Source organism: Somniosus microcephalus, unplaced genomic scaffold (genome assembly GCF_052327205.1).
Source record: "Somniosus microcephalus isolate GS21.2 unplaced genomic scaffold, FLI_Smic_1.0 unresolved_chr2, whole genome shotgun sequence".
Lineage (NCBI taxonomy): Eukaryota > Metazoa > Chordata > Chondrichthyes > Squaliformes > Somniosidae > Somniosus > Somniosus microcephalus.
The window spans coordinates 13,589,596-13,732,251 of record NW_028225180.1 but is presented as its reverse complement, the minus strand read 5'-3'; the positions used below and the strand labels follow the sequence as shown (position 1 = coordinate 13,732,251).

The following is a 142,656-nucleotide window of genomic DNA, read 5'->3' as shown; positions in this document are numbered from 1 at the left end:
TGTATCACATCTTCAACTCCTCGATCTGGTCATGTGATGCAGAGAATGACCCTTTCATTTGTTCAACAGGCCTTCCATTTACAACGCCCTCCCATCCCCACATCTGCCCATCTCATTCAATGAATCATCACTCTCCACAAATCCTTCGACATGAGACATTATGTTGATTAAGTTTCCTGACACACAGCTCCTTTATGTTCAATGTTGGGCTTCCCCCCAACCTCAATGTCATCTGAGGAGACCCTCATCGATGATCTCCGATGGTGAAAGTTCAGTGTCTGAACCACTGCTCCTCAACAGAGAGAGAAAGCAGACCATCAATAAAATATTCATCTGCACACAGAAAATGAAATCTACAAGCACACCAAACACTAACCTTAACCCTAAATCTACAAACACAACAAACCTAACCCTAACCCAAGCCCAAACACACCAAACCATAACCCTAACCCTAGCCATAAATCTACAGACACACCAAACCTAACCCTAACCCTAATCCTAACCCTAACTCTAACCCTAAATCTGACCCTAACCCTAAATGCATCATTATCAAAATCCATGACAAGACCTTGGACGACGTGGGCCACTTTCCATACCTCGGGAGCCTACTGTCAACAAGGGCAGACGTCGACGACGAAGTCCAACACCGCCTTCAGTGTGCCAGTGCAGCCTTCGGTCGCCTGAGGAAGAGAGTGTTTGAAGACCAGGACCTCAAACCCGGCACCAAGCTCATGGTCTACACAGCAGCAGTGATACCCGCCCTGCTGTATGCCTCAGAGACATGGACCATGTACAGCAGGCACCTCAAAGCACTGGAGAGGTACCACCAACGCTGCCTCCGCAAGATCCTGCAAATCCATTGGCAGGATAGGCGCACCAACGTCAGTGTTCTCGCTCAGGCCAACATCCCCAGCATCGAAGCTTTGACCACGCTCGATCAGCTCCGATGGACGGGTCACATTGTCCGCATGCCCGATACGAGACTCCCAAAACAAGCGCTCTACTCTGAGCTCCGACACGACAACAGAGCCCCACGTGGGCAGAGGAAACACTTCAAGGACACCCTCAAAGCCTCCTTGAAAAAGTGTAACATCCCGACCGACACCTGGGAATCCCTGGCCCAAGACCGCACAAAGTGGAGGAGAAGCAATCCGGGAAGGCGCCGAACACCTCGAGTCTCTTCGCCGGGAGCAAGCGGAAGCCAAGTGCAGGCAGCGGAAGTAGCTGTAAGATTTGCAAAATTTCTACATTTCCCCGAAGGTTGTTATTAATAAACGGGACCCTGCGTGGACATTTTAAATCAAAAAGGGTACCCAAGATGGCGTCCGTGCCTCGTGGCAGAAAGCCTGTAAGATTTTAAAATGGACTCTGCAACGCAGACAGCTTGTGGATCGAAACCAAAGCTGCAGTGTCTGTGAAGAGAGACTTTGGTCTAGAAATTCAGTTGGTAGCGCCAGCCGCTAGCGCCTTAAGAGGGCGATAAGTGGGGCGCGAAGCGGCTAGCGCCCAGGCGCGGCGAGACCTGCGCCTCTCACGACATTGAGCGGTCATTTAGCGGCGGCGCAAAACCGCAACGCCCGCTCAGCTGCGCGCGCAAATCCTGACGTCATTTCATGGTGCAACGCCCTTGGAGCACCCCGAACCGGAACTTCAGTGGCGCCCCCTCCTTTCCGCCTGGTGCTCCCAGCGACTGGAACGGTTCCCAGTCGTTGTGGGGCTGGGGGGGGGCGCTATTTAAAGGGGGCTATTCCTGCATTCTTTGTGGTAGCCATTTTGGACCACTCCTTCTGTGTGAGAGAGAGAGACAAAGGGAGAGAGCTTTCTGCTTTGACTCAGCGCTCGCACAGGTACTTCTGGCTTCAGCCCAGAGCTTTGCAGTTGGGTTGATTTTTCAGTGCCATAGCCTTGAGTGGCCACATATAATGGGGGCTGCAATGGGTGGAAACGTTGGGTTTCTCCATTGCATTGAGAGGGCTCAGAGACGCCGAGAGAGAGTGCCAATCATGGCCAGACGGGGAAGGGCCAACAGGCCTCGGCACAGGAGGCCTTACCCTCCCAGAGTATACCGCCAGCACTTCTCCTACCTCAACATGTCTGAGGAGCAGTGCATTCGGAGGCTTCGATTCAGAAGGGAGGTGGTCACTGAGATCTGCCACCTGCTTCAGAGAGATCTGCAGCCTCAGCTGAGGAGCAGGACGTCTCTGTCGGTGGCAGTGAAGGTGACAGTGGCTCTCAACTTCTATGCAACCAGCTCCTTCCAATCCGCTACTGGGGACATTGCCAATGTCTCCCAGTTCGCGGCGCATTGCTGCATCCGCCAGGTCACGAATGCGCTCTTCAAAAGGAGACTTCAGTACATTTCCTTCCCCATGACCCTGGACAAGCAGCAAGAGCGTGCAATGGGATTTGCAAGAATAGCGGGCTTCCCCATGGTCCAGGGCGCCATTGACTGCACGCATGTGGCTTTGCGGGCGCCTCTAGAGAATGCCGAGGATTACCACAACCGGAAGGGGTTCCATTCGTTGAACGTGCAGTTGGTGTGTGACCACAGGCAGCTCATACTAGCTGTCAATGCCCACTTTCCAGGCAGCAGCCACGACGCCTTCATCCTGCGCCAGACTTCTGTGGCAGACATTTTCGAAGCCCCGGCTTACCCAGGAGGCTGGCTTCTCGGGGACAAGGGCTATCCTTTGTGCACCTGGCTGATGACCCCGCTCCGTGCGCCCAGCACCCCTGCTGAAGAGCGATACAATGAGAGCCATCAAGTGACCAGGAACATCATTGAGCACATGATCGGCGTGCTAAAGCAACGGTTCCGCTGTCTGGACCATTCCGGGGGAGCCCTTCAGTACTCGCCTGAGCGAGTCTCCCATTTCGTTGTAGTGTGCTGCATGCTGCACAACCTGGCTATCCTCAGAACTCAGCCACTGCCAGCAGACATTGGAGGACCACCAGAGGAGGAGGAGGAGGAGGAGGAAGAGCATCAAGACGGGAGGGAGGCACAAAGTGCAAGGGCCGTCCGTCAGCGGCTTATTGCAAGTTGGTTCTAGGCCCCCTCTCAGGGAATGGCTTGTGCCATTGAAAGAACATGAATGGAACGGTTCCGCAAACCCTGAGCCGGTCAAGGCAACAAAAATAGTTCAAAGTGCAAACATGGACAATCTGAATAAAGACAATTATTTATTTAACAAACTGTGTGCCCTTCCCGCATGACAAACAAATACAGAGAAACCCCCAAAAAAACAGTCAGACACATAACTGGCTCTCACAACCTGGAGACAATGAACAAAAGAGTTAAACAAAAATGACCATGATCCTCGGCCTTCACTAAAAAAAACCACAACATTTTGCCACACCTCCTACTTTTTGGCCTGCGAGGGTGATCTGCCTCGCTTGCGAGATTGGCCCCTTCCCACCCTGCAGCTCCTCCGCAATGGGACCCCAGTGGCTGCAGCAAGGCTGGGGGAAGGCTGCTGAGGGTCAGATAGTGAGTCGGCAGATGCCCTTGGGGGACGGCCTGGACCAGCTCTGGACCTGGAGGGCCCGGCTGCTGACTGCTCCAACTCTGCTTGGGCAGCAGCAGTCTGTCCTACGGGTGGTGGCAGCTGCAGTGAAGGAGTGACAGTGTTGGCAGCAGGAATGCTGCCAACCTGACAGAGCACAGGCACTCCCTGGTCGGACGACACACTGGCACTCGCACGGGCCAGCACTGAAGCATGCGGAGCAATCTGCTGAAGCACAGACTGCTGGCCTGCTGCGGCGAGGGCCCCAGCGATCCTGGCCGATCCAGCGAGGGTGGCAGAAGTCAGTGCTCGTGTGGCCTCAATATGCGTCTGCATCAGGCCAGCCACTGACTGCATTGCACCACTAAGCACTTGGCTAGAAGCCGCCTGTGCTGCCCCGAAGTCCTGCAGACTCCTTGCCTGTGCTGCCCCGAATTCCTGTACACTCCTTGCCAGTGACTCTATGGAGTCAGGCATCCTTGCCACTGCAGCCATGAGCTCAGTGTGCCTGCGCTCCGCCTGGGCGCCCATTTCACCAAGGAGCCACACCTCCTCTGCGCTCACTGTAGCAGGGCTGGAGGCCACACTCTCCCTCCGGGGAGAAGGCCGCCGCGCTTCCCTACCCACCCCCCCCCGCGTTGCTGCAGCCCGCTGGGCCCCGGAGCTTCACCCTCCTCAGACCCTTCCCCCCTGCTCCCCTCCAGGGAAGACGTGTCCCCATCATGGCCATGGGCTGCCTCGGCTGAGGGTGGCACTGATGTTCCGGCTTCCTCTTCCTCCTCCTCGCCTTCCGATTCACTCACAGTGCCAGCTTGAGGGCCCGCCTCCTCACCTGGCGAATCAGCATCTGAAAGCAGGGAGGTACAAGAGTTGCTTTAGTGTGAGGACAGGGCGGCAGCGAGGGAGGCATGAGTGCTGCAATGCACTGCATTGGGTCGATAGTGGCAAAGGATGCTGGTGTGAGGCACAAGTGGAAGGAGAGAGGTCAAAAAGGTGATGACCTTACCATTGCTGTCCAGAGCGGGGTCGGCATCTCCAGTGGCGATGGGGCCAATCAGCCGGCTTGCCATAATCCGCTCCATTCGCTGCTCCAGGTCGCTGAGGTCTTTAAGTTCAGGACGGCCTCCCCCGGTCCGTTGCTGCTGCCTCCTATTGTGGGCCAGCTTGCCTTGCAAGAGAAAGGACGGGCTCTGAGTACAGTGTGAAGCCCTGATCTTGCCTGCACTGCCTCCCATGGTCAAATAGCCCTGACAGTGTCAAGCCCTGATCTTGGCTGCACTGCCTCCCATGGTGGAATAGCCCTGACAGTGTCAAGCCCTGATCTTGGCTGCACTGCCTCCCATGGTGGAATAGCCCTGACAGTGTCAAGCCCTGATCTTGGCTGCACTGCCTCCCATGGTGGAATAGCCCTGACAGTGTCAAGCCCTGATCTTGGCTGCACTACCTCCCATGGTCAAATAGCCCTGACAGTGTGTAAAGTGCTGAATGTGCATGTGATTTTCATGAGAGTCCCATAGGTGTTGGATGAGGGCTGGGCATTGAGGCTCTCAGCACCCTTTGGCCATAAAGTGAGGTGCACATGCAGGGATGAAGAGGATACTGGAAAGGGTACTCACCCTGACAACCCAAGTGAGGTCGTTGAACTTCTTCCTGCATTGCGTTGGGGTCCTAGGGACCATGCTGCTGGAGGTCACTCTGCGTGCCACCTCCCTCCAAGCTTTTCTTGGGCAGCGGCCTCCTGCCACTGTCAGGAAAGAGGATAGGTCGCCTGCGCTCCACTGCGCCAACCAGAACCTTCAGGGCCCCCTCACTGAAGCGCTGCGCTCGCTCCCTGGCCTTCTCCATGGTCGCAGCAGGTCTGTCCAGGCCTAGAATCAGGGCTCCAATGTGCAGGGCGTGGCTGCAAGCCAAATCGACCCTGCCCCTTTAAGAGGTGACCGGCGCCAGCGTGTCTGCCTGCAATCGCTAACTGGCCGCACCTGCGCTGCGCCCGCCCTCGGTGGTAGCGCCTCGGCTCGCCGGCTTAGCGCCTTAGGATAGTTGTGCACCGCCTGCTTTAGCGCAACAACAACCTCTTGGGGCGATGCATCTCAGTTTCAGTGAAGGTGGCGCTAAGTTGTGCCGGGCGCTAAATTTAGCGCGCAATCGACTGTAGCGCCCCAAACGTGGCGATACTGAATTTCTAGGCCAAAGGTATCTTGAAACCAGACAGGGCTTTGAATTATGTATTAGACCGAATTGGAGACAAATCTAAATTCAGTTAGGCCTATAGTTAAGGCCATCAAGCAGTTTACATATATAATCGGAAACAGATTAAGAAAGCCATCAAGGCTGGACAGGCCCATCAAGGAACATTCCTGACAAAACAAGTCAATTATCAGGCCGGTAGATGCGATTACCAGCCATCTAGAAACAGTTAGTATGGATTGCTACCATTATTTAAAATAGCCCGCCAAGATTAAGACAAAGAACTAACCTGATTTGGCACACAGATAAGGGTTTCGAAAAGAGTATAATTGAAAGCCCCGGGTAGCAATCGCTCCTTTCTCTTCTCTCTCTGCTCTGCTCAGCTCTTCGGCCCCTCGCCCTCGTGGCTGTCGCTCTTTCCCCGTCCCGCGCTTACCCCCTGGCCTTTGCCCATGCCTTTTGCCACTCCATCTGGAAAACGCCCCGGCACTGCATCGGGCGGACACGGACAATTCAGGCCAGGCCAGGCGGGACGCGACGAGGGGAGGAGGGAAGATCAACTGAGGAAGACCGACTGAGGAGACGAACTGAGGGTAGGCTTCGAATCATCGGACCTACAGCCTCAGCCAACCTGCGACTATCTTCATATAAACTCGAACTGTCGGCTGAAGAAGAAGAATTATCCCTGCAAGGTAAGGTACCCAAACAGAGACTTTAACTTTGGGGTACTCGAACCAGGACAACGCCCTTGCAGCGCCCGGAGACCACGTGACGACAGCAGGCTCCAGAGAGCACCAAGAGCGAACCTCGAATCCCACCATTGTTTTGAGTCCAACAAGCCTTTTGATTGGTGAGCATAAATTCTGGCCCCTCATAGCTTAATCTAGTTCGGTATTTTAATGATATCAGCAAATAGAGATGGTATTTGCCTGTTCGATTATGATGCCTTAACAGCATGTTTGCATGTATTGATTGCTTGTGCCTGACCAGCAGAGGGCATGTGACAGAGACAAGCAAGGCAGTTCAGTTTGGTTTCAGTTTCATTCTAGATGGATCACCAGCATGATGTCTCCTGTAAATGCTGTATAAAGAGTTGAACAAACTTTAGATTAAAAGACATTCTCTTTCATAAATGTCTCGTCATTGAACCCACAAAGAAATCAATACAGGTAGAGGAGGTGGGATAAGGATAAGGGGATTGTTAAGATAGTTGTTTTCCCTCGATGTGCCGTGTGTTCCCCATTCCCTGTATAAGTATATAGTTATTTGTATTTGCCTGTAATTTTATATACTGGTAATTTCTCTTAAGACTGTATTAACTTTTCCTGTTTAATAAAATCCTGAGTTTTGCTTACATCCAAACCACCTGTCTACTCGAGTCTTTTCTGTATTGCTACCTGTACCTAAGTCTGGTGTCGAGAATCTCAGGGGCGTGGAAGCGATTCGAACCGCTCACGGGCAGTCAGAGGCATAACTGACTGGGCTCACGCGCCACCCCCTACAGAGCGCACGTCAACCCAAGCACCCCACCCACCCGCCCCTTCAACCACCGTCTGCCCCACCTGTGACAGAGACTGTAGGTCCCGCATTGGACTCATCAGTCACCTGAGAACTCATTTTTAATGTGGAAGCAAGTCATCCTCGGTTCCGAGGGACTGCCTAAGAAGAAGAAATGCATCAATAAAATATTCATCTGCACACAGAAAACGAAATCTACAAACACACCAAACCTAACCCTAATCCTAAATCTAACCCTAAACCTAACCCTAACACTAACCCTAACCCTAACCCTAACCCTAACCCTAACACTCACCCTAACCCTAACGCTAACCCTAACTCAAACTCTAACACTCACCCTAACCCTAACCCTAACCCTAAACCTAATCCTAGCCCTAACCCTAACCCTAAGAAGAAGAAATGCATCAACAAAATATTCATCTGCACACAGAAAACAAAATCTACAAACACACCAAACCTAACCCTAACCCTAACGCTAACCCTAACCCTAAATCTAACCCTAACCCTAACCCTAAATCTAACCCTAAACCTAACCCTAACCCTGACTCTAACTCGAACCCTGAACCTAAACTTAATCCTAACTTTAACCCTAAAACTAACCCACAACCCTCACACTAATTCTAAACCTAACCCTAATCCTAACAGTAACCCTAACCAAAACACTCACCCTAACCCTAACCCTAACCCAAATCCAAAACTAATGCCAACAGTAAGCCTAATGCTTACCCTAACCTAATCCTAACCCTAATCCTAAATCTAACCCTAACCCTAAAGCTAACCCAAACCCTAACGCTAACCCTAACCCAAACCCTAACTCTCACCCTAACCCCAACCCAAACCCTAACGCTAAACCTAACTCAAACCCTAACCCTAACCTTAACGCTAACCCTAACTCAAACCCTAACCCAAACCCTAACTCTCACCCTAACCCCAACCCAAACCCTAACGCTAACCCTAACTCAAACCCTAACCCTAACCCTAACCCTAACACTAACCCTAACTCAAACCCTAACCCTAACCCTAATGCTAACCCTAACTCAAACCCTAACACTCACCCTAACCCTAACGCTAACGCTAACCCTAACCCTAACCCTCACCCTAACCCTCACCCTATATAACAGTGCCCCCACCCCTGCCTCCCTCCCACTCCCAGAGAAAATCAGGGTCGACGGGTAGATCGAGGATCAGGTTAATTGCCCCCTCTAAACCCAACAACTAGATTGATTCCTGGGATGAAAGATTTGACCTAGGAGGAGAGATTAAGTAGATTGGGCCTGGAGTTTAGAAGAATGAGAGGTGATCTCATTGCAGCACGGTGGCATAGTGGTTAGCACTGTTGCCTCACAGCGCCAGGGACCCGGGTTCGAATCCGGCTCGGGTGACTGTCTGTGTGGAGTTTGCACATTCTCCCCGTGTTTGCGTGGGTTTCCTCCGGGCGCTCCGGTTTCCTCCCACAGTCCAAAGATGTGCGGGTTAGGTTGATTGGCTATGATAAATTGACCCTTAGTGTTAGGGGGATTAAAATGTGTGGGGTTATGGAGATAGGGTGGGACATGTGTTGGTGTACGGGTTACGGGGATCGGGTGGGATATGTGTCGGTGCAGGCTCGATGGGCCGAAATGGCCTCTATCTGCACTGTGGGGTGATTGTGATTGTGAAACGTATAAAATTCTTACAGGGCTTGACAGGGCAGATGCAGGGAGGATGTTTCCCCCTGGCTGGGGAGTCTAGAACCAGGGGTCACAGTCTCAGAATAAGGGGTCGGCCATTTAGGACTGAGATGAGGAGAAATTTCTTCACTCAGAGGGTGGTGAATCTTTGGAATTCTCTACCCCAGAGGGCTGTGGAGGCTCAGTCACTGAGTATATTCAAGACAGAGATCGATAGATTTTTGGATATTAAGGGAATCAAGGGATATGGGGATAGTGCAGGAAAGTGGAGATGAGGTAGAAGATCAGCCATGATCTTATTGAATGGCAGAGCAGGCTCGAGGGGCCGAATGGCCAACTCCTGCTCCTATTTCTTATGTAACAACAACCTGCATTTAAAGAGCGCCTTTAACGTAGTAAAACGTCCCCAGGTGCTTCACAGGAGCGATTATCAAACAGAATTCGACACCGAGCCACATAAGGAGATATTAGGACAGGTGACCAAAAGCTTGGTCAAAGAGGTCGGTTTTAAGGAGCGTCTTAAAGGAGGAGAGAGAGAGACGGAGAGGTTTAGGGAGGCAATGCCAGAGCTTAGGGCCCAGGCAGCACAAGGCACGGCCCAACCCTATCCCTTTTTAGGGGTGTCTGAAAGAAATTTGATCTATATAGTGCCTTTCACGACCTCAGTACGTCTCAAAGCGTTTCACAACCAATTAACATAGAACTTACAGCACAGAAACAGGCCAACTGGTTCATGCTCCACATGAGCCTCCTTCCACCCCTCTTCATCTCACCCCATCACCATATCCTTCTATTCCTTTCCCCCTCATGTGTTTATCTAGCTTCCCCCTTAAATGCATCTACGCTATTCCCCTCAACCACTCCCTGTGGTAGCGAGTTCCACATTCTCACCGCCCTCTGGGTAAAGAAGTTTCTCCTGAATTCCCTATTGGATTTTTTAATGACTATCTTATATTCATGGCCCCTAGTTCTGGTCTCCCCCATAAGTGGAAACATCTTCTCCACGTCTACCCTATTAAACCTTCTTCAAAATGTCCCACACAAGAGGTTGGTGAACAAAATTAGGGCACATGGAATTGGGGATAATATACTAGCATGGATTGAGAATTGTTTAACAGACAGAAAACAAAGAGTAGGGATAAACGAGTCTTTTTCAGGATGGCAGGCTGTGACTAGTGGGGTACCGCAAGGATCGGTGCTTGGGCCCCAGCTATTCACAATCTATATCAATGATTTGGATGAGGGGACTAAATGTAACATTTACAAATTTGCTGATGACACAAAGCTAGGTGGCAGTGTCAGTTGCGAAGAGGATGTGAAGAGGCTTCAAGGGGATCTCGACAGGCTCAGTGAGTGGGCGAGAACATGGCAGATGGATTATAATGTGGATAAATGTGAAGTTATCCACTTTGGTAGAAAAAACAGAAAGGCAGAGTATTTCCTAAATGATGAAAGATTGGGGAATGCAGATGCTCGAAGGGACCTGGGTGGCCTTGTACATGAGTCACTGAAAGTGAGTGTGCAGGTGCAGCAAGCCATTAGGAAGGCAAATGGTATGCTGGCCTTCATTACAAGAGGATTTGAGTACAGGAGTAAAGAAGTCTTACTCCAATTATATAGGGCCTTGGTGAGACCACACCTGGAGTACTGTGTACAATTTTGGTCTCCTTACCTAAGGAAGGATATACTTGCCATAGAGGGAGTGCAACGAAGGCTCACGAGATTGATTCCTGGGATGGCGGGACTGTCGTATGAGAAGAGATTGAGTAAATTAGGCCTGTATTCTCTTGAATTCAGAAGAATGAGAGGGGATCTCATTGAAGCATACAAAATTATTACAGGGCTTGATAGGGTGGATGCTGGGAGAATGTTTCCCTTGGCTGGGGAGTCTAGAACCAGGGGCCACAGCCTCAGGATAAAGGGTAGGACATTCAGGACTGAGATGAGAAGAAATTTCTTCACACAGAGGGTGGTGAATCTTTGGAATTCTCTACCCCAGAGGACTGTGGAGGCTCAGTCATTGGGTATTTTCAAAACAGAAGTCGATAGATTTCTGACTAGTCAGGGCATCAAGGGACATGGCGCTAGGACCGGTGAATGGAGTTGAGGCAGAAGATCAGCCATGATCTCATTGAATGGCGGAGCAGGCTCGAGGGGCCGAATGGCCGACTCCTGCTCCTATTTCTCTTATGTTCTTCTCACTCCCTCTGTAAGGGCACCTGTCGATCCCCCACCCCTTATACCTTAAGTTATTTCATCCCCAGTTTGTTCGATGCTCCATTTCTTGCACGGGTATAATTCAAGTTAAACCATAATAAACAATGGAGTTACACACACACCATCAGATGGAACTGGAGCTATTAAGATGCTGAGGGTTGCCCATTTTTGAGTGATTGGATGGGTTGGGGGGGTGGCGGTGGGGTGGGAAAGAGACAATACTATTCTGGACTCCACAGGAAGCTCCTGGTTGAGTTTAACATTTGATGTGACTTTTAATGTTTAATGCCTTTGTTACTACAGGGTTATAGCCTATGAAACCCAGGCAGAGAGGACCTGCAGGAAGGAGGGGGGAGGACAGTAACAATATGTAGTTGTGTGCGTGTGTGTGTGCTAGGCCATTGCTGCAGAGCCTGGTCTCCAATCGTCTTGGATCCCCTTGCCGTTGGACCAAGTCCTTGCTCTGTCAAGCCCGTGTGGTCGCTGGTGTGCAACGGCCACCCCATGTTAAAAGAATTCACGCACAGGCATCTTCCACCCTTTAAAATGAAGTTCGGGACCTGGAACGCCAGGTCCCTCATGGACAACCCCAACAGTGACAGAGACTGTAGGTCCCGCATTGGACTCATCAGTCACCTGCAAACTCATTTTTAGTGTGGAAGCAAGTCATCCTCGGTTCCGAGGTACTGCCTGAGAGAGAAGTTCTTATAAACTTAAAGCCCTCTAATATAGTCTATTAAATAAAGGCATGGCAGGGCAGCTCAGGCCCGTGGAATGCACCTCCTGTGCCATGTGGGGACTCCAGGTCGCTTCCTGTGTCCTGGACAACCACGTGTGCAGGAAGTGTCGACAGCCCTCACACTAATTCTAAACCTAACCCTAATCCTAACAGTAACCCTAACCCTAACCCTAACCCTCACCCTAACTCTAATCCTAACCCCAAACCTAACCATAACCCTAAACCTAACCTTAAAACTAACCGCTAACCACAACACAAACACTAACCCTAACTCTAACCGCAACAGTAACTAAAAGTTTAACCCTAACCCTAACCCTAACCCAAATCGAAAACTAATGCCAACAGTAAGCCTAACGCTTACCCTAACCTAATCCTAACCCTAACCCTAACCCTAACGCTAACCCTAACGCTAATCCTAATCCTAACCCTAACCCTCACCCTAACCCTAACGCTAACCCTAACCCTCACCCTAACTCAAACCCTAACACTCACCCTAACCCTCACCCTATATAACAGTGCCCCCACCTCTGCCTCCCTCCCACTCCCAGAGGAAATCAGAGTTGACGGGTAGATCGAGGATCAGGTTAATTGCCCCCTCTAAACCCAACAACTAGATTGATTCCTGGGATGAAAGATTTGACCTAGGAGGAAAGATTAAGTAGATCGGGCCTGGAGTTTAGAAGAATGAGAGGTGATCTCATTGAAACGTATAAAATTCTTCGAGGGATTGACAGGGCAGATGCAGGGAGGATGTTTTCCCCTGGCTGGGGAGTCTAGAACCAGGGGTCACAGTCTCAGAATAAGGGGTCGGCCATTTAGGACTGAGATGAGGAGAGGTTTCTTCACTCAGAGGGTGGTGAATCTTTGGAATTCTCTACCCCAGAGGACTGTGGAGGCTCAGTCGTTGAGTATATTCAAGACAGAGATCGATAGATTTTTGGATATTGAGGGAATCAAGGGATATGGGGATAGTGCAGGAAAGTGGAGATGAGGTAGAAGATCAGCCATGATCTTATTGAATGGCGGAGCAGGCTCGAGGGGCCAAATGGCCGACTCCTGCTCCTATTCCTTATGTTCTTATGTAACAACAACCTGCATTTAAAGAGCGCCTTTAACGTAGTAAAACGTCGCAAGGCGCTTCACAGGAGCGATTATCAAACAGAATTTGACACCGAGCCACATAAGGAGATATTAGGACAGGTGACCGAAAGCTTGGTCAAAGAGGTCGGTTTTAAGGAGCGTCTTAAAGGAGGAGAGAGAGAGACGGAGAGGTTTAGGGAGGGAATTCCGGAGCTTAGGGCCCAGGCAGCACAAGGCACGGCCCAACCCTATCCCTTTTTAGGGGTGTCTGAAAGACATTTGATCTATATAGTGCCTTTCATGACCTCAGTACGTCTCAAAGCGCTTCACAACCAATTAACATAGAACTTACAGCACAGAAACAGGCCAACTGGTTCATGCTCCACATGAGCCTCCTCCCACCCCTCTTCATCTCACCCCATCAACATATCCTTCTATTCCTTTCCCCCTCATGTGTTTATCCAGCTCCCCCTTAAATGCATCTACGCTATTCCCCTCAACCACTCCCTGTGGTAGCGAGTTCCACATTCTCACCACTCTCTGGGTAAAGAAGTTTCTTCTGAATTCCCTATTGGATTTTTTAATGACTATCTTATATTCATGGCCCCTAGTTCTGGTCTCCCCCATAAGTGGAAACATCTTCTCCACGTCTACCCTATTAAACCTTCTTCAAAAGGTCCCACACAAGAGGTTGGTGAACAAAATGAGGGCACCTGGAATTGGGGGTAATATACTAGCATGGATTGAGAATTGGTTAACAGACAGAAAACAAAGAGTAGAGATAAAGGGGTCTTTTTCAGGATGGCAGGCTGTGACTAGTGGGGTACCGCAAGGATCGGTGCTTGGGCCCCAGCTATTCACAATCTATATCAATGATTTGGATGAGGGGACTAAATGTAACATTTCCAAATTTGCTGATGACACAAAGCTAGGTGGCAGTGTCAGTTGTGAAGAGGATGTGAAGAGGATTCAAGGGGATCTCGACAGGCTCAGTGAGTGGGCGAGAACATGGCAGATGGATTATAATGTGGATAAATGTGAAGTTATCCACTTTGGTAGAAAAAACAGAAAGGCAGAGTATTTCCTAAATGGTGAAAGATTGGGGAATGCAGATGCTCAAAGGGACCTGGGTGTCCTTGTGCATGAGTCACTGAAAGTGAATGTGCAGGTGCAGCAAGCCATTAGGAAGGCAAATGGTATGCTGGCCTTCATTACAAGAGGATTTGAGTACAGGAGTAAAGAAGTCTTACTCCAATTATATAGGGCCTTGGTGAGACCACACCTGGAGTACTGTGTACAATTTTGGTCTCCTTACTTAAGGAAGGATATACTTGCCATAGAGGGAGTGCAACGAAGGTTCACGAGATTGATTCCTGGGATGGTGGGACTGTCGTATGCGAAGTGATTGAGTAAACTAGGTCTGTATTCTCTTGAATTCAGAAGAATGAGAGGGGATCTCATTGAAGCATACAAAATTATTACAGGGCTTGATAGGGTGGATGCTGGGAGAATGTTTCCCTTGGCTGGGGAGTCTAGAACCAGGGGTCACAGCCTCAGGATAAAGGGTAGGACATTCAGGACTGAGTTGAGAAGAAATTTCTTCACACAGAGGGTGGTGAATCTTTGGAATTCTCTACCCCAGAGGGCTGTGGAGGCTCAGTCATTGGGTATATTCAAAACAGAAGTTGATAGATTTCTGACTAGTAAGGGCTTCAAGGGATATGGCGATAGGGCCGGTGAATGGAGTTGAGGCAGAAGATCAGCCGTGATCTCATTGAATGGCGGAGCAGGCTCGAAGGGCCGAATGGCTGACTCCTGCTCTGATTTCTCTTATGTTCTTCTCACTCCCTCTGAAAGGGCACCTGTCGATCCCCCACCCCTTATACCTTAAGGGGGAAAAATTGGGTATCGCCCATTTCGGGGTGCAATTATCGGCTGGGCGCAAAGTTTAGCGCCTGCCGCTAATTATCACCTCCGACAGCAAACTTGGCTTTTATCGCCCTGGAGGTGATTGGAGCGCTAAATCAGGCGCTTCACACCTCTCTTAAGGCGCAAAGGCCGAGGAGCGAGGCGCTACCTCAGAGCGCTAGCAAAACTCATGTGATGTCAGTCAGCAATGGAACGCAGACACACTGGCGCCGGCCAGTTCTTAAAGGGGAGTTCTGACGAAAGGTCATTGACCTGAAACGTTAACTCTGTTTCTCTCTTCACAGATGCTGTTTGACCTGCTGAGTTTCTCCAGCATTTTCTGTTTTTATCTTAAAGGCGAGGGTCGATCTTGCTCTCCATCCACACCCTGCTCATTGCAGCCTTGAATCTCGGCCTGGAGAGACCTGTACATCAAATCTGCTGGAAAGAACAATGGAGAGGCCCAGGGAAAGAGCTCAGAGTGCAGCCCCCACAGTCTCTTCTAAATCGATGCAAGGGCAAATCAAAATGAACCTGCAAAGTGCTGCTCAGTACCCAAAACTCCTTCACACAGCGTTGAATCTCTCCAGAAGCCTCTCTCTCTCTCTCTCTCTCTCAGAATGCGTGGTGCAAAAATGTCACCAACAATAAAAGGCAGGATGCGGTCGCCTTTAAATAGCGCTCCCCCAGTCCCTTCCTGACAGCAAAACGCTCCCCTCAACCTGTCGTTGCTAGCGGCAGGCGGTAAGGCAGGGGGCGCCACTCAATAGCCGCTCCGGGGCGCTACCGGGGCGTTGCGCACTCGACTGACATCACGATCTGCCGGCGCAGGGGATCGTGGCGATAGTGTTTAGCACCGCCGCAAAATGTCTAGTCAATTTCGCGAGAGGCGCAAACATCGCCGCGCACGGGCGCTAGTTGCTTTGCGCCCCATTAGCGCCCTCTTAAGACGCTAACGAGAGGCGCAAACCAACTGAATTTTTCCTCCTTAAGTTTCTTCATCCCCAGTTTGTTCGATGCTCCATTTCTTGCACGGGTATAATTCAAGTTAAACCATAATAAACAATGGAGTTACACACACACCATCAGATGAAACTGGAGCTATTAGGATGCTGAGGGTTGCCCATTTTTGGGTGATCGGGTGGGTGGGGGGGGCAGTGGGGTGGGAAAGAGACGATACTATTTTGGACTCCACAGGGGTGGGAGGTCGACGGGTGCCCTTACAGAGGGAGTGACAAGAACATCAGAGAAATAGGAGCAGGATTGGCCATTCGGCCCCTCGAGCCTGCTCCGCCATTCAATGAGATCATGGCTGATCTTCTGCATCAACCCCATTCACCGGCCCTATCGCCATATCCCTTGATGCCCTTACTAGTCAGAAATCTATCGACTTCTGTTTTGAATATACCCAACGACTGAGCCTCCACAGCCCTCTGGGGTAGAGAATTCCAAAGATTCACCACCCTCTGGGTGAAGAAATTTCCCTGCCCGCTCTCCATAACTGTTCACTCCCTTATTGTTCAAAGTCTGTCTATCTCCACCTGGTTGAGTTTAACATTTGCTGCGTCTTTTAATGTTTAACGCCTTTGTTACTACAGGGTGATAGCCTATGAAACCCAGGCAGCGAGGACCTGCGGGAAGGAGGGAGGAGGGCAGTAGCAGTATGTGTGTGTGTGTGTGTGTGTGTGCTAGGCCTGGTCTCCAATCGTCTTGGATCCCCTTGCCATTGGACCAAGACCTTGCTCCGTCAAGCCCGTGTGGTAGCTGGGGTGCAACGGCCACCCCACGTTAAAATAATTCACACACAGGCATCTCCCACCCTTTAAAATGAAGTTCGGGACCTGGAACGTCAGGACCCTCATGGACAACCCCAACAGCGACAGAGACTGTAGGTCCCGCATTGGGCTCATCAGTCACCTGAGAACTCGTTTTTAGTGTGGAAGCAAGTCATCCTCCGTTCCGAGGGACTGCCTGAGAGAGAAGAAGTTCTTTTAATCTTAAAGACCTCTAATATCGGCCCAGAAATTCGGGTCGGGGGCTTCCCGCGGGCGCAAGCCCCCGACCTGCACTTACCTAGCGCGCCGGCCGTTGAGCTGTGGGCCCCCCGTGGGATTCCGATCCTGGGCCTCCTCCAGCTGCCGGCGCGCCGTGCTTGCGTATCCCAGGGGCGCAGTTAGTTCGATGCGTTCCCCTGGGATCATGTGGGCCACGGGGAGCCAATCGGAGCAGGGAATGCTCCATTCATAAGTTTGACAAGAAGAGCTGTCAAAACTTATAAATACTACGGGCCCCAAAACATCACTAAATCTTCAAATAAATTTTTAAGAAACATCATATTTTTTAAATAAACTATAAATTACATGAAATAACTATTTTAAACAATAATTTAAATTTTTGAAAAAAATAATTTTATTTTCTAACTGGGCTAAAAATAAACTTACCTTTCTTTAACGTGTTTAAAAATAATAAACCTGTGGAAAAAATGTTTTAATTTTAATTAATTCACCACTTACCTTGTTAAAAGCAGGCCTTGCGACTGCTTTTTACATGTGTAACTTTTGGAGACTTACCCTCCCGGGAAAACCTGCAAAAAAGCCGTAAGTTCGATGCGCACGCGCTGCCTCTCTGGCGCACGCGTTCCACCTCTCAACCCCTTCTTTCAGGGGAACGGAAGTGCCGGTTTCCCGCGCATGCGCAGTGCATGCAGGAAACCGGCACTTCCATTGGGCTTACGGGTGAGTACCCCGTGCGTACTCACCCGTGGAGACCCGAAGTTCTGGGCCATTGTCTATTAAATAAAGGCATGACGGGGCAGCTCAGGCCCGTGGAATGCACCTCCTGTGCCATGTGGGGACTCCAGGTCGCTTCCCGTGTCCTGGACAACCATGTGTGCAGGAGGTGTCGTCAGCAGGAGGAGCTCGAGCTCCGGGGTTTCGGAGGTTGAGCAGCAGCTGGTGTCACTGCGGTGCCTCCGAGAGGCTGAGAGCTACATGGACAGCACGTTTCAGGAGGTGGTCACTGACGTAAGAAAACTACTAGGCACTTGGTCTAAGCGTTAAACAAAGCTTTAATCAACTGTTTTACAACATGGAGGTCTAGTTGTGTCCTTCACTAGTTCCTGTTAAGAATGTCCTGCGCAAGCTGGGCCCGTGCCTGAGTATTTATACTCTCCCTGGACAGCACCACCCGTAGGCTGCTCAGTATTATTTCATAAGACTTTCTTTCATGAATGACTGATTCATGTCAGTCACCCTGTAGCGTGAGAGTGTGCAGGCAGAGAGGGAATGGGTGACCGCCAGACAGAAGAGAAGGACCAGGCAGGTAGTGCAGGAGTCCCCCAAGTGCAACTCGCTCTCCAACCGGTATTCGGTTCTGAGTACTGGTTGGGGGGGGGGGGCGATGGTTCCTCTGGGGAGTACAGCAGAGTCAAGTCCACGGCACCACGGGTGGCTCAGCTGTACAGGAGGGAGAGGAAGAAGAGTGGGAAAGACCATAAGACCATAAGAACATAAGAAATAGGAGCAGGAGTCGGCCATTCGGCCCCTCGAGCCTGCTCCGCCATTTAAAGAGATCATGGCTGATCTGATCTTGGGCTCAACTCCATTTCCCTGCCCACTCCCCATAATCCTTCACTCCCTTATTGTTCAAAAATCTGTCTCTCTCCACCTTAAATATATTCAATGACCCAGCCTCCACAGCTCTCTGGGGCAGGGAATTCCACAGATTCATGACCCTCTGAGAGAAGAAATTCCTCCTCATCTCAGTTTTAAATGGGTGCCCCTTATTCTGAAACTGTGCCCCTGAGTTCTAGATTCCCCCACGAGGGGAAACATCCTCTCTGCATCTACCTTGTCGAGCCCCCTCAGTATCTTGTATGTTTCAATAAGATCCCCTCTCATTCTTCTAACCTCCAATGAGTATAGGCCCAACCTGCTCAACCTTTCTTCATAAGACAACCCCCTCATCTCTGGAATCAACCTCGTGAACCTTCTCTGAACTGCCTCCAATCCAAGTATATCCTTCCTTAAATAAGGAGACCAAAACTGTACGCAGTACTCCAGGTGTGTTCTCACCAATACCCTGTACAGTTGTAGCAGGACTTCCCTACTTTTATACTCCAACCCCCTTGCAATAATGGCCAACATTCCATTTGCCTTCCTGATTACTTGCTGTACCTGCAGGCTAAAGCAATAGTGGTAGGGGATTCGATAGTTAGGGGAACAGACAGGCGTTTCTGCGGCCGCAGACGTGACTCCAGGATGGCAATCAAGGATGTCACCGAGCGGCTGCAGAACATTCTGAGGCGGGAGGGTGAACAGCCAGGGGTCGTGGTCCATATTGGTACCAACGACATAGGCAGAAAGAGGGATGAGGTCCCGCAGGCAGATTTCAGGGAGCTAGGAAAGAGATTAAAAAGCAGGAACTCAAAGGTAGTAATCTCCGGATTACTCCCGGTGCCACGTGCGAGTGAGTATAGAAATAGGAGGATAGAGCAGATAAACGTGTGGCTGGAGAGATGGTACAGGCGGGAGGGCTTCAGATTCCTGGGGCATTGGGGCCGATTCTGGGGGAGGTGGGACCTGTACAGACTGGACGGGTTACACCTCAACAGGGCCGGGACCAATATTTCCGCGGGGAGGTTTGCTAGTGCTGTTGGGGAGGGTTTAAACTAATTTGGCAGGGGGTTGGGGTGGGCACCAGGATGTAACATTAGAAACGGGTCAAAATCCAGGAACTCCCTACCTAACAGCACTGTGGGAGTACCTTCACCGCATGGACTGCAGCGGCTCAAGAAGGCGGCTCACCACCACCTTCTCAAGGGCAACTAGGGATGGGCAATAAATGCTGGCATTGCCAGTGATGCCCTGATCCGATAAACACATTTTAAAAAAGAAAGGGGAAATAAAGTGCTCAAAGGATTGGGTGAGGCAGAGAGCACTAAAGTAAGAAATAGTAAGGTATTAGGAGGGGTCAGACTAAGAGAGAATACAGGATGGTCTAAGATGGGTTTACAGTGTATGTATGTGAACGCACAAAGCGTAGTAAACAAGGTAAGTGAGCTGCAGGCACAAGTAGCCACATGGGACTATGATGCTGTGGCAATAACTGAGACCTGGCTCAAAAAAGGGCAGGATTGGGTAATAAATATTCCTGGTTATAAGGTGTTCAGGAAAGATAGGGGAGGAAAGATAGGAGGTGGTGTGGCAGTATTGGTGAAGGAGAATGTTACAGTGCTGGAGAAAGAGGATGTCCTGGAGGGGTCAAGGACAGAATCTATATGGCTAGAGTTAAGAAATAATAGAGGTGCCATTACACGACTAGGTGTATTCTATAGACCACCAAATAGTGGGAAAGATATGGAGGAGAAAATTTGCAGAGAAATTAGAGAGAGGTGCAGGAACTATAGAGTAGTAGAAACATAGAAACATAGAAGATAGGAGCAGGAGTAGGCCATTCGGCCCCTCGAGCCTGCTCCGCCATTTAATGAGATCATGGTTGATCATCCAAATTCAGTACCCTGTCCCTGCCTTCTCCCCATATCCCTTGATCCCTTTAGCCTTAAGAAATATATCTAACTCCTTCTTGAATATATTTAATGAATTGGCCTCAACTGCCTTCTGTGGTAGAGAATTCCATAGGTTCACCACTCTCTGGGTGAAGAAATTCCTCCTCATCTCAGTCCTAAATGGCTTACCCCTTATCCTTAGACTGTGACCCCTGGTTCTGGACTCCCCCGCTGTCGGGAACATCCTTCCTGCATCTAGTCTGTCTAGTCCTGTTAGAATTTTATAAGTTTCAATGAGATCCCCTCTCATTCTTCTAAACTCTAGCGAATATAAGCCCAATCGACCCAATCTCTCCTCATACGTCATTCCTGCCATCCCAGGTATCAGTCTGGTGAATCTTCGCTGCACTCTCTCCATGGCAAGAACATCCTTCCTCAGATAAGGTGACCAAAACTGCACACAATACTCAAGGTGTGGTCTCTCCAAGGCCCTGTACAACTGCAGCAAGACATCCTTGTTCCTGTACTCGAATTCTCTCGCTATGAAGGCCAACATACCATTTGCCTTCTTAACCGCCTGCTGCACCTGCATGCTTACCTTCAGCGACTGGTGCACAAGGACACCCAGGTCTCGTTGCACTTCCCCTTCTCCCAATCTATTGCTGTTCAGATAATAATTTGTCTTCCTGTTTTTGCCACCGAAGTGGATAACCTCGCATTTATCCACATTATACTGCATCTGCCATGCATCTGCCCAATCACCCAACCTGTCCAACTAGTGATAATGGGGGACTTCAACTATCCTAATATAGACTGGGATCGCAATAGTGTTAAGGGCAGAGAGGGGGAAGAATGTCTGAAGTGTGTTCAGGAGAACTTTCTTGATTAGTATGTTTCCGGTCTGACTAGGGAGGAGGCATTGCTGATCCGGTCCTGGGGAATGAGGTGGGGCAAGTGGAACAAGTGCCAGTGGTTGAACATTTAGGGAACAGTGATCATAGTATCGTAAGGTTTAGATTAGCTATGGGAAAGGACAGGGAGCAATCTCGAGTAAAAATGTTTAACTGGGGGAAAGCCAATTTCAGTGGGATGAGAACGGATCTGGCCCGGGTAAACTGGAATCAAAGATTGGCAGGCAAAACTGTAATGGAACAATGGGCTGCCTTTAAAGAGGAAATAGTTCAGGTACAATTGAGGTACATTCCCACTAGCGGGAAAGGCAGGGCAACTACAGCCAGAGCTCCCTGGATGACGAAAGAGATAGAGAATATGATGAAGCAGAAACAGAGCACGTACGACAGATGTCAGGTTGCAAATACATCTGAGAATCAGGCTATATATAGAAAGGTCAGGGGAGAAGTGAAAAAGAAAATAAGAGGGACAAAGAGAAGGTATGAAAATAGAATGGCAGCCAACATAAAAGGGTATCCAAAAGTCTTCTATCGGCATGTAAATAGTAAAAGGGTAGTAAGAGGAGGGGTGGGGCCGATTAGGGACCAAAAAGGAGACCTATGCATGGAGGCAGAGGGTATGGCTGAGGTATTAAACGAGTACTTTGCATCTGTCTTCACCAAGGAAGAGGATGCTGCCAAAGTCATAGTGAAGGAGGAGGTAGTGGAGATGTTTGATAGGTTAAAAATTGATAAAGAGGAGGTATTAGAAAGGCTGGCTGTACCTAAAGTAGATAAGTCACCAGGAGTGGATGGGATGCATCCTAGGATGCTGAGGGAATCGAGGAAGGATATCGCAGAGGTACTGGCCATAATTTTCCAATCCTCCTTAGATACGGGGGTGGTGCCAGAGGACAGGGGAATTGCAAATGTTACACCATTGTTCAAAAAAGGTTGTAAAGATAAACCCAGCAACTACAGGCCAGTCAGTTTAACCTCGGTAGTGGGGAAGCTTTTGGAAACGATAATCCGGGACAAAATTAACAGTCACTTGGACAAGTGTGGATTAATTAAGGAAAGCCAGCATGGATTTGTTAACTTAATCGTGTTTAACCAACTTGATTTGAGTTTTTTGATGAGGTAACAGACAGGGTGATGAGGGTAATGCGGTTGACGTGGTGTACATGGATTTCCAAAAGGTGTTTGATAAAGTGCCACATAATAAGCTTGCCAGCAAAGTTGAAGCCCATGGAATAAAAGGGACAGTGGCAGCATGGATACGGAATTGGCTAAGTGACAGGAATTAGAGAGTAGTGGTGAACGGTTGTTTATCAGACTGGAGGAAGGTACACAGTGGTGTTCCCCAGGGGTCGGTTCTAGGACCACTGCTTTTCTTGATATATATTAATGACCTGGACGTGGGTGTACAGGGCACAATTTCAAAATTTGCAGATGACACAAAACTTGGCAGTATAGTGAACAGTGAGGAGGAGAGTGATAGACTTCAGCAAGACATAGACAGGCTGGTGGAATGGGCGGACACGTGGCAGATGAAATTTAATGCAGAAAAGTGTGAAGTGATACATTTTGGTAGAAAGAATGAGAGGAAATATAAACTAAAGGGTACAATCCTAAAGGGAGTGTATGAACAGAGAGACCCGGGGGTATATGTGCACAAATCATTGAAGGTGGCAGGGCAGGTTGAGAAATCAGTTAAAAAAGCATACGGGATCCTGGGCTTCATAAATAGAGGTACAGAGTACAAAACTGTGGAAGTGATGATGAGCCTTTATAAAACACTGGTTCAGCCCCAACTGGAGTATGTGTCCAATTCTGGGCACCACACTTTAGGAAGGATGTGAAGGCCTCAGAGAGGGTGCAGAAAAGATTCACAAGAATGGTTCCAGGGATGAGGGACTTCAGTTACGTGGATAGACTGGAGAAGCTGGGGTTGTTCTCCTTGGAGCAGAGAAGATTGAGAGGAGATTTGATAGAGGTGTTCAAAATCAGGAGGGGTCTGGACAGAGTAGATAGAGAGAAACTGTTCCCATTGGCAGAAGGGGTCGAGGACCAGAGGACACAGATTTAAGGTGATTGGCAGATGAACCAAAGGCGACATGAGGAAAAACTTTTTTATGCGGCAAGTGGTTATGATCTGGAATGCACTGCCTGAGAGAGGGTGGTGGAGGCAGACTCAATCGTGGCTTTTGAAAGGGAGTTGGATAAGTAGCTGAAGGAATGAAATTTGCAGGGCTCCGGGGAAAGGGCGGGGAGTGGGACTAGCTGACGTGCTCAGGCAGAGAGCCGGCACGGGCTCGACGGGCCGAATGGCCTCCTTCTGTGCTGTAACCATTCTATGATACTATTGGCTGGATTTTGCCAATGGGGAGCTTTTGGAGGCGGGGCTCCCACTTGTCGGGTTTTAGTCCCGCCTCCATCGACTTCTGGCCAACCCACGCTATTTTCCCTTGATTGACCTGGTTAAGTCTGCCCAGTGGGCTCAGCAGGCCAGTTAAGGGGAAGCCGGTTACAGAGAACGTCAGCGTATGACGTTTCATCTGTCAAACATTTTTGACAGATGAATTGTCATCGTTTTGACAGCTCTGTGAAGCTGTCAAACACTGACATTCTCTGTAGTTTGATGAGTTCTTGAATTCAAGACCTCATCAAACCTCTTTCATTTGCAGAAATTAGATGGTTGCTGCATTGGAGAATGCAACGGCCATCTGTCATCTCTGCCGGTGAGGTGCGAGACTCTCCGCATCCCCAACTCTTGAAGCCTGCAGGAAGAAACAAAGGTAAGTAAACATTTTCTATCATTTTACACTCACCTCACATACCCACCTCTCCACACTTGCACCCATCACTTACCTCCACAGCGCACTTTTGCACCCCTCCGACCCCCACAGTCCCACTACTCGCCTCGTTGACCCTGGCGGGGTTCGCAGCCTTCGGGAAGCCCACACTTGTGTGGGTTAAATGGAGATAATCCTCTTATCAGCCTGTTAACTACCTGTTAACAGGCAGTTAAGTGTCTGTAATCCCCTTCCCACCTCCAGGAGGCGGGACCCGGCGCGGGTTGGCTACCCGCCCACCCGGGAAGATGGCACGGAGGCGGCTTGGGGGCGGGATGTGCACCCCGCCTCCAAACTCGCCTCCCCGGGACTGGCAAGATCGCGCCCTAGGATTCTATTAGGTCATCCCTCTGCTTCTCTTTTCTAGAGGGACGAGCCCCAGCCTGTTCACCCTTTCCTGATAGGTATAACCTCTCAGTTCTGATATCATCCTTGTAAATCTTTCATAGAAACATAGAAACAAAGAAGATAGGAGCAGGAGTAGGCCATTCGGCCCCTCGAGCCTGCTCCGCCATTCAATGCGATCATGGCTGATCATCCAAACTCAGTACCCTGTCCCTGCCTTCTCCCCATATCCCTTGATCCCTTTAGCCTTAAGAAATATATCCAACTCCTTCTTGAATATATTGAATGAATTAGCCTCAACTGCCTTCTGTGGTAGAGAATTCCACAGGTTCACCACTCTCTGGGTGAAGAAATTCCTCCTCATTTCAGTCCTAAATGGCTTACCCCTTATCCTTAGACTGTGACCCCTGGTTCTGGACTCCCCGACTATCGGGAACATCCTTCCTGCATCTAATCTGTCCAGTCCTGTCAGAATTTTATAAGTTTCAATGAGATCCCCTCTCATTCTTCTAAACTCCAGCGAGTACAAGCCCAATCGACCCAATCTCTCCTCATACGTCATTCCTGCCATCCCAGGTATCAGCCTGGTGAATCTTCGCTGAACTCCTTCCATGGCAAGAACATCCTTCCTCAGATAAGGCGACCAAAACTGCACACAATACTCAAGATGTGGTCTCACCAAGGCCCTGTATAACTGCAGCAAGACATCCTTGTTCCTGTACTCAAACCCTCTCGCTGTGAAGGCCAACATCCCATTTGCCTTCTTAACCGCCTGCTGCACCTGCATGCTTACCTTCAGTGACTGGTGCACAAGGACACCCAGGTCTCGTTGCACTTCCCCTTCTACCAATCTATTGCCATTCAGATAATAATCTGCCTTCCTGTTTTTGCCACCAAAGTGGATAACCTCGCATTTATCCACGTTATATTGCATCTGCCATGCTTTTGCCCAATCACCCAACCTGTCCAAATCATCCTGGAGTTTCTCGGCATCCTCCTCACAGCACACACGCCCACCCAGCTTTGTGTCATTGGCAAATTTGGAGATATTACATCTAGTTCCCTTGTCTAGATCATTAATATATATTGTGAATAGCTGGGGCCCAAGGACCGATCCCTGCGGTACACCACTAGTCACTGCCTGCCACTTGGAAAAAGACCCGTTTATTCCAACTCTTTGCTTCCTGTCCGCCAACCAGTTCTCTATCCAAGTCAATACCTTGCCCCCAATCCCATGTGCTTTAAGTTTACATGCTAATCTCTTTTGTGGGACCTTATCGAAAGCCTTCTGAAAGTCCAAATACACCACATCCACTGGTTCTCCCTTATCTATTTTACCAGTTACATCCTCAAAAAATTCCAGTAGATTAGTCAAGCACGATTTACCTTTTGTAAATCCATGTTGACTTTGTCCGATCCTGTCACTGTTTTCCAAGTGCTCTGCTATTACATCTTTTATAATGGACTCTAGCATTTTCCCCACTACTGATGTCAGGCTTACCGGTCAATAATTCCCCGTTTTCTCTCTACTACCTTTTTTGAATAGTGGGGTAACATTAGCTACCCTCCAATCCATGGGTACTGTTCCAGATTCCATCGAATGCTGGAAGATGATCAGCAAAGCATCAACTATTTCTAGGGCCACTTCCTTAAGTACCCTAGGATGTAGATTATCAGGCCCTGGGGGTTTATCGGCCTTCAATCCCATCAATTTCCCTAACACCATTTCCCTACAAATACTGATTTCTTTCAGTTCCTCCCTTTCATCAGACCCTATGTTCCCCGACACCTCTAGGAGGTTATTTGTGTCCTCCTTTGTAAAGACAGAACCAAAATATGTATTTAACTGGTCGGCCATTTCTTTGTTCCCCATTATAAATTCCCCAGATTCTGACTGCAAGAGACCTACGCTTGACTTCACCAATCTTTTTCTCTTCACATATCTATAAAAGCTTTTACAGTCAGTTTTTATGTTCCTTGCAAGCTTACTCTCATATTCTATTTTCCCTTTCTTAATTAATCCCTTTGTCCTCCTTTGTTGAATCCTAAACTGCTCCTAATCCTCAGGTTTACTGCTTTTAAGGCCAATTTATATGTCCGCTCCTTGGATCTTACGTTATCCCTAATTTCCCTTGTTAGCCACGGTTGAGTCACCTTTTTTGTTTTATTTTTATGCCAAACTGGGATGAACAAATTCTGTAGTTCATTTATGCGGTCTTTGAATGTTTGCCATTGCCTATCCACCGTCAACCCTTTGAGTGACATTCCCCAATCAATCCTACCGAACTCGCGCCTCAGACCATCGTAGTTTCCTTTATTTTAATTTAGGACCCTAGTCTCTGAGTCGACTACTTCATTCTCCATCTTAATGAAGAATTCGATCATATTATGATCGCTCTGACCCAAGGGGCCTCGTACAACAAGATTGCTAATTAATCCTTTCTCGTTACATAATACCCAGTCTAAGATGGCCTGATCTCTGGTTGGTTCCTTGACATATTGGTCCAGGAAACCATCCCTTAAACACGCCAGGAATTCCTCCTCCACAGTATTGTTACTAATTAAGTTAGCCCAATCTATATGTAGATTAAAGTCACCCATGATGACTGCTGTGCCCTTATTGCACGCTTCTCTAATTTCCCTTTTAATGACATCCCCAACCTTTGCATTACTGTTTGGAGGTCTATATACCACTCCCACTAATGTTTTCTGCCCCTTGGTATTTCTCAGTTCTACCCATACAGATTCCACATCATCAGAGCTGATATCCTTCCTTACAATTGTGTTAATCCCTTCTTTAACCAGAAATGCTACCCCACCTCCCTTTCCTTTTTGCCTATCTTTCCTGAATATTTAATACCCCTGGATGTTGAGTTCCCAGCCTTGGCCACCCTGGAGCCATGTTTCCGTAATCCCAATCAAATCATATTCGTTTACCTCTATTTGCGCAGCTAATTCATCCACCTTATTGCGAATGCTCCTCGCATTAAGACACAAAGCCTTCAGGCTTGTTTTTTTAATGCTCTTACACCTATTAGAACTATTATTTACAGTGGCCATGTTTGATTTAAACCGTTGATTTCTCTGACTGCCACTTTTGTTTTTCTCCTTACTATCTTTTGCTTTTATCCTTGTTTCCCTTTCCTCTGTCCCCTTGCTCAGGTTCCCAACCCCCTGCCATTTTAGTTTAAACCCTCCCCCAGAGCACTAGCAAACACTCCCCCTTGCACCTTCTCCAGTGTCTCTACATACCTTTTTATAATATGGAGACCAGAACTGTGCACAGTAACTCCAAGTGTGGTATGGAGATCAGAACTGTGCACAGTAACTCCAAGTGTGATATGGAGACCAGAACTGTGCATAGTGCTCCAAGTGTGATATGGAGACCAGAACTGTGCACAGTACTACAAGTGTGGTATGGAGATCAGAACTGTGCACAGTAACTCCAAGTGTGATATGGAGACCAGAACTGTGCACAGTGCTCCAAGTGTGATATGGAGACCAGAACTGTGCACAGTACTACAAGTGTGGTATTGAGATCAGAACTGTGCACAGTAACGCCAAGTGTGATATGGAGACCAGAACTGTGCACAGTAACTCCAAGTGTAATATGGAGACCAGAACTGTGCACAGTGCTCCAAGTGTGATGTGGAGACCAGAACTGTGCACAGTACTCCAAGTGTGATAAGGAGACCAGAACTGTGCACAGTGTTCCAAGTGTGATATGGAGACCAGAACTGTGCACAGTGCTCCAGGTGTGATATGGAGACCAGAACTGTGCACAGTACTCCAAGTGTGATATAGAGACCAGAACTGTGCACAGTGCTCCAAGTGTGATATGGAGACCAGAACTGTGCACAGTGCTCCAAGTGTCATATGGAGACCAGAACTGTGCACAGTAACTCCAAGTGTGATATGGAGACCAGAACTGTGCACAGTGCTCCAAGTGTGATATGGAGACCAGAACTGTGCACAGTAACTCCAAGTGTGATATGGAGACCAGAACTGTGCACAGTGCTCCAAGTGTGATATGGAGACCAGAACTGTGCACAGTAACTCCAAGTGTGATATGGAGACCAGAACTGTGCACAGTACTCCAAGTGTGATATGGAGACCAGAACTGTGCACAGTGCTCCAAGTGTGATATGGAGACCAGAACTGTGCACAGTAACTCCAAGTGTGATATGGAGACCAGAACTGTGCACAGTGCTCCAAGTGTGATATGGAGACCAGAACTGTGCACAGTAACTCCAAGTGTGATATGGAGACCAGAACTGTGCACAGTGCTCCAAGTGTGATATGGAGACCAGAACTGTGCACAGTACTCCAAGTGTGATATGGAGACCAGAACTGTGCACAGTACTCCAAGTGTGATATGGAGACCAGAACTGTGCACAGTGCTCCAAGTGTGATATGGAGACCAGAACTGTGCACAGTAACTCCAAGTGTGATATGGAGATCAGAACTGTGCACAGTGCTCCAAGTGTGATATGGAGACCAGAACTGTGCACAGTGCTCCAAGTGTGATATGGAGACCAGAACTGTGCACAGTACTCCAAGTGTGATATGGAGACCAGAACTGTGCACAGTAACTCCAAGTGTGATATGGAGACCAGAACTGTGCACAGTGCTCCAAGTGTGATATGGAGACCAGAACTGTGCACAGTGCTCCATGTGTGATAATGAGACCAGAACTGTGCACAGTACGCTAAGCTTTAAAGCCAACAAAGTATATATTTTTTTGAAGTATGGTCACTGTTGTAATGTAGGAAACGCAGCAGCCAATTTTGGCACAGCAAGATCCCGCAAACAGCAATAAGACAACGACCTGGTCATTTTCTTTCCGTGATATAGTGGTTGTGGTACCTTTTACGTCCACCCGAAAAGGCGGACAGGGTGCCTCGGTTTAACGTCTCATCCCGAAAGATGCCTGGGCCTAGCAATCAACAATAACTTGCATTGGTATAGCGCCTTTAACGTGGTAAAACGTCCCAAGGCGCTTCACAGGAGCGATTATCAAACAAAATTTACACTGAGCCACACTGCATAAGAAATAGGAGCAGGAGTCGGCCATTCGGCCCCTCGAGCCTGCTCCGCCATTCAGTAAGATCATGGCTGATCCAATCTTGGCCTCAGCTCCACTTGCCCGCTCTCTCCACATATCCCTGGACTCCCCTATAGTTCCAATATCTGTCAATCTCCGCCTTGAATATATTCAGTGACTCCGCCTCCAGCGCTCTCTGGGGTAGAGAATTCCAAAGATTCACGACCCTCTGAGAGAAGAAATTCCTCCTCATCTCAGTGTTAAAAGGGCGACCCTTTATCCTGAAACTATGACCCGAGTTCTAAATTTCCCCACGAGGGGAAACATCCTCTCTGCACCTACCTTGTCGAGCCCCCTCAGAATCTTATGTTTCAATAAGATCACCTCTCATTCTTCTAAACTCCAATGAGCACGGTGGCATAGTGGTTAGCACTGTTGCCTCACAGCGCCAGAGACCCGGGTTCGAATCCGGCCTCGGGCAACTGTCTGTGTGGAGTTTGCACATTCTCCCCGTGTTTGCGTGGGTTTTCTCCGGGTGCTCCGGTTTCCTCCCACAGTCCAAAGATGTGCGGGTTAGGTTGATTGGCTATGATAAATTGACCCTTAGTGTTAGGGGGATTAAATACGTGGGGTTACAGGGATAGGGTGGGATATGTGTTGGTGTAGGGGTTACGGGGATCGGGTGGGATATGTGTCGGTGCAGGCTCGATGGGCCGCAATGGCCTCTATCTGCACTGTGGGGTTTCTGTGATTTCTGTGAGTATAGGCTCAACCTTTCCTCAAAAGTCAACCCCCTCATCTCTGGAATTAACCTCGTGAATCATCTCTGAACTGCCTCCAATGCAAGTATATCCTTCCTTAATTATGGAGACCAAAACTGTACGCAGTACTCCAGGTGCCACAAGGAGATATTGTACAGTCAAAGAGGGAGGTTTTAAGGAGCGTCTTAAAGTAGGAGAGCGAGGCGGAGAGGTTTAGGGAGGGAATTCCAGAGCTTGGGGCCCAGGCAGCTGAAGGCACGGCCGCCAATGGTGGAGCGATGGAAATCGGGGGATGCGCAAGAGGCCAGAATTGGAGGATGCAGAGATCTCGGAGGGTTGTAGGGGATTCCAGAGATAGGGAGGGGCACAAAGACATGGAGGGATTTGAACATGCAGTGGGGAAAGAGTTCAACTGACATCGCTGGCAGTTTCACTGAATGGTGTACGAGAGACAGGGGCGAACATGAAAGACCACATCCATAAAGAAGCTGTCAAGATAGCTGACCTTTGAAGGCTAAAAGGCAATTAAATGGAGACAGAGGGGGAAAAATTCGGTATCGCCCCATTCGGGGCACAATTATCGGCCGGGCGCAAAGATTAGCGCCTGGCGCTAATTATCGCCTCCGACTGCAAACTTGGCCTCTATCGCCCCTGGAGTTGATTGGAGCGCTAAATCAGGCGCTTCACAGCTCTCTTAAGGCGCTAACGCCGAGCAGCGAGGCGCTACCTCAGAGCGCTGGCGAAGCTCATGTGATGTCAGTCAGCAATGGAACACAGACAAACTGGCGCCGGACAGTTCTTAAAGGGGAGGGTCGATCTTGCTCCCCATCCACACCCTGCTCATTGCAGCCTTGAATCTCAGCCTGGAGAGACCTGTACATCAAATCTGCTGGAAAGAACAATGGAGAGGCCCAGGGAAAGAGCTCAGAGTGCAACCCCCACAGTCTCTTCTAAATTGATACAAGGAAGGGCAAATCAAAATGAACCTGCAAAGTGCTGCTCAGTCCCCAAAACTCCTTTGCACAGCGTTGAATCTCTCCAGAAGTCTCTCTCTCTCTCTCAGAATGCGTGGAGCAAACATGTCACCAACAAAAAAAGGCAGGAAGCGGTCGCCTTTAAATAGCGCTCCCCCAGTCCCTTTCTGACTGCAAAACGCTCCCCTCAACCTGTCGTTGGTAGCGGCAGGCGGTAAGGCAGGGGGCGCCACTCAATATCCGGTCCGGGGCGCTACCGGGGTGTTGCGCGCTCGACTGACGTCACGATCTGCTGGCGCAGGAGATCGTGGCGGTAGTGTTTAGCGCTGCCACTAAATGTCTGGTCAATTTCGCGAGCGGCGCAAACATCGCCGCGCCCGGGCGCTAGTTACTTTGCGCCCCATTAGTGCACTCTTAAGGCGCTAACGAGAGGCGCAAACCAAACGAATTTTTCCCCCCAGGGTGTCTAGAATTTCAACTGCCCGTAGGAACTTTGTTATCCGGGTCGCATTCCAAGGTGTCTCTTAATCGGCATTCAGCAGTTTCCATGTATGGCCCACTTTCCATAACTCGGGAGCCTACTGTCAACAAGGGCAGACGTCGACGACGAAGTCCAACACCACCTTCAGTGTGCCAGTGCAGCCTTCGGTCACCTGAGGGAGAGAGTGTTTGAAGACCAGGACCTCAAACCCAGCATTAAGCTCATGGTCTGCAGAGCAGCAGTGATACCCGCCCTGCTGTATGCCTCAGAGACATGGACCATGTACAGCAGGCACCTCAAAGCACTGGAGAGGTACCACCAACGCTGCCTCCGCAAGATCCTGTAAATCCATTGGCAGGATAGGCGCACCAACGTCAGTGTTCTCGCTCAGGCCAACATCCCCAGCATCGAAGCTTTGACCACGCTCGATCAGCTCCGATGGACGGGTCACATTGTCCGCATGCCCGATACGAGACTCCCGAAACAAGCGCTCTACTCGGAGCTCCGGCACGGCAAGAGAGCCCCAGGTGGGCAGAGGAAATGCTTCAAGGACACCCTCAAAGCCTCCTTGGAAAAGTGTAACATCCCCACCGACACCTGGGAATCCCTGGCCCAAGACCGCACAAAGTGGAGGAGAAGCAATCCGGGAAGGCGCTGAACACCTCGAGTCTCTTCGCCGGGAGCAAGCGGAAGCCAAGCGCAGGCAGCGCAAGGAGCGCACGTCAACCGAAGCACCCCACCCACCCGCCCCTTCAACCACCGTCTACCCCACCTGTGACAGAGACTGTAGGTCCCGCATTGGACTCATCAGTCACCTGAGAACTCATTCTTAATGTGGAAGCAAGTCATCCTCGGTTCAGAGGGACTGCCTGAGAGAGGAGACGATTCATCAGTTTGAGGGATTGATTCAGGAGGCAGCTTATATATGTTTACCTTAGGATGTATAACCAATCAGTGAAGGAGCGTGCGGGCCAAGATCCAATCAGGTTGCAGGAATGAAATGTGCATGAGGCTGCCGTGCTTACTTTAATGGCCCAGAAATTCGGGTCGGGGGCTTCCCGCGGGTGCAAGCCCCCGACCTGCACTTACCTAGCGCGCCGGCCGTTGAGCTGTGGGCCCCCGTGGGATTCCGATCCTGGGCCTGCTCCAACTGCCGGCGCACAGTGCTTGCGTATCCCAGGGGCGCAGTTAGTTCGAAGCGTCCCCTGGGATCACGTGTGCCATGGAGAGCCAATGGTAGCAGGGAATGCTTCATTCAAAAGTTTGACAGGAAGAGCTGTCAAACCTATAAATACTACGGGCCCCAAAACATCACTAAAACTTCAAATAATTTTTTTTAAAACCACATTTTTAAAATAAACTATAAATTACATGAAATAACTATTTTAAACAATAATTTAAATTTTTGAAAAAATTAATTACATTTTCTAACGAGGCTAAAAATGAACATTCCTTTCTTTAAAGTATGTAAAAATAATAAACCTGTGGAAATTTTTTTTTAATTTTAATTATTTCACCACTTACCTTGTTAAAAGCAGGCCTTGCGACTGCTTTTTAAAAGTGCAACTCCTGGAGACTTACCCTCCCGGGGAAACCTGCAAAAAAAACGTAAGTTCGATGCGCACGCGCTGCCTCTCCGGCGCACGCGTTCCACCTCTGAACCCCTTCCTCTAAGGGAACGAAAGTTCCAGTTTCCCGCGCATGCACGAAACCGGCACTTCCATTGGGCCTACGGGTGAGCACCCCGTGCGTACTCACCCACGGATACCCGAATTTCTGGGCCAATGTATAAAACTGTAGTGTGCGCTGTAACAATTTGGGGAAGTCTGGCTAAAGACAGAGCAGACTCTCTCCCCACCAGCACAATAAAGACAACATGACTATTGATCCCGAAAACCTTGTGTCGAGTGTCGGTTTAAAATACTCCACAACAAACGCGAGGATCAGAATTCGAAAACCGAGGGGCTGTCGGACAGGGAGCTAATGTAGGTCAGCGAGCACAGGGCAGTGATGGGTGAAACGGGACCCGGTGCGATTAGGATCTGAGGCGAGCAGGGATTTGGATCACCTCGAGTTTACAGAGGGTGCAAGATGGTATGCTGGGCAGGAGAGCATTGGAATAGTCGCCTCGGGAGGTCAGAGAGGGTTTCAGCAGCAGAGGAGATGAGACGAGGGACGGGGACAGCGATCGAACATACGTGCAAGTACGGGACGGAGATCAAAGCACTTCTCCCCAGACGGCCCCCTCACTTACCTCTCTACGGGCGTGCAGATGATCGGCAAAGCTCAAGCTCCCACAGTCTGGATTACAGGACCGTGCCTGAAGGAGAGACGGAGATGGGGAGTAGAGTTCGTTGGGAGATGTTGCTGATAAGGAGGAGGAGGAGGAGGGAGCGCGAGGAGGGCATCTAGCCAGACATGGACGATTGGTACGGGGATCTCCTCTGGGCTGCTGAACAATCAGGCACTATCTCTCTGCTGCAAGAGGGAACAATCCCATTATTCACCGACCTGCTCTCAATCAGTGGCACTGTGAGATCGACACCGCACATTAACCCACTCATAAACCTCAGTTCACCCTCACAGAGCCAGAATAAATACTGCAGGATATTCACCCTCTCACTCACCAGACACTGTGAGACCCTGAATAAATACTGCAGGATATTCACCCTCACTCACCAGACTCTGTGAGACCCTGAATAAATACTGCAAGATATTCACCCTCACTCACCAGACTCTGTGAGACCCTGAATAAATACTGCAGGATATTCACCCTCACTCACCAGACTCTGTGAGACCCTGAATAAATACTGCAGGATATTCACCCTCACTCACCAGGCCCCTTTACAGTGCAGTGCTCCCTCAGTACTGCCCCTCTGACAGTGCAGCACTCCCTCAGTACTGCCCCTCCGGCAGTGTAGCGCTCCCTCAGTACTACCCCTCTGACAGTGCAGCACTCCCTCAGTACTGCCCCTCCGGCAGTGCAATGCTCCCTTAGTACTGCCCCTCCTGTTAGATCCGTGTATCTTAATGTTGTGTCCTTCAATAATCAGACAAAAGACTGCAGGGAACGATCAACAGGTGTTTACTGAATGAGGGTTACTCTAGAACTAATTGTACAGATCACTACTCAGGGTTTATATACAGGTGTGGTCACTGCTGGTACTACAGTATACAGGAGCTGTAAAAAGTAGTTCTCCCCTTAAAGGTACATACATTACAATTCCTCCCCTTTTAGATTAACAGTACCATAACACTCATTTAACAATTAAATATCAAACTAATTACAATTAACACTTTTAACATGCAACATTAGCTGAAAATAGTCTATTTATAAATTCAGTCTTTGGGGAGGCTTCCTGATCCTTTCTGGATAGTGCCTTTCCCGAGTGTCTTGCTCTTGGTGCGGAGGCGATTCTGGCCCCCTGTCATCAGTTGGTTCATCAGCTTCCGATGCTACTATTTCTGAGGTAGATGCGACCTGTACGTCGGGTTCCTCACCAGGTACGTATGACCAAGACATGGGGTTGACTCGTTCCTGTGACTCTAGGATCTGGTCAGCATGGCGTCTCACAATGTTCTCCCCAACATCCACTGTGTACATTAGTGGCCCCTGCCGTGTGCATATCGTTCCTGGTTGCCATTTCTCTGTTCGGTAGTCGCGGGCCAAGACTGGTTGCCCTACATTGAAGCTCCTTGTCGGCTTCTCATTGATGTGCTGGAATTGCTTACTCTCAACATCTCTTCGTACATTTGGTCTGAGCAAATCCAGACGAGATCTCAACCTTCGGTTAAAGAACATCATGGCCGGGGCCTGGTTGGTGACTGCATGTGTCGCATTTCTGTAGGCTAACAGGAAATTGCCCACCTTATGCTGCAGTGGAATGTTGTCATCGCACATGGCCTTTACTGCTTTTTTAAAGGTTTGTATGAACCTCTCAGCCAATCCATTTGTGGCTGGATGATACGGGGCGGATGTGTAATGCCTTACCCCATTCCTTTTCATAAATCTTCGAAACTTTTCGGACACAAACTGTGGTCCGTTATCAGAGCAAATCTGCTCTGGCAAGCCGTTCCTGGCAAAAATGGTCCGTAGGACTGCAATAGCTTTCTTCGTGGTGGTGGAGGACATTTTGATCACCTCAGGCCATTTCGAGTGTGCATCCACGGCTATTAAAAACATTGAGTCCATGAATGTGTTAGATCCGTGGTTCTGAGAGTATGATGTTTTTCAATAACCACATGGATGCTGTAACTTAACATCAACAGGTATTTGCTGGAGCAGGGTAGTCTCAAGACTGGGGTACAGAGGCATGCTCAAGGCTTATATACAGGTGTGGCCACTGCCGGTACTACAGTATACAGGAGCTGTAAAAGTAGTTCTCTCTTAAAGGTACATACACTACACTTCCTCCCCTTTTAGATTAGTAGTACCATAATATTCAAATAACAATTAACACTTTAACATGTACATTAAACAACAATAGTCCATTTATAGATTCAGTCTTTGGGGCGGCTTCCTGATCCTTTCTGGATAGCGCCTTTCCTGAGGTTCTTGTTCTTGGTGCGGAGGCGATTCTGGCCCCTTTTCGTCGGTTATTTCATCCGTTTCCACTGCTACTGTTTCTGAGGTAGATGCTACCGGTATGTCGGGTTCATCCCCAGGGACGCGAGACATGGGGTTGACTCGTTCCTGTGACGCTAAGATCTGATCGACGTGGCGGCTCACAATGTTCTCCCCGACATCCACTGTGTACATTAATGGCCCCTGCCTTGTGCATATCATTCCGGGTTGCCATTTCTCTGTTCGGTAGTCACAGGCCAAGACTGGTTGTCCTACGTTGAAGCTCCTTGTCGGCTTCTCATTGATGTGCTGGAATTGTTTATCTTCAACATTTCTTCGCACATTTAGTCTGAGCAAGTCCAGACGAGATCTCAACCTTCGGTTAAAGAACATCATGGTCGGGGTTTGGTTGGTAACTGCATGTGTCGCATTTCTGTAGGCTAATAAGAAATTGTCCATCTTATGCTGTAGTGGAATTTCATTGTCGCACATAGCCTTTATCGCCTTCTTAAAGGTTTGTACGAACCTCTCAGCCAATCCATTGGTGGCTGGATGATACGGGGCGGATGTGTAATGCCTTACCCCATTCCTTCTCATAAATTTTCAAAACTCTTCTGACACAAACTGTGGTCCATTATCAGAGCAAATCTGCTCTGGCAAGCCGTTCCTGGCAAATATGGTCCGTAGGACTGCAACCGTCTTCTCTGTAGTGGTTGAGGACATTATTATCACCTCAGGCCATTTTGAATGAGCATCCACTGCTATTAAGAACATTGAGTCCATGAATGGACCAGCGAAATCAATGTGCACCCATTGCCATGGAGAGGAGGGCCACTCCCATGGGTGTAGAGGGGCAAGTGGTGGTGCATTTTGGACCTTCTTGCATCCTAAGCAGCTCTTAGTTAGGTCTTCGATTTGTCGATCGATTCCCGGCCACCACACATAAGCCCTAGCAAGGCTTTTCATTTTCACTCCCCCCAGATGACCTTCATGTAGCTCATTTAGCACTCTCTCCCTTAACTTGGGTGGAATCACCACTCTGGATCCACACATCACTGTCCCCTGGCATACTGACAGCTGTTCTCTTCTGGATGAGAATGCTGGCAACAGTGAGTCGCCATGTGTTGGCCATCCCCTCACCGTCAAATCATATACCCGAGACAGCGTCGGATCATTGCGGGTCTCCTTCTCTATATCCGCGTTCGTTACTGGCAATCGTTCAATTATTGACGAATAAAATATCTCGATAGGATCCACTGCTGGTGCTTCCTCCACAGTAGGCAGTGGCAGGCGTGATAGCCCATCAGCGTTTCCATGCTGTTTCGTGCCTTTATATTCTATTTCATATTGATTCGCCCCTAGAAACAGGGACCATCTTTGTAACCGTTGTGCAGTCATCACTGGAACACCCTTCTTAGGATTAAAGATGGAGACAAGTGGTTGGTGGTCAGTCAACAAGGTGAACTTCTGCCAATGCAGACAGTGGTTGAATTTTTTTACTCCCCATACTAGGCTGAGGGCCTCCCTGTCAATCTGGGCGTAGTTGCGCTCGGCTGAGGTTAGTGACCGAGATGCAAAGGCTACTGGCCTCTCCAACCCGTCTGGGAATTTGTGCGACAGCACCGCTCCAATACCATAAGGTGATGCATCACATGCCAAACGAATTGGTAGTGCTGGGTTGAAATGGGCCAACACCTTTTTTGATGTGATCAATTCTTTACACTTCTGGAAAGCTCGTCTACGTTCGTCATTCCACTTCCATGGTACCCCCGTTTGCAGTAGGGTGTTCAGTGGGTGTAATACCGTGGACAAATTTGGTAAGAACTTATGGTAGTAGTTTACCAGCCCGAGGAACGACCTCAGTTGTGACACATTTTCCGGTGCTGGAGCCTTGACTACAGCCTCAATCTTTTCAGGGGACTTATGTAACCCCTCTTCATCGATGACGTGGCCACAATACGAGATCTGCTTCTGGAAAAACTCGCACTTGTGGCGATTAGCTCGTAGCCCATATTCCTTTAATCTGGTGAGCACCTTCTCCAAGTTGGCGAGGTGATCACTGTCATTTTCGCCCGTGACCAGGATGTCGTCCAAATAATACTGGGTCCCTGGAATCCCTTGCAGGACTTGATCCATCGCCCTTTGCCAAATAGCCGGAGCCGATGCTACCCCGAACACCAGCCGGTTGTATTGATAGAGACCTTTATGAGTGTTAATCGTAAGGTATTGTTTCGAGGCTTCTTCTACCTCCATTTGCAAGTACGCCTGGGCTAGATCAATTTTGGTGAAGCGTTTACCTCCAGATAGCGAGGCGGAAATATCCTCAATTCGTGGAAGCAGATATTGTACCGTGTGAAGAACTGGGTTCACTGTCACCTTAAAATCCCCACAGATACGGACCTTCTTTGGTTCCCCAGGCGTATTACTCAACGACCTCTTCATTACAGGAATGATGGGTGTAGCCCACTCGCTCCAGTCTACTTTGGACAGTACTCCTGAACGTTCTAACCCTTCCAGCTCTGCTTCGACGGCTGGTCTGATCGCATAAGGCACTGGTCTGGCCTTAAGAAACTTTGGGCTTGCATTTTCCTCTATTTTAATCATTGCTGTTATGCCTTTTAGTGTTCCGAGTCCCTCCTGGAACACTTCTTTTGCGTCAGTTAGCATTTTTGACAGACGTCCAGGTGTGACGTCGTCATCCTTTTTGGCCTCAACCTTCAGAGCCTGTATGGAATGCCAATCTAATTGTATCTTCCGGATCCATTCACGTCCTAGTAGTGGTGGTCCTCCATCTGGCAATACATATATGTCCATTTTAGGTATTTCCTGGCCTTTATATATCACTTTCACCCTTATTTTTCCTTTGGGGTAGACTTTTTGCCTCGTGTACGTCTTCAAGACAATCTCTGTAGCTTTCAAGGGTATGTGTGAAAATAGCCGCTTGTAGTCCCTTTGGTTTATGACTGTTAGGGCTGATCCTGTGTCCAATTCCATTTTCACTTGGGCTCCGTCTATCTTGAGTGTAACCCAGATAGTCTGGTGATCCTCCATTTTGGTTACCTTATGTAGTTTCAGACAACCCAGCTCCTTGCTTCCGGAGTCTGTGTCACTTTTCTGTTCGTCTGAACTACTCTCCGTCACCTTATGTACCTTCTTGTACTTCTCCTGTGGAGATTTCTTACTGTTGGTTTTCTTCCCAGACCTGCAGACTCTTGCTATGTGTCCTGCTTTTCCACACTGTCTGCACACTTGGTCCTTGAACGAACAATCCTTCTGGTCGTGTGCTGTTCTGCCGCAGCGATAGCACTTCCCTGTCCCATAGGACATTTCATTGGTGCCATATTCTTGCGGTCTCCGTTGTATCTCTGCAGCGCCCCTTGCGGCTGCTTCGTGTGATACTGCCATACTGAAAGCCTTGTCCAGCGTAAGATCCTTTTCTGGTAGAAGCTGTTTCTGGGTTCCTTCACTTTGCAGCCCACACACAAACTTGTCCCTTAACATATCTGCTAGTCCCGCTCCAAACTGGCAGTGTTTCGATAGCTTGCGCAGTTCCGTTAGGTACTCAGCATTGCTTTCGTCTTAGTGTTGGTTCCTTTTCTGGAAATTAAATCGTTCTGCTATCAGCAGCAGTGTGAGGTTTAAGTGGTCCTGTAGGATTTCTACTATGCTTTCGAAATTCTTGTTCACAGGCTTCTCTAGGGTTATTAGGTTTCGCAGTAACCCATAAGTTTTTGCACCCATGGAATTTAACAAAACCAGTGCTTTCCTAGCATCTGGCACTTCATTCGCCCTGCAGTACACCTCAATACGTTCCACATATGTCGCCCAATCTTTGACTTCATAGTCGAACGTAGAGATACTGCCACTCTTCGGCATCCCTGGGTGTGATTTAACTGTCAAACATGGCGTCTCCCGCGCTTCCCCTTCTTCTCCGCTGGCACAAAATGGCGTCTCCCGTGCATTCCTTCTTTCCCGCACTCTCCCTTCTTCTCCCCGCGGACACTGTTCAGCCCTTGAGCCCTGGCTGTGCTCTGCGCGTTTTTTTTTTTGTCCACCTTTCCCGTTTCCGCCGCTCGGTCCTGAACCCGGCTGTTGCTTTACCCTCTCTCTCTCTCCGTTTTGTTTTTCCTCGACGCCGCTCGGTTTTCAACCCCCAGCTGCGCCCTGTGCGCTTCACCCTCTGTCTTACCCCGTCGACGCTGCTCGGTTTTCTCTCCGCCGTCGGTCGGCTCCAGCCGCCGCTGTCCGGGAAGGGTCTGCGCTGTACCTTTTGTCAGTCTGTTGCTGATCGTCGTGGCTGGGGAACCAAGCCCGGCTCTCCACAGCCTCCCCTGCGATGTTCACTCTCTGCCGGACGACTGGGCGGTTGCTCGTGGTCGACGCCCGTGTTTCTGGCCTCGACTTTCTTCCACCGTCCTCCCGGAGCGAATCCTCGAAGGGAAATGCAGAGTTGCAGGTAGATTCGAATCGACACTCGTCGCCACTGTTCGATCCATGATTCTGAGAGTGTGATGTTTTTCAATAACCACACGGATGCTGTAACTTAACAATCAACAGGTATTTACTGGAGGAGGGTAGTCTCAAGACTGGGGTACAGAGGCATGCTCAAGGCTTATATACAGGTGTGGTCACTGCCGGTACTACAGTATACAGGAGCTGTAAAAGTAGTTCTCTCTTAAAGGTACATACACTACAGAATGGACCAGCAAAATCAGTATGCACCCGTTGCCATGGAGATGAGGGCCACTCCCATGGGTGTAGAGGGGCATGTGGTGGTGCATTTTGGACCTTCTGACATCCTGAGCAGCTCTTTGTCAGGTCCTCGATTTGCTGATCGATCCCCGGCCACCACACATAAGCCCTAGCAAGGCTTTTCATTTTCACCCCTCCAAGATGACCTTCATGAAGCTCATTGAGCACTCTCTCCCTTAACTTGGGTGGAATTACCACTCGGGATCCACACATCAAGGTCCCCTGGCATACTGACAGCTGTTCTCTTCTGGATGAGAATGCTGGCAACAGTGAGTCGCCATGTGCTGGCCATCCCTTCACCGTCAAATCATATACCCGAGACAGCGTCGGGTCATTTCGGGTCTCCTTCTCTATACCAGCGTTAGTTACTGGCAAGCATTCAATTATAGTCGAATGAAATATTTCGACAGGATCCACTGCTGGTGTTTCCTCCGCAGTAGGCAGTGGCAGGCGTGATAGTCCATCAGCGTTTCCATGCTGTTTCGTGCCCTTATACTCGATTTCATATTGGTGCGCCCCTAGAAAAAGGGACCATCTTTGTAGCCGTTGCGCAGTCATCAGCGGAACACCCTTCTTTGAATTAAAGATGGAGACAAGTGGTTGGTGGTCAGTCAGCAAGGTGAACTTCTGCCCGTGCAGATAGTGATTGAACTTTTTCACTCCCCACACTAGGCTGAGGGCCTCCCTGTCAATCTGGGCATAGTTACGCTCGGCTGAGGTTAATAACCGAGACGCAAAGGCTACTGGCCTCTCCGAGCCATCCGGGAATTTGTGCGACAGCAACGCTCCAATGCCATAGGGTGATGCATCACACGCCAACCGAATTGGTAGTGCTGGTTTGAAATCAGCCAACACCTCTTTTGATGTGATCAATGCTTTGCTCTTCTGGAAAGCTCGTTTACATTCGTCACTCCACTTCCATGGTACCCCCGTTTGCAGTAGGGTGTTCAGTGGGTGTAGTACGGTAGACAAATTCGGCAAGAACTTATGGTAGTAGTTCACCAGCCCGAGGAACGACCTCAGTTGTGACACATTTTCCGGTGCTGGAGCCTTGACTACTGCCTCAATCTTTTCAGGGGACTTATGTAACCCCTCTTTATCAATAACGTGGCCACAATAGGAGATCTGCTTCTGGAAAAACTCGCATTTGTGGCGATTAGCTCGGAGCACATATTCCTTCAATCTAGTGAGCACCTGCTCCAGGTTGGCGAGGTGATCACTGTCATTTTCGCCCGTGACCAGGATGTCGTCCAAATAACACTGGGTGCCTGGAATCCCTTGCAGGACTTGATCCATTGCCCTTTGCCAAATAGCCGGAGCTGATACTACCCCGAACACCAGCCGGTTGTATTGGTAGAGATCTTTATGAGTGTTGAACGTGAGGTACTGTTTCGAGGCTTCTTCTACCTCCATTTGCAGGTACGCCTGGGCCAGATCAATCTTAGTGAAGCGTTTCCCTCCAGATAGCGAGGCAAAAATATCTTCAATCCGCGGAAGCGGATATTGTACAGTGTGAAGGACTGGGTTCACTGTCACCTTAAAGTCCCCACAGATGCGAACCTTCTTTGGTTCCCCAGGCGTATTACTCAACGACCTCTTCATTGCAGGAACGATGGGTGTAGCCCACTCGCTCCAGTCCACTTTGGACAGTACTCCTGAACGTTCCAAACCTTCCAGCTCTGCTTCGACGGCTGGGCGGATCGCATAAGGTACCGATCTGGCCTTAAAAAACTTTGGGCTTGCATTTTCCTCTATTTTGATCATCGCTGTTATGCCTTTTAGTGTTCCGAGTCCCTGCTGGAATACTTCTTGTGCGTCAGTTAGCATTTTTGACAGTCGTCCAGGTGTGAGGTCGTCATCCTTTTTGGCATCTACAGTCAGTGCTTGTATGGAATGCCAATCTAGCTGTATCTTCCAGATCCATTCACGTCCTAGTAGTGGTGGTCCTCCATCTGGCAATACATATAGGTCCATTTTTGGTGTTTCCTTGCCGTTATATATAACGTTCACCCTTATTTTTCCTTTGGGGTAGACTTTTTGCCCCATGTACATCTTCAAGACAATCTTTGTATCTCTCAAGGGTATATGTGAGAATAGCCGCTTGTAGTCCCTTCGGTTTATGACTGTTAGGGCTGATCCTGTGTCCAATTCCATTTTCACTTGGACTCCTGCTATCTTGAGCGTGACCCAGATAGTTTGGTGATCCTCCGTTTTGATCACATTATGTAGTTTCAGACAACCCAGCTCCTTGCTTCCGGAGTCTGTATCACTTTTCTGTTCGTCTGAACTACTCTCCGTCACCTTACGTACCTTCTTGTACTTCTCCTGTGGAGATTTCTTGCTGCTGGTTTTCTTTCCCGACCTGCAGACTCTTCCTATGTGTCCTACTTTTCCACACTGTCTGCACACTTTGTCCTTGAACCAGCAATCATTATGGTCGTGTGTTGTTCTGCCGCAGCGATAGCACTTCACTGTTCCGTATGACATTTCATTGGTGCCATATTGTTGCGGTCTCCGTTGTATCTCTGCAGCGCCCCGTGCGGCTGCTTCGTGTGATACTGCAATGCTGAAAGCCTTGTCCAGCGTAAGATCCTTTTCTGATAGAAGCCGTTTCTGGGTTCCTTCACTTTGAAGCCCACACACAAACTTGTCCCTTAAAGTATCTGCTAGTCCCGTTCCAAACTGGCAGTGTTTCGATAGCTTGCGCAGTTCCGTTAAATACTCAGCATTACTTTCATCTTTATGCTGGTTCCTTTTGTGAAACTTAAATCTTTCTGCTATCAGCAGCAGTGTGGGGTTTAAGTGGTCCTGTAGGACTGACACTATGTTTTCAAAATCCTTTTCTACTGGCTTCTCTGGGGTTACTAGGTTTCGTAGTAAGCCATACGTTTTTGCACCCATTGAATTCAACAATACCAGCGCTTTCCTGTCATCTGGCAAAGATGTGCAGGTTAGGTTGATTTGGCTATGATAAATTGACCCTTAGTGTTAGGGGATTAAATACGTGGGGTTACGGGGATAGGGTGGGATATGTGTCGGTGCAGGCTCGATGGGCCGAAATGGCCTCTATCTGCACCGTAGATTCTGTGATTCTGTGTGATTCATTCGCCTTGCAGTATACTTCTATGCGTTCGACATATGTCGTCCAATCTTCGACTTCATTGTCGAACGCTGTGATACTGCCACTTTTCGGCATTTTTGGGTGTGGTTAGGCTGGCTTAAAATGGCGTCTCCCGCGCTTTCCTTTCTTCCCCGCTGCGGCTTGAAATGGCGTCTCCCGCGCTTTCCTTTCTTCCCCGCTGCGGCTTAAAATGGCGTCTCCCGCGCTGCTGCCAACGCCGCTCTCGGCGGTCCTCGTGGCAAATGGCGACACCCTGTGGGTTTCGTGCGCTGCTCCTGCACTGCTGCCAATGTCGCTCTCTGCGGTCCTCGTGGCAATGGCAGCGCCTCGCGTTTTCCTGCGCGCCTCTCTCCCCCGTTGACGCTGCTCGGCCCTTGAACACCGGCTGCGCTCTGCTCTCTCTCCTCTCTCTCCCCATTGACGCCGCTCGGTCCTGAACACCGGCTGCGCCCTGTGCTTCTGGACTCGACCTCCTTCCACTGTTCTCCAGGAGCGAATCCCTGGGAGGTGATGCAGAGTTGCAGGTAGGTTCGAATCTGCGTCGTCGCCAATGTTAGATCCGTGTATCTTAATGTTGTGTCCTTCAATAATCAGACAAAAGACTGCAGGGAACGATCAACAGGTGTTTACTGAATGAGGATTACTCTAGAACTAACTGTACAGATCACTACTCAGGGTTTATATACAGGTGTGGTCACTGCCGGTACTACAGTATACAGGAGCTGTAAAAAGTAGTTCTCCCCTTAAAGGTACATACATTACACCTCCAACAGTGCAGCACTCCCTCAGTACTGTCCCTCCGACAGTGCAGCGCTCTCTCAGTACTGCCCCTCTGACAGTGCAGCGCTCCCTCAGTACTGTCCCTCCGACAGTGCAGCGCTCCCTCAGTACTGCCCCTCCGACAGTGCAGCTCACCCTCAGTACTGCCCCCCCAACAGTGCAGCGCTCTCTCAGTACTGCCCCTCCGGCAGTGCAGCGCTCCCACAGTACTGCCCCTCCGACAGTGCAGCGCTCCCTCAGTACTGCCCCTCCGACAGTGCAGCGCTCACTCAGTACTGCCCCTGCGGCAGTGCAGCACTCCCTCAGTACTGCCCCTCCGACAGTGCAGCGCTCTCTCAGTACTGCCCCTCCGACAGTGCAGCGCTCCCTCAGTACTGCCCCTGCAGCAGTGCGGCACTCTCTCAGTACTGCCCCTCCAACAGTGCAGCACTCCCTCAGTGCTGCCCCTCCGACAGTGCAGCGCTCCCTCAGTACTGCCCCCCCAACAGTGCAGCGCTCTCTCAGTACTGCCCCTCCGGCAGTGCAGTGCTCCCACAGTAATGCCCCTCCGACAGTGCAGCACTCCCTCAGTACTGCCCCTCTGACAGTGCAGCGCTCCCTTAGTACTGCCCCTCCGACAGTGCAGCACTCCCGCAGTACTGCCCCTCTGACAGTGCAATGCTCCCTCAGTACTGCCCTTGCGGCTGTGCGGCACTCCCTCAGCGCTGCACTGGGAGCGTCAGCCTAGACTTTACGTGCTTAAGTCTCATGGAGCGGGACTCTGGAGCCCACAACCTTCTCCCTGTTCCTTCTGCCAAAAGGCATCATCTCACACTTTTCTGTGTTGCTATAATTCTATTGGACTTTCATCTACATATAGATTGGGCCAACCAAATTAGTAACAATACTCTGGAGGAGGAATTCCTGGAGTGTTTACGGGATGGTTTCCTGGACCAATATGTCGAGGAACCAACCAGAGATCAGGCCATCTTAGACTGGGTATTATGTAACGAGAAAGGATTAATTAGCAATCTTGTTGTACGAGGCCCCTTGGGTCGGAGCGATCATAATATAATCGAATTCTTCATTAAGATGGAGAATGAAGTAGTTGACTCAGAGACTAGGGTCCTCAATTTATATAAAGGAAACTACGATGGTCTGAGGAGCGAGTTGGGTAGGATTGATTGGGGAATGGCACTCAAAGGGTTGATGGTGGATAGGCAATCGCAAACATTCAAAGACCGAATGGATGAGCTACAGAATTTGTTCATCCCAGTTTGGCATAAAAGTAAAACAAAAAAAGGTGACTCAACCGTGGCTAACAAGGGAAATTAGGGATAGCATAAGATCCAAGGAGACGACATATAAATTGGCCAGAAAAAGCAATAATCCTGAGGATTGGAAGCAGTTTAGGATTCAACAAAGGAGGACAAAGGGATTAATTAAGAAAGGGAAAATAGAATGAGAGTAAGCTTGCAGGGAACACAAAAACTGACTGTAAAAGCTTTTATAGATATGTGACGAGAAAAAGATTGGTGAAGTCAAGCGTAGGTCCCTTGCAGTCAGAATCAGGGGAATTTATAATGGGAAACAAAGAAATGGCAGACCAACTGTGGTGATTATTCTCTATGTTTAGTAAGAAGTATTGTGATTGGTTGTTTGTTTCCTGCCTTGGGATATATGCTGTAATCTCATTGGTAGTTGATGTCATGTGATTTGTGGTGGCCATCTTAAATTCAGTTCTTTCCAGCCTTTAGTTGGGACTGGGTGTTGAAGATGTGCTACAGGATTTTTAAGTTAATAAAGCCTAGATTAGAAAGGCAAATCTATTCTTTATTTCAATTTATTAACTTTATGCCAGAATGGAGCGATATCTTCAACCAGAACGATTCAATGCTGACCCTAATTCTGCAGGAGTGGATGATAAATGGAAACATTGGTATTGTACATTTAAAAACTTTTTGGGCATGTTGGATCAAGAGTCTCTAAATAAGCTGAATATGCTGATCAACTACATTGCTCCGGATGTGTATAAGTATATTTTGGACTGTAAAACTTACGAAGTGGCTATTTCTACATTGGAAAAGATTTTTGTTAAACCAAAGAATGAGGTATTTGCACGTCACCTTCTATCTGCCTGTAGGCAGCAGGTGGGAGAATCATTGGATACTTATTTACAAGCACTTTGGTGCCTTAGTGTTAACTGTAATTATAAGGCCGTGACGGCTGAAGAATATAAGGAAGATTCGGTACGGGATGCTTTTATTAATGGATTACTGTCTAGATCAATTCGTCAGCGGTTGTTAGAAAATAAGACTTTGGATCTTAAGAGTGCTTTTGAGCAAGCTTCTACATTGGATGTGGCTCAGAGAAGTTCGGATTCTTATGCTCTTTTTAATCGGCCTGTGACTGTGGTTTCGGCAGTTCCGGATGAAAAGGAATTATGTGGACTTAATAGGAGTGGTTTACTAGATTCTGAAACAGTTTCTACTTCAGCGGCTGTTGCCTCTAGGATTCAGAAGTGTTATTTTTGTGGGAACGTCCGGCACCCTCGTCTGAAGTGTCCTGCTCGGGAGGCTGTGTGTAGTAAATGCGGCAAGAGAGGTCATTACGCACGTGTGTGTAAATCATCAGGTTCAATTACCTTCTCTGTGACTATTCAGCCTTTAGATAGGGCGTTTATTGCATCAATTTCTGCTGCATTTGCTCATGGCCTAAACAAAGCTATAGTTACGGCCCAAGTTAATGGGTTGGAAGTGAAGGCCCTTATAGATACGGGCAGTACCGAGAGTTTTATAAGTCTTCAGTTTGCAAAGGAGAAGCATTTGAAAATTTCGCCTGTTTCCTATCAGGTGTGTATGGCTCAGACGACTCTCACTTCACAAGTAGCTGGTTGTTGCCTTGTGAAATTGATTCTTCTAGGTAATACGTATACTGATATACGCCTATCTGTTTTGCCTAATCTCTGTGCGGATATTTTGATTGGTCATGATGTGCTTCAGTTACACGAGTCTCTTAGTCTTTCATTTGGAGGGACTAAGCCACCTTTATCTATTTGTGGATTAACCTCTTTATCCATTTCTCCATTATCACTTTTTTCCAATTTGATGCCGGATTGTAAGCCAATTGCTACCAAGTCAAGAAGGTATAGTAGTCAGGATAGAGAATTTATTAATTCTGAAGTTCAACGTCTCTTATTGGAAGGAATCATTGAACCTAGTTGTTCACCTTGGCGAGCACAGGTAGTTGTCACGACTAACGAGAGACATAAGAAACGAATGGTGATAGACTATTCCCAAACTATTAATAGGTATACTCAATTAGACGCGTACCCTTTGCCTAAGATTGATGAGCTTATCAATAAAGTATCTCAGTATAAGGTTTTTAGCACTATTGATTTAAAGAGTGCTTATCATCAGATTCCTATTGTTAAGAAGGATCAACCATATACGGCCTTTGAGGCTGGTGGAAAGCTGTATCAGTTTTGCCGAATACCATTTGGTGTTACTAATGGTGTTGCTTGTTTTCAACGGGCAATGGATGCTTTTATAAGTGATAACTCCCTCTCTGACACCTTTTCATACTTAGATGACATCACAGTGTGTGGCAAATCAAGGGTGGAGCATGATTCTAATTTAAAAAGAATTTTAAAAAGGATATTTTAGGAGCAGTTGTGCATTCCATTGATGAGCAGGTTCCCTTTGTGATTGAGACGGATGCTTCTGATTTTGCAATTGGGGCTACTCTGAACCAAAATGGAAGACCTGTGGCCTTTTTCTCACGTACCTTGAACAATCGTGAAAAAAGGCATTCTTCAATAGAGAAAGAAGCGTATGCAATAGTAGAAGCACTGCGTAAATGGAGACATTATTTATCGGGGCGACATTTTACGTTGGTAACTGATCAAAAGTCTGTGTCCTTTATGTTTGATGTCAAACATTTTGGAAAGATTAAGAATGATAAAATAATGAGGTGGAGGATTGAGTTGGCATGTTACCATTTTGATATAGTTTATCGTCCGGGGAAGGATAACGTTGCTGCTGATGCGCTGTCGAGGGCTGTGATTCACGGAGATACGCTTATTAATCTTCACAATGCCTTATGCCATCCTGGGGTTACGAGGATGATACACTTCGTACGCAGTAAGAATTTGCCCTTTTCAGTTGAAGACGTCAAGCGGATGACTTCATCATGTTCTATCTGTGCTCGGTGTAAACCGAATTTCTTTAAGCCTCAACGAGCTCATCTTATAAAGGCTACTTCTCCTTTTGAACGTTTGAGCATCGATTTCAAGGGGCCTCTTCCTTCAACTACTCAAAACCGATATATATTTACTGTTGTGGATGAGTTTTCAAGGTTCCCTTTTGCTTTTCCTTGCGCAGATGTATCAGCTGCTACAGTTATCAAATGTCTGACTCAACTTTTTGTCATCTTTGGGATGCCTGCGTATATCCATTCGGATCAGGGAAGTTCTTTTATGTCTTCCCAGTTGAAGGAATACCTTCAGAGTCGGGGAATTTCTACTAGCAGAACTACCCCGTATAATCCCCAGGGTAATGGACAGTGCGAACGATACAATGGGGTGATCTGGAAGGCAGTTATGTTGGCTTTGACATCCCGGAACCTTAAGAATACACAGTGGGAAATGGTGCTGCCTGATGCCCTGCATTCCATTAGATCATTGCTTTCAACGGCTACTAATGTGACCCCCCATGAAAGGCTCTTTAACTATCCGCGGAGATCTACTACGGGATATTCGGTACCTTCATGGCTTACTATGCAGGGACCTGTGCTGCTTCGACGCCATGTTAGATTGTCAAAATATGATCCTTTAGTGGAGGAGGTGGAGCTGTTGGAGGCAAATTCCCAATATGCTCATATTCGATTCCAAGATGGGAAAGAAAGTACTGTTTCAATTAAAGACTTGGCTCCTTGTGGTGGCCAGCCCTCTTCTGAGGATATTAACAATAGTCATGATTCAGATAATGTGGATGCTGTTACAGATACTACAAATATTTCCAATCCGACTGCAGATAATTATACTTCTATTAGTCAGCCCTCGATGGATGTTCATGACCGTCCCAGTTTACCTCCTGATGGGATTTCTAATCCGGAAACCGTTGAAAATCGGGGTATGGATAGCCTTCCTGCAGAAGATACTTCTGTGTCTCCTGGTGTGGGAGGGCAAGGAATTTCACCAAGGTTAAGAAGGTCGACACGAACAAGATATCCGGTCGACCGATTGAAAATGGACTTTTAAATTGATAGTAATGTTTTAAAATTGTTGAAATATATTATATTGTTTTAGTTGAGAGATACTTAATACTTATGTGCAATGTTACTATTTGTTGTTGCTCACTTAGTATTGTGTCATGTTGAATAGTTTTATTTTGTCAGTGCATAGTTTTAGTTGTATATAATTAATTATAAATTGTAAAGGTTATTTAGGTTGGAGTATATTTTAAAAGGAGGGGTGAATGTGGTGATTATTCTCTATGTTTAGTAAGAAGTATTGTGATTGGTTGTTTGTTTCCTGCCTTGGGATATATGCTGTAATCTCATTGGTAGTTGATGTCATGTGATTTGTGGTGGCCATCTTAAATTCAGTTCTTTCCAGCCTTTAGTTGGGACTGGGTGTTGAAGATGTGCTACAGGATTTTTAAGTTAATAAAGCCTAGATTAGAAAGGCAAATCTATTCTTTATTTCACCAACTAAATTCATACTTTGGTTCTGTCTTCACAAAGGAGGACACAAATAACCTCCCAGAGATGCCAGGGAACATAGTGTCTGATGAAAGGGTGGAACTGAAAGAAATCAGTATTTGTAGGGAAATGGTGTTAGGAAAATTGATGGGACTGAAGGCCGATAAATCCCCAGGGCCTGATAATCTACATCCCAGGGTATTTAAGGAAGTGGCCCTAGAAATAGTAGATGCATTGCTGGTCATCTTCCAGAACTCGATAAACTCTGGAACGGTACCCATGGATTGGAGGGTAGCTAATGTTACCCCACTATTCAAAAAAGGTGGTAGAGAAAAAGCGGGGAATCATAGCCTGACATCGGTAGTGGGGAAAATGCTAGAGTCTATTATAAAAGATGTAATAGCAGAGCACTTGGAAAGCAGTGACAGGATCGGACAAAGTCAACGTGGATTTACAAAAGGTAAATCATGCTTGACTAATGTACTGGAAATTTTTGAGGATGTAACTGGTAAAATAGATAAGGGAGAACCAGTGGATGTGGTGTATTTGGACTTTCAGAAGGCTTTCGATAAGGTCCCACATAAGAGATTAGCGTGCAAAATTAAGGCACATGGGATTGGGGGCAAGGTATTGAATTGGATAGAGAACTGGTTGGTGGACAGAAAGCAAAGAGTTGGAATAAACGGGTCATTTTCCGAGTGGCAGGCAGTGACTAGTGGGGTACCGCAAGGATCGGTCCTAGGACCCCAGCTGTTCACAATATATATTAATGATCTGGACGAGGGAATTGGATGTAATATCTCCAAATTTGCAGACGACACAAAGCTGGGTGGGAGGGTAAGCTGTGAGGAGGATGTCGTGAAACTACAGTACGATTTGGACAGGTTGGGTGATTGGGCAGAAACATGGCAAATGCACTATAATGTGGATAAATGTGAGGTTATCCACTTTGGTGGCAAAAACAGGAAGGCAGATTATTATTTGAATGGCAATAGATTGGGAGAAGGGGAAGTGCAAAGAGACCTGGGTGTTCTTGTGCACCAGTTGCTGAAGGTAAGCATGCAGGTGCAGCAGGCGGTTAAGAAGGCAAATGGTATGTTGGCCTTCGTAGCAAGAGGGTTCAAGTACAGGAACAAGGATGTCTTGCTACAGTTGTACAGGGCCTTGGTGAGACCGCACCTTGAGTATTGTGTGCAGTTTTGGTCGCCTTACCTGAGGAAGGACGTTCTTGCCATGGAAGGAGTGCAGCGAAGATTCACCAGGCTGATACCTGGGATGGCAGGAATGATGTATGAGGAGAGATTGTGTCGATTGGGCTTATACTCACTGGACTTTAGAAGATTGAGAGGGGATCTCATCGAAACCTATAAAATCCTGTCAGGCCTGGACAGACTAGATGCAGGAAGGATGTTTCTGATGGTCGGGGAGTCCAGAACCAGGGGTCATAGTCTAAGGATAAGGGGTAAGCCATTTAGAGTCATAGAGTCATAGAGTTATACAGCACAGAGAGGCCCTTCGGCCCATCGTGTCTGCGCCGTCCATCAAGCCTTGTCCAATCTAATCCCATTTTCCAGCATTTGGTCTATAGCCTTGTATGCAATGGCATTTCAAGTGCTCATCCAAATGCTTCTTGAATGTTGTGAGGGTTCCTGCCTCTACCACCCTTTCAGGCAGTGAGTTCCAGACTCCAACCACCCTCTGGGTGAAAAAGTTCCTCCTCAAATCCCCTCTAAACCTCCTGCCCCTTACCTTGAATCTATGCCCCCTTGTTATTGACCCCCCTACTAAGGGGAAAAGTTACTCTTTATCTACCCTATCTATGCCTCTCATCATTTTGTACACCTCAATCAGGTCCCCCCTCAGCCTGCTTTGCTCCAAGGAAAACAACCCATCCTGTTTAGTCTTTCTGCATAGCTGAGGCGCTCCATCCCAGGTAACATCCTGGTGAATCTTCTCTGCACCCTCTCCAAAGCAATCACATCCTTCCTATAGTGAGGCGACCAGAACTGCACACAGTATTCCAGCTGTGGCCTTACCAACGTTTTGTACAGCTCCATCATAACCTCCCTGCTCTTATATTCTATGCCTCGGCTAATGAAGGCAAGTATCCCATATGCCTTTTTAACCACCTTATCTACCTGATCCGCTGCCTTCAGGGATCTATGTACATGTACACCAAGGTCCCTCTGACCCTCTGTGCTTCCTAGGGTCCTACCACTCATTGTGTATTCCCTTGCCTTATTTGTCCGTCCAAAATGCATCACCTCGCACTTTTCAGGGTTAAATTCCATTTGCCACTTTTCCGCCCATCTGACCAACCCGCTTATATCGTCCTGTAGCCTGAGGCTTTCCTCCTCGCAATTTACCACCCCACCAATTTTCGTGTCATCTGCGAACTTACTGGTCATACCTTTTACATTCTCATCCAAATCATTTATGTAGATCACAAACAGCAAGGGACCCAGCACCGATCCCTGAGGTACCCCACTGGACACAGGCTTCCAGTCACAAAAGCAACCTTCGACCATCACCCTCTGCCTCCTGCCACTCAGCCAGTTTAGGATCCAACGCGCCAAGGCACCCTGGATCCCATGGGCTCTTACCTTCTTGACCAGTCTCCTATGCGGGACTTTGTCAAAAGCCTTACTGAAGTCCATGTATACCACATCCACAGCATTTCCCTCATCCACACACCTAGTCACCATTTAGGACTGAAATGAAGAGGAATTTCTTCACCCAGAGAGTGGTGAACCTGTGGAATTCTCTGCCACAGAGGGCGGTGGAGGCCAGTTCATTAAATATATTCAAGAAAGAGTTGGATATATTTCTTAAGGCTAAAGGGATCAAGGGATATGGGGAGAAGGCAGGGACAGGGTACTGAATTTGGATGATCAGCCATGATCTCATTAAATGGCGGAGCAGGCTCGAAGGGCCGAATGGCCTACTCCTGCTCCTATCTTCTATGTTTCCTCAATAGAGGTGTAAAAAAATGGGAACCAGAGGGTGTGATACAGCTGGATGGCCACAAACTCCGAGCGGCGCTGCGGAAGGAGCCGGGCGGGCTGAGCGTGGTGAACCCCTCTTGCCTGCTCCCGCACCCTCCTCGCCAACACTGGCCGGCCGCTCGCTTTCAGCGGCCGCCATCTTTGTGCGGGGCAGAGAGCGAAAAAATAAATAACAAAACAAACGACTAAAACGGGAATATTGTCAACCGGAGCGTTGATAATGAGGAAGGTAATCGAATCGGTCGGGCCGAAACCATTAATAATGTGTTCTTTCTTACGCCACGCCCTCACTTTGTGCCACTCACAAAGATGGCGTCGGCACGTGATCCGAATTATGCGGTTTATTTTAAATCTTTTTTTTGACGACGAGCTTTTCGTCGGCCAGGCGCCGCGGATTGTGTCACTGGAGGGGAAAAGACCTGGCAGGCCGCGGCGGAAATTAAAAAGTAATGGAAGGGGATTGACCATTTTTTTTTGCTGTGGGGGCGGGGCGGTTGTTGAAAGCTCTTTATTGGCCCAGGGGCGGGCGGACAGTCGCAGTGTGGGAACAGGAGGTGGAGGAGGGCAGGCTGAGCAGCTCCCAGTCACACTGCAGCACAAGCAAAGCCCCCATTGCATTGCCCTTGCTGCATTTAAAGGCCTTACTTACTTACCCTCTTGTTCACCAGTCTCTCTCTCTGTCAGGGTCGCAGACAGGAATTCCAAGGCGCCGCGACCCCTGACAGCGCCATCGCCACCCCCCCCCCCCAAAGCGGGACATGGACCCCCATAAGGCACAGCAGCTGGCGGCGGAGCTGGAGGTGGAGATGATGGCTGACATGTACAACAGGTAGGTGCGCCCTTTGACCCGCCCTGGGTGGGCGCGGGCTAAGGTCGGAGCGCCCTTTGACCCCCCCTGGGTGGGTCGGGAAGTCTGGCGCGCCCTTTGACTGGGTCGTGAAGGTTGGCGCACCCTTTGACCCCTTGGGTGGGTTGGGAAGGTTGGTGCGCCCTTTGGGTCATAAAGGTTGGCGCGCCTTTTGACTGGGTCGTAAAGGTTGGTGCTTTCTTTGACCCGCCTGGGTGGGTCATGAAGGTGGCGCGCCCTTTGACTGGGTTGTGAAGGTTGGCGCGCCCTTTGACCCCCCTGGGTGGGTCGGGAAGGATGGTGCGCCCTTTGACCCCCCCCCCCCCGGGTGGGTCGGGAAGGTTGATGCGCCTTCTGACCCCTGGGTGGCACAGCGAGGCTCGTGCACCATTTGACCCCCAGGGTTATAAGAACATAAGCAATAAGAGCAGGAGTAGGTCGCTTGGCCCCTCGAGCCTGCTCCGCCATTTAATGCGATCATGGCTGATCTGATCTTGGGCTCAGCTCCACTTCCCTGCCCGCTCCCCATAACCCTCGACTCCCTTATCGTTCAAAAATCTGTCTCTCTCCACCTTAAATGTATTTAATGACCCAGCCTCCACCGCTCTCTGGGGCAGAGAATTCCACAGATTTACGACCCTCTGCGAGAAGAAGTTCCTCTTCATCTCAGTTCTAAAAGGGCGACCCCTTTATTCTGAGACTGTGCCCCCGAGTTCTAGATTTCCCCATGAGGGGAAACATCCTCTCTGCATCTACCCTGTCGAGCCCCCTCAGTATCTTATATGTTTCGATAAGATCACCTCTCGCTCTTCTAAATTACAATGAGTATAGGCCCAACCTGCTCAACCTTTCCTCATAAGTCAACCCCCTCATCTCTGGAATTAACCGAGTGAATCGTCTCTGAACTGCCTCCAATGCAAGTATATCCTTCCTTAAATAAGGAGACCAAAACTGTACGCAGTACTCCAGGTGTGGTCTCACCAATACCCTGTACAGTTGTAGCAGGACTTCCCTGCTTTTATACTCCAACCCCCTTGAAATAAAGGCCAACATTCCATTTGCCTTCCTGATTACTTGCTGTACCTGCATGCTAACTTTTTGTGTTTCATGTACAAGGACCCCCAGGTCTCTCTGTATCTCAGCATTTTGTAATCTCTCCCCATTTAAATAATTGTTTTTTTATTTTTCCTGCCAAAGTGCATTTTCCCACATTAAACTCCCATCTGCCAGATTTTTGCCCATTCACTTAGCCTGTCTATATCCCTTTGCAGGTTCTTTGAGTCCGCCACACAATTTGCTTTCCCACCTATCTTTGTATCAGCAAATTTAGCTACATTACACTCAGCCCCTTCATCCAAGTCATTAATATAGATTGTAAATAGTTGAGGCCCCAGCACTGATCCCTGCGGAACCCCACTAGTTACAGTTTGCCAACCGGAAAATGACCCATTTATCCCGACTCTCTGTTTTCCGTTAGTTAGCCACTCCTCTATCCATGCTAATATATTACCCCCAACTCCGTGAGCTCTTATCTTGTGCAGTAACCTTTTATGTGGCCCCTTATCGAATGCCTTCTGGAAATCCAAATACACGACACAAAGCTGGGTAGGCGTGTGTGCTGTGAGGAGGATGCAGAGAAACTCCAGTATGATTTGGACAGGTTGGGTGATTGGGCAGAAGCATGGCAGATGCAATATAATGTGGATAAATGCGAGGTTATCCACTTTGGTGGTAAAAACAGGAAGACAGATTATTATCTGAACGGCAATAGATTGGGAGAAGGGGAAGTGCAACGAGACCTGAGTGTCCTTGTGCACCAATCGCTGAAGGTAAGCATGCAGGTGCAGCAGGCGGTTAAGAAGGCAAATGGTATGTTGGCCTTCGTAGCCAGAGGGTTTGAGAATAGGAGCAAGGATGTCTTGCTGCAGTTGTACAGGGCCTTGGTGAGACTACACCTTGAGTATTGTGTGCAGTTTTGGTCGCCTTATCTGAGGATGTTCTTGCCATGGAGGGAGTGCAGCGAAGATTCACCAGACTGATACCTGGGATGGCAGGAATGACGTATGAAGAGAGATTGGGTCGATTGGGCTTATATTTGCTGGAGTTTCGAAGAATGAGAGGGGATCTCATTGAAACTTATAAAATTCTAACAAGACTAGACAGACTAGATGCAGGAAGGATGTTCCCAATGGCGGGGGAGTCCAGAACCAGGGGTCACAGTCTAAGGATAAGGGATAAGCCATTTAGGACAGAAATGAGGAGGAATTTCTTCACCCGAAATGAGGAGGAATTTCTTCACCCAGAGAGTGGTGAACCTGTGGAATTCTCTACCACAGAAGGCAGTAGAGGCCAATTCATTAAATATAGTCAAGAAGGAGTTGGATATATTTCTTAAGGCTAAAGGGATCAAGGGATATGGGGAGAAAGCAGGGACCGGGTACTGAATTTGGATAATCAGCCATGATCTCATTGAATGGCGGAGCAGGTTCGAGGGGCTGAATGGCCGACTCCTGCTCCTACTGTCTATGTTTCTGTGACATCTACTGGTTCCCCTTTATCCACCCTGCTCGTTACATCCTCAAAGAACTCCAGCATATCTGCTCCCTGGCTGGGAGCTGTTGGTGGGCCCTTTGACAGCCAGGCGGGCTGGCGGTTGTTGTAGCCTTTGAACCCCAGGAGGCCGCCAGATGGCGGGGGGAGGGGAACGGGCGGGAAGCACAACATTCCCTTCACACGCCAATAGAAAGGGGTCCCAAACATAGAAACATAGAAGATAGGAGCAGGAGTAGGCCATTCGGCCCCTCGAGCCTCCTCCGCCATTCAATGAGATCATGGCTGATCATCCAAATTCAGTACCCTGTCCCTGCTTTCTCCCCATATCCCTTGATCCCTTTAGCCTTAAGAAATATATCCAACTCCTTCTTGACTATATTTAATGAATTGGCCTCCACTGTCTTCTGTGGTAGAGAATTCCACAGGTTCACCACTCTCTGGGTGAAGAAATTCCTCCTCATCTCTGTCCTAAATGGCTTACCCCTTATCCTTAGACTGTGACCTCTGGTTCTGGACTCCCCGCCATCGGGAACATCCTTCCTGCATCTGGTCTGTCTAGTCCTGTTAGAATTTTATAAGTTTCAATGAGATCCCCACATCCGCTCCATCACCAAGACCGCCTACTTCCACCTCGGGTAACCTCGCCCGTCTCTGCCCCTGCCTCAGCCCATCCATTGTCACTGCCAGACTTCGACTATTCCAACGCTCTCCGGCCCAGTGTCCCATCTTCAGCAATGTGATCACCACCAGGTAATGTTCTTTTTTTTAGTGATGTTGTTTGAGGGATAAAGATTGGCCCCAGGACTCCGCTGCCCACCCCCCTCCGCCCACACCCCCCCTGCCCACACCCCCCTGCCCACCCCGCTCCGCCCACACCCCCCTGCCCACACCCCCCTGCCCACCCCCCTCCGCCCACACCCCCCTGCCCACCCTGCTCCGCCCACAGCCCCCTGCCCACACCCCCCTGCCCACCCCCCTCCGCCCACACCCCCCTGCCCACCCCGCTCCGCCCACAGCCCCCTGCCCACACCCCCCTGCCCACCCCCCTCCGCCCACACCCCCCTGCCCACCCCGCTCCGCCCACAGCCCCCTGCCCACACCCCCCTGCCCACCCCCCTCCGCCCACACCCCCCTGCCCACCCCCCTCCGCCCACACCCCCCTGCCCACCCCCCTCCGCCCACAGCCCCCTGCCCACACCCCCCTGCCCACCCCCCTCCGTCCACAGCCCCCTGCCCACACCCCCCTCCGCCCACACCCCCCCTCCGCCACACCCCCCTCCGCCCACACCCCCCTCCGCCCACACCCCCCTCCGCCCACACCCCCCTCCGCCCACACCCCCCTGCCCACACCCCCCTGCCCACCCCCCTCTGCCCACACCCCCCTGCCCACCCCCCTCCGCCCACACCCCCCTGCCCACCCCCCTCCGCCCACACCCCCCTGCCCACCCCCCTCCGCCCACACCCCCTGCCCACCCCCCTCCGCCCACACCCCCCCTGCCCACACCCCCCTGCCCACCCCCCTCCGCCCACACCCCCCTGCCCACCCCCCTCCGCCCACACCCCCCTGCCCACACCCCCCTGCCCACCCCCCTCCGCCCACACCCCTCCGCCCACACCCCCCTGCCCACCCCCCTCCGCCCACCCCCCTCCGCCCACACCCCCCTGCCCACCCCCCTCCGCCCACACCCCCCTGCCCACACCCCCCTGCCCACCCCGCTCCGCCCACACCCCCCTGCTCACACCCCCCTGCCCACCCCGCTCCGCCCACACCCCCCTGCCCACACCCCCCTGCCCACCCCCCTCCGCCCACACCCCCCTGCCCACACCCCCCTGCCCACCCCCCTCCGCCCACACCCCCCTGCCCACCCCGCTCCGCCCACACCCCCCTGCCCACACCCCCCTGCTCACCCCGCTCCGCCCACCCCCCCTGCCCACCCCGCTCCGCCCACACCCCCCTGCCCACACCCCCCTGCCCACCCCCCTCCGCCCACACCCCCCTGCCCACCCCCCTCCGCCCACACCCCCTGCCCACCCCGCTCCGCCCACACCCCCCTGCTCACACCCCCCTGCCCCCACACCCCCCCCTGCCCACACCCCCCTGCCCACACCCCCCTGCCCACCCCCCTCCGCCCACACCCCCTCCGCCCACCCCCCCTGCTCACACCCCCCTGCCCCCACACACCCCCCTGCCCACACCCCCCTGCCCACACCCCCCTCCGCCCACCCCCCCTGCCCACACCCCTCCGCCCACACCCCCCTCCGCCCACACCCCCCTGCCCACCCCGCTCCGCCCACCCCCCCTGCCCACACCCCTCCGCCCACACCCCCCTGCCCACCCCGCTCCGCCCACACCCCCCTGCCCACACCCCCCTGCCCACACCCCCCTCCGCCCACCCCCCCCGCCCACACCCCTCCGCCCACACCCCCCCTGCCCACCCCGCTCCGCCCACACCCCCCTCCGCCCACACCCCCCTCCGCCCACACCCCCCTGCCCACACCCCCCTCCGCCCACACCCCCCTGCCCACACCCCCCTGCGCCCACACCCCCCTGCTCTTCTTCCAGTATTGGCTGTGGGATCTTTTACGTCCACCTGAGAGGGGAGACGGGGGCTTCAGTTCAATTTTTCATCCGACAAACGGCACTTTTGTCAGTGCAGCACTCCCTCAGTACGGCCCCTCCGACAGTGCAGCGCTGCATCAGTACGGCCCCTCCGACAGTGCAGCGCTCCCTCAGTACGGCCCCTCCGACAGTGCAGCGCTCCCTCAGTACTGCCCCCTCCGACAGTGCAGCACTCCCTCAGTACGGCCCCTCCGACAGTGCAGCACTCCCTCAGTACTGCCCCTCCGACAGTGCAGCGCTCCCTCAGTACTGCCCCCTCCGACAGTGCAGCACTCCCTCAGTACTGCCCCTCCGACAGTGCGGCGCTCCCTCAGTACTGCCCCTCCGACAGTGCAGTGCTCCCTCAGTACGGCCCCTCCGACAGTACAGAGCTCCCTCAGTACTGCCCCTCCGACAGTGCATCGCTCCCTCAGTACTGCCTCTCCGACAGTGCGGCGCTCCCTCAGTACTGCCCCTCCGACAGTGCAGCATTCCCTCAGTACTGCCCCTCCGACAGTACAGAGCTCCCTCAGTACTGCCCCTCCGACAGTGCAGCGCTACCTCAGTACTGCCCCTCCAACAGTGCAGAGCTCCCTCAGTACTGCCCCTCCGACAGTGCAGAGCTCCCTCAGTACTGCCCCTCCGACAGTGCGGCGCTTGCTTAGTACTGCCCCTCCGGCAGTGCAGCACCTCCTCAGTACTGCTCCTCCGACAGTGCGGCGCTCCCTCAGTACTGCCCCTCCGACTGCAGCGCTCCCTCAGCACTGCCCCTCCGACAGTGCAGCGCTCCCTCGGTACTGCCGCTCCGACATTACGGCACTCCCTCAGTACTGCCCCCTCCGACGGTGCGTCGCTCCCTCAGTACTGCCCCTCTGACGGCGCAGCGCTCTCAGTACTGCTCCTCCAACAGTGTGGCGCTCCCTCAGTACTGCCCCTCCGACAGTGCAGCACTCCCTCAGTACTGCCCCTCCGACAGTGCGGCGCTCCCTCAGTACTGCCCCTCTGACAGTGCAGCGCTCCCTCAGTACTGCCCCTCCGACAGTGCGGCACTGCCTCAGTACTGCCCCTCCGGCAGTGCAGCGCTCCCTCAGTACTGCCACTCCGACAGTGCAGCGCTCCCTCAGTACTGACCCACCGACAGTGCAGCGCACCCTCAGTACTGCACCTCCGACAGTCCAGCGCTCCCTCAGTACTGACCCACCGACAGTGCAGCGCTCCCTCAGTACTGCACCTCCGACAGTCCAGCACTCCCTCAGTACTGCCCTCCAACAGTGCAGCGCTCCCGCAGTACTCCCGCTCCGACAGTGCAGCGATCCCTCTTTACTGTTCCTCCAACAGTGCAGCACTCCCTCAGTACTGCCCTCCGACAGTGCAGCGATCCCTCTTTACTGTTCCTCCGACAGTGCAGCGCTCCCTCAGTACTGCCCATCCGACAGTGCTGCGCACCCTCAGTACTGCCCATCCGACAGTGCGGTGCTGCCTCAGTACTGCTCCTCAGACAGTGCAGCGCTCCCTCAGTACTGCCCCTCCGACAGTGCAGCGCTCCCTCAGTACTGCCCCTCCGACAGTGCAGCGCTCCCTCAGTACTGACCCTCCCACAGTGCAGCGCTCCCTCAGTACTGCCCCTCCGGCATTACGGCGCTCCCTCAGTACTGCCCCTCCGACTGCAGCGCTCCCTCAGTACTGCCCCTCCGACAGTGCAGGGATCCCACTTTACTGCTCCTCCGACAGTGCAGTGCTCCCTCAGTACTGCTCCTCCAACAGTGTGGCGCTCCCTCAGTACTGCCCCTCCGACAGTGCAGCACTCCCTCAGTACTGCCTCTCCAACGGTGCAGCGCTCCCTCAGTACTGCCCCTCCGATTGTGCAGCGCTCCCTCAGTACTGCCCCTCCGGCAGTGCAGCACTGCCTCAGTACTGCCCCTCCGACAGTGCGGCACTGCCTCAGTACTGCCCCTCCGACAGTGCGGCACTGCCTTAGTACTGCCCCTCCGACAGTGCAGCGCTCCCTCAGTACTGCCACTCCGACAGTACGTTGCTCCCTCAGTACTGCCACTCCGACAGTGCAGCACTCCCTCAGTGCTGCCACTCCGACAGTGCAGCGCTCCCTCAGTACTGACCCAGCGACAGTGCAGCGCTCCCTCAGTACTGCCTCTCCGGCAGTGCAGCACCTCCCCAGTACTGCTCCTCTGACAGTGCGGCGCTCCTTCAGTACTGCCCCTCCGACAGTGCGACGCTCCTTCAGTACTGCCCCTCCAACAGTGTAGCGCTCCCTCAGTACTGCCCCTCCGACGGTGCGGCGCTCCCTCAGTACTGCCGCTCCGAGATTACGGGGCTCCCTCAGTACTGCCCCTCTGACGGTGCAGCACTCCCTCAGTACTGCTCCTCCAACAGTGCAGCGCTCCCGCAGTACTCCCGCTCCGACAGTGCAGCGATCCCTCTTTACTGTTCCTCCGACAGTGCAGCGATCCCTCTTTACTGTTCCTCCGACAGTGCAGCGCTCCCTCAGTACTGCCCCTCCGACAGTGCTGCGCTCCCTCAGTACTGCCCCTCCGACAGTGCTGCGCACCCTCAGTACTGCCCATCCGACAGTGCGGTGCTGCCTCAGTACTGACCCTCCCACAGTGCAGCGCTCCCTCAGTACTGCCCCTCCGGCATTACGGCGCTCCCTCAGTACTGCCCCTCCGACTGCAGCGCTCCCTCAGTACTGCCCTTCCGACAGTGCAGCGATCCCTCTTTACTGCTCCTCCGACAGTGCAGTGCTCCCTCAGTACTGCTCCTCCAACAGTGTGGCGCTCCCTCAGTACTGCCCCTCCGACAGTGCAGCACTCCCTCAGTACTGCCCTCCGACGGTGCAGCGCTCCCTCAGTACTGCCCCTCCGAATGTGCAGCGCTCCCTCAGTACTTCCCCTCCGACAGTGCGGCGCTCCCTCAGTGCTGCCCCTCCGGCAGTGCAGCACCTTCTCAGTACTACCCCTCCGGCAGTGCAGCGCTCCCTCAATACTGACCCACCGACAGTCCAGCACTCCCTCAGTACTGCACCTCCAACAGTGCAGCGCTCCCTCAGTACTACCCCTCCGACAGTGCTGCGCTCCCTCAGTACTGCCCCTCCGACAGTGCAGCGCTCCCTCAGTACTGACCCACCGACAGTGCAGCGCTCCCTCAGTATTGCCTTCCCACAGTGCGGCGATCCCTCAGTACTGCCCCTCCGACAGTGCAGCGATCCCTCTTTACTGCTCCTCCGACAGTGCTGCGCTCCCTCAGTACTGCTTCTCCGACAGTGCAGCACCTCCTCAGTACTGCTTCTCCGACAGTGCGGCGCTCCTTCAGTACTGGCCCTCCAACAGTGTAGCGCTCCCTCAGTACTGCCCCTCCGGCATTACGGCGCTCCCTCAGTACTGCCCCTCCGACTGCAGCGCTCCCTCAGCACTGCCACTCCGACAGTGCAGCGCTCCCTCAGTACTGCCCCTCCGACAGTGCGGCGCTCCCTCAGTACTGCCCCTCCGATAGTGCAGCGCTCCCTCAGTACTGCCCCTTCGGCAGTGCGGCACTTCCTCAGTACTGCCACTCCGACTGTGCGGCGCTCCCTCAGTACTGTCGCTCCGACAGTGCAGCGGAGGGTACTGCCCCTCCGACAGTGCAGCGCTCCCTCAGTACTGACCCAGCGACAGTGCAGCGCTCCCTCAGTACTGCCCCTCCGACAGTGCTGCGCTCCCTCAGATCTGCCCCTACGACAGTGCAGCGCTCCCTCAGTACTCTCCCTCCGACAGTGCAGTGCTCCCTCAGTACTCTCCCTCCGACAGTGCAGTGCTCCCTCAGTACTGACCCTCCGGCAGTGCAGCACCTCCTCAGTACTGCTCCTCCGACCGTGCGGCGCTCCTTCAGTACTGCCCCTCCAACAGTGTAGCGCTCCCTCAGTACTGCCCCTCCGACAGTGCGGCACTGCCTCAGTACTGCCCCTCCGGCAGTGCAGCACCTCCTCAGTACTGCCCCTCCAACAGTGCAGTGCTCCCTCAGTACTGCTCCTCCAACAGTGTGGCGCTCCCTCAGTACTGCCCGTCCGACAGTGCAGCACTCCCTCAGTACTGCCCCTCCGACAGTGCAGCGCTCCCTCTGTACTGCCCCTCCGACAGTGCAGCACTCCCTCAGTACTGCCCCTCCGGCAGTGCAGCACCTGCTCAGTACTGCCCCTCGTGCAGTGCAGCGCTCCCTCACTACTGCCCCTCCGGCAGTGCAGTGCTCCCTCGGTGCTGCCCCTCCGGCAGTGCAGCCCTCCCTCGGTACTACCGCTCCGACATGACGGGGCTCCCTCAGTACTGCTCCTCCGACAGTGCTGCGCTCCCTCAGTGCTGCCCCTCCGACAGTGCGGCGCTGCCTCAGTACTGCCCCTCCGTCGGTGCAGCGCTCCCTCAGTACTGCCCCTCAGTGTGGCGCTCCCTCAGTACTGACCCACCGACAGTGCAGCGCTCCCTCAGTATTGCCTTCCGACAGTGCGGCGCTCCCTCAGTACTGCCCCTCCGACAGTGCAGCGCGCCATCCGTACTGCCCTTTCGACAGTGCAGCGCTCCCTCAGTATTGCCTTCCGACAGTGCGGCGCTCCCTCAGTACTGCCACTCCGACAGTGCAGCACTCCCTCAGTACTGCCACTCCGACAGTGCAGCGCTCCCTCAGTACTGCTCCTCCGACAGTGCAGCGCTCCCTCAGTACTGCCACTCCGACAGTGCAGCACTCCCTCAGTACTGCCACTCCGACAGTGCAGCGTTCCCTCAGTACTGCTCCTCCGACAGTGCAGCACTCCCTCAGTACTGCCACTCCGACAGTGCAGCGCTCCCTCAGTACTGACCCAGCGACAGTGCAGCGCTCCCTCAGTACTGCCTCTCCGGCAGTGCAGCACCTCCCCAGTACTGCTCCTCTGACAGTGCGGCGCTCCTTCAGTACTGCCCCTCCGACAGTGTAGCGCTCCCTCAGTACTGCCCCTCCGACGGTGCGGCGCTCCCTCAGTACTGCCGCTCCGAGATTACGGGGCTCCCTCAGTACTGCCCCTCTGACGGTGCAGCACTCCCTCAGTACTGCTCCTCCAACAGTGCAGCGCTCCCGCAGTACTCCCGCTCCGACAGTGCAGCGATCCCTCTTTACTGTTCCTCCGACAGTGCAGCGATCCCTCTTTACTGTTCCTCCGACAGTGCAGCGCTCCCTCAGTACTGCCCCTCCGACAGTGCTGTGCACCCTCAGTACTGCCCCTCCGACAGTGCGGCACTTCCTCAGTACTGCCACTCCGACAGTGCGGCGCTCCCTCAGTACTGCCCCTCCGATAGTGCAGCGCTCCCTCAGTACTGCCCCTCCGGCAGTGCGGCACTTCCTCAGTACTGCCACTCCGACAGTGCGGCGCTCCCTCAGTACTGTCGCTCCGACAGTGCAGCGGAGGGTACTGCCCCTCCGACAGTGCAGCGCTCCCTCAGTACTCTCCCTCCGACAGTGCAGCGCTCCCTCAGTACTGGCCCTCCGACAGTGCAGTGCTCCCTCAGTACTGACCCTCCGGCAGTGCAGCACCTCCTCAGTACTGCTCCTCCGACTGTGGGCGCTCCTTCAGTACTGCCCCTCCAACAGTGTAGCGCTCCCTCAGTACTGCCCCTCCGACAGTGCGGCACTGCCTCAGTACTGCCCCTCCGGCAGTGCAGCACCTCCTCAGTACTGCCCCTCCGACAGTGCAGCGCTCCCTCTGTACTGCCCCTCCGACAGTGCAGCACTCCCTCAGTACTGCCCCTCCGACAGTGCAGCACTCCCTCAGTACTGCCCCTCCGACAGTGCAGCGCTCCCTCTGTACTGCCCCTCCGACAGTGCAGCACTCCCTCAGTACTGCCCCTCCGGCAGTGCAGCACCTGCTCAGTACTGCCCCTCGTGCAGTGCAGCGCTCCCTCACTACTGCCCCTCCGGCAGTGCAGTGCTCCCTCGGTGCTGCCCCTCCGGCAGTGCAGCCCTCCCTCGGTACTACCGCTCCGACATTACGGGGCTCCCTCAGTACTGCTCCTCCGACAGTGCTGCGCTCCCTCAGTGCTGCCCCTCCGACAGTGCGGCGCTGCCTCAGTACTGCCCCTCCGTCGGTGCAGCGCTCCCTCAGTACTGCCCCTCAGACAGTGTGGCGCTCCCTCAGTACTGACCCACCGACAGTGCAGCGCTCCCTCAGTATTGCCTTCCGACAGTGCGGCGCTCCCTCAGTACTGCCCCTCCGACAGTGCAGCGCGCCATCCGTACTGCCCTTTCGACAGTGCAGCGCTCCCTCAGTACTGCCCCTCCGACAGTGCGGCACTGCCTTAGTACTGCCCCTCCGACAGTGCGGCACTGCCTCAGTACTGCCCCTCCGGCAGTGCAGCACCTCCTCAGTGCTACCCCTCCGGCAGTGCAGCGCTCCCTCAGTACTGCCGCTCCGACAGTACATTGCTCCCTCAGTACTGCCCCTCCGACATGCAGCACTCCCTCAGTACTGCCCCTCCGACAGTGCGGCACTGCCTTAGTACTGCCCCTCCGACAGTGCGGCACTGCCTCAGTACTGCCCTCCGATAGTGCAGCACTCCCTCAGTACTGTCGCTCCGACAGTGCAGCGGAGAGCACTGCCCCTCCGACAGTGCAGCGCTCCCTCAGTACTGCCACTCCGACAGTGCAGCGCTCCCTCAGTATTGCCCCTCCGACAGTGCAGCGCTCCCTCAGTACTGCCCCTCCGACAGTGCGTCACTGCCTTCGTACTGCCCCTCCGATAGTGCAGCGCTCCCTCAGTACTGCCCCTCCGGCAGTGCAGCACTGCCTCAGTACTGCCCCTCCGACAGTGCGGCACTGCCTCAGTACTGCCCCTCCGACAGTGCGGCACTGCCTCAGGACTGCCCCTCCGATAGTGCGGCGCTCCCTCAGTACTGCCCCTCCGGCAGTGCAGCACCTCCTCAGTGCTACCCCTCCGGCAGTGCAGCGCAGCGCTCCCTCAGTACTGCCACTCCGACAGTACGTTGCTCCCTCAGTACTGCCACTCCGACAGTGCAGCACTCCCTCTACTGCTACTCCGACAGTGCGGCGCTCCCTCAGCACTCTCCCTCCGACAGTGCAGTGCTCCCTCAGTGCAGCGGTCCCTCAGTACTGCCCCTCCAGCAGTGCAGCACCTCCTCAGTACTGCTCCTCCGACAGTGCAGCGCTCCCTCAGTACTGCCCCTCCGACAGTGCGGCACTGCCTTAGTACTGCCCCTCCGACAGTGCGGCACTGCCTCAGTACTGCCCCTCCGATCGTGCAGCGCTCCCTCAGTACTGCCCCTCCGGCAGTGCAGCACTGCCTCAGTACTGCCTCTCTGACAGTACGGTGCTCCCTCAGTACTGTCGCTCCGACAGTGCAGCGGAGAGTACTGCCCCTCCGACAGTGCAGCGCTCCCTCAGTACTGACCCAGCGACAGTGCAGCGCTCCCTCAGTACTGCACCTCCGACAGTGCAGCGCTCCCTCAGTACTGCCCTCCGACAGTGCAGCGCTCCCTCAGTACTGCCCTCCGACAGTGCAGCGCTCCCTCAGTACTACCCCTCCCACAGTGCGGCGCTCCTTCAGTATTCCCCCATCGATGGTGCGGCGCTCCCTCAGTACTGCCCCTCCGACATTACGGGGCCCCCTCAGTACTGCCCCTCTGACGGTGCAGCGCTCTCAGTGCTGCCCCTCCGACAGTGCGGCGCTGCCTCAGTACTCTCCCTCCGACAGTGCAGCGGTCCCTCTTTACTGCTCCTCCGACAGTGCAGTGCTCCCTTAGTACTGACGCTACCACAGTGCGGCGCTCCCTCAGTACTGCCCCTCCGGCAGTGCAGCACTCCCTCAGTACTGCCACTCCGACAGTGAGGCGCTCCCTCAGTACTGTCGCTCCGACAGTGCAGCGGAGAGTACTGCCCCTCTGACAGTGCAGCGCTTCCTCAGTACTGACCCAGTGACAGTGCAGCGCTCCCTCAGTACTACCCCTCCGACAGTGCAGCACTCCCTCAGTACTGCCCCTCCGACAGTGCAGCGCTCCCTCAGTACTGCCCCTCCGACAGTGCAGCGCTCCCTCAGTACTGCCCCTCCGATAGTGCAGCGCTCCCTCAGTACTGCCCCTCCGACAGTGCAGCACCTCCTTAGTACTGCCCCTCCGACAGTGCAGCGCTCCCTCAGTACTGACCCAGCGACAGTGCAGCGCTCCCTCAGTACTGCCCCTCCGACAGTGCAGCGCTCCCTCAGTACTGACCCAGCGACAGTGCAGCGCTCCCTCAGTACTACCCCTCCCACAGTGCGGTGCTCCTTCAGTATTCCCCCTTCGATGGTGCGGCGCTCTCTCAGTACTGCCCCTCCGACATTACGGGGCCCCCTCAGTACTGCCCCTCTGACGGTGCAGCGCTCTCAGTACTGCTCCTCCAACAGTGTGGCGCTCCCTCAGTACTGCCCCTCCGACTGTGCTGCGCTCCCTCAGTGCTGCCCCTCCGACAGTGCGGCGCTACCTCAGTACTGCCCCTCCGACAGTGCAGCGCTCCCTCAGTACTGCCCCGACGACAGTGCAGCGATCCCTCTTTACTGCTCCTCTGACAGTGCAGTGCTCCCTTAGTACTGACCCTACCACAGTGCGGCGCTCCCTCAGTACTGCCCCTCCGACAGTGCAGTGCTCCCTCAGTACTGACCCTCCGGCAGTGCAGCACCTCCTCAGTACTGCTCCTCCGACCGTGCGGCGCTCCTTCAGTACTGCCCCTCCAACAGTGTAGCGCTCCCTCAGTACTGCCCCTCCGACAGTGCGGCACTGCCTCAGTACTGCCCCTCCGGCAGTGCAGCACCTCCTCAGTACTGCTCCTCCGACAGTGCAGCACTCCCTCAGTACTGCCCCTCCGACAGTGCAGCGCTCCCTCAGTACTGCCCCTCCGACAGTGCAGCGCTCCCTCTGTACTGCCCCTCCGACAGTGCAGCGCTCCCTCTGTACTGCCCCTCCGACAGTGCAGCACTCCCTCAGTACTGCCCCTCCGGCAGTGCAGCACCTGCTCAGTACTGCCCCTCGTGCAGTGCAGCGCTCCCTCACTACTGCCCCTCCGGCAGTGCAGTGCTCCCTCGGTGCTGCCCCTCCGGCAGTGCAGCCCTCCCTCGGTACTACCGCTCCGACATTACGGGGCTCCCTCAGTACTGCTCCTCCGACAGTGCTGCGCTCCCTCAGTGCTGCCCCTCCGACAGTGCGGCGCTGCCTCAGTACTGCCCCTCCGTCGGTGCAGCGCTCCCTCAGTACTGCCCCTCAGACAGTGTGGCGCTCCCTCAGTACTGACCCACCGACAGTGCAGCGCTCCCTCAGTATTGCCTTCCGACAGTGCAGCGCGCCATCCGTACTGCCCTTTCGACAGTGCAGCGCTCCCTCAGTACTGCCCCTCCGACAGTGCGGCACTGCCTTAGTACTGCCCCTCCGACAGTGCGGCACTGCCTCAGTACTGCCCCTCCGATCGTGCAGCGCTCCCTCAGTACTGCCCCTCCGACAGTGCGGCACTGCCTTAGTACTGCCCCTCCGACAGTGCGGCACTGCCTCAGTACTGCCCCTCCGATCGTGCAGCGCTCCCTCAGTACTGCCCCTCCGGCAGTGCAGCACCTCCTCAGTGCTACCCCTCCGGCAGTGCAGCGCTCCCTCAGTACTGCCGCTCCGACAGTACATTGCTCCCTCAGTACTGCCCCTCCGACATGCAGCACTCCCTCAGTACTGCCCCTCCGACAGTGCGGCACTGCCTTAGTACTGCCCCTCCGACAGTGCGGCACTGCCTCAGTACTGCCCTCCGATAGTGCAGCACTCCCTCAGTACTGTCGCTCCGACAGTGCAGCGGAGAGTACTGCCCCTCCGACAGTGCAGCGCTCCCTCAGTACTGCCACTCCGACAGTGCAGCGCTCCCTCAGTATTGCCCCTCCGACAGTGCAGCGCTCCCTCAGTACTGCCCCTCCGACAGTGCGTCACTGCCTTAGTACTGCCCCTCCGATAGTGCAGCGCTCCGTCAGTACTGCCCCTCCGGCAGTGCAGCACTGCCTCAGTACTGCCCCTCCGACAGTGCGGCACTGCCTCAGTACTGCCCCTCCGACAGTGCGGCACTGCCTCAGTACTGCCCCTCCGATAGTGCGGCGCTCCCTCAGTACTGCCCCTCCGGCAGTGCAGCACCTCCTCAGTGCTACCCCTCCGGCAGTGCAGCGCAGCGCTCCCTCAGTACTGCCACTCCGACAGTACGTTGCTCCCTCAGTACTGCCACTCCGACAGTGCAGCACTCCCTCTACTGCTACTCCGACAGTGCGGCGCTCCCTCAGCACTCTCCCTCCGACAGTGCAGTGCTCCCTCAGTGCAGCGGTCCCTCAGTACTGCTCCTCTGACAGTGCAGCGCTCCCTCAGTACTGCCCCTCCGACAGTGCGGCACTGCCTTAGTACTGCCCCTCCGACAGTGCGGCACTGCCTCAGTACTGCCCCTCCGATCGTGCAGCGCTCCCTCCGTACTGCCCCTCCGGCAGTGCAGCACTGCCTCAGTACTGCCTCTCTGACAGTACGGTGCTCCCTCAGTACTGTCGCTCCGACAGTGCAGCGGAGAGTACTGCCCCTCCGACAGTGCAGCGCTCCCTCAGTACTGACCCAGCGACAGTGCAGCGCTCCCTCAGTACTGCACCTCCGACAGTGCAGCGCTCCCTCAGTACTGCCCTCCGACAGTGCAGCGCTCCCTCAGTACTACCCCTCCCACAGTGCGGCGCTCCTTCAGTATTCCCCCATCGATGGTGCGGCGCTCCCTCAGTACTGCCCCTCCGACATTACGGGGCCCCCTCAGTACTGCCCCTCTGACGGTGCAGCGCTCTCAGTGCTGCCCCTCCGACAGTGCGGCGCTGCCTCAGTACTCTCCCTCCGACAGTGCAGCGGTCCCTCTTTACTGCTCCTCCGACAGTGCAGTGCTCCCTTAGTACTGACGCTACCACAGTGCGGCGCTCCCTCAGTACTGCCCCTCCGGCAGTGCAGCACTCCCTCAGTACTGCCACTCCGACAGTGAGGCGCTCCCTCAGTACTGTCGCTCCGACAGTGCAGCGGAGAGTACTGCCCCTCTGACAGTGCAGCGCTCCCTCAGTACTGACCCAGCGACAGTGCAGCGCTCCCTCAGTACTACCCCTCTGACAGTGCAGCGCTCCCTCAGTACTGACCCTCCCACAGTGCAGCGCTCCCTCTACTGCCCCTCCGGCAGTGCAGCACCTCCTCAGTACTGCTCCTCCGACAGTGCAGCGCTACCTCAGTACTGACCCAGCGACAGTGCAGCGCTCCCTCAGTACTGCCCCTCCGACAGTGCAGTGCTCCCTCAGTACTGACCCTCCCACAGTGCAGCGCTCCCTCTACTGCCCCTCCGGCAGTGCAGCACCTCCTCAGTACTGCTCCTCCGACAGTGCGGCGCTCCTTCAGTACTGCCCTTCCGACGGTGCGGCGCTCCCTCAGTACTGCCCCTCCGACAGTGCAGCACTCCCTCAGTACTGCCCCTCCGACAGTGCAGCGCTCCCTCAGTACTGCCCCTCCGATAGTGCAGCGCTCCCTCAGTACTGCCCCTCCGACAGTGCAGCGCTCCCTCAGTACTGACCCAGCGACAGTGCAGCGCTCCCTCAGTACTGCACCTCCGACAGTGCAGCGCTCCCTCAGTACTACCCCTCCCACAGTGCGGTGCTCCTTCAGTATTCCCCCTTCGATGGTGCGGCGCTCTCTCAGTACTGCCCCTCCGACATTACGGGGCCCCCTCAGTACTGCCCCTCTGACGGTGCAGCGCTCTCAGTACTGCTCCTCCAACAGTGTGGCGCTCCCTCAGTACTGCCCCTCCGACTGTGCTGCGCTCCCTCAGTGCTGCCCCTCCGACAGTGCGGCGCTACCTCAGTACTGCCCCTCCGACAGTGCAGCGCTCCCTCAGTACTGCCCCGACGACAGTGCAGCGATCCCTCTTTACTGCTCCTCTGACAGTGCAGTGCTCCCTTAGTACTGACCCTACCACAGTGCGGCGCTCCCTCAGTACTGCCCCTCCGACAGTGCAGTGCTCCCTCAGTACTGACCCTCCGGCAGTTCAGCACCTCCTCAGTACTGCTCCTCCGACCGTGCGGCGCTCCTTCAGTACTGCCCCTCCAACAGTGTAGCGCTCCCTCAGTACTGCCCCTCCGACAGTGCGGCACTGCCTCAGTACTGCCCCTCCGGCAGTGCAGCACCTCCTCAGTACTGCTCCTCCGACAGTGCAGCACTCCCTCAGTACTGCCCCTCCGACAGTGCAGCGCTCCCTCAGTACTGCCCCTCCGACAGTGCAGCGCTCCCTCTGTACTGCCCCTCCGACAGTGCAGCGCTCCCTCTGTACTGCCCCTCCGACAGTGCAGCACTCCCTCAGTACTGCCCCTCCGGCAGTGCAGCACCTGCTCAGTACTGCCCCTCGTGCAGTGCAGCGCTCCCTCACTACTGCCCCTCCGGCAGTGCAGTGCTCCCTCGGTGCTGCCCCTCCGGCAGTGCAGCCCTCCCTCGGTACTACCGCTCCGACATTACGGGGCTCCCTCAGTACTGCTCCTCCGACAGTGCTGCGCTCCCTCAGTGCTGCCCCTCCGACAGTGCGGCGCTGCCTCAGTACTGCCCCTCCGTCGGTGCAGCGCTCCCTCAGTACTGCCCCTCAGACAGTGTGGCGCTCCCTCAGTACTGACCCACCGACAGTGCAGCGCTCCCTCAGTATTGCCTTCCGACAGTGCAGCGCGCCATCCGTACTGCCCTTTCGACAGTGCAGCGCTCCCTCAGTACTGCCCCTCCGGCAGTGCAGCACCTCCTCAGTGCTACCCCTCCGGCAGTGTAGCGCTCCCTCAGTACTGCCGCTCCGACAGTACATTGCTCCCTCAGTACTGCCCCTCCGACATGCAGCACTCCCTCAGTACTGCCCCTCCGACAGTGCGGCACTGCCTTAGTACTGCCCCTCCGACAGTGCGGCACTGCCTCAGTACTGCCCTCCGATAGTGCAGCACTCCCTCAGTACTGTCGCTCCGACAGTGCAGCGGAGAGTACTGCCCCTCCGACAGTGCAGCGCTCCCTCAGTACTGCCACTCCGACAGTGCAGCGCTCCCTCAGTATTGCCCCTCCGACAGTGCAGCGCTCCCTCAGTACTGCCCCTCCGACAGTGCGTCACTGCCTTAGTACTGCCCCTCCGATAGTGCAGCGCTCCCTCAGTACTGCCCCTCCGGCAGTGCAGCACTGCCTCAGTACTGCCCCTCCGACAGTGCGGCACTGCCTCAGTACTGCCCCTCAGACAGTGCGGCACTGCCTCAGTACTGCCCCTCCGATAGTGCGGCGCTCCCTCAGTACTGCCCCTCCGGCAGTGCAGCACCTCCTCAGTGCTACCCCTCCGGCAGTGCAGCGCAGCGCTCCCTCAGTACTGCCACTCCGACAGTACGTTGCTCCCTCAGTACTGCCACTCCGACAGTGCAGCACTCCCTCTACTGCTACTCCGACAGTGCGGCGCTCCCTCAGCACTCTCCCTCCGACAGTGCAGTGCTCCCTCAGTGCAGCGGTCCCTCAGTACTGCCCCTCCGGCAGTGCAGCACCTCCTCAGTACTGCTCCTCCGACAGTGCAGCGCTCCCTCAGTACTGCCCCTCCGACAGTGCGGCACTGCCTTAGTACTGCCCCTCCGACAGTGCGGCACTGCCTCAGTACTGCCCCTCCGATCGTGCAGCGCTCCCTCAGTACTGCCCCTCCGTCAGTGCAGCACTGCCTCAGTACTGCCTCTCTGACAGTACGGTGCTCCCTCAGTACTGTCGCTCCGACAGTGCAGCGGAGAGTACTGCCCCTCCGACAGTGCAGCGCTCCCTCAGTACTGACCCAGCGACAGTGCAGCGCTCCCTCAGTACTGCACCTCCGACAGTGCAGCGCTCCCTCAGTACTGCCCTCCGACAGTGCAGCGCTCCCTCAGTACTACCCCTTCCACAGTGCGGCGCTCCTTCAGTATTCCCCCATCGATGGTGCGGCGCTCCCTCAGTACTGCCGCTCCGACATTACGGGGCCCCCTCAGTACTGCCCCTCTGACGGTGCAGCGCTCTCAGTGCTGCCCCTCCGACAGTGCGGCGCTGCCTCAGTACTCTCCCTCCGACAGTGCAGCGGTCCCTCTTTACTGCTCCTCCGACAGTGCAGTGCTCCCTTAGTACTGACGCTACCACAGTGCGGCGCTCCCTCAGTACTGCCCCTCCGGCAGTGCAGCACTCCCTCAGTACTGCCACTCCGACAGTGAGGCGCTCCCTCAGTACTGTCGCTCCGACAGTGCAGCGGAGAGTACTGCCCCTCTGACAGTGCAGCGCTCCCTCAGTACTGACCCAGTGACAGTGCAGCGCTCCCTCAGTACTACCCCTCCGACAGTGCAGCGCTCCCTCAGTACTACCCCTCCGACAGTGCAGTGCTCCCTCAGTACTGACCCTCCCACAGTGCAGCGCTCCCTCTACTGCCCCTCCGACAGTGCAGCGCTCCCTCAGTACTGCCCCTCCGACAGTGCAGTGCTCCCTCAGTACTGACCCTCCCACAGTGCAGTGCTCCCTCAGTACTGCTCCTCCGACAGTGCGGCGCTCCTTCAGTACTGCCCCTCCGACGGTGCGGCGCTCCCTCAGTACTGCCCCCTCCGACAGTGCAGCACTCCCTCAGTACTGCCCCTCCGACAGTGCAGCGCTCCCTCAGTACTGCCCCTCCGACAGTGCAGCACCTCCTCAGTACTGCCCCTCCGACAGTGCAGCGCTCCCTCAGTACTGACCCAGCGACAGTGCAGCGCTCCCTCAGTACTGCACCTCCGACAGTGCAGCGCTCCCTCAGTACTACCCCTCCCACAGTGCGGTGCTCCTTCAGTATTCCCCCTTCGATGGTGCGGCGCTCTCTCAGTACTGCCCCTCCGACATTACGGGGCCCCCTCAGTACTGCCCCTCTGACGGTGCAGCGCTCTCAGTACTGCTCCTCCAACTGTGTGGCGCTCCCTCAGTACTGCCCCTCCGACTGTGCTGCGCTCCCTCAGTGCTGCCCCTCCGACAGTGCGGCGCTACCTCAGTACTGCCCCTCCGACAGTGCAGCGCTCCCTCAGTACTGCCCCGACGACAGTGCAGCGATCCCTCTTTACTGCTCCTCTGACAGTGCAGTGCTCCCTTAGTACTGACCCTACCACAGTGCGGCGCTCCCTCAGTACTGCCCCTCCGACAGTGCAGTGCTCCCTCAGTACTGACCCTCCGGCAGTGCAGCACCTCCTCAGTACTGCCCCTCCAACAGTGTAGCGCTCCCTCAGTACTGCCCCTCCGACAGTGCGGCACTGCCTCAGTACTGCCCCTCCGGCAGTGCAGCACCTCCTCAGTACTGCTCCTCCGACAGTGCAGCACTCCCTCAGTACTGCCCCTCCGACAGTGCAGCGCTCCCTCAGTACTGCCCCTCCGACAGTGCAGCGCTCCCTCTGTACTGCCCCTCCGACAGTGCAGCGCTCCCTCTGTACTGCCCCTCCGACAGTGCAGCACTCCCTCAGTACTGCCCCTCCGGCAGTGCAGCACCTGCTCAGTACTGCCCCTCGTGCAGTGCAGCGCTCCCTCACTACTGCCCCTCCGGCAGTGCAGTGCTCCCTCGGTGCTGCCCCTCCGGCAGTGCAGCCCTCCCTCGGTACTACCGCTCCGACATTACGGGGCTCCCTCAGTACTGCTCCTCCGACAGTGCAGCGCTCCCTCAGTACTGCCCCTCAGACAGTGTGGCGCTCCCTCAGTACTGACCCACCGACAGTGCAGCGCTCCCTCAGTATTGCCTTCCGACAGTGCGGCGCTCCCTCAGTACTGCCCCTCCGACAGTGCAGCGCGCCATCCGTACTGCCCTTTCGACAGTGCAGCGCTCCCTCAGTACTGCCCCTCCGACAGTGCGGCACTGCCTTAGTACTGCCCCTCCGACAGTGCGGCACTGCCTCAGTACTGCCCCTCCGATCGTGCAGCGCTCCCTCAGTACTGCCCCTCCGACAGTGCGGCACTGCCTTAGTACTGCCCCTCCGACAGTGCGGCACTGCCTCAGTACTGCCCCTCCGATCGTGCAGCGCTCCCTCAGTACTGCCCCTCCGGCAGTGCAGCACCTCCTCAGTGCTACCCCTCCGGCAGTGCAGCGCTCCCTCAGTACTGCCGCTCCGACAGTACATTGCTCCCTCAGTACTGCCCCTCCGACATGCAGCACTCCCTCAGTACTGCCCCTCCGACAGTGCGGCACTGCCTTAGTACTGCCCCTCCGACAGTGCGGCACTGCCTCAGTACTGCCCTCCGATAGTGCAGCACTCCCTCAGTACTGTCGCTCCGACAGTGCAGCGGAGAGTACTGCCCCTCCGACAGTGCAGCGCTCCCTCAGTACTGCCACTCCGACAGTGCAGCGCTCCCTCAGTATTGCCCCTCCGACAGTGCAGCGCTCCCTCAGTACTGCCCCTCCGACAGTGCGTCACTGCCTTAGTACTGCCCCTCCGATAGTGCAGCGCTCCGTCAGTACTGCCCCTCCGGCAGTGCAGCACTGCCTCAGTACTGCCCCTCCGACAGTGCGGCACTGCCTCAGTACTGCCCCTCCGACAGTGCGGCACTGCCTCAGTACTGCCCCTCCGATAGTGCGGCGCTCCCTCAGTACTGCCCCTCCGGCAGTGCAGCACCTCCTCAGTGCTACCCCTCCGGCAGTGCAGCGCAGCGCTCCCTCAGTACTGCCACTCCGACAGTACGTTGCTCCCTCAGTACTGCCACTCCGACAGTGCAGCACTCCCTCTACTGCTACTCCGACAGTGCGGCGCTCCCTCAGCACTCTCCCTCCGACAGTGCAGTGCTCCCTCAGTGCAGCGGTCCCTCAGTACTGCTCCTCCGACAGTGCAGCGCTCCCTCAGTACTGCCCCTCCGACAGTGCGGCACTGCCTTAGTACTGCCCCTCCGACAGTGCGGCACTGCCTCAGTACTGCCCCTCCGATCGTGCAGCGCTCCCTCCGTACTGCCCCTCCGGCAGTGCAGCACTGCCTCAGTACTGCCTCTCTGACAGTACGGTGCTCCCTCAGTACTGTCGCTCCGACAGTGCAGCGGAGAGTACTGCCCCTCCGACAGTGCAGCGCTCCCTCAGTACTGACCCAGCGACAGTGCAGCGCTCCCTCAGTACTGCACCTCCGACAGTGCAGCGCTCCCTCAGTACTGCCCTCCGACAGTGCAGCGCTCCCTCAGTACTACCCCTCCCACAGTGCGGCGCTCCTTCAGTATTCCCCCATCGATGGTGCGGCGCTCCCTCAGTACTGCCCCTCCGACATTACGGGGCCCCTTCAGTACTGCCCCTCTGACGGTGCAGCGCTCTCAGTGCTGCCCCTCCGACAGTGCGGCGCTGCCTCAGTACTCTCCCTCCGACAGTGCAGCGGTCCCTCTTTACTGCTCCTCCGACAGTGCAGTGCTCCCTTAGTACTGACGCTACCACAGTGCGGCGCTCCCTCAGTACTGCCCCTCCGGCAGTGCAGCACTCCCTCAGTACTGCCACTCCGACAGTGAGGCGCTCCCTCAGTACTGTCGCTCCGACAGTGCAGCGGAGAGTACTGCTCCTCCGACAGTGCAGCGCTACCTCAGTACTGACCCAGCGACAGTGCAGCGCTCCCTCAGTACTGCCCCTCCGACAGTGCAGTGCTCCCTCAGTACTGACCCTCCCACAGTGCAGCGCTCCCTCTACTGCCCCTCCGGCAGTGCAGCACCTCCTCAGTACTGCTCCTCCGACAGTGCGGCGCTCCTTCAGTACTGCCCCTCCGACGGTGCGGCGCTCCCTCAGTACTGCCCCTCCGACAGTGCAGCACTCACTCAGTACTGACCCAGCGACAGTGCAGCGCTCCCTCAGTACTGCACCTCCGACAGTGCAGCGCTCCCTCAGTACTACCCCTCCCACAGTGCGGTGCTCCTTCAGTATTCCCCCTTCGATGGTGCGGCGCTCTCTCAGTACTGCCCCTCCGACATTACGGGGCCCCCTCAGTACTGCCCCTCTGACGGTGCAGCGCTCTCAGTACTGCTCCTCCAACAGTGTGGCGCTCCCTCAGTACTGCCCCTCCGACTGTGCTGCGCTCCCTCAGTGCTGCCCCTCCGACAGTGCGGCGCTACCTCAGTACTGCCCCTCCGACAGTGCAGCGCTCCCTCAGTACTGCCCCGACGACAGTGCAGCGATCCCTCTTTACTGCTCCTCTGACAGTGCAGTGCTCCCTTAGTACTGACCCTACCACAGTGCGGCGCTCCCTCAGTACTGCCCCTCCGACAGTGCAGTGCTCCCTCAGTACTGACCCTCCGGCAGTGCAGCACCTCCTCAGTACTGCTCCTCCGACCGTGCGGCGCTCCTTCAGTACTGCCCCTCCAACAGTGTAGCGCTCCCTCAGTACTGCCCCTCCGACAGTGCGGCACTGCCTCAGTACTGCCCCTCCGGCAGTGCAGCACCTCCTCAGTACTGCCCCTCCGACAGTGCAGCGCTCCCTCAGTACTGCCCCTCCGACAGTGCAGCGCTCCCTCTGTACTGCCCCTCCGACAGTGCAGCGCTCCCTCTGTACTGCCCCTCCGACAGTGCAGCGCTCCCTCTGTACTGCCCCTCCGACAGTGCAGCACTCCCTCAGTACTGCCCCTCCGGCAGTGCAGCACCTGCTCAGTACTGCCCCTCGTGCAGTGCAGCGCTCCCTCACTACTGCCCCTCCGGCAGTGCAGTGCTCCCTCGGTGCTGCCCCTCCGGCAGTGCAGCCCTCCCTCGGTACTACCGCTCCGACATTACGGGGCTCCCTCAGTACTGCCCCTCCGTCGGTGCAGCGCTCCCTCAGTACTGCCCCTCAGACAGTGTGGCGCTCCCTCAGTACTGACCCACCGACAGTGCAGCGCTCCCTCAGTATTGCCTTCCGACAGTGCAGCGCGCCATCCGTACTGCCCTTTCGACAGTGCAGCGCTCCCTCAGTACTGCCCCTCCGACAGTGCGGCACTGCCTTAGTACTGCCCCTCCGACAGTGCGGCACTGCCTCAGTACTGCCCCTCCGATCGTGCAGCGCTCCCTCAGTACTGCCCCTCCGACAGTGCGGCACTGCCTTAGTACTGCCCCTCCGACAGTGCGGCACTGCCTCAGTACTGCCCCTCCGATCGTGCAGCGCTCCCTCAGTACTGCCCCTCCGGCAGTGCAGCACCTCCTCAGTGCTACCCCTCCGGCAGTGCAGCGCTCCCTCAGTACTGCCGCTCCGACAGTACATTGCTCCCTCAGTACTGCCCCTCCGACATGCAGCACTCCCTCAGTACTGCCCCTCCGACAGTGCAGCACTGCCTTAGTACTGCCCCTCCGACAGTGCGGCACTGCCTCAGTACTACCCCTCCCACAGTGCGGTGCTCCTTCAGTATTCCCCCTTCGATGGTGCGGCGCTCTCTCAGTACTGCCCCTCCGACATTACGGGGCCCCCTCAGTACTGCCCCTCTGACGGTGCAGCGCTCTCAGTACTGCTCCTCCAACAGTGTGGCGCTCCCTCAGTACTGCCCCTCCGACTGTGCTGCGCTCCCTCAGTGCTGCCCCTCCGACAGTGCGGCGCTACCTCAGTACTGCCCCTCCGACAGTGCAGCGCTCCCTCAGTACTGCCCCGACGACAGTGCAGCGATCCCTCTTTACTGCTCCTCTGACAGTGCAGTGCTCCCTTAGTACTGACCCTACCACAGTGCGGCGCTCCCTCAGTACTGCCCCTCCGACAGTGCAGTGCTCCCTCAGTACTGACCCTCCGGCAGTGCAGCACCTCCTCAGTACTGCTCCTCCGACCGTGCGGCGCTCCTTCAGTACTGCCCCTCCAACAGTGTAGCGCTCCCTCAGTACTGCCCCTGCGACAGTGCGGCACTGCCTCAGTACTGCCCCTCCGGCAGTGCAGCACCTCCTCAGTACTGCTCCTCCGACAGTGCAGCACTCCCTCAGTACTGCCCCTCCGACAGTGCAGCGCTCCCTCAGTACTGCCCCTCCGACAGTGCAGCGCTCCCTCTGTACTGCCCCTCCGACAGTGCAGCGCTCCCTCTGTACTGCCCCTCCGACAGTGCAGCACTCCCTCAGTACTGCCCCTCCGGCAGTGCAGCACCTGCTCAGTACTGCCCCTCGTGCAGTGCAGCGCTCCCTCACTACTGCTCCTCCGGCAGTGCAGTGCTCCCTCGGTGCTGCCCCTCCGGCAGTGCAGCCCTCCCTCGGTACTACCGCTCCAACATTACGGGGCTCCCTCAGTACTGCCCCTCCGTCGGTGCAGCGCTCCCTCAGTACTGCCCCTCAGACAGTGTGGCGCTCCCTCAGTACTGACCCACCGACAGTGCAGCGCTCCCTCAGTATTGCCTTCCGACAGTGCAGCGCGCCATCCGTACTGCCCTTTCGACAGTGCAGCGCTCCCTCAGTACTGCCCCTCCGACAGTGCGGCACTGCCTTAGTACTGCCCCTCCGACAGTGCGGCACTGCCTCAGTACTGCCCCTCCGATCGTGCAGCGCTCCCTCAGTACTGCCCCTCCGACAGTGCGGCACTGCCTTAGTACTGCCCCTCCGACAGTGCGGCACTGCCTCAGTACTGCCCCTCCGATCGTGCAGCGCTCCCTCAGTACTGCCCCTCCGGCAGTGCAGCACCTCCTCAGTGCTACCCCTCCGGCAGTGCAGCGCTCCCTCAGTACTGCCGCTCCGACAGTACATTGCTCCCTCAGTACTGCCCCTCCGACATGCAGCACTCCCTCAGTACTGCCCCTCCGACAGTGCGGCACTGCCTTAGTACTGCCCCTCCGACAGTGCGGCACTGCCTCAGTACTGCCCTCCGATAGTGCAGCACTCCCTCAGTACTGTCGCTCCGACAGTGCAACGGAGAGTACTGCCCCTCCGACAGTGCAGCGCTCCCTCAGTCCTGCCACTCCGACAGTGCAGCGCTCCCTCAGTATTGCCCCTCCGACAGTGCAGTGCTCCCTCAGTACTGCCCCTCCGACAGTGCGTCACTGCCTCAGTACTGCCCCTCCGACAGTGCGGCACTGCCTCAGTACTGCCCCTCCGATAGTGCGGCGCTCCCTCAGTACTGCCCCTCCGGCAGTGCAGCACCTCCTCAGTGCTACCCCTCCGGCAGTGCAGCGCAGCGCTCCCTCAGTACTGCCACTCCGACAGTACGTTGCTCCCTCAGTACTGCCACTCCGACAGTGCAGCACTCCCTCTACTGCTACTCCGACAGTGCGGCGCTCCCTCAGCACTCTCCCTCCGACAGTGCAGTGCTCCCTCAGTGCAGCGGTCCCTCAGTACTGCCCCTCCGGCAGTGCAGCACCTCCTCAGTACTGCTCCTCCGACAGTGCAGCGCTCCCTCAGTACTGCCCCTCCGACAGTGCGGCACTGCCTTAGTACTGCCCCTCCGACAGTGCGGCACTGCCTCAGTACTGCCCCTCCGATCGTGCAGCGCTCCCTCAGTACTGCCCCTCCGGCAGTGCAGCACTGCCTCAGTACTGCCTCTCTGACAGTAAGGTGCTCCCTCAGTACTGTCGCTCCGACAGTGCAGCGGAGAGTACTGCCCCTCCGACAGTGCAGCGCTCCCTCAGTACTGACCCAGCGACAGTGCAGCGCTCCCTCAGTACTGCACCTCCGACAGTGCAGCGCTCCCTCAGTACTGCCCTCCGACAGTGCAGCGCTCCCTCAGTACTACCCCTCCCACAGTGCGGCGCTCCTTCAGTATTCCCCCATCGATGGTGCGACGCTCCCTCAGTACTGCCCCTCCGACATTACGGGGCCCCCTCAGTACTGCCCCTCTGACGGTGCAGCGCTCTCAGTGCTGCCCCTCCGACAGTGCGGCGCTGCCTCAGTACTCTCCCTCCGACAGTGCAGCGGTCCCTCTTTACTGCTCCTCCGACAGTGCAGTGCTCCCTTAGTACTGACGCTACCACAGTGCGGCGCTCCCTCAGTACTGCCCCTCCGGCAGTGCAGCACTCCCTCAGTACTGCCACTCCGACAGTGAGGCGCTCCCTCAGTACTGTCGCTCCGACAGTGCAGCGGAGAGTACTGCCCCTCTGACAGTGCAGCGCTCCCTCAGTACTGACCCAGCGACAGTGCAGCGCTCCCTCAGTACTGCCCCTCTGACAGTGCAGCGCTACCTCAGTACTGACCCAGCGACAGTGCAGCGCTCCCTCAGTACTGCCCCTCCGACAGTGCAGTGCTCCCTCAGTACTGACCCTCCCACAGTGCAGCGCTCCCTCTACTGCCCCTCCGGCAGTGCAGCACCTCCTCAGTACTGCTCCTCCGACAGTGCGGCGCTCCTTCAGTACTGCCCCTCCGACGGTGCGGCGCTCCCTCAGTACTGCCCCTCCGACAGTGCAGCACTCCCTCAGTACTGCCCCTCCGACAGTGCAGCGCTCCCTCAGTACTGCCCCTCCGATAGTGCAGCGCTCCCTCAGTACTGCCCCTCCGACAGTGCAGCACCTCCTCAGTACTGCCCCTCCGACAGTGCGGCACTGCCTCAGTACTGCCTCAGTACTGCCCCTCCGATAGTGCGGCGCTCCCTCAGTACTGCCCCTCCGGCAGTGCAGCACCTCCTCAGTGCTACCCCTCCGGCAGTGCAGCGCAGCGCTCCCTCAGTACTGCCACTCCGACAGTACGTTGCTCCCTCAGTACTGCCACTCCGACAGTGCAGCACTCCCTCTACTGCTACTCCGACAGTGCGGCGCTCCCTCAGCACTCTCCCTCCGACAGTGCAGTGCTCCCTCAGTGCAGCGGTCCCTCAGTACTGCTCCTCCGACAGTGCAGCGGTCCCTCAGTACTGCTCCTCCGACAGTGCAGCGCTCCCTCAGTACTGCCCCTCCGACAGTGCGGCACTGCCTCAGTACTGCCCCTCCGACAGTGCGGCACTGCCTCAGTACTGCCCCTCCGATCGTGCAGCGCTCCCTCCGTACTGCCCCTCCGGCAGTGCAGCACTGCCTCAGTACTGCCTCTCTGACAGTACGGTGCTCCCTCAGTACTGTCGCTCCGACAGTGCAGCGGAGAGTACTGCCCCTCCGACAGTGCAGCGCTCCCTCAGTACTGACCCAGCGACAGTGCAGCGCTCCCTCAGTACTGCACCTCCGACAGTGCAGCGCTCCCTCAGTACTGCCCTCCGACAGTGCAGCGCTCCCTCAGTACTACCCCTCCCACAGTGCGGCGCTCCTTCAGTATTCCCCCATCGATGGTGCGGCGCTCCCTCAGTACTGCCCCTCCGACATTACGGGGCCCCTTCAGTACTGCCCCTCTGACGGTGCAGCGCTCTCAGTGCTGCCCCTCCGACAGTGCGGCGCTGCCTCAGTACTCTCCCTCCGACAGTGCAGCGGTCCCTCTTTACTGCTCCTCCGACAGTGCAGTGCTCCCTTAGTACTGACGCTACCACAGTGCGGCGCTCCCTCAGTACTGCCCCTCCGGCAGTGCAGCACTCCCTCAGTACTGCCACTCCGACAGTGAGGCGCTCCCTCAGTACTGTCGCTCCGACAGTGCAGCGGAGAGTACTGCTCCTCCGACAGTGCAGCGCTACCTCAGTACTGACCCAGCGACAGTGCAGCGCTCCCTCAGTACTGCCCCTCCGACAGTGCAGTGCTCCCTCAGTACTGACCCTCCCACAGTGCAGCGCTCCCTCTACTGCCCCTCCGGCAGTGCAGCACCTCCTCAGTACTGCTCCTCCGACAGTGCGGCGCTCCTTCAGTACTGCCCCTCCGACGGTGCGGCGCTCCCTCAGTACTGCCCCTCCGACAGTGCAGCACTCACTCAGTACTGACCCAGCGACAGTGCAGCGCTCCCTCAGTACTGCACCTCCGACAGTGCAGCGCTCCCTCAGTACTACCCCTCCCACAGTGCGGTGCTCCTTCAGTATTCCCCCTTCGATGGTGCGGCGCTCTCTCAGTACTGCCCCTCCGACATTACGGGGCCCCCTCAGTACTGCCCCTCTGACGGTGCAGCGCTCTCAGTACTGCTCCTCCAACAGTGTGGCGCTCCCTCAGTACTGCCCCTCCGACTGTGCTGCGCTCCCTCAGTGCTGCCCCTCCGACAGTGCGGCGCTACCTCAGTACTGCCCCTCCGACAGTGCAGCGCTCCCTCAGTACTGCCCCGACGACAGTGCAGCGATCCCTCTTTACTGCTCCTCTGACAGTGCAGTGCTCCCTTAGTACTGACCCTACCACAGTGCGGCGCTCCCTCAGTACTGCCCCTCCGACAGTGCAGTGCTCCCTCAGTACTGACCCTCCGGCAGTGCAGCACCTCCTCAGTACTGCTCCTCCGACCGTGCGGCGCTCCTTCAGTACTGCCCCTCCAACAGTGTAGCGCTCCCTCAGTACTGCCCCTCCGACAGTGCGGCACTGCCTCAGTACTGCCCCTCCGGCAGTGCAGCACCTCCTCAGTACTGCTCCTCCGACAGTGCAGCACTCCCTCAGTACTGCCCCTCCGACAGTGCAGCGCTCCCTCAGTACTGCCCCTCCGACAGTGCAGCGCTCCCTCTGTACTGCCCCTCCGACAGTGCAGCGCTCCCTCTGTACTGCCCCTCCGACAGTGCAGCGCTCCCTCTGTACTGCCCCTCCGACAGTGCAGCACTCCCTCAGTACTGCCCCTCCGGCAGTGCAGCACCTGCTCAGTACTGCCCCTCGTGCAGTGCAGCGCTCCCTCACTACTGCCCCTCCGGCAGTGCAGTGCTCCCTCGGTGCTGCCCCTCCGGCAGTGCAGCCCTCCCTCGGTACTACCGCTCCGACATTACGGGGCTCCCTCAGTACTGCCCCTCCGTCGGTGCAGCGCTCCCTCAGTACTGCCCCTCAGACAGTGTGGCGCTCCCTCAGTACTGACCCACCGACAGTGCAGCGCTCCCTCAGTATTGCCTTCCGACAGTGCAGCGCGCCATCCGTACTGCCCTTTCGACAGTGCAGCGCTCCCTCAGTACTGCCCCTCCGACAGTGCGGCACTGCCTTAGTACTGCCCCTCCGACAGTGCGGCACTGCCTCAGTGCTGCCCCTCCGATCGTGCAGCGCTCCCTCAGTACTGCCCCTCCGACAGTGCGGCACTGCCTTAGTACTGCCCCTCCGACAGTGCGGCACTGCCTCAGTACTGCCCCTCCGATCGTGCAGCGCTCCCTCAGTACTGCCCCTCCGGCAGTGCAGCACCTCCTCAGTGCTACCCCTCCGGCAGTGCAGCGCTCCCTCAGTACTGCCGCTCCGACAGTACATTGCTCCCTCAGTACTGCCCCTCCGACATGCAGCACTCCCTCAGTACTGCCCCTCCGACAGTGCAGCACTGCCTTAGTACTGCCCCTCCGACAGTGCGGCACTGCCTCAGTACTACCCCTCCCACAGTGCGGTGCTCCTTCAGTATTCCCCCTTCGATGGTGCGGCGCTCTCTCAGTACTGCCCCTCCGACATTACGGGGCCCCCTCAGTACTGCCCCTCTGACGGTGCAGCGCTCTCAGTACTGCTCCTCCAACAGTGTGGCGCTCCCTCAGTACTGCCCCTCCGACTGTGCTGCGCTCCCTCAGTGCTGCCCCTCCGACAGTGCGGCGCTACCTCAGTACTGCCCCTCCGACAGTGCAGCGCTCCCTCAGTACTGCCCCGACGACAGTGCAGCGATCCCTCTTTACTGCTCCTCTGACAGTGCAGTGCTCCCTTAGTACTGACCCTACCACAGTGCGGCGCTCCCTCAGTACTGCCCCTCCGACAGTGCAGTGCTCCCTCAGTACTGACCCTCCGGCAGTGCAGCACCTCCTCAGTACTGCTCCTCCGACCGTGCGGCGCTCCTTCAGTACTGCCCCTCCAACAGTGTAGCGCTCCCTCAGTACTGCCCCTGCGACAGTGCGGCACTGCCTCAGTACTGCCCCTCCGGCAGTGCAGCACCTCCTCAGTACTGCTCCTCCGACAGTGCAGCACTCCCTCAGTACTGCCCCTCCGACAGTGCAGCGCTCCCTCAGTACTGCCCCTCCGACAGTGCAGCGCTCCCTCTGTACTGCCCCTCCGACAGTGCAGCGCTCCCTCTGTACTGCCCCTCCGACAGTGCAGCACTCCCTCAGTACTGCCCCTCCGGCAGTGCAGCACCTGCTCAGTACTGCCCCTCGTGCAGTGCAGCGCTCCCTCACTACTGCTCCTCCGGCAGTGCAGTGCTCCCTCGGTGCTGCCCCTCCGGCAGTGCAGCCCTCCCTCGGTACTACCGCTCCAACATTACGGGGCTCCCTCAGTACTGCCCCTCCGTCGGTGCAGCGCTCCCTCAGTACTGCCCCTCAGACAGTGTGGCGCTCCCTCAGTACTGACCCACCGACAGTGCAGCGCTCCCTCAGTATTGCCTTCCGACAGTGCAGCGCGCCATCCGTACTGCCCTTTCGACAGTGCAGCGCTCCCTCAGTACTGCCCCTCCGACAGTGCGGCACTGCCTTAGTACTGCCCCTCCGACAGTGCGGCACTGCCTCAGTACTGCCCCTCCGATCGTGCAGCGCTCCCTCAGTACTGCCCCTCCGACAGTGTGGCACTGCCTTAGTACTGCCCCTCCGACAGTGCGGCACTGCCTCAGTACTGCCCCTCCGATCGTGCAGCGCTCCCTCAGTACTGCCCCTCCGGCAGTGCAGCACCTCCTCAGTGCTACCCCTCCGGCAGTGCAGCGCTCCCTCAGTACTGCCGCTCCGACAGTACATTGCTCCCTCAGTACTGCCCCTCCGACATGCAGCACTCCCTCAGTACTGCCCCTCCGACAGTGCGGCACTGCCTTAGTACTGCCCCTCCGACAGTGCGGCACTGCCTCAGTACTGCCCTCCGATAGTGCAGCACTCCCTCAGTACTGTCGCTCCGACAGTGCAACGGAGAGTACTGCCCCTCCGACAGTGCAGCGCTCCCTCAGTCCTGCCACTCCGACAGTGCAGCGCTCCCTCAGTATTGCCCCTCCGACAGTGCAGCGCTCCCTCAGTACTGCCCCTCCGACAGTGCGTCACTGCCTCAGTACTGCCCCTCCGACAGTGCGGCACTGCCTCAGTACTGCCCCTCCGATAGTGCGGCGCTCCCTCAGTACTGCCCCTCCGGCAGTGCAGCACCTCCTCAGTGCTACCCCTCCGGCAGTGCAGCGCAGCGCTCCCTCAGTACTGCCACTCCGACAGTACGTTGCTCCCTCAGTACTGCCACTCCGACAGTGCAGCACTCCCTCTACTGCTACTCCGACAGTGCGGCGCTCCCTCAGCACTCTCCCTCCGACAGTGCAGTGCTCCCTCAGTGCAGCGGTCCCTCAGTACTGCCCCTCCGGCAGTGCAGCACCTCCTCAGTACTGCTCCTCCGACAGTGCAGCGCTCCCTCAGTACTGCCCCTCCGACAGTGCGGCACTGCCTTAGTACTGCCCCTCCGACAGTGCGGCACTGCCTCAGTACTGCCCCTCCGATCGTGCAGCGCTCCCTCAGTACTGCCCCTCCGGCAGTGCAGCACTGCCTCAGTACTGCCTCTCTGACAGTAAGGTGCTCCCTCAGTACTGTCGCTCCGACAGTGCAGCGGAGAGTACTGCCCCTCCGACAGTGCAGCGCTCCCTCAGTACTGACCCAGCGACAGTGCAGCGCTCCCTCAGTACTGCACCTCCGACAGTGCAGCGCTCCCTCAGTACTGCCCTCCGACAGTGCAGCGCTCCCTCAGTACTACCCCTCCCACAGTGCGGCGCTCCTTCAGTATTCCCCCATCGATGGTGCGACGCTCCCTCAGTACTGCCCCTCCGACATTACGGGGCCCCCTCAGTACTGCCCCTCTGACGGTGCAGCGCTCTCAGTGCTGCCCCTCCGACAGTGCGGCGCTGCCTCAGTACTCTCCCTCCGACAGTGCAGCGGTCCCTCTTTACTGCTCCTCCGACAGTGCAGTGCTCCCTTAGTACTGACGCTACCACAGTGCGGCGCTCCCTCAGTACTGCCCCTCCGGCAGTGCAGCACTCCCTCAGTACTGCCACTCCGACAGTGAGGCGCTCCCTCAGTACTGTCGCTCCGACAGTGCAGCGGAGAGTACTGCCCCTCTGACAGTGCAGCGCTCCCTCAGTACTGACCCAGCGACAGTGCAGCGCTCCCTCAGTACTGCCCCTCTGACAGTGCAGCGCTACCTCAGTACTGACCCAGCGACAGTGCAGCGCTCCCTCAGTACTGCCCCTCCGACAGTGCAGTGCTCCCTCAGTACTGACCCTCCCACAGTGCAGCGCTCCCTCTACTGCCCCTCCGGCAGTGCAGCACCTCCTCAGTACTGCTCCTCCGACAGTGCGGCGCTCCTTCAGTACTGCCCCTCCGACGGTGCGGCGCTCCCTCAGTACTGCCCCTCCGACAGTGCAGCACTCCCTCAGTACTGCCCCTCCGACAGTGCAGCGCTCCCTCGTACTGCCCCTCCGACAGTGCAGCGCTCCCTCAGTACTGCCCCTCCGATAGTGCAGCGCTCCCTCAGTACTGCCCCTCCGACAGTGCAGCACCTCCTCAGTACTGCCCCTCCGACAGTGCAGCGCTCCCTCTGTACTGCCCCTCCGACAGTGCAGCGCTCCCTCTGTACTGCCCCTCTGACAGTGCAGCACTCCCTCAGTACTGCCCCTCCGGCAGTGCAGCACCTGCTCAGTACTGCCCCTCGTGCAGTGCAGCGCTCCCTCACTACTGCCCCTCCGGCAGTGCAGTGCTCCCTCGGTGCTGCCCCTCCGGCAGTGCAGCCCTCCCTCGGTACTACCGCTCCGACATTACGGGGCTCCCTCAGTACTGCCCCTCCGTCGGTGCAGCGCTCCCTCAGTACTGCCCCTCAGACAGTGTGGCGCTCCCTCAGTACTGACCCACCGACAGTGCAGCGCTCCCTCAGTATTGCCTTCCGACAGTGCAGCGCGCCATCCGTACTGCCCTTTCGACAGTGCAGCGCTCCCTCAGTACTGCCCCTCCGACAGTGCGGCACTGCCTTAGTACTGCCCCTCCGACAGTGCGGCACTGCCTCAGTACTGCCCCTCCGATCGTGCAGCGCTCCCTCAGTACTGCCCCTCCGACAGTGCGGCACTGCCTTAGTACTGCCCCTCCGACAGTGCGGCACTGCCTCAGTACTGCCCCTCCGATCGTGCAGCGCTCCCTCAGTACTGCCCCTCCGGCAGTGCAGCACCTCCTCAGTGCTACCCCTCCGGCAGTGCAGCGCTCCCTCAGTACTGCCGCTCCGACAGTACATTGCTCCCTCAGTACTGCCCCTCCGACATGCAGCACTCCCTCAGTACTGCCCCTCCGACAGTGCAGCACTGCCTTAGTACTGCCCCTCCGACAGTGCGGCACTGCCTCAGTACTACCCCTCCCACAGTGCGGTGCTCCTTCAGTATTCCCCCTTCGATGGTGCGGCGCTCTCTCAGTACTGCCCCTCCGACATTACGGGGCCCCCTCAGTACTGCCCCTCTGACGGTGCAGCGCTCTCAGTACTGCTCCTCCAACAGTGTGGCGCTCCCTCAGTACTGCCCCTCCGACTGTGCTGCGCTCCCTCAGTGCTGCCCCTCCGACAGTGCGGCGCTACCTCAGTACTGCCCCTCCGACAGTGCAGCGCTCCCTCAGTACTGCCCCGACGACAGTGCAGCGATCCCTCTTTACTGCTCCTCTGACAGTGCAGTGCTCCCTTAGTACTGACCCTACCACAGTGCGGCGCTCCCTCAGTACTGCCCCTCCGACAGTGCAGTGCTCCCTCAGTACTGACCCTCCGGCAGTGCAGCACCTCCTCAGTACTGCTCCTCCGACCGTGCGGCGCTCCTTCAGTACTGCCCCTCCAACAGTGTAGCGCTCCCTCAGTACTGCCCCTGCGACAGTGCGGCACTGCCTCAGTACTGCCCCTCCGGCAGTGCAGCACCTCCTCAGTACTGCTCCTCCGACAGTGCAGCACTCCCTCAGTACTGCCCCTCCGACAGTGCAGCGCTCCCTCAGTACTGCCCCTCCGACAGTGCAGCGCTCCCTCTGTACTGCCCCTCCGACAGTGCAGCGCTCCCTCTGTACTGCCCCTCCGACAGTGCAGCACTCCCTCAGTACTGCCCCTCCGGCAGTGCAGCACCTGCTCAGTACTGCCCCTCGTGCAGTGCAGCGCTCCCTCACTACTGCTCCTCCGGCAGTGCAGTGCTCCCTCGGTGCTGCCCCTCCGGCAGTGCAGCCCTCCCTCGGTACTACCGCTCCAACATTACGGGGCTCCCTCAGTACTGCCCCTCCGTCGGTGCAGCGCTCCCTCAGTACTGCCCCTCAGACAGTGTGGCGCTCCCTCAGTACTGACCCACCGACAGTGCAGCGCTCCCTCAGTATTGCCTTCCGACAGTGCAGCGCGCCATCCGTACTGCCCTTTCGACAGTGCAGCGCTCCCTCAGTACTGCCCCTCCGACAGTGCGGCACTGCCTTAGTACTGCCCCTCCGACAGTGCGGCACTGCCTCAGTACTGCCCCTCCGATCGTGCAGCGCTCCCTCAGTACTGCCCCTCCGACAGTGCGGCACTGCCTTAGTACTGCCCCTCCGACAGTGCGGCACTGCCTCAGTACTGCCCCTCCGATCGTGCAGCGCTCCCTCAGTACTGCCCCTCCGGCAGTGCAGCACCTCCTCAGTGCTACCCCTCCGGCAGTGCAGCGCTCCCTCAGTACTGCCGCTCCGACAGTACATTGCTCCCTCAGTACTGCCCCTCCGACATGCAGCACTCCCTCAGTACTGCCCCTCCGACAGTGCGGCACTGCCTTAGTACTGCCCCTCCGACAGTGCGGCACTGCCTCAGTACTGCCCTCCGATAGTGCAGCACTCCCTCAGTACTGTCGCTCCGACAGTGCAACGGAGAGTACTGCCCCTCCGACAGTGCAGCGCTCCCTCAGTCCTGCCACTCCGACAGTGCAGCGCTCCCTCAGTATTGCCCCTCCGACAGTGCAGCGCTCCCTCAGTACTGCCCCTCCGACAGTGCGTCACTGCCTCAGTACTGCCCCTCCGACAGTGCGGCACTGCCTCAGTACTGCCCCTCCGATAGTGCGGCGCTCCCTCAGTACTGCCCCTCCGGCAGTGCAGCACCTCCTCAGTGCTACCCCTCCGGCAGTGCAGCGCAGCGCTCCCTCAGTACTGCCACTCCGACAGTACGTTGCTCCCTCAGTACTGCCACTCCGACAGTGCAGCACTCCCTCTACTGCTACTCCGACAGTGCGGCGCTCCCTCAGCACTCTCCCTCCGACAGTGCAGTGCTCCCTCAGTGCAGCGGTCCCTCAGTACTGCCCCTCCGGCAGTGCAGCACCTCCTCAGTACTGCTCCTCCGACAGTGCAGCGCTCCCTCAGTACTGCCCCTCCGACAGTGCGGCACTGCCTTAGTACTGCCCCTCCGACAGTGCGGCACTGCCTCAGTACTGCCCCTCCGATCGTGCAGCGCTCCCTCAGTACTGCCCCTCCGGCAGTGCAGCACTGCCTCAGTACTGCCTCTCTGACAGTAAGGTGCTCCCTCAGTACTGTCGCTCCGACAGTGCAGCGGAGAGTACTGCCCCTCCGACAGTGCAGCGCTCCCTCAGTACTGACCCAGCGACAGTGCAGCGCTCCCTCAGTACTGCACCTCCGACAGTGCAGCGCTCCCTCAGTACTGCCCTCCGACAGTGCAGCGCTCCCTCAGTACTACCCCTCCCACAGTGCGGCGCTCCTTCAGTATTCCCCCATCGATGGTGCGACGCTCCCTCAGTACTGCCCCTCCGACATTACGGGGCCCCCTCAGTACTGCCCCTCTGACGGTGCAGCGCTCTCAGTGCTGCCCCTCCGACAGTGCGGCGCTGCCTCAGTACTCTCCCTCCGACAGTGCAGCGGTCCCTCTTTACTGCTCCTCCGACAGTGCAGTGCTCCCTTAGTACTGACGCTACCACAGTGCGGCGCTCCCTCAGTACTGCCCCTCCGGCAGTGCAGCACTCCCTCAGTACTGCCACTCCGACAGTGAGGCGCTCCCTCAGTACTGTCGCTCCGACAGTGCAGCGGAGAGTACTGCCCCTCTGACAGTGCAGCGCTCCCTCAGTACTGACCCAGCGACAGTGCAGCGCTCCCTCAGTACTGCCCCTCTGACAGTGCAGCGCTACCTCAGTACTGACCCAGCGACAGTGCAGCGCTCCCTCAGTACTGCCCCTCCGACAGTGCAGTGCTCCCTCAGTACTGACCCTCCCACAGTGCAGCGCTCCCTCTACTGCCCCTCCGGCAGTGCAGCACCTCCTCAGTACTGCTCCTCCGACAGTGCGGCGCTCCTTCAGTACTGCCCCTCCGACGGTGCGGCGCTCCCTCAGTACTGCCCCTCCGACAGTGCAGCACTCCCTCAGTACTGCCCCTCCGACAGTGCAGCGCTCCCTCAGTACTGCCCCTCCGATAGTGCAGCGCTCCCTCAGTACTGCCCCTCCGACAGTGCAGCACCTCCTCAGTACTGCCCCTCCGACAGTGCAGCGCTCCCTCAGTACTGACCCAGCGACAGTGCAGCGCTCCCTCAGTACTGCCCCTCCGACAGTGCAGCGCTCCCTCAGTACTGACCCAGCGACAGTGCAGCGCTCCCTCAGTACTGCACCTCCGACAGTGCAGCGCTCCCTCAGTACTGCCCTCCAACAGTGCAGCGCTCCCTCAGTACTACCCCTCCCACAGTGCGGTGCTCCTTCAGTATTCCCCCTTCGATGGTGCGGCGCTCTCTCAGTACTGCCCCTCCGACATTACGGGGCCCCCTCAGTACTGCCCCTCTGACGGTGCAGCGCTCTCAGTACTGGTCCTCCAACAGTGTGGCGCTCCCTCAGTACTGCCCCTCCGACAGTGCTGCGCTCCCTCAGTGCTGCCCCTCCGACAGTGCGGCGCTGCCTCAGTACTGCCCCTCCGACAGTGCAGCGCTCCCTCAGTACTGCCCTGACGACAGTGCAGCGATCCCTCTTTACTGCTCCTCTGACAGTGCAGTGCTCCCTTAGTACTGACCCTACCACAGTGCGGCGCTCCCTCAGTACTGCCCCTCCGGCAGTGCAGCACTCCCTCAGTACTGCCACTCCGACAGTGCGGCGCTCCCTCAGTACTGCCCCTCCGGCAGTGCAGCGCAGCCTCAGTACTGCCACTCCGACAGTACGTTGCTCCCTCAGTACTGCCACTCCGACAGTGCAGCACTCCCTCTACTGCTACTCCGACAGTGTGGCGCTCCCTCAGCACTCTCCCTCCGACAGTGCAGTGCTCCCTCAGTGCAGCGGTCCCTCAGTACTGCCCCTCCGGCAGTGCAGCACCTCCTCAGTACTGCTCCTCCGACAGTGCAGCGCTCCCTCAGTACTGCCCCTCCGACAGTGCGGCACTGCCTTAGTACTGCCCCTCCGACAGTGCGGCACTGCCTCAGTACTGCCCCTCCGATCGTGCAGCGCTCCCTCAGTACTGCCCCTCCGACAGTGCAGCGCTCCCTCAGTACTGCCCCGACGACAGTGCAGCGATCCCTCTTTACTGCTCCTCTGACAGTGCAGTGCTCCCTTAGTACTGACCCTACCACAGTGCGGCGCTCCCTCAGTACTGCCCCTCTGGCAGTGCAGCACTCCCTCAGTACTGCCACTCCGACAGTGCGGCGCTCCCTCAGTACTGTCGCTCCGACAGTGCAGCGGAGAGTACTGCCCCTCTGACAGTGCAGCGCTCCCTCAGTACTGACCCAGCGACAGTGCAGCGCTCCCTCAGTACTACCCCTCCGACAGTGCAGTGCTCCCTCAGTACTGCCCCTCCGATAGTGCAGCGCTCCCTCAGTACTGCCCCTCCGACAGTGCAGCACCTCCTCAGTACTGCCCCTCCGACAGTGCAGCGCTCCCTCAGTACTGACCCAGCGACAGTGTAGCGCTCCCTCAGTACTGCCCTCCAACAGTGCAGCGCTCCCTCAGTGCTGCCCCTCCGACAGTGCGGCGCTGCCTCGGTACTGCCCCTCCGTCGGTGCAGCGCTCCCTCAGTACTGACCCAGCGACAGTGTAGCGCTCCCTCAGTACTGCCCTCCAACAGTGCAGCGCTCCCTCAGTGCTGCCCCTCCGACAGTGCGGCGCTGCCTCAGTACTGCCCCTCCGTCGGTGCAGCGCTCCCTCAGTACTGCCCCTCAGACAGTGTGGCGCTCCCTCAGTACTGACCCACCGACAGTGCAGCGCTCCCTCAGTATTGCCTTCCGACAGTGCAGCGCGCCATCCGTACTGCCCTTTCGACAGTGCAGCGCTCCCTCAGTACTGCCCCTCCGACAGTGCGGCACTGCCTTAGTACTGCATCTCCGACAGTGCGGCACTGCCTCAGTACTGCCCCTCCGATCGTGCAGCGCTCCCTCAGTACTGCCCCTCCGACAGTGCGGCACTGCCTTAGTACTGCCCCTCCGACAGTGCGGCACTGCCTCAGTACTGCCCCTCCGATCGTGCAGCGCTCCCTCAGTACTGCCCCTCCGGCAGTGCAGCACCTCCTCAGTGCTACCCCTCCGACAATGCAGCGCTCCCTCAGTACTGCCCCGACGACAGTGCAGCGATCCCTCTTTACTGCTCCTCTGACAGTGCAGTGCTCCCTTAGTACTGACCCTACCACAGTGCGGCGCTCCCTCAGTACTGCCCCTCCGACAGTGCAGTGCTCCCTCAGTACTGACCCTCCGGCAGTGCAGCACCTCCTCAGTACTGCTCCTCCGACCGTGCGGCGCTCCTTCAGTACTGCCCCTCCAACAGTGTAGCGCTCCCTCAGTACTGCCCCTCCGACAGTGCGGCATTGCCTCAGTACTGCCCCTCCGGCAGTGCAGCACCTCCTCAGTACTGCTCCTCCGACAGTGCAGCACTCCCTCAGTACTGCCCCTCCGACAGTGCAGCGCTCCCTCAGTACTGCCCCTCCGACAGTGCAGCGCTCCCTCTGTACTGCCCCTCCGACAGTGCAGCGCTCCCTCTGTACTGCCCCTCCGACAGTGCAGCACTCCCTCAGTACTGCCCCTCCGGCAGTGCAGCACCTGCTCAGTACTGCCCCTCGTGCAGTGCAGCGCTCCCTCACTACTGCCCCTCCGGCAGTGCAGTGCTCCCTCGGTGCTGCCCCTCCGGCAGTGCAGCCCTCCCTCGGTACTACCGCTCCGACATTACGGGGCTCCCTCAGTACTGCTCCTCCGACAGTGCTGCGCTCCCTCAGTGCTGCCCCTCCGACAGTGCGGCGCTGCCTCAGTACTGCCCCTCCGTCGGTGCAGCGCTCCCTCAGTACTGCCCCTCAGACAGTGTGGCGCTCCCTCAGTACTGACCCACCGACAGTGCAGCGCTCCCTCAGTATTGCCTTCCGACAGTGCAGCGCGCCATCCGTACTGCCCTTTCGACAGTGCAGCGCTCCCTCAGTACTGCCCCTCCGACAGTGCAGCGCTCCCTCAGTACTGCCCCTCCGACAGTGCGTCACTGCCTTAGTACTGCCCCTCCGATAGTGCAGCGCTCCCTCAGTACTGCCCCTCCGGCAGTGCAGCACTGCCTCAGTACTGCCCCTCCGACAGTGCGGCACTGCCTCAGTACTGCCCCTCCGATAGTGCGGCGCTCCCTCAGTACTGCCCCTCCGGCAGTGCAGCACCTCCTCAGTGCTACCCCTCCGGCAGTGCAGCGCAGCGCTCCCTCAGTACTGCCACTCCGACAGTACGTTGCTCCCTCAGTACTGCCACTCCGACAGTGCAGCACTCCCTCTACTGCTACTCCGACAGTGCGGCGCTCCCTCAGCACTCTCCCTCCGACAGTGCAGTGCTCCCTCAGTGCAGCGGTCCCTCAGTACTGCCCCTCCGGCAGTGCAGCACCTCCTCAGTACTGCTCCTCCGACAGTGCAGCGCTCCCTCAGTACTGCCCCTCCGACAGTGCGGCACTGCCTCAGTACTGCCCCTCCGATCGTGCAGCGCTCCCTCAGTACTGCCCCTCCGACAGTGCAGCGCTCCCTCAGTACTGCCCCTCCGACAGTGCGGCACTGCCTCAGTACTGCCCCTCCGATCGTGCAGCGCTCCCTCAGTACTGCCCCTCCGGCAGTGCAGCACTGCCTCAGTACTGACCCAGCGACAGTGCAGCGCTCCCTCAGTACTGCACCTCCGACAGTGCAGCGCTCCCTCAGTACTGCCCTCCGACAGTGCAGCGCTCCCTCAGTACTACCCCTCCCACAGTGCGGCGCTCCTTCAGTATTCCCCCATCGATGGTGCGGCGCTCCCTCAGTACTGCCCCTCCGACATTACGGGGCCCCCTCAGTACTGCCCCTCTGACGGTGCAGCGCTCTCAGTGCTGCGCCTCCGACAGTGCGGCGCTGCCTCAGTACTCTCCCTCCGACAGTGCAGCGGTCCCTCTTTACTGCTCCTCCGACAGTGCAGTGCTCCCTTAGTACTGACGCTACCACAGTGCGGCGCTCCCTCAGTACTGCCCCTCCGGCAGTGCAGCACTCCCTCAGTACTGCCCCTCCGACAGTGCGGCGCTCCCTCAGTACTGTCGCTCTGACAGTGCAGCGGAGAGTACTGCCCCTCTGACAGTGCAGCGCTCCCTCAGTACTGACCCAGCGACAGTGCAGCGCTCCCTCAGTACTGCCCCTCCGACAGTGCGGCGCTCCCTCAGTACTGACCCAGCGACAGTGCAGCGCTCCCTCAGTACTACCCCTCCGACAGTGCAGCGCTCCCTCAGTACTGACCCAGCGACAGTGCAGCGCTCCCTCAGTACTGCCCCTCCGACAGTGCAGTGCTCCCTCAGTACTGCCCCTCCGACAGTGCAGTGCTCCCTCAGTACTGACCCTCCCACAGTGCAGCGCTCCCTCTACTGCCCCTCCGGCAGTGCAGCACCTCCTCAGTACTGCTCCTCCGACAGTGCGGCGCTCCTTCAGTACTGCCCCTCCGACGGTGCGGCGCTCCCTCAGTACTGCCCCTCCGACAGTGCAGCGCTCCCTCAGTACTGCCCCTCCGATAGTGCAGCGCTCCCTCAGTACTGCCCCTCCGACAGTGCAGCACCTCCTCAGTACTGCCCCTCCGACAGTGCAGCGCTCCCTCAGTACTGACCCAGCGACAGTGCAGCGCTCCCTCAGTACTGCCCCTCCGACAGTGCAGCGCTCCCTCAGTACTGACCCAGCGACAGTGCAGCGCTCCCTCAGTACTGCACCTCCGACAGTGTAGCGCTCCCTCAGTACTGCCCTCCAACAGTGCAGCGCTCCCTCAGTACTACCCCTCCCACAGTGCGGTGCTCCTTCAGTATTCCCCCTTCGATGGTGCGGCGCTCTCTCAGTACTGCCCCTCCGACATTACGGGGCCCCCTCAGTACTGCCCCTCTGACGGTGCAGCGCTCTCAGTACTGCTCCTCCAACAGTGTGGCGCTCCCTCAGTACTGCCCCTCCGACAGTGCTGCGCTCCCTCAGTGCTGCCCCTCCGACAGTGCGGCGCTGCCTCAGTACTGCCCCTCCGACAGTGCAGCGCTCCCTCAGTACTGCCCCGACGACAGTGCAGCGATCCCTCTTCACTGCTCCTCTGACAGTGCAGTGCTCCCTTAGTACTGACCCTACCACAGTGCGGCGCTCCCTCAGTACTGCCCCTCCGGCAGTGCAGCACTCCCTCAGTACTGCCACTCCGACAGTGCGGCGCTCCCTCAGTACTGTCGCTCCGACAGTGCAGCGGAGAGTACTGCCCCTCTGACAGTGCAGCGCTCCCTCAGTACTGACCCAGCGACAGTGCAGCGCTCCCTCAGTACTACCCCTCCGACAGTGCAGTGCTCCCTCAGTACTGCCCCTCCGATAGTGCAGCGCTCCCTCAGTACTGCCCCTCCGACAGTGCAGCACCTCCTCAGTACTGCCCCTCCGACAGTGCAGCGCTCCCTCAGTACTGACCCAGCGACAGTGCAGCGCTCCCTCAGTACTGCCCCTCCGACAGTGCAGCGCTCCCTCAGTACTGACCCAGCGACAGTGCAGCGCTCCCTCAGTACTGCACCTCCGACAGTGTAGCGCTCCCTCAGTACTGCCCTCCAACAGTGCAGCGCTCCCTCAGTACTACCCCTCCCACAGTGCGGTGCTCCTTCAGTATTCCCCCTTCGATGGTGCGGCGCTCTCTCAGTACTGCCCCTCCGACATTACGGGGCCCCCTCAGTACTGCCCCTCTGACGGTGCAGCGCTCTCAGTACTGCTCCTCCAACAGTGTGGCGCTCCCTCAGTACTGCCCCTCCGACAGTGCTGCGCTCCCTCAGTGCTGCCCCTCCGACAGTGCGGCGCTGCCTCAGTACTGCCCCTCCGACAGTGCAGCGCTCCCTCAGTACTGCCCCGACGACAGTGCAGCGATCCCTCTTTACTGCTCCTCTGACAGTGCAGTGCTCCCTTAGTACTGACCCTACCACAGTGCGGCGCTCCCTCAGTACTGCCCCTCCGGCAGTGCAGCACTCCCTCAGTACTGCCACTCCGACAGTGCGGCGCTCCCTCAGTACTGTCGCTCCGACAGTGCAGCGGAGAGTACTGCCCCTCTGACAGTGCAGCGCTCCCTCAGTACTGACCCAGCGACAGTGCAGCGCTCCCTCAGTACTACCCCTCCGACAGTGCAGTGCTCCCTCAGTACTGCCCCTCCGATAGTGCAGCGCTCCCTCAGTACTGCCCCTCCGACAGTGCAGCACCTCCTCAGTACTGCCCCTCCGACAGTGCAGCGCTCCCTCAGTACTGACCCAGCGACAGTGTAGCGCTCCCTCAGTACTGCCCTCCAACAGTGCAGCGCTCCCTCAGTGCTGCCCCTCCGACAGTGCGGCGCTGCCTCGGTACTGCCCCTCCGTCGGTGCAGCGCTCCCTCAGTACTGACCCAGCGACAGTGTAGCGCTCCCTCAGTACTGCCCTCCAACAGTGCAGCGCTCCCTCAGTGCTGCCCCTCCGACAGTGCGGCGCTGCCTCAGTACTGCCCCTCCGTCGGTGCAGCGCTCCCTCAGTACTGCCCCTCAGACAGTGTGGCGCTCCCTCAGTACTGACCCACCGACAGTGCAGCGCTCCCTCAGTATTGCCTTCCGACAGTGCAGCGCGCCATCCGTACTGCCCTTTCGACAGTGCAGCGCTCCCTCAGTGCTGCCCCTCCGACAGTGCGGCACTGCCTTAGTACTGCATCTCCGACAGTGCGGCACTGCCTCAGTACTGCCCCTCCGATCGTGCAGCGCTCCCTCAGTACTGCCCCTCCGACAGTGCGGCACTGCCTTAGTACTGCCCCTCCGACAGTGCGGCACTGCCTCAGTACTGCCCCTCCGATCGTGCAGCGCTCCCTCAGTACTGCCCCTCCGGCAGTGCAGCACCTCCTCAGTGCTACCCCTCCGACAATGCAGCGCTCCCTCAGTACTGCCCCGACGACAGTGCAGCGATCCCTCTTTACTGCTCCTCTGACAGTGCAGTGCTCCCTTAGTACTGACCCTACCACAGTGCGGCGCTCCCTCAGTACTGCCCCTCCGACAGTGCAGTGCTCCCTCAGTACTGACCCTCCGGCAGTGCAGCACCTCCTCAGTACTGCTCCTCCGACCGTGCGGCGCTCCTTCAGTACTGCCCCTCCAACAGTGTAGCGCTCCCTCAGTACTGCCCCTCCGACAGTGCGGCATTGCCTCAGTACTGCCCTCCGATAGTGCAGCACTCCCTCAGTACTGTCGCTCCGACAGTGCAACGGAGAGTACTGCCCCTCCGACAGTGCAGCGCTCCCTCAGTCCTGCCACTCCGACAGTGCAGCGCTCCCTCAGTATTGCCCCTCCGACAGTGCAGCGCTCCCTCAGTACTGCCCCTCCGACAGTGCGTCACTGCCTCAGTACTGCCCCTCCGACAGTGCGGCACTGCCTCAGTACTGCCCCTCCGATAGTGCGGCGCTCCCTCAGTACTGCCCCTCCGGCAGTGCAGCACCTCCTCAGTGCTACCCCTCCGGCAGTGCAGCGCAGCGCTCCCTCAGTACTGCCACTCCGACAGTACGTTGCTCCCTCAGTACTGCCACTCCGACAGTGCAGCACTCCCTCTACTGCTACTCCGACAGTGCGGCGCTCCCTCAGCACTCTCCCTCCGACAGTGCAGTGCTCCCTCAGTGCAGCGGTCCCTCAGTACTGCCCCTCCGGCAGTGCAGCACCTCCTCAGTACTGCTCCTCCGACAGTGCAGCGCTCCCTCAGTACTGCCCCTCCGACAGTGCGGCACTGCCTTAGTACTGCCCCTCCGACAGTGCGGCACTGCCTCAGTACTGCCCCTCCGATCGTGCAGCGCTCCCTCAGTACTGCCCCTCCGGCAGTGCAGCACTGCCTCAGTACTGCCTCTCTGACAGTAAGGTGCTCCCTCAGTACTGTCGCTCCGACAGTGCAGCGGAGAGTACTGCCCCTCCGACAGTGCAGCGCTCCCTCAGTACTGACCCAGCGACAGTGCAGCGCTCCCTCAGTACTGCACCTCCGACAGTGCAGCGCTCCCTCAGTACTGCCCTCCGACAGTGCAGCGCTCCCTCAGTACTACCCCTCCCACAGTGCGGCGCTCCTTCAGTATTCCCCCATCGATGGTGCGACGCTCCCTCAGTACTGCCCCTCCGACATTACGGGGCCCCCTCAGTACTGCCCCTCTGACGGTGCAGCGCTCTCAGTGCTGCCCCTCCGACAGTGCGGCGCTGCCTCAGTACTCTCCCTCCGACAGTGCAGCGGTCCCTCTTTACTGCTCCTCCGACAGTGCAGTGCTCCCTTAGTACTGACGCTACCACAGTGCGGCGCTCCCTCAGTACTGCCCCTCCGGCAGTGCAGCACTCCCTCAGTACTGCCACTCCGACAGTGAGGCGCTCCCTCAGTACTGTCGCTCCGACAGTGCAGCGGAGAGTACTGCCCCTCTGACAGTGCAGCGCTCCCTCAGTACTGACCCAGCGACAGTGCAGCGCTCCCTCAGTACTGCCCCTCTGACAGTGCAGCGCTACCTCAGTACTGACCCAGCGACAGTGCAGCGCTCCCTCAGTACTGCCCCTCCGACAGTGCAGTGCTCCCTCAGTACTGACCCTCCCACAGTGCAGCGCTCCCTCTACTGCCCCTCCGGCAGTGCAGCACCTCCTCAGTACTGCTCCTCCGACAGTGCGGCGCTCCTTCAGTACTGCCCCTCCGACGGTGCGGCGCTCCCTCAGTACTGCCCCTCCGACAGTGCAGCACTCCCTCAGTACTGCCCCTCCGACAGTGCAGCGCTCCCTCAGTACTGCCCCTCCGATAGTGCAGCGCTCCCTCAGTACTGCCCCTCCGACAGTGCAGCACCTCCTCAGTACTGCCCCTCCGACAGTGCAGCGCTCCCTCAGTACTGACCCAGCGACAGTGCAGCGCTCCCTCAGTACTGCCCCTCCGACAGTGCAGCGCTCCCTCAGTACTGACCCAGCGACAGTGCAGCGCTCCCTCAGTACTGCACCTCCGACAGTGCAGCGCTCCCTCAGTACTGCCCTCCAACAGTGCAGCGCTCCCTCAGTACTACCCCTCCCACAGTGCGGTGCTCCTTCAGTATTCCCCCTTCGATGGTGCGGCGCTCTCTCAGTACTGCCCCTCCGACATTACGGGGCCCCCTCAGTACTGCCCCTCTGACGGTGCAGCGCTCTCAGTACTGGTCCTCCAACAGTGTGGCGCTCCCTCAGTACTGCCCCTCCGACAGTGCTGCGCTCCCTCAGTGCTGCCCCTCCGACAGTGCGGCGCTGCCTCAGTACTGCCCCTCCGACAGTGCAGCGCTCCCTCAGTACTGCCCTGACGACAGTGCAGCGATCCCTCTTTACTGCTCCTCTGACAGTGCAGTGCTCCCTTAGTACTGACCCTACCACAGTGCGGCGCTCCCTCAGTACTGCCCCTCCGGCAGTGCAGCACTCCCTCAGTACTGCCACTCCGACAGTGCGGCGCTCCCTCAGTACTGCCCCTCCGGCAGTGCAGCGCAGCCTCAGTACTGCCACTCCGACAGTACGTTGCTCCCTCAGTACTGCCACTCCGACAGTGCAGCACTCCCTCTACTGCTACTCCGACAGTGTGGCGCTCCCTCAGCACTCTCCCTCCGACAGTGCAGTGCTCCCTCAGTGCAGCGGTCCCTCAGTACTGCCCCTCCGGCAGTGCAGCACCTCCTCAGTACTGCTCCTCCGACAGTGCAGCGCTCCCTCAGTACTGCCCCTCCGACAGTGCGGCACTGCCTTAGTACTGCCCCTCCGACAGTGCGGCACTGCCTCAGTACTGCCCCTCCGATCGTGCAGCGCTCCCTCAGTACTGCCCCTCCGACAGTGCAGCGCTCCCTCAGTACTGCCCCGACGACAGTGCAGCGATCCCTCTTTACTGCTCCTCTGACAGTGCAGTGCTCCCTTAGTACTGACCCTACCACAGTGCGGCGCTCCCTCAGTACTGCCCCTCTGGCAGTGCAGCACTCCCTCAGTACTGCCACTCCGACAGTGCGGCGCTCCCTCAGTACTGTCGCTCCGACAGTGCAGCGGAGAGTACTGCCCCTCTGACAGTGCAGCGCTCCCTCAGTACTGACCCAGCGACAGTGCAGCGCTCCCTCAGTACTACCCCTCCGACAGTGCAGTGCTCCCTCAGTACTGCCCCTCCGATAGTGCAGCGCTCCCTCAGTACTGCCCCTCCGACAGTGCAGCACCTCCTCAGTACTGCCCCTCCGACAGTGCAGCGCTCCCTCAGTACTGACCCAGCGACAGTGTAGCGCTCCCTCAGTACTGCCCTCCAACAGTGCAGCGCTCCCTCAGTGCTGCCCCTCCGACAGTGCGGCGCTGCCTCGGTACTGCCCCTCCGTCGGTGCAGCGCTCCCTCAGTACTGACCCAGCGACAGTGTAGCGCTCCCTCAGTACTGCCCTCCAACAGTGCAGCGCTCCCTCAGTGCTGCCCCTCCGACAGTGCGGCGCTGCCTCAGTACTGCCCCTCCGTCGGTGCAGCGCTCCCTCAGTACTGCCCCTCAGACAGTGTGGCGCTCCCTCAGTACTGACCCACCGACAGTGCAGCGCTCCCTCAGTATTGCCTTCCGACAGTGCAGCGCGCCATCCGTACTGCCCTTTCGACAGTGCAGCGCTCCCTCAGTACTGCCCCTCCGACAGTGCGGCACTGCCTTAGTACTGCATCTCCGACAGTGCGGCACTGCCTCAGTACTGCCCCTCCGATCGTGCAGCGCTCCCTCAGTACTGCCCCTCCGACAGTGCGGCACTGCCTTAGTACTGCCCCTCCGACAGTGCGGCACTGCCTCAGTACTGCCCCTCCGATCGTGCAGCGCTCCCTCAGTACTGCCCCTCCGGCAGTGCAGCACCTCCTCAGTGCTACCCCTCCGACAATGCAGCGCTCCCTCAGTACTGCCCCGACGACAGTGCAGCGATCCCTCTTTACTGCTCCTCTGACAGTGCAGTGCTCCCTTAGTACTGACCCTACCACAGTGCGGCGCTCCCTCAGTACTGCCCCTCCGACAGTGCAGTGCTCCCTCAGTACTGACCCTCCGGCAGTGCAGCACCTCCTCAGTACTGCTCCTCCGACCGTGCGGCGCTCCTTCAGTACTGCCCCTCCAACAGTGTAGCGCTCCCTCAGTACTGCCCCTCCGACAGTGCGGCATTGCCTCAGTACTGCCCCTCCGGCAGTGCAGCACCTCCTCAGTACTGCTCCTCCGACAGTGCAGCACTCCCTCAGTACTGCCCCTCCGACAGTGCAGCGCTCCCTCAGTACTGCCCCTCCGACAGTGCAGCGCTCCCTCTGTACTGCCCCTCCGACAGTGCAGCGCTCCCTCTGTACTGCCCCTCCGACAGTGCAGCACTCCCTCAGTACTGCCCCTCCGGCAGTGCAGCACCTGCTCAGTACTGCCCCTCGTGCAGTGCAGCGCTCCCTCACTACTGCCCCTCCGGCAGTGCAGTGCTCCCTCGGTGCTGCCCCTCCGGCAGTGCAGCCCTCCCTCGGTACTACCGCTCCGACATTACGGGGCTCCCTCAGTACTGCTCCTCCGACAGTGCTGCGCTCCCTCAGTGCTGCCCCTCCGACAGTGCGGCGCTGCCTCAGTACTGCCCCTCCGTCGGTGCAGCGCTCCCTCAGTACTGCCCCTCAGACAGTGTGGCGCTCCCTCAGTACTGACCCACCGACAGTGCAGCGCTCCCTCAGTATTGCCTTCCGACAGTGCAGCGCGCCATCCGTACTGCCCTTTCGACAGTGCAGCGCTCCCTCAGTACTGCTCCTCCGACAGTGCTGCGCTCCCTCAGTGCTGCCCCTCCGACAGTGCGGCGCTGCCTCAGTACTGCCCCTCCGTCGGTGCAGCGCTCCCTCAGTACTGCCCCTCCGGCAGTGCAGCACCTCCTCAGTGCTACCCCTCCGGCAGTGCAGCGCTCCCTCAGTACTGCCGCTCCGACAGTACATTGCTCCCTCAGTACTGCCCCTCCGACATGCAGCACTCCCTCAGTACTGCCCCTCCGACAGTGCGGCACTGCCTTAGTACTGCCCCTCCGACAGTGCGGCACTGCCTCAGTACTGCCCTCCGATAGTGCAGCACTCCCTCAGTACTGTCGCTCCGACAGTGCAGCGGAGAGTACTGCCCCTCCGACAGTGCAGCGCTCCCTCAGTATTGCCCCTCCGACAGTGCAGCGCTCCCTCAGTACTGCCCCTCCGACAGTGCGTCACTGCCTTAGTACTGCCCCTCCGATAGTGCAGCGCTCCCTCAGTACTGCCCCTCCGGCAGTGCAGCACTGCCTCAGTACTGCCCCTCCGACAGTGCGGCACTGCCTCAGTACTGCCCCTCCGATAGTGCGGCGCTCCCTCAGTACTGCCCCTCCGGCAGTGCAGCACCTCCTCAGTGCTACCCCTCCGGCAGTGCAGCGCAGCGCTCCCTCAGTACTGCCACTCCGACAGTACGTTGCTCCCTCAGTACTGCCACTCCGACAGTGCAGCACTCCCTCTACTGCTACTCCGACAGTGCGGCGCTCCCTCAGCACTCTCCCTCCGACAGTGCAGTGCTCCCTCAGTGCAGCGGTCCCTCAGTACTGCCCCTCCGGCAGTGCAGCACCTCCTCAGTACTGCTCCTCCGACAGTGCAGCGCTCCCTCAGTACTGCCCCTCCGACAGTGCGGCACTGCCTCAGTACTGCCCCTCCGATCGTGCAGCGCTCCCTCAGTACTGCCCCTCCGACAGTGCAGCGCTCCCTCAGTACTGCCCCTCCGACAGTGCGGCACTGCCTCAGTACTGCCCCTCCGATCGTGCAGCGCTCCCTCAGTACTGCCCCTCCGGCAGTGCAGCACTGCCTCAGTACTGACCCAGCGACAGTGCAGCGCTCCCTCAGTACTGCACCTCCGACAGTGCAGCGCTCCCTCAGTACTGCCCTCCGACAGTGCAGCGCTCCCTCAGTACTACCCCTCCCACAGTGCGGCGCTCCTTCAGTATTCCCCCATCGATGGTGCGGCGCTCCCTCAGTACTGCCCCTCCGACATTACGGGGCCCCCTCAGTACTGCCCCTCTGACGGTGCAGCGCTCTCAGTGCTGCGCCTCCGACAGTGCGGCGCTGCCTCAGTACTCTCCCTCCGACAGTGCAGCGGTCCCTCTTTACTGCTCCTCCGACAGTGCAGTGCTCCCTTAGTACTGACGCTACCACAGTGCGGCGCTCCCTCAGTACTGCCCCTCCGGCAGTGCAGCACTCCCTCAGTACTGCCCCTCCGACAGTGCGGCGCTCCCTCAGTACTGTCGCTCTGACAGTGCAGCGGAGAGTACTGCCCCTCTGACAGTGCAGCGCTCCCTCAGTACTGACCCAGCGACAGTGCAGCGCTCCCTCAGTACTGCCCCTCCGACAGTGCGGCGCTCCCTCAGTACTGACCCAGCGACAGTGCAGCGCTCCCTCAGTACTACCCCTCCGACAGTGCAGCGCTCCCTCAGTACTGACCCAGCGACAGTGCAGCGCTCCCTCAGTACTGCCCCTCCGACAGTGCAGTGCTCCCTCAGTACTGCCCCTCCGACAGTGCAGTGCTCCCTCAGTACTGACCCTCCCACAGTGCAGCGCTCCCTCTACTGCCCCTCCGGCAGTGCAGCACCTCCTCAGTACTGCTCCTCCGACAGTGCGGCGCTCCTTCAGTACTGCCCCTCCGACGGTGCGGCGCTCCCTCAGTACTGCCCCTCCGACAGTGCAGCGCTCCCTCAGTACTGCCCCTCCGATAGTGCAGCGCTCCCTCAGTACTGCCCCTCCGACAGTGCAGCACCTCCTCAGTACTGCCCCTCCGACAGTGCAGCGCTCCCTCAGTACTGACCCAGCGACAGTGCAGCGCTCCCTCAGTACTGCCCCTCCGACAGTGCAGCGCTCCCTCAGTACTGACCCAGCGACAGTGCAGCGCTCCCTCAGTACTGCACCTCCGACAGTGTAGCGCTCCCTCAGTACTGCCCTCCAACAGTGCAGCGCTCCCTCAGTACTACCCCTCCCACAGTGCGGTGCTCCTTCAGTATTCCCCCTTCGATGGTGCGGCGCTCTCTCAGTACTGCCCCTCCGACATTACGGGGCCCCCTCAGTACTGCCCCTCTGACGGTGCAGCGCTCTCAGTACTGCTCCTCCAACAGTGTGGCGCTCCCTCAGTACTGCCCCTCCGACAGTGCTGCGCTCCCTCAGTGCTGCCCCTCCGACAGTGCGGCGCTGCCTCAGTACTGCCCCTCCGACAGTGCAGCGCTCCCTCAGTACTGCCCCGACGACAGTGCAGCGATCCCTCTTCACTGCTCCTCTGACAGTGCAGTGCTCCCTTAGTACTGACCCTACCACAGTGCGGCGCTCCCTCAGTACTGCCCCTCCGGCAGTGCAGCACTCCCTCAGTACTGCCACTCCGACAGTGCGGCGCTCCCTCAGTACTGTCGCTCCGACAGTGCAGCGGAGAGTACTGCCCCTCTGACAGTGCAGCGCTCCCTCAGTACTGACCCAGCGACAGTGCAGCGCTCCCTCAGTACTACCCCTCCGACAGTGCAGTGCTCCCTCAGTACTGCCCCTCCGATAGTGCAGCGCTCCCTCAGTACTGCCCCTCCGACAGTGCAGCACCTCCTCAGTACTGCCCCTCCGACAGTGCAGCGCTCCCTCAGTACTGACCCAGCGACAGTGCAGCGCTCCCTCAGTACTGCCCCTCCGACAGTGCAGCGCTCCCTCAGTACTGACCCAGCGACAGTGCAGCGCTCCCTCAGTACTGCACCTCCGACAGTGTAGCGCTCCCTCAGTACTGCCCTCCAACAGTGCAGCGCTCCCTCAGTACTACCCCTCCCACAGTGCGGTGCTCCTTCAGTATTCCCCCTTCGATGGTGCGGCGCTCTCTCAGTACTGCCCCTCCGACATTACGGGGCCCCCTCAGTACTGCCCCTCTGACGGTGCAGCGCTCTCAGTACTGCTCCTCCAACAGTGTGGCGCTCCCTCAGTACTGCCCCTCCGACAGTGCTGCGCTCCCTCAGTGCTGCCCCTCCGACAGTGCGGCGCTGCCTCAGTTCTGCCCCTCCGACAGTGCAGCGCTCCCTCAGTACTGCCCCGACGACAGTGCAGCGATCCCTCTTTACTGCTCCTCTGACAGTGCAGTGCTCCCTTAGTACTGACCCTACCACAGTGCGGCGCTCCCTCAGTACTGCCCCTCCGGCAGTGCAGCACTCCCTCAGTACTGCCACTCCGACAGTGCGGCGCTCCCTCAGTACTGTCGCTCCGACAGTGCAGCGGAGAGTACTGCCCCTCTGACAGTGCAGCGCTCCCTCAGTACTGACCCAGCGACAGTGCAGCGCTCCCTCAGTACTACCCCTCCGACAGTGCAGTGCTCCCTCAGTACTGCCCCTCCGATAGTGCAGCGCTCCCTCAGTACTGCCCCTCCGACAGTGCAGCACCTCCTCAGTACTGCCCCTCCGACAGTGCAGCGCTCCCTCAGTACTGACCCAGCGACAGTGTAGCGCTCCCTCAGTACTGCCCTCCAACAGTGCAGCGCTCCCTCAGTGCTGCCCCTCCGACAGTGCGGCGCTGCCTCGGTACTGCCCCTCCGTCGGTGCAGCGCTCCCTCAGTACTGACCCAGCGACAGTGTAGCGCTCCCTCAGTACTGCCCTCCAACAGTGCAGCGCTCCCTCAGTGCTGCCCCTCCGACAGTGCGGCGCTGCCTCAGTACTGCCCCTCCGTCGGTGCAGCGCTCCCTCAGTACTGCCCCTCAGACAGTGTGGCGCTCCCTCAGTACTGACCCACCGACAGTGCAGCGCTCCCTCAGTATTGCCTTCCGACAGTGCAGCGCGCCATCCGTACTGCCCTTTCGACAGTGCAGCGCTCCCTCAGTACTGCCCCTCCGACAGTGCGGCACTGCCTTAGTACTGCATCTCCGACAGTGCGGCACTGCCTCAGTACTGCCCCTCCGATCGTGCAGCGCTCCCTCAGTACTGCCCCTCCGACAGTGCGGCACTGCCTTAGTACTGCCCCTCCGACAGTGCGGCACTGCCTCAGTACTGCCCCTCCGATCGTGCAGCGCTCCCTCAGTACTGCCCCTCCGGCAGTGCAGCACCTCCTCAGTGCTACCCCTCCGACAATGCAGCGCTCCCTCAGTACTGCCCCGACGACAGTGCAGCGATCCCTCTTTACTGCTCCTCTGACAGTGCAGTGCTCCCTTAGTACTGACCCTACCACAGTGCGGCGCTCCCTCAGTACTGCCCCTCCGACAGTGCAGTGCTCCCTCAGTACTGACCCTCCGGCAGTGCAGCACCTCCTCAGTACTGCTCCTCCGACCGTGCGGCGCTCCTTCAGTACTGCCCCTCCAACAGTGTAGCGCTCCCTCAGTACTGCCCCTCCGACAGTGCGGCATTGCCTCAGTACTGCCCCTCCGGCAGTGCAGCACCTCCTCAGTACTGCTCCTCCGACAGTGCAGCACTCCCTCAGTACTGCCCCTCCGACAGTGCAGCGCTCCCTCAGTACTGCCCCTCCGACAGTGCAGCGCTCCCTCTGTACTGCCCCTCCGACAGTGCAGCGCTCCCTCTGTACTGCCCCTCCGACAGTGCAGCACTCCCTCAGTACTGCCCCTCCGGCAGTGCAGCACCTGCTCAGTACTGCCCCTCGTGCAGTGCAGCGCTCCCTCACTACTGCCCCTCCGGCAGTGCAGTGCTCCCTCGGTGCTGCCCCTCCGGCAGTGCAGCCCTCCCTCGGTACTACCGCTCCGACATTACGGGGCTCCCTCAGTACTGCTCCTCCGACAGTGCGGCGCTGCCTCAGTACTGCCCCTCCGTCGGTGCAGCGCTCCCTCAGTACTGCCCCTCAGACAGTGTGGCGCTCCCTCAGTACTGACCCACCGACAGTGCAGCGCTCCCTCAGTATTGCCTTCCGACAGTGCAGCGCGCCATCCGTACTGCCCTTTCGACAGTGCAGCGCTCCCTCAGTACTGCCCCTCCGACAGTGCGGCACTGCCTTAGTACTGCCCCTCCGACAGTGCGGCACTGCCTCAGTACTGCCCCTCCGATCGTGCAGCGCTCCCTCAGTACTGCCCCTCCGACAGTGCGGCACTGCCTTAGTACTGCCCCTCCGACAGTGCGGCACTGCCTCAGTACTGCCCCTCCGATCGTGCAGCGCTCCCTCAGTACTGCCCCTCCGGCAGTGCAGCACCTCCTCAGTGCTACCCCTCCGGCAGTGCAGCGCTCCCTCAGTACTGCCGCTCCGACAGTACATTGCTCCCTCAGTACTGCCCCTCCGACATGCAGCACTCCCTCAGTACTGCCCCTCCGACAGTGCGGCACTGCCTTAGTACTGCCCCTCCGACAGTGCGGCACTGCCTCAGTACTGCCCTCCGATAGTGCAGCACTCCCTCAGTACTGTCGCTCCGACAGTGCAGCGGAGAGTACTGCCCCTCCGACAGTGCAGCGCTCCCTCAGTATTGCCCCTCCGACAGTGCAGCGCTCCCTCAGTACTGCCCCTCCGACAGTGCGTCACTGCCTTAGTACTGCCCCTCCGATAGTGCAGCGCTCCCTCAGTACTGCCCCTCCGGCAGTGCAGCACTGCCTCAGTACTGCCCCTCCGACAGTGCGGCACTGCCTCAGTACTGCCCCTCCGATAGTGCGGCGCTCCCTCAGTACTGCCCCTCCGGCAGTGCAGCACCTCCTCAGTGCTACCCCTCCGGCAGTGCAGCGCAGCGCTCCCTCAGTACTGCCACTCCGACAGTACGTTGCTCCCTCAGTACTGCCACTCCGACAGTGCAGCACTCCCTCTACTGCTACTCCGACAGTGCGGCGCTCCCTCAGCACTCTCCCTCCGACAGTGCAGTGCTCCCTCAGTGCAGCGGTCCCTCAGTACTGCCCCTCCGGCAGTGCAGCACCTCCTCAGTACTGCTCCTCCGACAGTGCAGCGCTCCCTCAGTACTGCCCCTCCGACAGTGCGGCACTGCCTCAGTACTGCCCCTCCGATCGTGCAGCGCTCCCTCAGTACTGCCCCTCCGACAGTGCAGCGCTCCCTCAGTACTGCCCCTCCGACAGTGCGGCACTGCCTCAGTACTGCCCCTCCGATCGTGCAGCGCTCCCTCAGTACTGCCCCTCCGGCAGTGCAGCACTGCCTCAGTACTGCCTCTCTGACAGTAAGGTGCTCCCTCAGTACTGTCGCTCCGACAGTGCAGCGGAGAGTACTGCCCCTCCGACAGTGCAGCGCACCCTCAGTACTGACCCAGCGACAGTGCAGCGCTCCCTCAGTACTGCACCTCCGACAGTGCAGCGCTCCCTCAGTACTGCCCTCCGACAGTGCAGCGCTCCCTCAGTACTACCCCTCCCACAGTGCGGCGCTCCTTCAGTATTCCCCCATCGATGGTGCGGCGCTCCCTCAGTACTGCCCCTCCGACATTACGGGGCCCCCTCAGTACTGCCCCTCTGACGGTGCAGCGCTCTCAGTGCTGCGCCTCCGACAGTGCGGCGCTGCCTCAGTACTCTCCCTCCGACAGTGCAGCGGTCCCTCTTTACTGCTCCTCCGACAGTGCAGTGCTCCCTTAGTACTGACGCTACCACAGTGCGGCGCTCCCTCAGTACTGCCCCTCCGGCAGTGCAGCACTCCCTCAGTACTGCCCCTCCGACAGTGCGGCGCTCCCTCAGTACTGTCGCTCTGACAGTGCAGCGGAGAGTACTGCCCCTCTGACAGTGCAGCGCTCCCTCAGTACTGACCCAGCGACAGTGCAGCGCTCCCTCAGTACTGCCCCTCCGACAGTGCGGCGCTCCCTCAGTACTGACCCAGCGACAGTGCAGCGCTCCCTCAGTACTACCCCTCCGACAGTGCAGCGCTCCCTCAGTACTGACCCAGCGACAGTGCAGCGCTCCCTCAGTACTGCCCCTCCGACAGTGCAGTGCTCCCTCAGTACTGCCCCTCCGACAGTGCAGTGCTCCCTCAGTACTGACCCTCCCACAGTGCAGCGCTCCCTCTACTGCCCCTCCGGCAGTGCAGCACCTCCTCAGTACTGCTCCTCCGACAGTGCGGCGCTCCTTCAGTACTGCCCCTCCGACGGTGCGGCGCTCCCTCAGTACTGCCCCTCCGACAGTGCAGCGCTCCCTCAGTACTGCCCCTCCGATAGTGCAGCGCTCCCTCAGTACTGCCCCTCCGACAGTGCAGCGCTCCCTCAGTACTGACCCAGCGACAGTGCAGCGCTCCCTCAGTACTGCACCTCCGACAGTGTAGCGCTCCCTCAGTACTGCCCTCCAACAGTGCAGCGCTCCCTCAGTACTACCCCTCCCACAGTGCGGTGCTCCTTCAGTATTCCCCCTTCGATGGTGCGGCGCTCTCTCAGTACTGCCCCTCCGACATTACGGGGCCCCCTCAGTACTGCCCCTCTGACGGTGCAGCGCTCTCAGTACTGCTCCTCCAACAGTGTGGCGCTCCCTCAGTACTGCCCCTCCGACAGTGCTGCGCTCCCTCAGTGCTGCCCCTCCGACAGTGCGGCGCTGCCTCAGTACTGCCCCTCCGACAGTGCAGCGCTCCCTCAGTACTGCCCCGACGACAGTGCAGCGATCCCTCTTCACTGCTCCTCTGACAGTGCAGTGCTCCCTTAGTACTGACCCTACCACAGTGCGGCGCTCCCTCAGTACTGCCCCTCCGGCAGTGCAGCACTCCCTCAGTACTGCCACTCCGACAGTGCGGCGCTCCCTCAGTACTGTCGCTCCGACAGTGCAGCGGAGAGTACTGCCCCTCTGACAGTGCAGCGCTCCCTCAGTACTGACCCAGCGACAGTGCAGCGCTCCCTCAGTACTACCCCTCCGACAGTGCAGTGCTCCCTCAGTACTGCCCCTCCGATAGTGCAGCGCTCCCTCAGTACTGCCCCTCCGACAGTGCAGCACCTCCTCAGTACTGCCCCTCCGACAGTGCAGCGCTCCCTCAGTACTGACCCAGCGACAGTGCAGCGCTCCCTCAGTACTGCCCCTCCGACAGTGCAGCGCTCCCTCAGTACTGACCCAGCGACAGTGCAGCGCTCCCTCAGTACTGCACCTCCGACAGTGTAGCGCTCCCTCAGTACTGCCCTCCAACAGTGCAGCGCTCCCTCAGTACTACCCCTCCCACAGTGCGGTGCTCCTTCAGTATTCCCCCTTCGATGGTGCGGCGCTCTCTCAGTACTGCCCCTCCGACATTACGGGGCCCCCTCAGTACTGCCCCTCTGACGGTGCAGCGCTCTCAGTACTGCTCCAACAGTGTGGCGCTCCCTCAGTACTGCCCCTCCGACAGTGCAGCACCTCCTCAGTACTGCCCCTCCGACAGTGCAGTGCTCCCTCACTACTGCCCCTCCGATAGTGCAGCGCTCCCTCAGTACTGCCCCTCCGACAGTGCAGCACCTCCTCAGTACTGCCCCTCCGACAGTGCAGCGCTCCCTCAGTACTGACCCAGCGACAGTGCAGCGCTCCCTCAGTACTGCCCCTCCGACAGTGCAGCGCTCCCTCAGTACTGACCCAGCGACAGTGCAGCGCTCCCTCAGTACTGCCCCTCCGACAGTGCAGCGCTCCCTCAGTACTGACCCAGCGACAGTGCAGCGCTCCCTCAGTACTGCACCTCCGACAGTGTAGCGCTCCCTCAGTACTGCCCTCCAACAGTGCAGCGCTCCCTCAGTACTACCCCTCCCACAGTGCGGTGCTCCTTCAGTATTCCCCCTTCGATGGTGCGGCGCTCTCTCAGTACTGCCCCTCCGACATTACGGGGCCCCCTCAGTACTGCCCCTCTGACGGTGCAGCGCTCTCAGTACTGCTCCTCCAACAGTGTGGCGCTCCCTCAGTACTGCCCCTCCGACAGTGCTGCGCTCCCTCAGTGCTGCCCCTCCGACAGTGCGGCGCTGCCTCAGTACTGCCCCTCCGACAGTGCAGCGCTCCCTCAGTACTGCCCCGACGACAGTGCAGCGATCCCTCTTTACTGCTCCTCTGACAGTGCAGTGCTCCCTTAGTACTGACCCTACCACAGTGCGGCGCTCCCTCAGTACTGCCCCTCCGGCAGTGCAGCACTCCCTCAGTACTGCCACTCCGACAGTGCGGCGCTCCCTCAGTACTGTCGCTCCGACAGTGCAGCGGAGAGTACTGCCCCTCTGACAGTGCAGCGCTCCCTCAGTACTGACCCTCCCACAGTGCAGCGCTCCCTCAGTACTGCCCCTCCGGCAGTGCAGCACCTCCTCAGTACTGCTCCTCCGACAGTGCAGCGCTCCTTCAGTACTGCCCCTCCGACGGTGCGGCGCTCCCTCAGTACTGCCCCTCCGACGGTGCGGCGCTCCCTCAGTACTGCCCCTCCGACAGTGCAGCACTCCCTCAGTACTGCCCCTCCGACAGTGCAGCGCTCCCTCAGTACTGCCCCTCCGACAGTGCGGCACTGCCTTAGTACTGCCCCTCCGACAGTGCGGCACTGCCTCAGTACTGCCCCTCCGATAGTGCAGCGCTCCCTCAGTACTGCCCCTCCGGCAGTGCAGCACTGCCTCTCCGACAGTACGGTGCTCCCTCAGTACTGCCACTCCGACAGTGCAGCACTCCCTCAGTACTGCCACTCCGACTGTGCGGCGCTCCCTCAGTACTGTCGCTCCGACAGTGCAGCGGAGAGTACTGCCCCTCCGACAGTGCAGCGCTCCCTCAGTACTGCACCTCCGACAGTGCAGCGCTCCCTCAGTCCTCCCCCTTCGATGGTGCGGTGCCCCCTCAGTACTGCCCCTCTGACGGTGCAGCGCTCTCAGTACTGCTCCTCCAACAGTGTGGCGCTCCCTCAGTACTGCCCCTCCGACAGTGCTGCGCTCCCTCGGTCCTGCCCCTCCGACAGTGCAGCGCTCCCTCAGTACTGCCCCTCCGACAGTGCAGCGCTCCCTCAGTACTCTCCCTCCGACAGTGCAGCGCTCCCTCAGTACTGCCCCTACGACAGTGCAGCGATCCCTCTTTACTGCTCCTCCGACAGTGCAGCGCTCCCTCAGTACTGCCCCTCCGACAGTGAGGCGCTGCCTCAGTACTGCCCCTCCGGCAGTGCAGCGATCCCTCTTTACTGCTCCTCCGACAGTGCGGCGCTCCCTCAGTACTGCCCCTCCGGCATTACGGCGCTCCCTCAGTACTGCCCCTCCAACATTTTAGGGCTCCCTCAGTACTGCCCCTCCGACAGTGCAGCGCTACCTCAGTACTGACCCAGCGACAGTGCAGCGCTCCCTCAGTAGTGCCCCTCCGATGGTGCAGCGCTCCCTCAGTACTGCCCCTCCGACATTACGGGGCCCCCTCAGTACTGCCCCTCTGACGGTGCAGCGCTCTCAGTACTGCCCCTCCGACAGTGCGGCACTGCCTCAGTACTGCCCCTCCGATAGCGCAGCGCTCCCTCAGTACTGCCACTCCGACAGTACGGCGCTCCCTCAGTACTGCCACTCCGACAGTGCAGCGCTCCCTCAGTACTGCCACTCCGACAGTGCAGCGCTCCCTCAGTACTGCCCCTCCGACAGTGCGGCACTGCCTTAGTACTGCCCCTCCGACAGTGCGGCACTGCCTCAGTACTGCCCCTCCGATAGTGCAGCGCTCCCTCAGTACTGCCCCTCCGATAGTGCAGCGCTCCCTCCGTACTGCCCCTCCAACAGTGCAGCGCTCCCTCCGTACTGCCCCTCCAACAGTGCAGCACTCCCTCAGTACTGACCCACCGACAGTGCAGCGCTCCGACAGTGCGGCGCTCCCTCAGTATTGCCTTCCCACAGTGCGGCGCTCCCTCAGTACTGCCTTCCCACAGTGCGGCGCTCCCTCAGTACTGCCCCTCCGACAGTGCAGCGCTCCCTCAGTACTGCCCCTCCGATAGTGCAGCGCTCCCTCAGTACTGACCCACCGACAGTGCAGCGCTCCCTCAGTATTGCCTTCCCACAGTGCGGCGCTCCCTCAGTACTGCCTTCCCACAGTGCGGCGCTCCCTCAGTACTGCCCCTCCGACAGTGCAGCGCTCCCTCAGTACTGCCACTCCGACAGTGCAGCGCTCCCTCAGTACTGCCACTCCGACAGTGCAGCGCTCCCTCAGTACTGCCCCTCCGACAGTGCGGCACTGCCTTAGTACTGCCTCTCCGACAGTGCGGCACTGCCTCAGTACTGCCCCTCCGATAGTGCAGCGCTCCCTCAGTACTGCCCCTCCGATAGTGCAGCGCTCCCTCCGTACTGCCACTCCGACAGTGCAGCGCTCCCTCAGTACTGCCACTCCGACAGTGCAGCGCTCCCTCAGTACTGCCCCTCCGACAGTGCGGCACTGCCTTAGTACTGCCTCTCCGACAGTGCGGCACTGCCTCAGTACTGCCCCTCCGATAGTGCAGCGCTCCCTCAGTACTGCCCCTCCGATAGTGCAGCGCTCCCTCCGTACTGCCCCTCCAACAGTGCAGCGCTCCCTCAGTACTGACCCACCGACAGTGCAGCGCTCCAACAGTGCGGCGCTCCCTCAGTATTGCCTTCCCACAGTGCGGCGCTCCATCAGTACTGCCCCTCCGACAGTGCAGCGCTCCCTCAGTACTGCCCCTCCGATAGTGCAGCGCTCCCTCAGTACTGACCCACCGACAGTGCAGCGCTCCGACAGTGCAGCGCTCCCTCAGTATTGCCTTCCCACAGTGCGGCGCTCCCTCAGTACTGCCTTCCCACAGTGCGGCGCTCCCTCAGTACTGCCCCTCCGACAGTGCAGCGCTCCCTCAGTACTGCACCTCCGACAGTGAAATTAGCAAACACTTGACGGAAAGGCTGGTAGAATTTTTTGAAATCTCTTCCACAAACAGCAGTTGATGCTGGGTCAATTGTTAGTTTTAAATCCAAGCTTTGGCACAAGAGAGTGCAGCGAAGATTCACCAGACTGATACCTGGGATGGCAGGAATGACGTATGAGAGGAGAGATTGGGTCGATTAGGCTTATATTCGCTGGAGTTTAGAAGAATGAGGGGATCTCATTGAAACTTATAAAATTCTAACAGGAATAGACAGACTAGATGCAGGAAGGATGTCCCTGATGGTCGGGGAGTCTAGAACCAGGGGTCACAGTCTAAGGATAAGGGGTAAGCCATTTAGGACTGAGATGAGGAGGAATTTCTTCACCCAGAGAGTGGTGAACCTGTGGAATTCTCTACCACAGAAGGCAGTTGAGGCCAATTCATTAAATATATTCAAGAAGGAGTTATATATATTTCTTAAGGCTAAAGGGACCAAGGGATATGGGGAGAAGGCAGTGACAGGGTACTGAGTTTGGATGATCAGCCATGATCTCATTAAATGGCGGAGCGGTTTCGAGGGACCGAATGGCCTACTCCTGCTCCTATCTTCTATGTTTCTGTTTACCAGAGGTACTAAGGGATATGGGCAAAGCCGGGTGGATGGAGTTCGGTCGCAGATCAGCCATGATCTCGTTGAATGGTGGGACAGGCTCGAGGGGCTCAATGGCCTCCTCCTGTTACTAACAGAGGAGGGCTTGGGTGGGTGCAGCGGGGTCAGTGAATGACCTTTCACCCTCTTGGGGGGGGTCAAATCTAGAGGAGTGGGGGAGGACGATGAAGGGAGGGGGTCAAGGGTGTGGGGTGATCCTGTGTCTCAGTTGCCAATCTTCGTTTCTGTCTCCCCACCCCCAGGATGACCTACGCCTGCCACCGCAAGTGTGTGCCCCCCCAGTACAAGGAGGCGGAGCTGTCGAAGGGCGAGTCGGTCTGCCTTGACCGCTGTGTAGCCAAGTACCTGGACATCCACGAGCGCATGGGCAAGAAGCTGACTGACCTCTCCCTGCAGGACGAGGAGCTGATGAAGAGAATGCAGCAAGGTGCAGTGACGCAGTGAGGTCACCGCGGGCACGGGAACCTCCAATCAATAAACTGCGGCTTTTGATATCATCTGGCTCTTGTCTTTTCTTTGGTTTGACTTTGGGGTCGAGAACAGGAGGTTCAGTCCACTGAAAGCAAAGTCTCTCTAGTACCCTAACTCTCCCATCGAAGATCATCCCTCCAGTACCCTAACTCTCCCATCGAAGATCATCCCTCCAGTACCCTAACTCTCCCATCGAAGATCATCCCTCCAGTACCCTAACTCTCCCATCGAAGATCATCCCTCTAGTACCCTAACTCTCCCATCGAAGATCAGCCATCTAGAACCCTAACTTTCCCATCGAAGATCATCCCTCTAGTACCCTAACTTTCCCATCGAAGACCATCCCTCTAGTACCCTAACTCTCCCATCGAAGACCATCCCTCTGGTACCATAACTCTCCCATCGAAGATCATCCCTCCAGTACCCTAACTCTCCCATCGAAGATCATCCCTCTAGTACCCTAACTCTCCCATCGAAGATCATCCCTCTAGTACCCTAACTCTCCCATCGAAGATCATTCCTCCAGTACCCTAACTCTCCCATCGCAGATCATTCCTCTAGTACCCTAACTCTCGCATCGAAGATCATCCCTCCAGTACCCTAACTCTCCCATCGAAGATCATCCCTCTAGTACCCTAACTCTCCCATCGAAGACCATCCCTCTGGTACCATAACTCTCCCATCGAAGATCATCCCTCCAGTACCCTAACTCTCCCATCGAAGACCATCCCTCCAGTACCCTAAATCTCCCATCGAAGACCATCCCACTAGGACCCTAACTCTCCCATCGAAGATCATCCCTCTAGTACCCGAACTCTCCCATCGAAACCCCATCTTTCTGGTATCCTAACCCTTCCAACAGCTTCGCCTACCTCTTTCGAACCCTCTCCCTGAACCTCTTCTTCATACTATTTGTCTCTCCAGCTATGAAATCCTCCTGAATGAAACCCAATCTCTTCCACCATGATTTTTGTCTCTTCCAGTCCTGCTCGAGAGGGTGTGGTGGCAGAGGGGGGGGAATTGTGTACAATGGGAGTGAATGGGAAGGGGTTTGGCTCCACTGGGAGTCGGCACGCCGGGAGTGAATGGGAAGGGGTTTGGCTCCACTGGGAGTCGCCACGCCGGGAGTGAATGGGAAGGGGTTTGGCTCCACTGGGAGTCGGCACGCCGGGAGTGAATGGGAAGGGGTTTGGCTCCACTGGGATGCGGGACAACGGGACTGAATGGAACTGGGCCGAACTTACAGTCAATTTCTGAGGAACTTTATACCCAGTGTCAGCATCGAGCGCTCCCAGGGTAGGTGCAGCATAGGTTAGATACAGTGTAGAGCTCCCTTTACATTACCCTGACAGTGTGTTCCCACTTTATACCCAGTGTCAGCATCGAGTGCTCCCAGGGCAGGTACAGCACGGGTTAGATACAGTGTAGAGCTCCCTCTACATTACCCTGACAGTGTGTCCCCACTTTATACCCAATGCCAGCACCGAGCGCTCCCAGGACAGGTACAGCACGGGTTAGATACAGCGTAGAGCTCCCTCTACATTACCCTGACAGTGTGTCCCCCACTTTATACCCAGTGTCAGCATCGAGCGCTCCCGGGGCAGGTACAGCACGGGTTAGATACAGCGTAGAGCTCCCTCTACATTACCCTGACAGTGTGTCCCCCACTTTATACCCAGTGTCAGCATCGAGCGCTCCCAGGGCAGGTACAGCACGGGTTAGATACAGTGTAGAGCTCCCTTTACATTACCCTGACAGTGTGTCCCCCACTATATACCCAGTGTCAGCATCGAGCGCTCCCAGGGCAGGTACAGCACGGGTTAGATACAGTGTAGAGCTCCCCCTACATTACCCTGACAGTGTGTTCAACCATAAATGTATTTTGATGCTTTGGCAACATAAGATGTACCTTATCATGCCAATAAAGCGATTTGTATTGTATTGTATTGTGTCCCCACTTTATACCCAATGCCAGCATCGAGCGCTCCCAGGGCAGGTACAGCACGGGTTAGATACAGTGTAGAGCTCCCTCTACATTACCCTGACAGTGTGCCCCACTTTATACCCAGTGTCAGCATCGAGCGCTCCCAGGGCAGGTACAGCACGGGTTAGATACAGTGTAGAGCTCCCTCTACATTACCCTGACAGTGTGTCCCCACTTTATACCCAGTGTCAGCATCGAGCGCTCCCAGGGCAGGTACAGCACGAGTTAGATACAGTGTAGAGCTCCCCCTACATTACCCTGACAGTGTGTCCCCCACTTTATACCCAGTGTCAGCATCGAGCGCTCCCAGGGCAGGTACAGCACGGGTTAGATACAGTGTAGAGCTCCCTCTACATTACCCTGACAGTGTGTCCCCACTTTATACCCAGTGTCAGCATCGAGCACTCCCAGGGCAGGTACAGCACGGGTTAGATACAGTTTAGAGCTCCCTCTACATTACCCTGACAGTGTGTCCCCCACTTTATACCCAGTGTCAGCATCGAGCGCTCCCGGGGCAGGTACAGCACGGGTTAGATACAGCGTAGAGCTCCCTCTACATTACCCTGACAGTGTGTCCCCCACTTTATACCCAGTGTCAGCATCGAGCGCTCCCAGGGCAGGTACAGCACGGGTTAGATACAGTGTAGAGCTCCCTCTACATTACCCTGACAGTGTGTCCCCCACTTTATACCCAGTGTCAGCATCGAGCGCTCCCAGGGCAGGTACAGCACGGGTTAGATACAGTGTAGAGCTCCCTCTGCATTACCCTGACAGTGTGTCCCCACTTTATACCCAGTGTCAGTATTGAGCGCTCCCAGGGCAGGTACAGCATAGGTTAGATAGAGTGTAGAGCTCCCTCTACATTACCCTGACAGTGTATCCCCACTTTATACCCAGTGTCAGCATCGAGTACTCCCAGGGCAGGTACAGCATGGGTTAGATACAGTGTAGCGCTCCCTCTACATTACCCTGACAGTGTGTCCCCACTTTATACCCAGTGTCAGCATCGAGCACTCCCGGGGCACTTACAGCACGGGTTAGATACAGTGTAGAGCTCCCTCTACATTACCCTGACAGTGTGTCCCCCACTTTATACCCAGTGTCAGCATCGAGCACTCCCAGGGCAGGTACAGCACGGGTTAGATACAGTGTAGAGCTCCCTCTACATTACCCTGACAGTGTGTCCCCACTTTATACCCAGTGTCACCATCGAGCGCTCCCAGGGCAGGTACAGCACGGGTTAGATACAGTGTAGAGCTCCCTCTACATTACCCTGACAGTGTGTCCCCACTTTATACCCAGTGTCAGCATCGAGCACTCCCAGGGCAGGTACAGCACGGGTTAGATACAGTGTAGAGCTCCCTCTACATTACCCTGACAGTGTGTCCCCCACTTTATACCCAGTGTCAGCATCGAGTGCTCCCAGGACAGGTACAGCACGGGTTAGATACAGTGTAGAGCTCCCTCTACATTACCCTGACAGCGCGTCCCCACTTTATATCCAGTGCCAGCATCGAGCACTCCCAGGGCAGGTGCAGCACGGGTTAGATACAGTGTAGAGCTCCCTCTACATTACCCTGACAGTGTGTCCCCACTTTATACCCAGTGTCAGCATCGAGCGCTCCCAGGGCTGGTGCAGCACGGGTTAGATACAGTGTAGAGCTCCCTCTACATTACCCTGACAGTGTGTCCCCACTTTATACCCAGTGTCAGCATCGAGCGCTCCCAGGGCAGGTACAGCATGGGTTAGATACAGTGTAGAGCTCCCTCTACATTACCCTGACAGCGCGTCCCCACTTTATATCCAGTGCCAGCATCGAGCGCTCCCAGGGCAGGTGCAGCACGGGTTAGATACAGTGTAGAGCTCCCTCTACATTACCCTGACAGTGTGTCCCCACTTTATACCCAGTGTCAGCATCGAGCGCTCCCAGGGCTGGTGCAGCACGGGTTAGATACAGTGTAGAGCTCCCTCTACATTACCCTGACAGTGTGTCCCCACTTTATACCCAGTGTCAGCATCGAGCACTCCCAGGGCTGGTGCAGCATGATTCCCACCATCCCAATAATCAACCAGGATCTCAATTTCCGTCAGCCGGATATTCAGCTGCGAAGGCATCACGCCTTTCTGGGTTGGGCTCGACCCCAGGTCCCAGTGGATGACGGATCAGTCGTTGAGCCACCGTCTCACCCTGAGACACAGGAGCTATTCCTCCCTCTCTGTATCTCGGGCAGGATCTTGCCCCCAGAGGTTAGAGTCCCTGTCCCACCCAGCCCCCACCTCATGGGATCGCAGTTTTTGACATCGGAGGTACATGCAGACTCCCCTACACTCGGCCCAATCTCGGTTACTGAGACAAGCTGTACGAGAGTGGTGCATAAACACGGACTAAAGCCACTTCGAACACAAGAACTAGAAGCAGGAGTAGGCCACTCGGGCCCTGGAGCCTGCCCCGCCATTCAATAAGATCATGGCTGATCATCAAACTCAACTCCGCTCTCCTGCGCTAGCCCCATATCTATCAATCTCGGTTTTGAATGTACCCAATGACCGAGCCTCCACAGCCCTCTGGGCTAGAGAATTCCAAAGATTCACCACCCTCTGTGAAGAAATTTCTCCTCATCTCAGTCCTGAATGGCCGACCCCTTATTCTGAGACTGTGACGCCTGGTTCTAGACACCCCAGCCAGGGGGAAAACAGCCTCTCAGCATCTACCCTGTCAATCCCTCTCGGAATTGGATACATTTCAACGAGATCATCTCCGCCGTTTAGAAGAATGAGAGGTGATCTCATTGAAACGTCTCCAATTCTGAGAGGGTTTACATAGAGACATAGAAGATAGGAGTGGGCCATTCAGCCCCTCGAGTCCGCTCCGCCATTCAATGAGATCATGGCTTGACAGGGTAGATGTGGAGAGGCTGTTTCCCCCCCCTGCCTGGAGAGTCCAGCACTCGGGGGAGAGTCATAGTCCTAAATGGCCGACCCCTTATCCTGAAACTGAGATGAGCAGAAATTTCTTCACTCAGAGGGCGGTGAATCTTTGGAATTCTCTGCCCCAGAGGGCTGTGGAGGCTCAGTCGTTGAGTCTATTCAAGACAGAGATCAATAGATTTTTGGATATTAAGGGAATCGGATATGGGGATAGTGCAGGAAAGTGGAGATGAGGTAGAAGAACAGCCATGATCTTATTGAATGGCGGTGCATAGAAACATAGAAGATAGGAGCAGGAGTAGGCCATTCGGCCCCTCGAGCCTGCTCCGCCATTTAATGAGATCATGGCTGATCATCCAAATTCAGTACCCGGTCCCTGCTTTCTCCCCATATCCCTTGATCCCTTTAGCCTTAAGAAATATATCCAACTCCTTGAATATATTTAATGAATTGGCCTCTACTGCCTTCTGTGGTAGAGAATTCCACAGGTTCACCACTCTCTGGGTGAAGAAATTCCTCCTCATCTCAGTCCTAAATGACTTACCCCTTATCCTTAGACTGTGACCCCTGGTTCTGGACTCCTCGACCATCAGGAACATCCTTCTAGCAGCTAGTCTGTCTAGTCCTGTTAGAATTTTATAAGTTTTGATGTGCGGGTTAGGTTGATTGGCTATGATAAATTGACCCTTAGTGTTAGGGGGATTAAATACGTGGGGTTACAGGGATAGGGTGGGATATGTGTTGGTGTAGGGGTTACGGAGATCGGGTGGGATATGTGTCGGTGCAGGCTCGATGGGCCGAAATGGCCTTTATCTGCACTGTGGGGTTTCTGTGTGAGATCCCCTCTCATTCTTCTAAACTCCAGTGAGTATAAGCCCAATCGACCCAATCTCTCCTCATACGTCATTCCTGTCATCCCAGGTAGCAGCCTGGTGAATCTTCACTGCACTCCTTCCATGGCAGGCTCGAGGGGCCAAATGGCTGACTCCAGCTTCGATTCCTTATGACCTTCCTGCTCCCCGAGTATGCGCAGGATTCGGAACAGATTACTGGGCAAGAAGGCTGACATTGTAGAGGAAGCTTCCAGGGGACACTAAAGGAATCAAGTGTTAGGGCGGGAAAGTGGAGATGAGGTTGACTGATAAAGTCCCACGTCAGAGGTTAGTTTGCAAATTTAAAGCACATGGGATTGGGGGTAATATACTGGCATGGATTGAAAATTGGTTAATAGACAGGAAACAGAGTAGGAATAAATGTTTTTTTTCGGGGTGGCAGGCGGTGACTAGTGGGGTACTGCAGCGATCAGTGCTTGGGCCCCAGCTATTCACAATATTTATCAATGATTTGGATGAGGGAACCAAATGTAATATTTCCAAGTTTGCTGACGCCACGAAACTAGGTGGGATTGTGAGTTGTGAGGAGGATGCAAAGGAGGCTTCAAGGCGATTTAGACAAGTTGAGTGAGTGGGCAAATACATGGCAGATGCAGTATAACGTGGATAAATGTGAAGTTACCCACTTCGGTAGGAAAAACAGAAAGGCAGAGTATTATTTAAATGGCGATAGATTTGAGAAATGTTCATGTACAGAGGGACCTGGGTGTCCTTGTACAGCAGTCACTGAAAGCAAACATGCAGGTGCAGCAAGCAGTTAGGAAGGCAAATGGTCTGTCGGCCTTCATTGTAAGAGGATTTGAGTACAGGAGCAAGGATGTCTTACTACAGTTGTACAGGGCCTTGGTGAGACCACACCTGGAGTACTGTGTGCAGTTTTGGTCTCCTTACCTAAGAAAGGATATACTTGCCATAGAGGGAGTGCAGCGAAGGTTCACCAGACTGATTCCTGGGATGGCAGGACTGTCGTATGAGGAGAGATTGGGTCGACTAGGCCTGTATTCACTAGAGTTTAGAAGAGGTGATCTCATTGAAATGTATAAAATTCTGACAGGGCTAGACAGACTGGATGCAGGGAGGATGTTTCCCCATGGTGTGGAGATGCCGGAGTTGGACTGGGGTGGACAAATGTAAGAAGTCACACAACACCAGGTTATAGTCCAACAGCTTTATTTGAAATCACAAGCTTTCGGAGCGCTGCTCCTTCTTCAGGTGAAGTGGAGAGATGCATAAAGACACAGCTTATATAGTCAGAGAATCATGTCAGATGTTTACAGGTAACCTTTCCAACTGCCATTTATCACACCTCGGCAGAGAGATAATCACAGCAGTCAAAGGTGTGAATGGTGTCCAAACGGGTCAGTCAGGGAAACATTACATCAAAGAACAATGAGGTGGGGTCACAAGGGGTCAAATATTGCAGATGCTGGGGTCTGTATGAAAAACAAAAAAAGACAAAAAACATTTTTTTGGGCTGGAAATCACAGCAGGTCCGGCCGCATCTGTGTAGAGAGAACAAGCCAATGTCGACTCGAGTCTGGATGACCCTGCATCAGGTGGGGTTACATGTAGCGTGACATGAACCCAAGATCTCGGTTGAGGCCGTCCTCATGAGTGCGGAACTTGGCTATCAGTTTCTGCTCAACGATTTTGCGTTGTCGTGTGTCTCGAAGGCCACCTTGGAGAATGCTTACCCGAAGATCGGAGGCTGAATGTCCTTGACTGCTGAAGTGTTCCCCGACTGGGAGGGAACACTCCTGCCTGGTGATTGTTGCGCGCTGTCCGTTCATCCGTTGTCGCAGTGTCTGCATGGTCTCGCCGATGTACCATGCTCCGGGGCATCCTTTCCTGCAACGTATGTGGTAGACAACGTTGGCCGAGTCACCTGATGCAGGGTCATCCAGACTCGAGTCGACATTGGCTTGTTCTCTCTACACAGATGCGGCCGGACCTGCTGTGATTTCCAGCCAAAAAAAATGTTTTTTGTCTGTTTTTTTGTTTTTCATACAGACCCCAGCATCTGCAATATTTGACCCCTTGTGACCCCACCTCATTGTTCTTTGATGTAATGTTTCCCTGACTGACCTGTTTGGACACCATTCACACCTTTGACTGCTGTGATTATCTCTCTGCCGAGGTGCGATAAATGGCAGTTGGAAAGGTTACCTGTAAACATCTGACATGATTCCCTGACTATATAAGCTGTGTCTTTATGCATTTCTCCACTTCACCTGAAGAAGGAGCAGCACTCCGAAAGCTTGTGATTTCAAATAAAGCTGTTGGACTATAACCTGGTGTTGAGTGACTTCTTACAGATGTTTCCCTAGGCAGGGGGGGTCTAGAACCAGGGGTCACAGTCTCAGGCTACGGGGTAGGACATTTAGGACTGAGATGAGGAGAAATTTCTTCACCCAGAGGGCGGTGAACCTGTGGAATTCTCTACCACAGAAGGCTGTGGAGGCCAAGTCAATGAATATATTTAAAGAAGGAAATAGATACATAGATTTCTAGACACAAAAGGCATCAAGGGGTATGGGGAGAGAGCAGGAATATGGTACAAGAGCAGGAGGAGGCCATTCGTCCCCTCGAGCCTGCTCCGCCATTCAATGAGATCATGGCTGATCTTCTGCATCAACTCCATTCACTGGCCCTATCGCCATATCCCTTGATGCCCTGACTAGTCAGAAATCTATCGACTTCTGTTTTGAAAATACCCAATGACTGAGCCTCCACAGTCCTCTGGGGTAGAGAATTCCAAACGTTCACCACCCTCTGTGTGAAGAAATTTCTCCTCATCTCAGTCCTGAATGACCTACCCTTTACCCTGAGGCTGTGGCCCCTGGTTCTAGACTCCCCAGCCAAGGGAAACATTCTCCCAGCATCCACCCTATCAAGCACTGTAATAATTTTGTACGCTTCAATGAGATCCCCTCTCATTCTTCTGAATTCAAGAGAATACAGGCCTAGTTTACTCAATCTCTTCTCATACGACAGTCCCACCATCCCAGGAATCAGTCTGGCAAACCTTTGTTGCACTCCCTCTATGGCAAGTATATCCTTCCTTAGGTAAGGAGACCAACATTGTACAGTACTCCAGGTGTGGCCGCACCAAGGCTCTATATAATTGGAGTAAGACGGTTTTACTCCTGTACTCAAATCTCTTGTAATGAAAGCCAGCATACCATTTGCCTTCCTAATGGCTTGCTGCACCTGCACATTCACTTTCAGTGACTCATGTATAAGGACACCCAGGTCCCTTTGAGCATCTGCATTCCCCAATCTTACGCCACTTAGGAAATACTCGTCCCTTCTGTTTTTTCTACCAAAGTGGATAACTTCACATTTATCCACGTTATATTATATTGAGATAGAGGATCAGCCATGATCTAGTTGAATGGCGGAGAAGGCTCGAGGGGCCTTATGGCCTACTCCAGCTCCTGTTTATGGTGCTATGTTAAAGGCGCTGTCTAAAGGAAAGTTGTAGTTGTTGTTGTTGTTGTTGTTGAGAGAAACCTATATAGAGTGAGGAAGATAGCAACAGACTACAAGAGGACATAAACAGGCTGGTGAAACACAGCAGATGAAATTCAAGGTAGAAAAAAAAAGTGTGAGGTGATACATTCTATCGGAAGAATGAGGAGAGGCAATACACACTAAATGGTACAATTTTAAAGAGGGGTGCAAGGACAGAGAGACCTGGGGCTGTACGTACTCAGACCTTTGAAGGTGGCAGAACAGGTTAAAAAGCAGTTAGCAAAGCATATGGGACCCTGGGCTTCATAAATAGAAGCCATGGTGTGGAGATGCCGGTGTTGGACTGGGGTGGACAAATGTAAGAAGTCACACAACACCAGGTTATAGTCCAACAGCTTTATTTGAAATCACAAGCTTTCGGAGCGCTGCTCCTTCGTCAGGTGAAGAAGGAGCAGCGCTCCGAAAGCTTGTGATTTCAAATAAAGCTGTTGGACTATAACCTGGTGTTGTGTGACTTCTTACATTCATAAATAGAGGTATTGGGTACAAAAGTAGAGAAGTTATGCTGAACCTTTATAAAGCGCTGGTTAGGCCACAACTGGAGTATTGTGTCCAGTTCTGGTCACCACACTTTAGGAAGGATGTGAAGGCCCTTGAGAGGGTGCAGAGGAGATTTACCAGAATGGTTCCGGGGATGGGGGATCTTAGCTACAAGGACAGGTTGGAGAAGCTGGATTTGTTTTCATTAGAGCAAAGGTGGTTGCGGGTTGATTTGATAGAGGTGTACAAGATTATGACGGGTTTGGATAGGCTAGACGGGGAAAGGCTGTTCCCACTAGTTGATGGTACAAGGACTAGGGGACACAGATTTAAGGTTTTGGACAAGAGACACTTTCAAAACCCTTCATGATTTTGAATACGTCTAATCAAATCTCCCCTTAACCTTCTCTGCTCTAAGGAGAACAATCCCAGCTTCTCCAGTTGTAAGATTTCGCAATAATTTACAGTTCTGAAGATCAATTTTTTTGATTAAAGAATCCCTGGGCGTTGCTTTTAAATTTCCAGGGATAAAAATGGCTGTCACCACATGGCCGAAGATAAAGGACAATGCTTTGTTTACAAAGCAATTGAATGCTATTAGCATTTGTTTGTATATAAAATCACCCAGCACTGGACAATAGGGCTGTTGCATTCTCTTTTGTTTCAGCCCAGGGAGCTCCGGAAGACACATTGACCCAGTCTAACCACTTTGAGTTAGCCAATCACAGCTTTCTCTTGTGTATTGGACCCTTTGGGTGGGGAATTTTGCACACAGCCCTTGCAAGGCAGAACGGCAGGGGCCTCACCGGGTATAAAGATAGCGGCTGAGAAGCTATCTCTCTCTCTTACTTCGCTGGACCACAGGTGAGCAGGGTGTTCTGGCTCCTCAACAAGGTAACCTAGCAGGAGTTTGGGGTGGTGATTTAAGGGTATTGCTAAGATTGTTTAAATAACATTGTAGCCATTGTATCCCTCGTTTTTGCCGTCTGCCACCCCCTGTTATATAGTTTTACTGTAATTACTGTGTTCGTGTGATATAGTTTATTCTTTGGATTGTAGTTTATTTAGGTAATAAAACTTGATTTTTTTCTCTCATCCAAACTACGTGTCTGTTTTAATATCAATAATTATAAGCCCTGCAGTCAGAACTGGAAGGTGGGGTAGCGATTCGAAACCACTGTTTTAAAATTGGGCTGAGTGCAGGCAAAGGTTGCAAGACCAGGAAAATTACTTTAAACCAGTTTAAAGAAGCCCCAACCCTTACACAGTCTCTCCACATAACTGAAGTCCCTCATCCCTGGTACCATTCTGGTCAATCTCCCCTTAACCACCTCTGCTCTAAGGAGAGCAACTCCAGCTTCTCCAGTCTCTCCAGCACGGTGGCATAGTGGTTAGCACTGTTGCCTCACAGCGCCAGGGACCCGGGTTCAAATCCGGCCTCGGGTGACTGTGTGGAGTTTGCACATTCTCCCAGTGTTTGCATGGGTTTCCTCCGGGTGCTCCGGTTTCCTCCCACAGTCCAAAGATGTGCGGGTTAGGTTGATTGGCCATGATAAAAAATAAAAAAAAATTGGCCCTTAGTGTTAGGGGGGGGATTAAATACGTGCGGTTACGGGGTTAGGGTGGGATGGCTGTTGGTGTAGGGACCAGGTGCTAGGGTTTGGATGATCAGCCATGATCTCGTCGAAGGGCTGAATGGCCTACTCCTGCTCCTAGTTTCTATGTTTCTAACTGAAGTTCCTCATCCCTGGTACCATTCTGGTCAATCTCCCCTTAACCTTCTCTGCTCGAAGGAGAACAATCCCGCCAGGGATGAGGAAAAACTTGTTTACGCAGCGAGTGGTGAGGAGCTGGAACTCGCTGCCGACGGAAGTGGTGGAAGCGGAGACACTCGATGTTTTCAAGGGGAGACTGGATAGGCACTTGAGGGAAATAAACTTGCAGGGCTACGGGGATAGAGCGGGGGAATGGGACTGACTGGATTGCTCTACAGAGAGCCGGCACGGACTCGATGGGCCGAATGGCCTCCTTCTGTGCCGTTATGACTATGCATAGAGTACAAAAACCAGGAAGTTGTGCTAAACCTATAGAAAACACTAGTTTGGCCTCAGCTGGAGTACTGTGTCCAATTCTGGGCACCGCACTTTAGGAAGGATGTGAAGGCCTTGGAGAGGCTGCAGAGGAGATTTACCAGAGTGGTTCCAGAAATGAGGGACTTCAGTTATGTGGAGAGACTGGAGAAACTGGGATTGTTCTCAGAAACATAGAAGATAGGAGCAGGAGTCGGCCATTCAGCCCCTCGAGCCTGCTTTGCCATTTAATGCGATCATGGCGGATCATCCAAATTCAGTACCCTGTCCCTGCTTTCTCCCCATATCCCTTTAGCCTTAAGAACTATATCTAACTGCTCCGCCATTCAGTGAGATCATGGCTGATCTTCTGCCTCAACTCCATTCACCGGCCCTATCGCCATATCCCTTGATGCCCTGACTAGTCAGAAATCTATCGACTTCTGTTTTGAATATACCCAATGACTGATCCTCCACAGCCCTCTGGGGTAGAGAATTCCAAAGATTCACCACCCTCTGGGTGAAGAAATTTCTTCTCATCTCAGTCCTGAATGGCCGACCCTTTATCCTGAGGCTGTGGCCCTTGGTTCTAGACTCCCCAGCCAAGGGAAACATTCTCCCAGCATCCACCCTATCAAGCACTGTAATAATTTTGTATGCTTCAATGAGATCCCCTCTCATTCTTCTGAATTCAAGAGAATACAGGCCTAGTTTACTCAATCGCTTCTCATAAGACAGTCCCGCCATCCCAGGAATCAATCTCGTGAACCTTCATTGCACTCCCTCTATGGCAAGTATATCCTTCCTTAGGTAAGGAGACCAACATTGTACACAGTACTCCAGGTGTGGTCTCACCAAGGCCCTGTATAATTGGAGTAAGACTTCTTTACTCCTGTACTCAAATCCTCTTGTAATGAAGGCCAGCATACCATTTGCCTTCCCAATGGCTTGCTGCACCTGCACACTCACTTTCAGTGACTCATGTACAAGGATACCCAGGTAGGTCCCTTTGAGCATCTGCATTCCCCAATCTTTTGCCACTTAGGAAATACTCTGCCTTTCTGGTTTTTCTACCAAAGTGGATAACTTCACATTTATCCACATTATATTATATTGAGATAGAGGATCAGCCATGATCTGGTTGAATGGCGAAGAAGGCTCGAGGGGCCTCATGGCCTACTCCAGCTCCTGTTTATGCTGTTATGATAAAGGCATTGTCTAAAAGAAAGTTGTTGTTGAGAGAAACCAATATACAGTGAGGAAGATAGCAATAGACTGCAAGAGGACATAAACAGGCTGGTGAAACACAGCAGATGAAATTCAAGGTAGAAAAAAGTGTGAGGTGATCTCATTCTTCCGATAGAATGAGGAGAGACAATACACACTAAATGGTACAATTTTAAAAGGGGGTGCAGGGACAGAGAGACCTGGGGCTGTACGTACTCAGACCTTTGACAGTGGCAGGACAGGTTAAAAAGCAGTTAGCAAAGCAGATGGGACCCTGGGCTTCATAAATAAAGGTATTGAGTACAAAAAGTAGAGAAGTTATGCTGAACCTTTATAAAGCGCTGGTTAGGTCACAACTGGAGTATTGCCTCCAGTTCTGGTCACCACACTTTAGGAAGGATGTGAAGGCCCTTGAGAGGGTGCAGAGGAGATTTACCAGAATGGTTCCGGGGTTGGGGAATCTTAGCTACAAGGACAGGTTGGAGAAGCTGGATTTGTTTTCATTAGAGCAAAAGGAGGTTGAGGGGTGATTTGATCGAGGTGTACAAGATTATGACGGGTTTGGATAGGCTAGACGGGGAAAGGCTGTACGGGGAAAGGCTGTTCCCACTAGTTGATGGTACAAGGACTCGGGGACACAGATTTCAGGTTTTGGACAAGAGACACTATCAAAACCCTTCATGACTTTGAACACTTCTATCAAATCTCCTCTTAACCTTCTCTGCTCGAAGGAGAACAATCCCAGCTTCTCCAGTCTCTCCACGTCACTGAAGTCACTCATCCCTGGTACCATTCTGGTCAATCTCCCTTTAACCTTCTCTGCTCTAAGGAGAACAATCCCACCGGGGATGAGGAAAATCTTTTTTACGCAGCGAGTGGTGAGGACCTGGAACTCGCTGCCGACGGAAGTGGTGGAAGCGGAGACACTCGATGTTTTCAAGGGGAGACTGGATAGGCACTTGAGGGAAATAAACTTGCAGGGCTACGGGGATAGAGCGGGGGAATGGGACTGACTGGATTGCTCTACAGAGAGCCGGCACGGGCTCGATGGGCCGAATGGCCTCCTTCTGTGCCGTTATGACTATGCATAGAGTACAAAAGATAGGAAGTTATGCTAAACCTTTATAAAACACTAGTTCGGCCCCAGCTGGAGTATGGTGTCCAATTGTGGGCACCACCCCTTAGGAAGGATGTGAAGGCTTTGGAGAGAGTGCAGAAGAGATTTACGAGAATGGTTCCAGGGATGAGAGATTACAGTTATGTGGAGAGACTGGAGAAGCTGGGATTGTTCTCCTTAGAGCAGAGAAGGTTAAGGGGAAATTTGATAGAGGTGTTCAAAATCACAAAGGGTTTAGACAGAGTAGATCGAGAGAAACTGTTTCCAATGGCTGATGGGTCGATAAGCAGAGGGCACAGATTTAAGGTGATTGGCAAAAGAACCGGAGGCGAGATGAGGAAAAACTTGTTTACGCAAAGGAATGGTTAGGATTTTGGAATGCACTGTCTTATAGAATGGTGGAAACAGATTCAATAGTAGCCTTCTAAAGGGAATTGGATCAATACTTGACAGAAAAAAAGTGGCAGGGATTTGGGGAAAGAGCGGGGGAGTGGGACTGACTGGATTGCTCTTCGAAAGAGCCGGTGCTGACTCGATGGGCCGAATGGCCTCCTTCCGTGCTGTACTATTCCACGATTACAGGGTTTCCAACTCATAAGCCAAGGGCCGGAAACGGAGAAAGAAAGACTTGCATTTCTATAGCGCCTTTCACGACCACCGGACGTCTCAAAGCGCTTTACAGCCAATGAAGTATTTTTGAAGTGTAGTCACTGTCGTAATGTGGGAAGCGCGGCAGCCAATTTGCGCACAGCAAGCTCCCGCAAACAGCAATGTGATAATGACCGGATAATCTGTTTTTTTTGTTATGTTGGTTGAGGGATAAATATTGGACCCAGGACACCGGGGGAGAACTTTCCCCTGCTCTTCTTCGAAATAGTGGCCGCGGAATCTTTTACGTCCGCCCGAGAGCGCAGATGGGGGGGGTCCTCGGTTTAACGTCTCATCCCAAAAGACAGCCAATGTGATGGCGAGAGTTCAGGCCATGTCCCGGGAGGCTTTGCACGTCTCTCCAATACAAAAATACACTAAAAGCAATGAGGTAAGTGAAAAATAAATGGATTTAGGAACGTCGCCCATGGGAATGCGGGGAGCCGGTGTTGGAAAGTCTTTGGCTGGCGTGGCGGCATCTTGTCCCATGACCACTTCCTTCTTCCGAAGCCCGTCAGGCGCGAGAGTCTCCTGATGTCCAGAACCCTATAAGCAACATTGCACTACTGTGTGAGTATCTGAACAGCAGAGGCAACATTGATAGGGTCTCGGCCTACAGGGAAAGGCTTCAGGCGTCCAGCCCAATTCAGAAGGTTCGGCTCGAGTCGACGAGGGTGGGTGGGGGGGGGGGGGGGAAGGCTTCAGGCCCAGTTGAGCCGGCAACAGTCTCGGCCGACAGCAAAGGCTTCCGTCACCGGCCCAGTTCCGAGGCCCCCCCCTCCACGGTTTCGGCCTACAGGGAAGAGGCTTCCGTCACTTGCACACCTCAGAGGCCGCGGTTTGGGGCTACCAGGAAGAGGCTTCTGTCACCGGGCCAGATCAGAAGCAGAGGTCTGGGCCTACACCGGCCTAATAAAACAATGCAAAACTCAGACTTCTGCTTTTTTAGCCTGATCTCCAAGAATACATATACACACACACACAGATATCTCTCGAGTATCTAGCGCTCTAGCTCTCGGTATCTAGCGCTCTGTACCCATCTATTTTTTTGGGGGTGGAAATTAAGGAGTTCATTTACCTCATAAATCTCCTCAACCCGCTAAAATTGAGAGGGCGAGCGGAGGCCTAGCCCTTCCTCCGAGGCCTCAGTCTGCCCCGCTGTCGAGCCCGGTGCCAGCCTCTCCAGAGTTCGAATGGTTGCCCTTGTGGTCCCGACGGGATCCCTTCGGTCGCCAAGCATTCCTCGCTTTCTCTCTCTTGCGGCCTCTGGGTTGGTTGGGGGAGGGGCAGGGCGTGTACCTGGCACCGGCCGAAGCCCTTTTAATATTGCACTGCCTTCTTATAAACACAGTAGCACAACCTGAAAAGGGTGTCGGCCGGCCAACAATAGCTGACGGTCCTTTCGTCACCCGTCTCTCGTTCTTTCCGCTCCCCCCCCACCCCGGCGTCCTTGTGCACCAGTCGCTGAAGGTAAGCATGCAGGTGCAGCAGGCGGTTAAGAAGGCAAATGGTATGTTGGCCTTCATAGCGAGAGGATTCGAGTACAGGAACAAGGATGTCTTGCTGCAGTTGTACAGGGCCTTGGTGAGACCGCATCTTGAGTATTGTGTGCAGTTTTGGTCACCTTATCTGAGGAAGGATGTTCTTGCCATGGAGGGAGTGCAGCGAAGATTCACCAGACTGATACCTGGGATGGCAGGAATGACGTATGAGGAGAGATTGGGTTTATATTCGCTGGAGTTTAGAAGAGGGGATCTCATTGAAACGTATAAAATTCTAACAGGACTAGACAGACTAGATGCAGGAAGGATGTTCCCGATGGCGGGGGAGTCCAGAACCAGGGGTCACAGTCTAAGGATAAGGGGTAAGCCATTTAGGACAGAGATGAGGAGGAATTTCTTCACCCAGAGAGTGGTGAACCTGTGGAATTCTCTACCACAGAAGATAGTTGAGACCAATTCATTAAATATATTCAAGAAGGAGTTGGATATATTTCTCAAAGCTAAAGGGACATTGGGAGAAAGCAGGGACAGGGTACTGAATTTGGATGATCAGCCATGATCTTATTGAATGGCGGAGCAGGCTCGAGGGGCCGAATGGCCTACTCCTGCTCCTATCTTCTATGTTTCTATGTACAGTGGGGAGAAACAGATTCCCAGAGCCACGCTCCTCCAGGTCTCGTTCCCTCCCCCCCCAGCCCCCCAAGGGACCACTCGGACCCCATTCGTCCCGGTATTTAAAAGAAGGGGGTGGGGGCGGTTAGGTTTGGGTGACCTCCGACCTTTAAAGAACCTCACTTCCCGACATGGTGTCCGTTAACATGACCGTCTTCGTGGTCACGAGGAAGCCTAGGGAAAACAAAAGAGGGAGGAAAGCAGAAATTAGTTTCCAAGCAATACGCTAGGCCACAAAATAAAATAAAAACCAAATAAAACAGTTTGACCTCCGCCTCAGTGGCCAATCCCGAGCGCATGACCGTTCCGGCACTCTCATTGGCTGGAAGCAATCACACGTGAGCAATCTTGATTGGCTGACAGGGCCTTGTTCCCTTTGCCAGACCCAGGGTCGGGGGCGAGAATTCATCAGGTCCTGTTTCCATGGCAGCTGCCCTTGACATCAAGGCAGCATTTGACCGAGTGTGACATCAAGGAGCCCCAGTAAAACTGAAGTCAATGGGAATCGGGGGGGCGGGGGGGGGGGAAACGCTCCACTGGCTGGAGTCATATCTAGCACAAAGGAAGATGGTTGAAGGTCAATCATCACAGCCCCAGGACATCACTGCAGGAGTTCCTCAGGGCAGTGTCCTAGGCCCAACCATCTTCAGCTGCTTCATCAATGACCTTCCCTGCAACATAAAAGGTCAGAAATGGGGATGTTCGCTGATGACTGCAGTGTTCAGCACCATTCACAACTCCTCAGATAATGAAGCAGTCCATGCCTGCATGCAACAAGACCTGATCGACGTTCAGGCTTGGGCTGATAAGCGGCAGGTAACATTCGCGCCACACAAGTGCCAGGCAATGACTATCTCCAACAAGGGAGGGTCTAACCACCTCCCCTTGACATTCAACAGCATTACCATCGCCGAATCCCCCACCATCAACATCCTGGGTGTCACCATTGACCAGAAACTTAACTGGACCAGCCACATAAATACTGTGGCAACAAGAGCAGGTCAGAGGCTGGGTATTCTGCGGCGAGTGTCTCACCTCCTGACTCCCCAAAGCCTTTCCACCATCTACAAGGCACAAGTCAGGAGTGTGATGGAATACTCTCCACTTGCCTGGATGAGTGCAGCTCCAACAACACTCAAGAAGCTCGACACCATCCAGGACAAAGCAGCCCGCTTGATCGGCACCCCATCCACCACCTTAAACATTCACTCCCTCCACCACCGGCGTACCGTGGCTGCAGTGTGGACCATCTACAAGATGCACTGCAGCAACTAGCCAAGACTTCTTCATCAGCACCTCCCAAACCCGTGACCTCTTCCACCTAGAAGGACAAGGGCAGCAGGCACATGGGAACACCACCACCTCCAAGTTCCCCTCCAAGTCACACACCATCCTGACTTAGAAATATATCGGTCGATCCTTCATCGTCGCTGGGTCAAAATCCTGGAACTCCCTCCCTAACAGCACTGTGGGAGCACCTTCACCACACGGACTGCAGCGGTTCAAGAAGGCGGCTCACCACCACCTTCTCAAGGGGAATTAGGGATGGGCAATAAATGCCGGCCTTGCCAGCGACACCCACATCCCATAAACAAATAAAAGAAAAACCAGCCCGTTAGAACCTGGTAACCGAGTGATCCATTTCCCCTTGGTCACTACAACTCATGAGTTTTCAGCACGGTGAATGGTCGACGGGCAATGATGACAGCGCAAAGACTCATCCGTTGTCATGGTAACCTCCGCTCATGGTCCTAGCAACATATTCTCAAGTTTCACAAACAGAACAACATAATCATCATTCATTCTTCCCAACGATACATAGAAAGTTACAGCACGGGAGGAGGCCATTCGGCCCATCGTGTCCGCGCCGGCCAACAAAGAGCTATCCGGCCTAATCCCACTCCCCAGCTCTTGGTCCGTAGCCCTGCAGGTTACAGCATCCCAAGGGCACATCCAAGTACTTTTTAAATGTGGTTCGGGTTCCTGCCTCTCCCACCCTTTCAGGCAGTGAGTTCCAGACCCCACAACCCTCTGGGTGAAGAAATTTCCCCTCAAATCCCCTCTAAACCTTCCCCCCAATTACTTTAAATCTGTGCCCCCTGGTTTTTGACCCCTCTGCTAAGGGAAATAGGTCCTTTCTATCCACTTTATCTAGGCCCCTCATAATTTTATACACCTCAATAAGGTCTCCCCTCAGCCTCCTCTGTTCCAAGGAAAACAGACCCAGCCTATCCCGTCTTTCCTCATAGCTGAGATTCTCTACTCCCAGCAACATCCTTGTAAATCTCCTCTGTACCCTCTCTAGTGCAATCACACCTTTCCTGTAATGTGGTGACCAGAACTGCACGCAGTACTCCAGCTGAGGCCTAACTAGTGTTTTATACAGTTGAAGCATGACCCCCCTGCTCTTGTATTCTAAGCAAATACATACATCAGTGGAGGTTTCTAGTCACCTCCTGCAGTGACGAGAGGGGTAACTTTAACAAAAATTATTTATTCTTTCATGGGCTGTGGGTGTCGCTGGCAAGACAGGCATTTATTGTCCATTCCTAGTTGCCCTCGAGAAGGTGGTGGTGAGCCGCCTTCTTGAACCGCTGCAGTCCGTGTGGTGAAGTTACTCCCACAGTGCTGTTAGGGAGGGAGTTCCAGGATTGTGACCCAGCGACGATGAAGGACCGGCCGAGATATTTCAAAGTCAGGATGGTGTGCGAGGGACTCGGGTGAAGGTAACTTTTGTGTTTCATCCTGAAAGACGGCACCTCCGACAGTGCGGCGCTCACTCAGTACTGCCCCGCGGCGCTCCTTCAGTACTGTCCCCTCCAACAGTGCAGTGCTCCCTCAGTACTGCCCCTCCGACAGTGCAGCGCTCCCTCAGTACTGCCCCTCCGACAGTGCGGCACTCCCTCAGTACTGTCCCCCCAGACAGACAGGGCGGCGCTCCCTCAGTACTGCCCCTCCGACAGTGTGGCGCTCCCTCAGTACTGCCCCTCCGACAGTGTGGCGCTCCCTCAGTACTGCCCCTCCGACAGTGCAGCGCTCCCTCAGTACTGCCCCTCCGACAGTGCAGCACTCCCTCAGTACTGGCAACCGGGAAGTGCCGGCCTGGATTATGGGGCTCGAACCCATGACCTTCTGACTCACGCCTCTTCAAAAAAAAAGGAAAGACAACTTTGTTATGAATGAATTGAGTACCCTGTAAAATTATCTCACAGTGTAACTTCGAACCTCCAGTTTACAAACTGTCCCAAACACCAATATCACATAAACTAGGCTTGTATTCCCTGGGATGTAGAAGGTTAGGGGGTGATTTGATTGAGGTTTTTGACGGTAAATAGAGATAAACTATTTCCCGCTGGTCGGGGTGGGGGGTAGACTCTTTGACAAAGGAGGACAGAACCTTAAATCAGAGCCAGGCCATTCAGGAGAGAGGTCAGGAAGCACTCCTCCACACAAAGGGTGGTAGAAGTGTGGATCTTTCTCCTACAAAAAGCAATAGATGCTAGCTCAATTAATCACTTGAAATCCAAGAGCAATAGATTTTTACTAGACAAGGGTATCAAAGGATACGTTGCCAAGGTGTGTGGATGGAGTGAAGATACAGATCAGCCATGATCTCACTGAATGGCAGAACAGGCTCGAGGGGCTGAACGGCCGCCTTCCATGATAGTTTTCTGTACGAGTCTGGATTTCCTATCCGACCCTGTCTTGAAGCCCCTTCTTCGCCCCCACCACCATCTCGCTCTCTCTCTCTCTATAACCTTCACACCCTTCCTTTAACAGTCAGTGTCCCATATAACCAATAGTCCGGACCTTCTCCGCTCTAAACTCACATCTCGAAAAATACGAGGTGCCTTTTCCAACAATTCCTTTCTCCTGAATCTCCAACTTCATTTATTCATTTCTCTCCCACCCTCAAGTCTCTCATGACACTAAGAAATAGGAGCAGGAGCAGGCCATTAGGGCCACACGAGCCTGCTCCGCCATTCAAGAAGATCATGGCTGATCTTCTACCTCAACTCCACTTTCCTGCCCGATCTCCATATTCCTTGGTGTCCAAAAATCTAAAAATCGATCCCAGCCTTGAATATACTCAACGACTGAGGCTCCACAGCCCTCTGGGGTAGAGAATTCCAAAGATTCACCGCCCTCTGTGTGAAGAAATTCCTCCTCATCTCAGTCCTAAATGGCCGACCTCTTATTCTGAGACTGTGACCCCTGGTTCTGGACTCCCCAGCCCAGGGGGGAAACACCCTCCCTGCATCTACCCTGTCAAACACTAAGAATTTTATACATTTCAATGAGATCACATCTCACTCTTCTAAACTCCAGAGTATCGGCCCATTCTACACAATCTCTCCTCATAGGACAGCCCTCTCATCCCAGGAATCAATCTAGTGAACCTTCGTTGCACCGCCTCCAAGACAAGTATATCCTTCCTCAGATAAGGAGACCAGAACTGTGCGCAGTACTCCAGGTGTGGTCTCACCGAGGCCCTGTACAATTGTACTCCGACCCCCTTGCAATAAAGGCCAACATGCCATTTGCCTTCCTTATTGCTTGCTGTACCTGCACGCTAGCTTTCTGTGTTTCTTGCACGAGGACACCCAGATCGCTCTGAACACCAACATTTGAAAGTTTCTCGCCATTTATATCCTCAGGCCAGGAGACCAAAACTGTAAGAACAGAGGAACAGAGGCCCCTCGAGCCTGTCCCGCCATTCAATGAGATCATGACTGATCTCTGACCTAACTCCACCTGCCCGCCTTTGCCCCACATCCCGTAATACCTTTGGTTAACAGAAATCTTTCGGTCTCAATTTTAAATCCAACAGGTAACCCAGCATCAACTGCTGTTTGCGGACGAGTGGTCCAAACATCTAACTGAAAGGGCGGTGGTGGAAGCAGATCGAATAGTAACTTTCAAAATAGGGGGAATTGGATATAAACTTGAAAAGGATAAATCTGCAGGGCTACGGGGAAATTGGAGAGCTTTCTTGAACCGCTGCAGTCCGTGTGGTGAAGGTACTCCCACGGTGCTGCTAGGGAGGGAGCTCCAGGATTTTGACCCAGCGACGATGAAGGATCGGCCGATATATTTCCAAGTCAGGATGGTGTGCGACTTGGAGGGGAACGTGTTCCCATGCACCTGCTGCCCTTGTCCTTCTAGGTGGAAAAGGTCGCGGGTTTGGGAGGTGCTGCCGAAGAAGCCTTGGCGAGTTGCTGCAGTGCATAAGAAATAGGAGCAGGAATGGGCCACTCAGCCCCTCGAGCCTGCTCCGCCATTCAATAAGATCATGGCTGATCCTGGGCTCAAAGCCACTTCCCCGCCTACTCCCCCATAACCCTTCACTCCCTTATCGTGCAAAAATCTGTCTATCTCCACCTTAAATGTATTTAATGACCCAGCCTCCACCGCTCTCTGGGGCAGAGAATTCCACAGATTTACGACCCTCCGAGAAGAAATTCCTCCTCATCTCAGTTCTAAAAGGGCGACCCTTTATTCTGAGACTGTGCCCCCGAGTTCTAGATTTCCCCACGAGGGGAAACATCCTCTCTGCATCTACCTTGTCGAGCCCCCTCAGTATCTTATATGTTTCAATAAGATCACCTCTCATTCTTCTAAACTCCAATGAGTATAGGCCCAACCTGCTCAACCTTTCCTCATAAGTCAACCCCCTCATCTCTGGAATCAACCTCGTGAATCGTCTCTGAACTGCCTCCAATGCAAGTATATCCTTCCTTAAATAAGGAGACCAAAACAGTACGCAGTACTCAAGGTGCGGTCTCACCAATACCCTGTACAGTTGTAGCAGGACTTCCCTGCTTTTATATTCCAACCCCCTTGAAATAAAGGCCAACATTCCATTTGCCTTTTTGATTACTTGCTGTACCTGCATGCTAACTTTTTGTGTTTCATGCACAAGGACCCCCAGGTCCCTCTGAACTGCAGCATTTTGCAATCCCTCTCCATTTAAATAATAATTCGCTTTTTTATTTTTCCTGCCAAAGTGGATAACCTCACACTTTCCCACATTATACGCCATCTGCCAAATGTTTGCCCACTCACTTAGCCTGTCTATATCCCTTTGCAGATTCTTTGAGTCCTCTGCACAACTTGCTTTCCCACCCATCTTTGTATCCTCTGCAAATTTGACTACATTACACTCGGTCCCTTCATCCAAGTCATTAATGTAGATTGTAAATAGTTGAGGCCCCAGCACCCCACTAGTTACTGTAGATTAAGGGTGAGCAATTATTTGGGCCACTTAACAAATTTTGGGTTGAGCTGTTGCAGATAAAACGAAATGCTGAACAACAGCTACCATTGAAAACAGCGAATGCAATGTCCAACTATACCACTTACTGATAATATTAAAACGAGTGAACAATTGTGCAAGAATTAATAACCCCACGAACAGTCATTGGAGGGAGCAAAGTGTTAAATTGGTAAATTTGAAACAGGCCAACTCAGAGTTGATCATCACTCCCACTTCTACCCTCCCAATATATAAAACATAAATAAATTCAGATAGCTGTCAGATACTGGCCCAGAAACTCGGGTCTCCACGGGTGAGTACGCACGGGGTACTCACGCTTAGGACCAATGGAAGTGCCGGTTTCCTGCATGCACTGCGCACGCGCGGGAAACCGGAACTTCCGTTCCCCTGAAAGAAGGGGTTGACAGGTCGAACGCGTGCGCCGGAGAGGCAGCGCGTGCGCATCGAACTTACAAATTCTTTTTGCAGGTTTCTCCGGGAGGCTAAGTCTCCAAGAGTTACACTTTTAAAAAGCAGGCGCAAGGCCTGCTTTTAACAAGTAAGTGGTGAATTAATTAAAATTAAAACATTTTTTCCCACAGGTTTATTATTTTTAAATACTTTAAAGAAAGGTCAGTTTATTTTTAGCCCTGTTAGAAAATGTAATTAATTTTTTCAAAAATTTAAATTGTTTAAAATAGTTATTTCATGTAATTTAGTTATTTTTAAAATGTGATTTAAAAAAAAAAAAAATTTATTTGAAGTTTTAGTGATGTTTTGAGGCTTATAGTACTTATAGGTTTGACAGCTCTTCCTGTCAAACCTATGAATGAAGCATTCCCTGCTACCATTGGCTCTCCATGGCCCACGTGATCCCAGGGGACGCATCGAACTAACTGCGCCCCTGGGATACGCAAGCACTGCGCGCCGGCAGTTGGAGCAGGCCCAGGATCGGAATCCCACGCGGGCCCACAGCACAACGGCCGGCGCGCAAGGTAAGTGCAGGTCGGGGGCTTGCACCCGCGGGAAGCCCCCGACCCGAATTTCTGGGCCAATATCTTTTTTAAAAATTCGTTCATGGGATGTGGGCGTCGTAGGTATTTATTGCCCATCCCGAATTGCCCTTCAGAAGGTGGTGGTGAGCCGCCTTATTGAACCGCTGTTCTTTGTCCAACTGCGCGGCTTGCTGGGGCCATTTCAGAGGGCAGCTAAGAGTCAACCACATTGCTGTGGGTCTGGAGTCACATATCGGCCAGACCGGGTAAGGGCAGCAGATTTCCTTCCCTAAAAAAGGACATTAGTGAACCAGATGGGTTTTTACAACGTGGTTGCCATTACAGATACTAGCTCTTTATTCCAAAATTATTTAACTGAATTTAAATTCCCCAACTGTCATGGTGGGATTTGAATTCATGATCATTAGTCCAGGTTTCTGGATTACTAGCCCAGTGACATTACCACTGTGCTACCGTTCCCATATATCTTAAATACACAAAATGTAGGGTAAAATAGCAAAAATCTTCCGTTACTAAATGAACGAGCGATCGACTTTATGTTGTACTGAAATTCTACACGGCTGTTGGGCCGAGCGGCTCGGGACCGTGGGGTCTCCGGCGCCAGAGGGCTTCTCGCTTTAGGGTGCAGAGTACGGGAGCCCAAGGACTCAAGGCCTGAACGACAATCGCGCGCCATTACCTGGAGTCCGTGCGCTCCGGGATCCACTCTCGCGCCCGAGACGGCGACGAGAAGCCTCCCTGCCCTCGGACTCTGGGTACCAGAGAGAGAGCAAAGACACAACCCCGGTAAAAAAGTCATTGTGAAATCGTCCATTTTAAGAACATAAGGAGCAGGAGTGGGCCAGTCGGTCCCTCGAGCCTGCTCCGCCATTCAATACGATCATGGCTGATCCAATCTTGGCCTCAATACCACTTTCCCGCTCTCTCCCCATACCCCTGGACTCCCCCGTAGTTCAAATATCTGTCAATCTTCGCCTTGAGTATATTCAATGGCTCCGCCTCCACAGCTCTCCGGGGTAGAGAATTCCAAAGATTCACGACCCTCTGAGAGAAGAAATTCCTCCTCATCTCAGTTTTAAATGGGCGACCCCTTATTCTGAAATGGTGCTCCCTAGTTCTAGATTTCTCCACGAGGGGAAACATCCTCTCGGCATCTACCTTGTCGAGCCCCCTCAGTATCTTATACGTTTCAATAAGATCACCTCTCATTCTTCTAAACTCCAATGAGTATAGGCCCAACCTGCTGAACCTTTCTTCATAAGTCAACCCCCTCATCTCTGGAATTAACCGAGTGAATCGTCTCTGAACTGCCTCCAATGCAAGTATATCCCTCCTTAAATAAGGAGACCAAAGCTGTACGCAGTACTCCAGGTGTGGTCTCACCAATACCCTGTACAGTTGTAGCAGGACTTCCCTACTTTTATACTCCAACCCCCTTGCAATAAAGGCCAACACTCCATTTGCCTTCCTAATTACTTGCTGTACCTGCATGCTAACTTTTTGTGTTTCATGTAATTTTGTCAGGAAGAATAAAAAAGCATATTATCTAAATGGTGGGAGATTGCAGAGCTCTGAGATGCAGAGGGATCTGGGTGTCCTAGTGCATGAATCGCAAAAGGTTAGTATGCAGGTACAGCAAGTAATTAGGAAAGCTAATAGAATGTTATTGTTTATTGCGA

General features: G+C 55.3%; 2 protein-coding genes across 3 annotated transcripts in view; one reads left to right on the top strand and one right to left on the bottom strand.

Moving 5' to 3' along the window:
- Positions 1 to 34,055, bottom strand: part of LOC147092142 (uncharacterized) — an 84,519-nt gene extending 50,464 nt beyond the window's left edge. The window contains exon 1 of one of the 2 annotated variants that reach the window (XM_085975853.1): positions 33,933 to 34,055. The gene's annotated coding sequence lies outside the window, so the exon portion shown is untranslated. The remainder of the gene's footprint in view (positions 1 to 33,932) is intronic. The other variant, XM_085975851.1, reaches the window with a different exon arrangement.
- A 20,042-nt stretch (positions 34,056 to 54,097) lies between these two features.
- timm10 (translocase of inner mitochondrial membrane 10 homolog (yeast)) lies at positions 54,098 to 116,676 on the top strand. The gene is made up of 2 exons (XM_085975624.1): positions 54,098 to 54,411; positions 116,422 to 116,676. The coding sequence occupies exons 1-2, from the start codon at positions 54,341 to 54,343 to the stop codon at positions 116,621 to 116,623; spliced, it is 273 nt and encodes a 90-aa protein (XP_085831750.1). The 5' UTR covers positions 54,098 to 54,340; the 3' UTR covers positions 116,624 to 116,676.
- The last annotated feature ends 25,980 nt before the right edge of the window (positions 116,677 to 142,656 follow it).

Coding starts and splice junctions, on each gene's coding strand:
- timm10 (XM_085975624.1), top strand. CDS start 54,341: ATGGACCCCCATAAGGCACAGCAGCTGGCGGCGGAGCTGGAGGTGGAG. Junction 54,412..116,421: donor ATGGCTGACATGTACAACAG/GTAGGTGCGCCC, acceptor CCCCACCCCCAG/GATGACCTACGCCTGCCACC.